This window comes from Amphibalanus amphitrite, unplaced genomic scaffold, assembly GCF_019059575.1.
Source record: "Amphibalanus amphitrite isolate SeventyFive unplaced genomic scaffold, NRLGWU_Aamphi_draft 001350F_arrow, whole genome shotgun sequence".
Taxonomy (NCBI): domain Eukaryota; kingdom Metazoa; phylum Arthropoda; class Thecostraca; order Balanomorpha; family Balanidae; genus Amphibalanus; species Amphibalanus amphitrite.
Window position 1 is genome coordinate 32,786 of NW_024882843.1, and position 143,373 is coordinate 176,158.

Genomic DNA, 143,373 nt, shown 5'->3' on the forward strand with positions numbered 1-143,373 from the left:
CTGCTTCGAGAGAACTATCCAAACTAGGACACGCTGCATGCCTCGACCGTCGGGTCTCCTTTGCAAGGCATGGCCGACGAGTGAGACATGCTTACAAGGAACGGGATATCCTGCCTAGATGCCGGCGGCTATAAAGGATGTCTGACCGACCGCTGTTGATGTTCGTGGAAAGCTTGTGCCGACCAGCAGGCCTGCCGCCTGGTGACTGAACGGGTAGGGGGAGGAGAGTTGACCCTATTGCAACCTTCCCAACGTTCCCAAATCCGCGAGGAGCCTGCCAATGAAGTCGAAAACATAGTGCTCCTGAAAAGAAAAGAATGTTATCATAAATATCAGTGATACTTTTCGTCGGCCGTGAAAAAGAACCGTCCGTCACTCGTCAGGTCGGAGCCATCCTCTTCGCGCCAATGTCAGCATCGTTTTTTGTGACGCTTGGACGCCAGCGACTAAAGAAAGCTGGCTTCACACACGGCTTCAAGAGCAGTCAGCGGGACGAAACCGTATTCTGCATGATGAAAAACAGTTGGCGTGTTCTCAGGTCCGGCGTAATAAGACGTTTCATGTGATGAATTGACTTTTTCCTTACCACAAAAGCGTAGAAGTGATCTGTTTTCAAGGTGCTGACATAACGTCTGTGGATGAGCAGCGATACAGACCTCAACTATTTGCGGATACACGAACCGATTCCATGCCATCGTATATCTACGTAAACAGCCAGCCTGTTCCGCGCCCACAGATTGTTGATCGCTGGCGGTAGGCTATATGAGCTATCAAACCGCGTCATCTTACGACATTATTTACGCTTGAACGATGTAGGTAGTGACACAACCCTCGTCAGTCGTCAGTAACTAGACGTCTCAGTAAAACATCTCAGTTCCTTCCTCCCGCTATCTCCCCTCTCCTCGAATCCGATCCTCGGAATTTGTCCGTCAGAGTCCTGCGTTGCTCGCGTAGGCGTCCGACCTTGATGTCGTGACGCAGGCGGGCGGATCGCCGATCTTCTCCAGGCTTCCACGTGCTCAGCTGCCCACCCGGGCCGTCCAGCTGTCCGTATAAGGAACTGGCCGGTGGTCTCGTCTGGGGGGGGGGGGGCGACCAGCCGTGACCGTGCACTGGGCACTGACCGTGACCGTGACGACTCTTGGCTCACAAACCGGGCGTGCTGGCGGCGTACTGGCGGCGTACTGGCGGTGGGGGCGGCGTGCTGGTGGATAAGGGCGGGGGGAGGGCGTACCGCGACACGACTGTGGGGGCGACGTTCCGGCCGGCGCAGCATGCTCGCCATGCATAATGCCACATGCTGGCACATAGGCATTTCGTGTTGAAGTATTTCGAGTTGAAAGTGAGCACGATACCTTGGGCGGACGCGGGGTGCATTATATCAGCGGGCCAATTATCTCTCATGGGTCAGAAAACCATCAGAGCATCATCGGCTTAGTGCTATCGCCAAATCAAGCATATACCTGCATGACCGTGAGGTATGCAAAGCACGCAACAAGATTCACCCAGTAAATATACCTAAGCTGGAAAGAAGAGCCAAGTTGGGCAGCAAGAATGCATCGGCTCCGCATCAGGAAAGTTGAATAGGAGCGGCTGTTCTCACTATACGGCTGGCCGATGCTTTTGAGTTTTCAGGGGTGCGAACTGCGACAAGAGGCAGAAAATCACTGCAACCGGGATCTCCCATCTTAGCGGGGAGGAGGTGTTAGAAAAGTCGTGGCCACGACTATGCTTCATACGAAAAAAATGTTATGCAATCAGGAATGTATGGCAACTGAGTGCAAACAACATGCAGAACATGCTTTGGTTCAACGTCGTAATTGCAAGCCTACGATTGCTAAGCGTCGCATGCACATGTACTCGATGACGTTCATTAATTTTTAGTGAATTTCTCCCATCATTCCTTAATTCCACAGGGTTTTCAAGCCGGAGAAGCATGGTTGACTAATAGTCATTCATGCATGTGAGCCAAATGAATTAGCATGGGGAGTGGACGGCTGGGCTGAAATAGAAGGACACCGTGACTCGGGTTGACGTGGGGCGTGAGGTCCAAAGGGGTAAGAATGGCGCAGTCGTGGCAGGAGCTTTGCGGTGAGGACATGCTCAGACTAAGCCGGATGCAAGGCTCGAGGACAAAAGGTACAGGATATGGCATGGGGAGACGGCGTGGTGTGGGATGGATACCGGCGGCCGACGAAGGAGGGGAGGGAGCGTGTCGAGGTGTTGGATGGGGAGATCCTCATGGCGGGATGTGCAGGGAATATGAATAGGAAGGGGTTGGCGGTGGTGAAATCACCGGACTTAATGGGCTCGTGACGAGGGTTCAGGCCACGAATGGGTAGGACAGGACAAGATGCGCTAACGGGACGAGACTGAAACGGCTTCAGCTGTAAGTACTATGTCATCTGAAAGATGAAAGATGAAAAGCAATTGACATGTATCCCCATAGTACGCACATACCGTGAGGTCACGCCCGATAAGGGACGATCTGTCGCACGCCCGTTCTATTCTCGGCCGTGTCCGCCGGTGTTTGGCCTTGGCATCCGGAGAGGAGATGACGCCATCTGACCGGTGACGTCACGCGATGACGTAGCGGAGACTACCGCCGGGGGCTGCACATGCCGCGGGCACGCCGGTACGTATCGGCAGCGGCGCCGGTGACTCAGCCGCGACGGCCCACCGAACGGCGCGTCAAACGCCGCCAACTAATTATGGCCAGTTCCGGCGAGTGAGGCGCGTGTATAACTGCGCCGGCCACCGGCGGCGGCCCACATAGTTGCGTCGGCGGCCGGGGCGGTCGGAGCTCCGAGCTACTACTGAGTCGAGGACCATCAGGCAAACCACCGGAGCTGAACACAGGTCGGCCGTCGCTCTCAGTGCCGAGGATGGCCAGGTTGTGGAAGCTGCTGCTGTGCGCGGCTCTCTGCGTCAGTGTGCACGGCTACTCCGTGCGCGCTCCCGTGGCGTTCGTCAGTGGTCCGGAGGCAGCGCAGAACATCACCGCACTGACAGCAGACTCAGAGCCAGGCAAGGCGATCTCGGATCAGTCGCGGCCGGCCCCCGACACCAGGGCGCTGCAGGCGGACCGGCCGGCAGTGCTGCGCCTCTTCAGCCGCCGTCTGAAGACCGACCCAGGCCTGCGACTGAACGTGCTGCCCGCCTCCGCCGAGTCGTTCCGCTACGAGACGGGTCTGCCGACTCCGGCCAGCGTTCGGCCAGTGGGAACATACAGAAGAGTCGGTTCAACCGCTGCAAGGAACCGCATCGAACGTCGAAAGCTCCGAGGACGTCAGGGACGCCGAGGAGGCAGGAGACGCAAGGGACGCAAGGGAAGAAAAGGACGCAAAGGACGGAAAGGACGCAAGGGCCGAAAAGGACGCAAGGGACGCAAGGGACGGAGGAACAACAGACGTCGAAGGATTCAGAAAGGCCAGAGGTATGTCGGTCGACAGGGAACTGCCTTGTCCAGAGTCGGTCCCCTGTTTTCCGCAGCGAACACGACAGATGTTCAGTTCCCTTCCGAGAACACGAACGTGCTGCTGAGTGGCACAGAGACTGGCCTACTGGCGTCAAGACGTCCCTTCACGCTGCCAACGAGCCTTCCAAGCACACCGCGGCCGAAGGTCGGAAACCGTGCGCCCTGGTGGAGATGCGTTCAGCGGCGACAGCGGAGAATGAACCTGGCCGGTACGCCGGCGCAGCTTCTGCGTTTCTGCAAGAAGTTGTGGAGGTCGCAGCAGAACCGGCAAGCCGCAACTTCTCCGAAAGAGGCCACCATGTATGTGGGGCCAGAACACCTGCGTCCGACGCAGCGGAGCTGGTGAGGGACTCACCGAGCTCACAACTCTCCGGGCTCAGCCCACTGAGCACAGTACAAGTTTGACCGGCTGTTGTCGAGGGACGAGAGACGATTGGCCAGTGATCTGACGGGACAGACGGGTGTCCTCTGTGTTTTGGACAGGGTGTTGTGTCCAGGACACATTGCTTGTGATCATTCTTGTCTGGGAGTGACGAGCGAACTTATCGTCTTTGACGAAGCTATATATTTATTTTGTGTTATTTATTCGTCGATGATGAGATAAGGTGCACATAGCATTATGTTTTTTGAACGTTTCAGCTTTTTGACCAATGTGCATCTATTTATGGAATAAAACAATGTGCTTTACTAGGTGTTTACCAATTATGTGCAGTGTATAAATCGACTTTTAGGCAACTGACGTTGAAAACGCTGATTTTAGCTGCCGCCAATCCCATCGATCGCTACCGAGGGCTCATTGTGCGATCCATTCACAATCTCACTCCTAAATAACTCATTGCTTCGATGACTGATACGAGCCTGTTGACACACAGCTACACCATCAAATGTTACCATTGTTTGATCGACCGGTAAAGATGAAATCAGATCAGTAGCCCAAAGATTGCCGCTAAGAACATTTTTATTTGGTATTTGGAATTTCGGGTAAATGCATAGCTTCGGGGGTGAATATTCGCAGAGGAAACAATGTCAATAGCAAGTCATTTGTCAGGTTGAGTAAATAATAGCCGTTTCACGACGGGCTTTCCGGCGAGTGCACCTGATTTGACCAAATCTGCACCTAATCTCTTTTACAGGAAATATCTTTATTTTATGAATTTATTTCAGTGTTTTAATCGATGATACTGATACTCTCTGATAATATGACAACGCAGGCATATAAGCAAATAGTGCAACCCTAGCTGATAGTTACTAAGAGACACACTGAACCTAATTTGACCAAATCTGCACCTATTCTGCACCAAATGTGCACCAAATGTGTACCAGATGGCTGTCGTGAAAACGGCTAATAGTGTTTCGCTAGTAGTGGTCGATCCGAGAGTTTCCTGAGTTCAAGAAAATGTGAGGTCCTATCAGCTCTTCGTGTTACTTAAGCGATAGTTTACATAATTTAATTAGTCGACTGAATTGAACACGAGAAGATAATAAGTACATTGCTTTAACCCTCGCCGGACCTATTGGTTTTCTACATACGCGCCGGCCGAGGGGGGTTACGACCCCCTTGCCGTTTCGCCCCTGGTGGAGCTAGCGCGTCACGGAAAAAACGAGCGTGTGCGCCATTACGAGACGCAGAGATTGGTACCCGATTTTAAGGTCCTAGGTCAACCGATGACCTCTGAGGTCAGGTCAAGTGTCCCAAGGTACGGTTCAGTTTTTGGTGAATAACTTCGCAAAAAACGGCCGCAGAGCGCCGATTTTGGCAGCATCGTGTTCGCCTGGCTCAGGCACGTCGAATGATATACTTTTTGTTTGGGTCAGGTCAACTTGGGGTGTTGACCTCAGGTCAAGGTCAGTTCAGCGCCCCCAGGTCACGAAGTTGGTCGAAAGAGGTCATGTCGCATATCATTCGATTTGGCAGGTCTTCCTGAGTCCAGTGGTGGCTTCCCGACTCGCTAGCTCAATTTGATCGCGAGTTATTGACGAAAAACTATTATGACATTAATGGCGTCATAAATGACGTCACGCAAGGTCAACATTGCAAAAGTGACGCATCTAACCTTGCAAGGAGTGCATCAAATCATGATTCTGTGTGCTTGAGATAGTTGGAGTTCGTTCCCGGCGCCAGAATAGCAGTTTTCATTTTCCCCACTGACTTATAATGGTGAGGTCACGAAAATGACCTGACCTCATATGACCTTTAGGGAAAATCCGAGATATGCAAGTTGTGAGACCCGTAATGGATACTAGATCCTGCAAGTTTCATTTCCCTGTGACTGCTCCTCTGGCAGTGAGGGCGTTGCGAAGTTGCGACATCTGAAGACCGTGCAGAGGTTCACTTATGACGTCATAGGTCAGTGACCTGACCTGACCTATAGCTGATGATGGATTATGATTATCTTATGAGTCTGTGTCTTGATTATTATTATGATAATCACCTGCGTAAAAGAAATTGTTTCAGCATTTCCAAACTGAGTTATTATGGAGGTAACGTGATTGACCTGACTTTTGGAATCGCATGTCCGTATAGGTACAAATCAAAGATTATACGCAAAATGCAAGTAACTGGAAGCTGCGATCTGGCTCATTACGTTTTGTTGCTCTGCAGACAATTGGTATATGTTTGGCATTGGTGGCGTTGCGAAATGACCGATAAGACCGATGAGAACTGATGGAGGTTTGCCTACGATGCGTTGTGACCTGACGTGACTGGAAAATGAAATAAGTTTCAAAATATCCACTTAAAGGGACTATCCCACCTTCTAAAATGTTGTTAAAACCAGTTAAATTGTGCCCGACTTTATAGATTGGATGACCAGGAACACGGTTCTGGCATTTATTTTTCATTAAACATCTTAGGCTTCCCATATTCCAAACACAAACTTTCAAATATGTGACGTCACAGCCCAAAATTACCTCCTTCCCCAGGCCACATTACTGTCATAAAGCTTATTCTTTTTACTCTGTAGGCACCGCAACAAAGTTCAGACCAAGTTTTAAGCGATTTTTCAACGAACAAACCCATTTAAATCAGAATGACTAAACGAGGTGACGTCACACTAACGGTCGCTCCATGTTGAAGATAGGGCCTTGTACAAGGCCCATTTTCAAATGAAGGGAACGAATTTCTTCAACACCAAGAGGCCGCGGGGGTTGCAACCTAGATAGATAGTGGTTTCTGAACCTCGCCGCAAACTTGGCTATCTCAACTCAAACCCCATGTTAAAGGTGGGATAGTCCCTTTAATCAAGGGTCACGTCCATGGAATTTTTGTGGTTGTGTTTTTTATATTGTTATGTGATTCACTGTCCCTCACCTACAACCCAATAATTGACGGCAATTTGAGGGAGATTTAGCCCATTTCATCCATAATAGTACATGTGTCTTCAACGATGGATGAGCATTGGAAAGGAAGAAACGCATGCCCATTTTGTTGGCAATTTAGAGCACGCTGGTTTATTGGCTTACTTTCATATTCCCCGGCTGTGGCGCTGCCAAACTGAGCAACATCACGCTCAACAAACCGTGTGATGGTCAGACCTCGCAGCACGCGACCATCTCACAGTTTCGGCCCAAGCCATCCGTCCCGCAACGTGTCATCCCCATGGTCCTAATCCCGGGCCAGGGGGTCCACAGTGAATCACCAGCGACTTCGGGAGCCCCGGAAGACCACGTCAGCCGACTTCATGTCCGATAGACGACTCAGACCAGTAGCTGAATCAGTGGCGTCCCAGAGATAGGTTCTTTTTTCGCTCGGCTCATCACCAGTGCTGACTGCTGACCGAGTGGCGTGACCTCCGCTGTGGACCCCCACTATCTGGCAAACACGGTCCCCGCTGGTAAACACGACCAGAGTCGTATCAGTGAACCGGCGCGGCGGGGCGCCGCGTCCCTCGATAGGTGCAGCGACGTGGTGATCTAACGCCAGAGATCCATCCACAGCCGACAGATGTCTGTGTAAACAGTGTGGATGAATGTGTTCTTTGAGAAGTGACTGGCATGAAAGTGACTGATGTGGCTCAGCCATTGTCAGCGAATAAAGAAAAGAAGTCTTGGGCCCGTGGAGCTGTGGGTGCTATGCTATGATATTTCTTATCTTTCTGCTAATGTAGTTATTTGGTTTAACCAGGTGAGTTAAAAGAGTTAAATGCATTAATTATACAAAATACAAAATGATATCGGAACGGCAGACCTCAACAACTATGATATTATGTAGGAAGATGTATTCTGCTTCGATTTTCACTGTTTGACACGCCGACCATCTACATGCTTCTACCGACGAAAGTAATGCACAATAACAAATCAGGTCACTGGCATGAGCAAATGAGCGAATTACGAATGTCAAAGTATGAGTGATCCCACCACAATTATGACATGGCTAGCTTCAAACACATGTAGGGATGGCAAAACTGGCACGCGCAAACCAACTGTCCATGAAATTAGCTCACGGACACGCGTTCCCACAACGAGGCACATTTTCACTACGAGTAAATTGGCCGTGAATGGCCGACAGTTGTGGACTTGTACTTTCCTGCAGGTAACCGGCACACGGTCCTAGTAGTAGCGGCGCCCGTTTCTCTTGTACGGCCAGTACGGCCGGTAGAAGCGAGCGTCATCGGATGGCGGCGGAGGTCCGGCCGCCATCGCCGGCGGCGGCGCGCGATGACGCCGCCGGCGGGCCGTCAGCGGCGCCGGGCCGACATACTTCTCCCCAGCGGACGGCAGCGGCAGCGGCAGCGGCTGAATCGGACGGTTGGTGCGCCGCGCGGCCCTCCTCCGCCAGTAGTCACGGCACACGCTGCGTAGCGGATTCGGCAGCTGGGACAGGGAGCTGGCCCCCTGTCGACGGCACAGGTTACGGTACACGGGTGGCAGAGGCGGTAGCCGGGATGACAGCAGCCACGGTCGGCTTGGACGGGTCGGTAGAGTTACCACCGCGCGACTCGGGGCTGAGGTGGTGGCTGGTGACCCATCCCTACCAGGAGCTGCGGTCACCTGGTCAGGTCGAGCGCGCAGCTCGGCCACTGCCATGCTCTGACCGTACCGTGGCCGACGGGAGCCGGGGATTACCGACGCTCCCGGCCGGATGAAGGTGCCTGTCCGCCGCGCGGAGCCAGGCCGACTCCGCCTGGAGCCGGGTACCACTGCCACCGGCGGACGGACAGACAGGTAGACGGGGGATCGCTGTCGTCCGGCGGCGCCTCGGACGAAAGACGTCTTCGGGGCGAGCTGGGACTCCAACCGGCGTCTGGCCAGTGATGACGACCGGAGACGCTGTTGTGACTCTTTCAACGGCGATGGCTCGCTGGCTGATGAAGAAGCGATTGGAACTGCCTGGTTGTTTCTTGTAGACGCAGAAGGACCTTCTGAGGAGACCATAGAGGGTCTATTGACGAAGACGGTCGTCTGTTGAGAGTATCCATCCGTACAGCTCAGCGCCGTACAGAGCAGAACCAGGCAGACACTGAAAGTTGCCATGGTGTGACCAGCGATCGCACAGCACCTGTCGTTCTCTTATCCAAGTCTCACCCTGGACTTTTCAGGCAGCAGGCGGCCCGGAGTTGCTGAAGCGTGCTGGTTTGACTCCCGATCGCGGCAGACCCGTGGCCTAGACAGCAGCTGGTGGCGATGTGTGAGTTACAGTCTCAGGGGGTCGCATTTTAACCGCCGTCTATCGCTGAGGTAACCACATCCTGCCCAAGTTCCAGACGACGGACGTGTCAGCGCATCTCGGAGCGGGCGTTCGCTGAATTAGTCAGACCCAGGCGACAGCCCGGCGCCTCGCCGTCCGGAAACATTCCTGGAATGTGCCCGTGACGCGCCTGTGACCTCTCGGGAGCTGTGTATCACCGCCTCTCCCCGCCCCCGTGGCCCCGCTACGCCAGACCACGGCGGCGTGCTCCATCCCCTCCGGCCGTCAGCCCCCCCCCTCGCGGTTGCTCGCCAGACCGCAAGCATGCGAATGCCAAATCATTCAACTGAGGTGCCATGCTCGTAGAAGACTAGCGTCAGTTGTAAACTGCCGAGGATTTAACTCTCTTAACCACATATTACGGAGACGGACACAAGTCGTCTTTCGGATACATCGGGGGACGGGGCTTCATAATTCGTATGTTTCTCGTTGTGATGTTGCAATAAATTCAATCTGTCTTGTCATTTATTCTAGACTGAGACATCAACTTCAGAACGCTGGCGCCAGGTCTGGGTCAGCAGTAATCTGAACCTTATCTCCGTAGCAGACTGACGTATATCCACTTTCATGAGAATCCGGTCCCGGCATGCGCCGCGACTGAGCTATATGACACATGGACGGGGTTTATTTGTACCATAGTAGCTATACGCTCACGGAATGCGCTGGCGTTTCGGCGCCAGTCTGGTGGGCACCAGTCACAGTCTGTAAACTATCAACGGATGTCGGCCGCCAAACATAAACGCGTATTTATATGGCAGGTCACCTTCAGATCTCATGATGGGCTATCATCGATAGGATCGAAGCTCTGGGGCTCGTCAAACCATGCCATTTATGGCTTCATCCCGCGCCCTGCTGCAGTGCTCCCGGATTTCCACGCCCTGAGGTGGGAAACTTCGACGTCTTGGACAAATCAGACCATAACTCATGAACAAATAGAGCTACAACGTCGCAAAATAAAACAATTGTTCGCTTCTGCAATGCCTTTAGCTGTTGGATCCTCAGGTTTAATATCAGACCGACGGTTTGGTCTCCGGTAGGCGGTGGGCAGCAATCGTCAAAATTAAAGTAGTTGCGGGAACAGATTTCGGGCAGCATTTTTTCACTCAATGTTTGTGTGACACTTTTATAAATCGTATATTCTTGTCAAAAATGAGCCGATCGAGATGATTCAGCCTCAACAAAACACATCGAAACGTTGACAATTGACATGACAGTCGATCAGAAAAAAGTCAAGCTGAAGAGCAGTTTCCATGTTTGGTCCTTCTTCAGGTAATCTAAACATTTGATTTTATCGGCTTAAAGGGACCCTCCCTCCTTCAAAAAAGTTAATGAATTGGCATGAAAGTGATGTCGCTCGGTTCAGAAAGAGCAAAACGAATATCTACCAAATTTCATCGAAAAATATTCACCGGTTTTCAAGACTTTTACTTTTGTTTACTTTTTGGGATCTCCGCTGTTCCTAGCGACTTTATTTGAAAGTGCGGCATTTGTTGCGCGCAAAGCAGCATATACCACCGCGTGCTACAAAACGTTTTAGTCAAACATTTAAAAATCGTTAGATATCTGCGCTGACGTCGCACATTCACAGGGGTATTCCTATGCATTAGCCCCTCTGAATCAAAATGCTGCAATTTTGAAATTCAATATTTCCGAGTTAACCCTCGCCCTGGCAGGGGGGGGGGGGGGGTCGATGCGACCCCCCCCCTAAGGTTTTTCGAAGATAGCGTAAAAACGGCGGCGCTCAGCGCCGCCAAATTTGGCACAGCCTATGGGGCAACCTTTTTACATATGACCTGAAAATTTCAGGTCCGGGTGACCTTGGGTCAGGTCACCAGGTCAGAAAAACCGGTACAAGGTCATGGTCAAATTTCAATTTTCTTTTTGCACCTGTCCAACTCACAGTTTTGGACTGATTTCCTTCAAACTTTCAGGATGTGCTAAGTTCACCGAGTTGTATAACATATAGTTCGGGTTTTTTGAGGTCACTGACCTGAGGTCAGTTAGAGGTCATTACGTCGTAATGTTAAGCCTATTGGAAAATACTAACTTCCGAAAATACTGGAGATATCTACTTCTTTCTATCACTTTTATGCTTTGAATCCATAGTAAATAACAGCAGGTCACTTGGTGCTTCGTTGTTTGGTGTACTTATCCATGGGTCAGGTCAAATGAGGTCAACTGAGGTCAAATGACGTTTTTGCCAATAACTTGGCACATAATGACGCTAGAGCTTAAAAAATGGTATCATTGTGTTCCTGGTGATCAGCCGAATCGAATGATATGCGATATGATGCAATTTGGTTAACTTGAACTTAATTTATAATTTTAAGTTTAAAGTTTAAGAAAAACTTTAAGTACACTTAAGCAAGCTAAAAAGTATATCATTCGACGCGCCTTGACGTGCTGAGTTCACTGGTGCTTTTCTTTTTGCTCTATCTTAATTAGATTAAAATATATAAGCGAAAAACTTTTGACCCGTTTTTAGCGAAATTTTTACATTTATACCCCCCAAAACCCCCCTAAATATTGACCTAGAGCAACCAAATTTGCACAGGGGAGAGAACTCCAGGGGGCCCACCTACCTACCAAATTTGGTGTTTCTAGGTGCCATAGGAGCCAATCGCGAGGGGGGGGGGGTCGCATCGACCCCCCCCCTGCCAGGCCGTGTTATGAAAAATGCCCTGCCAGGGCGAGGGTTAAGGCATTTCTCGATGTTGTGAGTGCCGAAACCGGTAATTGTGAGCCAGGGACCCCATTTTGGCTATATCAACTCAAATCTAATGTTAAGGTGGAGGGTCCCCTTAACCCGGCAGTTGCTGGGGTATTTCGCCACCCACCGTTTGCTGGGGGGGGGGGGGGGGCGTTAAGCGCCCCCAGCCGATAAGTTGAGAACCAATAGGCGCAGCGAAACGCACGAGGCGGCAAACGAAAGAACGCGACGAGACGCTTCAGATGAGTACTTTAAAGTTGAATTTTGAGGTCAGAGGTCGGGTCAAGGTCAGGTCAAACACCTGAAATCGGGCTTTCAGTAGCATGGACTTCAGGAGTTCGCAATGGGCGCCTCTCGTCATAAACTCTGTCAAAACGGTGCACAATCCATCATATAAGGCCTACAAGAGTGTCAGCTCCATGTAGGGGTCAGTGAAGCATAGGTCAGGGTCAATGTCAGGTCAACCCGGTAGGCACATATCCTCGAAAACCAAAACTGATATTCGCAGCCTGTGACACATGTTTTATGGGTAATTTGGGGCGTAGAACACGATGGTTACATTCATTTTATCATATGTTTGGCTAAACATATGATAAAATGAATGTGTTTGGCTAAAAACGTTCAATTTAAGAAATGCATGTATCATGGTCGTGAAGTACCTAGTCACGAGAAATTGCCAAGATTCAGTTCAAGATTTTGGAAAATGCGGAACGATAATCAATAATGGAAGATAGCTATTTGATTGTTCATGGTATTGGCAGTCTAATGGCGTTTACGGCATGTCTGTATGTCTATTTTGTGATTTTATATGATTTTTTGAACACATGCCGTTTTTTGGTCGAAAAGTCAGAAATCATGACGTCACTAAAACCTCGATATCTCAAAAATTTTCCGACCGATTTTTTTGAAACTTTGTCACAATAAACTTCAATTAATTCCCCACAGGCACTTAGAATTTGGCGCGCCTGCGGCGCGCCGTTTTTATGCTATGACCGGCGAAAAAAGTGGGGGCGTTTAACACCCCCCCCAGCAACTCGCGGGTTAATTAATGCGTGTTTAACTATTCAGTAGTTTTGCTCACTGCTCAGGTATAAACGCCTAGGAATCTTATTGCGCATACTGAGGTGTCGACGACGGTAGAATGAAGAAAAAATAACATAAAAATATTTTTTGATGGGTCATAACGTGCTTCTAAACCCAACAGTCCCGATCCGCCATCTCTGCTCCCGTGTTGTCAGCACGCCATCTTTGGCACGGCCTTCATAGGCTGCTGCTCCTGGTGCCAGCCTCTCCTCAGGGTGTATTGTACCTATACAGCCTCACCTCGCCACCCAGGCAACAGAAGAAACCCATTACGATCGGTTCCGGCCGTCATTGTCACCCTGCCAGGCGGTGACTGGTCACCCGGTGACGTCCCCGACGCCGACGGGCAGCCGACAGTCGCTGGTGACACTCAGAGGCGGAGGGGGGGGGGAGGGGGAGTCATTAGCGCTTCGACGACAGATTGTGAGGTGCCTGGAGTTAGGATGTCATGAGCCTGTCGTGAAGAAGTTGTAAAGTTCAGCGTCTGTTCTGGTTTTAAATTGACATCGAAAATGAAGCGAATGTATGTTCTAAGAAATCATGCTAGGCAAATGCTGTTGATTTAGGCAATAGGCATACGCCCTAAGTAGTCAGTAACGTCATCTACCCATCTTGTAAGGGCAGTTAACCCTATTCCTGGCGGGGGGGCCTCAGGAGCCCCCCCCCTGAGGTTTTTTGGTTATTTCTCCCAAACGCGTTGAGCTAGGAAGCTCAAATTTTCTGACTTTTCCTAAAAGGCTTCTACGCAACATGTCTGAAAATTTTGAGTTGATCTGACCTCAGGTCAGGTCACCAGAGGCGGTTTGGTGACCCTACCTCAGAAAAGTTTGCAATCACGCCAGAGCTAGAGTTTTTGACCGATCAATTTCTTCTCTTCAGGGTTTAGTTAGGGTACCAGTATGTGCAATTTGTATATCTCGGAATTTTGATATCGGTGACCTAAGGTCAGGTCAATTTCGCGACCTCCCCATTATAAGTCAATGGGGGAAAAATCAACTCCCTGTTTTTACCACTAAAACTGGTCGGAATGGCCCCATATACCATACATGACCTCATATACGATCAACCTTCACTACCTTGAGGTCTGTTTTGCTGTTGGGCAGCTGTGAGGTCATGTGACGTCATCAAAGGTCACCAAAGGTTTTTGGCCAATAACTCCGTACAGGAACAAGATACAGACGCGTGGATGGTCTCATTGTGTTCAGCTCGTCAAGACGCATCGAATGATATACATGATGACCTCGAGGTCACGTGACCTGAGGTCAACCTTTGACCTTGACCTTTCGAGGTCAACATATATATCATTCGATGCGGATTGACGAGAGGATCACGATGATGCCCTTAGTTTGTTCCTAGCTTAACTAATTCGAAAGTTATTCGAGAAAAACTCTCTCCATATCTAGCGCCGCCATTTTGACTTTTTCGACCCCTGTGACGTCATCTTTGACCTGACCTGAAAATGACCTTTGTAAAAATTGTAGATCTTGGCCGTGCGTATCCGATGCCGTTTACCGCTTGTCGCTATCTTGCTTCGTTCTCGAGATCTCAGGGGGGGGGGGGGCCGAATCGGCCCCCCCCCCGCCAGTTTCTTGTCCCGGCGGAGCCCGCCAGGAATAGGGTTAAGCATATGCATCTCAATATCTGCTAAGTGCAAAGGCGGTCATTTAGATATTTTTCACTTCTTTCGAATGCCTATTTTCTTCTTACTGCAGTGATTTTGTCCAAGACTTATACATTATTATGTTGACATGAGCCATGTAATTTGTGTTATATGCTTTTTTCATGTTCCCAAAATGAATAGATAATTTATGAGCGTTGTTTTGCATAATTTTGTTCCTATTGATTATTGTTCGCTTTTATTAACCCGGCAGTTGCTGGGGTATTTCGCCACCCACCGTTTGCTGGGGGGGGGGGGGGGGCGTTAAACGCCCCCAGCCGATAACTCGAGAACCAATAGGCGCAGCGAAACGCACGAGGCGGCAAACGAAAGAACGCGACGAGACGCTTCAGATGAGTACTTTAAAGTTGAATTTTGAGGTCACAGGTCGGGTCAAGGTCAGGTCAAACACCCAAAATCGGGCTTTCAGTAGCATGGACTTCAGGACTTCGCAATGGGCGCCTCTCGTCATAAACTCTGTCAAAACGGTACACAATCCATCATATAAGGCCTACAAGAGTGTCAGCTCCATGTAGGGGTCAGTCAAGCATAGGTCAGGGTCAAGGTCAGGTCAACCGGGTAGGCACATATACCCGAAAATCAAAACTGATATTCGCAGCCTGTGACACATGTTTTATGGGTAATTTCGGGCGTAGAACACGATGGTGACATTCATTTTATCATATGTGTACGTGTTTGGCTCAAAAAGTTCAATTTAAGAAATTCATGTATCATGGTCGTGAAGTAGTCACGAGACATTGCCAAGATTCAGTTCAAGATGTTGGAAAATGCGGAACAATAATCAATAATCGAAGATAGCCATTTGATTGTTCATGGTATTGGCAGTCTAATGGCGTTTACGGCATGTCTGTATGTCTATTCTGTGATTTTATATGATTTTTTGAACATATGCCGTTTTTGGTCGAAAACTCAGAAATCATGACGTCACTAAAACCTTGATATCTCAACAATTTTCCAACCGATTTTTTTGAAACTTTGTCACAATAAACTTCAATCAATTCCCTACAGGTACCCAAAATTTGGCGCGCCTGCGGCGCGCCGTTTTTATGCTATAATCCGGCGAAAAAAGTGCGGGCGTTTAACGCCCCCCCCCCCCCAGCAACTCGCGGGTTAACCCGCGCACTGTAAGGGGGCCGAAAGCCGAAACGGCTCCCCCTGTATTTTTCCTTAGATATCTCCTAAACGGCTGCAGATGTCGCCACGAAACATCCAGGACCACTCCGGGCATCAATTTTACACAATGTTACCAAAAAAATTCCAAAGGCTATTATAGGTTGGCCACAAATGACGTCCGAATGACGTCATGTTCTGCCATTTTCGACAAAAAAAAGTTTCGCGAGAAAAGCTGTCAGAAGGGGTGTTTTGTATGTCAATAAACGGTGAAAATGCGACTTTTGACCTGACCTGTGACATCATCGGTTGGAGCGATGTCAATGAAATTTGGTCACAGGGTAGCTCCCCGGTGGAGCTATCGAGCGCCGTTTGAATTTTGAAAATCGCCCGATAAATTTCCGAGATCTTAGGGGTCCGAAATGCCCCTCCCCTACGGGTGGGGTTCGCCGGTAGCCCAACGGGGCGCTGGTTAACCTTCGCCGGCCGAGGGGAGGGGTGCCGCCCCTTCGTTTTTTTTTGCGATAAGTCCGAACGCGCTGGCGATAGAGAGCTGAAACTTGGCCTACCTGACCTTTCATTCAAGCCGGATCTTGCGACACCAACCGTGTTGACCTATGACGTCATAAGTGAACCTCTGCACGATTATCAGATGTCGCAAATTCGCAACGCCTTCAGTGCCAGAGTAACTTTCACAGAGAGATAAAATTACACGACGTAGTGTTCTCCTGACTTCTGATGTCTCACAATTTGTTTATCTCGGATTTTTCCTAAAGGTCACATGAGGTCAGGATCTAAATTATCCCGTTACTCGGAATGGCACGATCGGACGGTATAAGTCCAAGTTTACGCAGCAAGCTCTCCTTATCATAGACTCTAGTTCTTTCAATCCGTTCATGTAAACAATAGAATTAAATCAAATTAAAAATCCAATACAAATATATTGAACAATGAGCATAGATACTGCAAATGTCATACAAAAGCTTATATTCGAAGGTGAAAAGTTGAACAGCAAAGGGGCGACGAGAACGTTACGACAGATCTGTAAGGAGGGGGCAGTGTATAATAAGCACATTGTATAAAATGACATCACATAGCCTGCACAAACACTTGACTATAATAATACAGGGTCAGTGAAGTACTCCTGTGTTATAACATACCTATACCTAAGTAGAATGTAATTGTGCGTTGCGTCATGCTGGATGGCAGCTGTATATAATTGATTCGTGTTCTCTATGAGTGTACTAACGTCATTACAAGTGGGAATAAGTAACACCAACACCAAATAATTATAGCAAAATAAACATTAAATCAACTGACCAAGATAAAATAAAAGTGTTTAACAGACGTTTTCAATGCGAGCCTTGTCATTTACCGCATTATGACATGAAGTAAACTGCAATATATGCCCATAAAAGCAAACAATGACCAATGCCTATCCATAACGTCTTTCTTTTTGTTCCAGGGATGCACAGCTTGTGGTGTGAATACGACAAAATACACCAGTTTAGCAGCATGAACCGTTGGTCATTCATTCATTTCCGCCCTCCAGTCATTCGCCATTCATTCATCTGTCAGCATTGCAATCTGTTTATCGTCAGACGTTCTTCGCCGCTCCGTCATCCCGTCATCAACCATCCGTCACTCGCCATTCGTCACTCGTCACTCGTCACTCGTCTTCACTGGTGCCACACCGATGTCGAAACTCCTGGCCCGACTCGTGCAGCCAGAAATTAGCAACTGCAGACAGACGGGACGCGATGGGTCATTGGCATGTCGGAAGATGTTTCAACATCGTCGGTCGGCCGAGTGGAATAATGCGTCAGAAAATTATCACTACGGTAATTGCAACACCAGGAATCCATTGTAATCAAAAACATAATTTTCATAACTACGGATTCATTATCTGTAACTGGACGTTAGGATTGAATGAGACAATTGAAATCAGATGGGAGATAGTGACACGCTGTGTGTTGCATTCTATCGACAGGATACTGCACCGCATAGCTCCGCTGTCGTGCGGTGCAGTATTCAACACTTGAGGTGTCTTTATTGACTCTTGTGTGAGCGGAGTCCTGAGGAAGCTGGTAGAACATTGGGATTGGATACCGCAGGATCAGCGGAAGGCTAAGGTGTTAAAGACAGCCGTCGACTCTTATACAGTTATCGATATTTTAGTGACTTTGGCAGCAAATCTTTATGTAGGTATGCTTGTCTTCTTTGGATGGATCGTTTCGGTCCAATTATATACCATTCAAATGTCATAAGAGAAGAGGATGGGGCGAGATCTTGGGCTGAGCCGACGACTGACTTCTGCGACATAGCCATCGAGCCCATCCCGGATCCTAATGGCTTTGGGGCAGTGCCAGGGGTTACCGAGCAAGAGCACGCAGGGGCACGGTGGGGCACGAAGTCAAGGGAGGGAGCACACTCAGCACCATGACCAGCCCAGCCCAGTGAGAAAGCATAGCAGTTATTGCATAGCAAACACTTATTACATAGCACCTAACTATTATCCCTCGCCGGCCGAGGGGGGGGGGGCGGGTGCCGCCCCCCTCCCCCTATAGGTTTTTTTTTCGCGATAGCTCCGAACACGCTGGCGATAGAGAGCTGAAACTTGGCATACCTGACCTTTGATTCAAGCCGGATCTTTTGACACCAACCGCATTTTTGGGTCTTTTGGGTCAGGTCAGGTCACTGACCTATGACGTCATAAGTGAACCTCTGCACGGTCTTCAGATGTCGCAACTTCGCAACGCCCTCACTGCCAGAGGAGATGTCACAGGGAAATGAAACTTGCAGGATCTAGTATCCATTATGAGTGTCACAACTTGTATATCTCGGATTTTCCTAAAGGTCATATAAGGTCAGGTCATTTTCGTGACCTCACCATTATAAGTCAATGGGGAAAAAAGCAAACTGCTATTCTGGCGCCGGGAACGATCTCCAACTATCTCAAACACACAGAATCGTGATTTGATGCACTCCTTGCAAGGTTAGATGCGTCACTATTGCAATGCTGACCTTGCGTGACGTCATTTATGACGTCATCAAGGTCATATTAGTTTTTCGTCAATAACTCCTGCTCAAACTGAGCTAGCGAGTCGGGAAAGCCACCAATGGACTCAGGAAGACCTGCCGAAACGAATGATATGCGACATGACCTCTTTCGACCAACTTCGTGACCTGGGGGTGCTGATCTGACCTTGACCTGAGGTCAACACCCCAAGTTGACCTGGCCCGGACAAAAAGTGTATCATTCGACGCGCCTGAGCGAGGCGAACACGATACTGCCAAAATCGCGGCTCTGCGGCCGTTTTTTGCGAAGTTATTCACCAAAAACTGAACCGAACCTTGGGGCACTTGACCTGACCTCAGAGGTCACCGTTTGACCTAGGACCTTAAAATCAGGTACCAATCTCTGCGTCTCGTAACGGCGCACACGCTCGTTTTTTTCCGCGACGCGCTAGCTCCACCAGGGGCGAAACGGCGAGGGGGGGTCGTACCCCCCCCCCCCCTCGGCCGGCGCGTATGTAGAAAACCAATAGGTCCGGCGAGGGTTATAGCTCCAGCCATAGATAACATGAACTACCGGTAGTTCATGTTCGGTTCGGAACTTCGGTAGTTCATGTTATCTATGCTCCAGCATATCCCGACACTCACTGGACTTGGCGCCGAGCAGAACCGGGCAGGAGGCGTGCACAGTGCGAGAGTCTGCCAGGCCGCTGCGGCGCAGGTTGAACCAGAACAGGGCAGAGCCGGGCACCGGTGGCGCCGCCACGCCGAGCAGCGGGAATACGGTAGCGCCACCTGCACCGACCGAGTTCAGCTGCCGGCCGAGGGGGGCGTGTTACCGAGATCGGGTTGCGGACAAAGGTTCGAGTCGCAAACGACGCAAACGTATGACTAGCCTTGCGTATGGCTATGGCTAATGTACGTCACCAAAAGGGCGCAGGACAAACTTACGTATCGTTCATGTACGTAATTCGTAAAGTATAAAGTACCGGTACGTATGGACAAAAGTATGGGCTGTATGGGTTACCTATGGTAAGGTTTGGATGCAGGTTAGGTAAAGTCATGTTTGGCTGAACAGGTTACATAGGTCAGGTAGGGTTAGGTTGTATCTATAGCGAAGCGTAATTTTTCCTTACGTTCCCTTACGTGATCCCTTCCTGGAGTCAACGATAGGTATTCAAAACTCACATAAAACAGAAACGTTGCGAGTCGATCTCTTGGGTACGAGAAGTCTCCAATCTGAAAGAGGAACCATCGGTCAATAAAAAAACAAAAAAACAACAACAACAAATAAAGCATTCAAGCAAGTACCTACAAATGCAGATAGGTGAAAAACCCTGCTTCCCATGCTGTTTGGAAGTGACCCAACAACCTTGCACAATACCAATATGTATACTGGGGGGGGGGGGGGGGGGCTCTAAGGAGCCATCCCCAGTTTTTTTTTTAAGCAATATCTTCAAAACAGCTCACCATATCAAGACAAGAAACAGAGGTTGCCTTAGGGCCCTATTTCAAGGATGCAATTACAGACGTCCTTGCCCACCCTGCGAAGAAAATTGGTTTTACTTATTTTATGTGGCAAATCCGTCTGATATGTAAAGGCATATACAACACCCTCACTTGAAATTCATTTCTTTAGTTTATAATGACGGTTGAGATCAGCCATCCGGGATGTCAGGATGGAACACTCCCCCGTTATTGGCCTTTTGCAACGTCTAACGTATCACTCAGCCCCTGATCGAGCTAGACCTTTGCGGAGAAGTGAGCCTGTTGCTCGTAACGAGAGGAGATCATTTGCGGGGGTGTTTGAACACCCCCCTGTGGTTTTTGGCACACCTTATAATACATCAATTCTACCCATATTGTGAAAATTTCAGACCGAGGTCATTCAAGGTCAGGTCACCAGGTCACCTGAAGTGACCTCACCTCATAAAAAGTTTCAATGTCTGCCGTAGCTACAACGAGTGACCGATCGCTTTTAAACTTTCAGTGATTGCTAAGAGCAATAGTAGTTATTACAAAATGCATATCTCAGAGTTTTGATATTGATGACATAAGGTCGGGTCAATTTTGCGACCTCCCCATTATAAGTCAATGGGAGAAAACTGAAAAGCGCCTCTTTTGAACGAAAGCCATTAGAAACATTCCCAAACACTGCATTACAAGTAACTAAGACACACTGAACATGAAAATGGTGTCTGTGACCCCTTTTTATGGACGACGGTGAAAACAGGGCGCCTGGGGCGATTTGATCAACTTGATCAAATGCAGTGTCAAAGCCAATTGATCAGATCAAGGCTCGTGAGATTCACACGGGACATTTAGCATGTAGAAGGCCCAAAGAAGGGGAGAAGTTCCGAATGTCACGTGACCCAATATGCCCTCCGGCGCCCTGTTTCCACCGGCGTCCCTTTTTATGCCCCTGAGGTCATCTCGGGTCACGAATGGTATCTAACAGTTTTTCGCGAATAACCTTTGATACAGGCATGCTAGCCCGCGCCCTGGTGGGGGGGGGGGCTATTTTTTGCCCCCCCTCCAGACTTTTCAATATATCTCCAGAACCGCTGCGCCGATCGTCACCAAACTTTCAGTACCCTCCCGGACATCAATTTTACACATTGTGACCCAAATTTTTTCCAAAAGCTATGATAGGTTGGCCGGAAATGACGTCAGAGTGACGTCATGTTCTGCCGTTTTCGACCCAAAAAAGGGTTTCGCGGGAAGAGCTGTCAGGCCTATAGCTTTTCAAATACAGAAAAATATTTAGGACATAAAAGCTGTAGAATGGACAGGGCTACAAAACTGCTATCTCAGATTTTTGTTTTTTTTTTTATTTTGACCCCCAAAAATAAAAAAATAGATTTTTGGGATATAATAGTCAAAAAATCCAAAAAGTTTTTTGAATTTCGCAAAACCGGAATATATGTGATATATGTGAAATATATGATCGTGACCTCACCATTATAAGTCAATGGGGAAAAATTCAAACTGCTATTCTGGCGCCGGGAACGATCTCCAACTATCTCAAGCACACAGAATCGTGATTTGATGCACTCCTTGCAAGGTTAGATGCGTCACTTTTGCAATGTTGACCTTGCGTGACGTCATTTATGACGTCATCAAGGTCATATTCGTTTTTCGTCAATAACTCTTGATCAAATTGAGCTAGCGAGTCGGGAAAGCCACCAATGGACTCAGGAAGACCTGCCGAATCGAATGATATGCGACATGACCCCTTTCGACCAACTTCGTGACCTGGGGGTGCTGACCTGACCTTGACCTGAGGTCAACACCCCAAATTGACCTGACCCGGACAAAAAGTATATCATTCGACGCGCCTGAGCGAGACGAACACGATGCTGCCAAAATCGGCGCTCTGCGGCCGTTTTTTGCGAAGTTATTCACCAAAAACTGAACCGTACCTTGGGGCACTTGACCTGACCTCAGAGGTCACCGGTTGACCTAGGACCTTAAAATCGGGTACCAATCTCTGCGTCTCGTAACGGCGCACACGCTCGTTTTTTCCGCGGCGCGCTAGCTCCACCAGGGGCGAAACGGCGAGGGGGGGTCGTACCCGCCCCCCCCCTCGGCCGGCGCGTATGTAGAAAACCAATAGGTCCGGCGAGGGTTATGTATAGCCGCGCGTTTGCAAGCTTTTCGTGGTTTCAAACGTTCAAACATGTGATTTGGTGTTGCTCCCATGCAATAGGGTGGATGTCAAGGTCACCTGAAGGTCAGTTCAGGTCATTGACCTTTGGTGACCTCAGATCACTTTTTCGAGTTTTAAATGTTTCTAGGCTTGTTTTTTTAGCTGAATTCGAATTTAGAAACCATTTGAACATTTACGAAGTAGTTTTGGTGCCTTCGTAACATGTTACGAAGCTTCAGAGGCGGTTGACACGTACTACGAATACCCGTCACCGGTTAACCTGAACTGACCTGACTGACCCGACCTGGTCTAAATGCTTAAAGACATTATCTGCGATCAAAACAAACACGATATTCGTGATAAGCACCCGAAAAACAGACCCAACAGGTATCTAACCCGTTATTAGGTGTGTACCCGCTATTCCGTCGTAAAAACGGCTAAGTAAAAAAAATCGATTTACCAAACTTTCAAATGGGTACTGAATTCAAAATCAGCTCCAAAAACCCCATACAAATTCGTAAAACTAAAAAAGTCATACAAGGTCAACAAAGTTCAATGACCCTGACATCACTTTCAATTGACCTTGCAAAAACCATAATGCTTGGAACAAACATCATTTCACATGTTGGTACCTACGTTTCTTATCACGAACCGATGATATACGCTGAAAAATGTGGAATCGCTATTCTGGCCTGGCTTATACCCGAGCAAGATGTCATATGTGAATGGTCGGTTAGAGTTACGGTCATGCAATTCTAAGGGAAGCTGTAAAATTGATTAACTCGAGACTACTAAAAACGTCGTTGCGATCGGCCACTTTTCAGGCAAGCTATTCGAGGAAACCGAAGGACCGAAGGGAGGGGTGGGACCGCTCGAACCCCTCCCCCGAACGTAACTATAAGACGTGCGAGGGCTACCTATTTGGAAATTGGATATGTTTGTAAATCAAGCTGTTATATCTTTTATTCTAGTTCAAAATTTATTCTACCTTAGACTTAATTCGTCATAATTCTCACCAAATAGATGCTTTATAAGAGTCGGTTGGCCATCCGGAAGCTGCACGCGGTCAGAACCGCCTCAAATACATTAGTCAACAAGCGTGAGATAACACCACGCTCAGCACTGCATTATTTTGCACCAGGACTATGTGTGAGATCATGACGGATCTTCCCGTGACTCAGAGTTGTGGTAAAGGCGTCATTGAGTCATTTCACCCCGATAGGACATGGTCGACTATTGCGCCACACCAGTAGGTACTCTACAGCAGGATATGCAGAAAACAGATCAGCCTGATACAATATGAAAGAACGTTGGAGACGTGCAGATCATATGTGTCTTTGGAAGAGGTTATTTTCATTAGACGACGTTTGGTGGGTCAGCACTCTATGCAACGTGTGATGTAGAAAAATACCTTTTTATGTAGAACATCCCAAGGCCCTCGCGCGTCATGAAATGAAATCAACTATTGAGACTGACTAAGCAGAATAAATGCAAAAGGGAGAAGAGAGAGAGAGAGAGAGAGAGAGAGAGAGAGAGAGAGAGAGAGAGAGAGAGAGAGAGAGAGAGAGAGAGAGAGAGAGAGAGAGAGAGAGAGAGAGAGAGAGAGAGAGAGAGAGAGAGAGAGAGAGAGAGAGAGAGAGAGAGAAGATGAATAATATATGCATCAACTTATTCGTGCTAAAGGATTTCAAATTCATTGACTATCAAAGCCGATTGGTAAATTATTGCCTGATATGCGAAGCATGTGGTTAAAACTTAAATACACAGAATAACGGCAATCTACGAGTAAAACTGACACCCAGACCGCCATTCGGTATTGACACAAGTGATAAACGGGTCCATGTATTCAAAAATGACCAGCAGCATATCATAACAAATATATAGCGCAATACATACACTTATCACAATGAGATTGGCGGCATCCACTAGCCATAAGCAATGCATCAAACAATTAGCGGCATCATTATGTATAACACTAATGACTAGACATAACGATGCGAATGCCTATATGCTATAGCCTACTTGTTGAACACGCGCTTTGCGACACATTTACAAATGAACGGACCAGAATAATGACGGGACAGCGTGAGCAATGTGCAAGCGTTTTGGTCGCCCTCCCACATACTTGCTGACATGGCGGGCTGGTGTTCTTATGCTTGGTTTAAATATATAAGAAGGTAGAACGTAGAAAAATGTGGCCGAACACATGCAATAACGCATATAGAACACCAGCAAAACAGGGCAAACACTGTTTGACACTCATTGCTAAATACCCTTCATTCACTACCTACATAAATTGACACAAAACAAGCTCATCATTTCAAAGGCACAACTCACAAGAACCACCTCACAACATAAGGCACATGATGCATAGCATAATTTAGTCCCACAGCCGACTCGACTGAATCTGTCCGAGCACAAGCATTCCTGAGTCCTTGACCACGCCCACACGGCGAGGCTCATGACTCCGTCAGGTAGCACGTGAAGCCGGTTTTCGGGCTGCGAGAGCGCGCTACCTTCCGTCTCCGATAGATAATGCAGAAGACGATGAAGTTGAGCACGCCGCCGGTGTTGGAGAAGGTGGTGACGAACTGGAAGAGCAGCTGCGGCGGCGGCTCCACCAGCTGCCACGTGCCGTACAGCGCCATCGCCCACCACTGCACGAAGAACGCCGCCACCAGCAGCAGACACGTCTTGGCCGCAGCCAGGACGGAATGACTTAGCTGAGACTGACCGAGAACCTCCTTGTTGTTGCGTGCCTCTCGGTAGATCTGCAGCCAGGTGAAGACGTATAGAACGGCGCAGGATACCAAGACTACGCCGAGGGCTGTTGTCGTAAATAGGATGTTGGCGATGGAGCCCTTGACGGCGTCAAAGTAGCAGAAGGTACCCGTAGGTCCGAAGCCGTCCAGACTGGCCACCACGAAGCCAAAGAGAGCAGGGGTGCCGAAGATGATCGAAAGCAGCCGCCAGTCGCACTTGCCGAATGACAGACCCCGATAGCGGTGTACCAGCAGGCACGCGTTGATGGCCGTGATGAGAACCAGTATGTTCTGCGCCGATATGAACTCGGACAGCATGAAGCCGTAGAAGGCGCACAGCGCCGGCGGCGTAACGTGGCCCCGCTGGATGACGTAGTGCAGGTGGTCCAGCGAGTGCGACACGTTGAACAGGCCGTCACACACAGCCAGGTAGACGACGATGCGGTCACTCTGCGACCAGAGGAAGAACGGCCGCCGGTGCGAGCGGAACGAGCACACGAACGTGGTGAGCGCGCAGCAGAAGCTGGCCGCGATGCAGCAGAGTGCCGCGATGTGGATCACGTAGAATTGGCCGTTGTCCAGGCCGTACACGGGCAGGTCGTAGCCGGACCGGATCGGACGCGTCGTTCCGTTCTCCATCTTCAGCATGCTGAGGTCGTTTGGCATCATCAGCATTTTCATGTCCTGTCTGAACAGGACTAGAACGGAGGTATTTGATGGCCCCTGCACCGCCAGGACGACTTGTTTGGTCTTCCAAAGGAGATAGCTCCGGAGCAGAAACCCGTCAACTCACCGAACCAATGACTGTCTCACACTGAACACTTATCCGTAACGTCTAGCTTCCGACCAGTTCTGCGCAATTGCTTAGTCCGATACCGCCCTCTGCGTCAGCCCGGTTGACGTCGCCAGTATCGGCACGACACCGTATCAAACACTGTATCAAACGCAGCGAAAATATCAAAGCACACAATGCAGCTCACTGTCGCGTCGCCCGTCGGCGGGATAGATCCACTCTCTGGCTCTGGCTGCACTTGGCTCTGCAGACGACAGAAGACAGCTTTACAGCCGCTCTGAACTGGAGGGCAGCTTGCTCTGCGTGGCTCGGCGGATGTCTGCGACTCCCGGCACGGGTCGGAATGGCCGCCGCGCGGCGTCAGAGGGCTCTCCGCACAGGAAGTACGCTATCGTCGCTATAGGCCGCATTTCGAGGAAAGACATTATCGGCAATGTGCTGAAAATCGTCGCTCGTCATCTTGCCTACGTTCACATGACAAATTTGTTTGACCTGTTTGTGAAGAGACATTCTTTGGACATTTTTGACAAATAAGGTTGTATTGCACTTTATGCTCACTCTATGTGTCACCAAATACATATACCGACCGAAATATAAACTGTATAAACCAAACCATTTGCATTGGGGGATGATGTAACTGAGGCTTCAACACTTCAAGCATTCTCAAGGGATCAAATTCCGTGCAAAGTGATTCAGGCGCTACCCTCGCCGGCCGAGGGTTGGGGGGGCGGGTGCCGCCCCCCATAGGGTTTTTTTCGCGATAGCTCCGAACACGCTGGCGATAGAGAGGTGAAACTTGGCATACCTGACCTTTGATCCAAGCCGCATCTTTTGACACCAACCGCATTTTTGGGTCAGGTCAGGTCACTGACCTATGACGTCATAAGTGAACCTCTGCACGGTCTTCAGATGTCGCAACTTCGCAACGCCCTCACTGCCAGAGGAGATGTCACAGGGAAATGAAACTTGCAGGATCTAGTATCCATTATGAGTCTCACATTTTGTATATCTCGGATTTTTCCTAAAGGTCATATGAGGTCAGGTCATTTTCGTGACCTCACCATTATAAGTCAATGGGGAAAAATGAAAACTGCTATTCTGGCGCCGGGAACGATCTCCAACTATCTCAAGCACACAGAATCGTGATTTGATGCACTCCTTGCAAGGTTAGATGCGTCACTTTTGCAATGTTGACCTTGCGTGACGTCATTTATGACGTCATCAAGGTCATATTAGTTTTTCGTCAATAACTCCCGATCAAATTGAGCTAGCGAGTCGAGAAAGCCACCAATGGACTCAGGAAGACCTGCCGAATCGAATGATATGCGATATGACCTCTTTCGACCAACTTCGTGACCTGGGGGTGCTGACCTGACCTTGACCTGAGGTCAACACCCTAAGTTGACCTGACCCGAACAAAAAGTATATCATTCGACGCGCCTGAGCGAGGCGAACACGATGCTGCCAAAATCGCGGCTCTGCGGCCGTTCTTTGCGAAGTTATTCACCAAAAACTGAACCGTACCCTGGGGCACTTGACCTGACCTCAGAGGTCACCGGTTGACCTAGGACCTTAAAATCGGGTACCAATCTCTGCGTCTCGTAACAGCGCACACGCTCGTTTTTTCCGCGACGCGCTAGCTCCACCAGGGGCGAAACGGCGAAGGGGGGTCGTACCCGCCCCTCCCCCCCCTCGGCCGGCGCGTATGTAGAAAACCAATACCGTAAAGTGGGGCTATTTGAGACAGTGGGGCTATTTGAGACAGTACGGCAGTGGCTTAGTAAAAGTGCTGTAAAACAAAAACCGTTTGATATTTTTGATCAATTTTTGCTTGAGCTGATGTGGAATTTAACAACTAATTCCATGGATAGGGTTTTTTGAAAATTTTGGAAATTTTTGAAAGAAATTTGGCATTAGATGAGAAATACAGAAAAACCACAATTTAAGTTATACGAAAAGCACCCCTACCTGCAGCTTAACATGGCTGAAGTTCTAAAAACTTTGCAACCGAATCTATCGTAACTATCGTTTTACTTATGGGCTAAGCACATTTTACATGATGACATTATATATTGTTAGCGGTAGTGACAATTGTGTAACCCGATGTCTCAGAATCCCGATGATACCCACCTCGTCAAACCTCAACGTATACCAAATACAGCTGATGATTGTGATGCCAAGGCCCTAAAACAGGTGATATGATGCATCCTAAAGACTTACCGCCATCTGCCTAAGGTGTATCAAACGTTCGACCTAAGGAACACCGATGAATCGGCCATGGGTTCATGGTACTTTTAGCAGCAAGCAATATTTGCACATTGTAACTTTATACGACCATCCAGTTTGTGACGATATCAGTTACCTTTATGAATGTAGCACTGCAATGTGCATAGAATGTGTTTGATAAGTCACTGACGTGGTCAGTAATCGACCCATGCCTACTCTGGTTCACCATAAGCACCATCGAAGGTTATTTATCTACTGTTAGGTGAGCCTTCAGTATGCGTAGTTGATGCAGTGCGGTAACCGGCCATTCGATACAACATGCAGTGATCTAGGAAAATCGGTATAAAATCACAACCAATTGACCTTTTTCTGTTATTTCTTCACAGGTTGATGTGCAATGGAACAATCGATCATGCATATCATTCATTCAGCCATTTTGGAAACTGCTTTCCCCTTTTTAATGCATTACGGTGCGTTTAATGCAGTAGCGAGCCTGTCTCAAATAGCCCCACCAACTTTCGGCCTATATGTTTTACGCCGCCAGATATAAACAAAACAACTTTACTTGAAAATTTCATTATCGTTTACTTAGAAATAGTCCTAGATAATCATCCTGTGATTTTTAGAGCTTAGGATCACATCATATTATGACAGCCCTAGCATAAAGTAATGCAATTTTTAGCAGACCGAAATGCTGTGTCCAACGAAAACAAAAAATTTGATTATAAGGGTTATATAGCTGTAGTTGAAAGAAATACTTTTTGCCAGAAGTATCAAAATTTAATTTGCAATCGCATGGCATTAAAAGAATTATCCCTAGCTTGACCAATTTTCTTCAAATTGCTTGCAACTAAAACTCTCTCAAATAGCCCCACACTATGGGGCTATTTGAAACAGGCTTCAATTAAAAAAATAACTTTATTTATGGTTACTAGCTGAACCAAAATTGACCTATCTGAAAGCGGTTACAGAGAACTACGTTTTTGCAATTTACATGCTGTAGGAAATATCAACCGTTTTGAAGGGAGAGGCCAAAAACAGTAAAATCCGTTTCAAATAGCCCCACTTTACGGTAGGTCCGGCGAGGGTTAACTCCGTTCTTTCTTAGGTTTGCCAGACTATGTATGCTTACCTACATGCCGCAGCACTCATTCGCCTAACATTGATTCATTCATAGCTTCTGCCTGCACCATATGTACGAGGGTACGCGTAGGTACGCGTCGCCAGCGGCATAAGACTTTAATTCTCAAATTCAGATCAATCGTTCCTTAGAACCCGCGCCCCGTAGGGCTACCGGCGGACCCTACCACCCGTATGGGGGGGGGGGCGTTTCGGCCCCCCTTAAGATCTCGGAAATTTACCGGTCGATTTTCAAAATTCAAACGGCGTTCGATAGCCCCACCCGGGAACTACCTTGTGACCAAATTTCATTGACCTAGGTCAATTCGATGACGTCACAGGTCAGGTCAAAGGTCGGATTTTCACCGTTCATAGGCATTTCAAGAAATGTGTTGTGAAATCGAGTAAATTGGTAATTTGTTGAAAACCATCGATGGTACATTGTTCGTCAAACACGTACTTTGCTATCTGAGGTCACTGATACCAGGTCAGGTCACAGCGAGGTCAGGTCACCGGGGGTCACAATATGAAAGTGTCGTGTGATACATGTTTTATGGTCCATTTTACATAACAAATGCGATTATGTGGGTTAGGCAGCCTTTGGGGCCAGCCTAGGTCACGTTTTGGTGAAGGTCAGGTCAAGGTCAGGTCAAATAAGTCAAATTTCAAAGTTGATATTTTGCATAAAATGGGTATTGATTCGATGCAGCTCAACACGGGAGTCTAATGGTAGTCTTTGTTTTGCTCTACGAGGTCTAGAATTTCCAAAATTTGAGTTTGAAAATTTGACGTCATCATTTTTTAACAGTTTTTTTTTTCGCTATAACTTGGCCAAAAAACGAGGTATCGATCTGAAATTTGGTATGTAGATAGAAGACGGTAGGTGCTATCACATATATTCCGGTTTTTTTCGGAGCTGAATTGTTTTAAAAGATTCTTGGCTAATATATCCAAAAAACTGCTTTTTTGATTTTTGGGGTTAAAACTCAAAAATTTCAAAAATCCGAGATAACACTTTTGTAGCTGTTAATTCTACATCTTTTATGTCTCGATCATTTTTCTGTATCTTCAAAGCTGTAGGCCTGACAGGTCTTCTCGCGAAGGTCTTTTTTCGGTCGAAAATGACAGAACATGACGTCATTCTGACGTCATTTGTGGCCAACCTATCATAGACTCTGGGAAAATTTTTGGTCACAATATGTAAAATTGATGCCCGGAAGGGTCCTGAAAGTTTAATGGCGATATCTTCAGCCGTTTAGGAGATATCGACGGAATAGGACAGGGGGGCCGTTTTCGCCCCCCCCCCCCCTACGGGGCGCGGGCTAGTCCTTACCAATTAGCCTCGTCAGACACAATTACCAACTGTTCCAGGGCGACTCGAGTTCAAATGACCGCCATGGTCAGTAGCTATAGTGTGACACTATCGAAACTCCACCTGAGGTCAACGTAGCCAATGACGATCCACCTTCCAGTTAGGACGGTCGGGAAAGTCCGAGGACACGTGCACCGACTATCAAGCAAGGGGAGGGGATGGGTAAGCTCCGGCTGTCAAGTAGCGGTAGGGTGACGTATGTAGGCATCGATTGTTGACGGTCCGATTACCTACTAGCTGACAACGCAACTGTTGTACCGCCAGTGGCCCAGTGCGTCCGATTAGAGCACTGGCAACATACAGGTGCTTTAATGTGAAATCCCAGAAAAAGAAGAATAAAAGAATGTGCATGTAGCTTCAAAATCACGATGCACAACACGCACCTAGTGGTATGCATTATAAGGCATATTGCAATTGTTTATTTTGAATCATGCATATTGCAATTGTTTGTGGCAAGATATTTACCAGTATAACGCCTTTTGGGGCGACTAACGGAGCGAGCGAGAGGGTGGGCCTTGCACGTGCGAAATTGCGAGGGGGTACCTCCAACTGACTTGTGCACGGCACCCTACTAACCGGTCTCTAGCGATGTGCCAAATTTGGGCACAATCGGCCCAGCCGTTCTCGAGATCTGGAAGCGGCACCCTGCACGTGCGCACGTGCAAAATGGGTCCCTACTGACTTGCGCACGGCACCCTACTAACCGGTCCCTAACTGTGTACCAAATTTGAGCGCAATCGGCGGAGCCGTTCTCGAGATCTGGAAACGACCCCTGCACGTGCGCACGTGCAGCAGCGCCCCAACTCTGGCACATGGATATGCAGTGCCTAGTGGGTGCCTACCTACATGCCAACTTTCAGCGCAATCGGCCAAGTAGTTACCGAGATATTGCAACAATTACAAAACGGACACCTCTTCGTTTTGCACGTGGCACGTGCATAAGGGGTCACCCACATGCATCGGGAATAGTCCAATACTTGGTAGAAGGAATGAAGCTACCCCACAAAAATTGCCGCGTGTAAATCGGTCAAGTGGTTGCTGAGATATAAAGCCCGGTTCTGACTGCCGTTTTTCGATCGTATGGTGGATCGTATGGTGATCGTATCGTGATCGTAATCGTATGGTGATGGGATGGGGATCGGCACGCCCGTTTCCCGATCGCCGCGATGGTAATCGTATGTGTGCAGTGAGAACCGGGAAAAAACGTGACTGTGCGCGTCGTTCGGTAGCGGCAGATCGTACGTCGTAGTGCGTTCCGTCGAAAGATGGATTGAGTTTATTTTTTGTCTTGATCGTATCGTACAGTTGACATCGTGTGGAGAACTCGCTGTGCTGCTGCTTTTCTTGCTGCTGTCTTGTGGAAGGTTTGTGCTAACATATTTGATAGGTATAACCAAGGCTATAGAACTCCGGTATAACTTATCTTATCAGTACAGTAGCATACTCTAAATAAATAAGCTTGATTGACATACTTATAATCAAAGTAGGTACTTCCACTTAGAAGATACCATACGAAAAATCATTGTTTCGTTCAGATGCGTCAATTACATCTGTCAAAGTATTAATTTTATTGCACGAAAAAGCCTCACCCGACAATGTTAATTTGATACTTAAATTAAAGAAATGTTTTAACTGCATTTAACCTCTTTTTAAGTCTGAAAAGTATTAATTACCCTCTTCATAGATCTCGTCCCGTTCACGGCGGCCAATCAGCGCGCTTCCCCCAGATGACGTCATCTGTGCGCCTGTGCTCTGCCGAGCCGGCAAGCCTCGTGGTGACCGGCGATTTACCGGCGACACCGGAGGGCTGTTCGGGTCCCTGCAGCATAGATCTGTGCTGCGTGCGTCATACTTGGGTGACGTCAACCGCCTGGCTCCGCCCACTCTCCGCCGGCACGCCGCGGCCGAGCGTCGCTGCAGCCTATTTCAAACGCGGCGAACCGTTGCGCGGGTGGACTGGTGATTGTCGCTCAAATAACGTTTAAATTGCGTTCAAATGTGGTTAATAGCAATGTGCCACCGAAAAGAGTGATAATGATACCCAAAAAACAACATACAAACCGCTTACAATAAGAAATATCGGACGGTAAACTTTAATCCGCGCCACTTTCGCCTCCTGCAGCACCGAATTTCGTGCTGCAGGAAAACGAAGCATGCTTCAGTAGGTGACGTCACACAGCCGGTGACGCAGTGGTGTGGGCGGGACTAACGGGCGACGAAGTCCTCACTGCGCATGCGTGCTGCAGCATATTTCATTTTGGCTGCGCAGCCGAACAGCCCTCAGAGGTGGCAGGAGGTGGTACATTGATATCTTACCAATGAATTTCTGTCAATTTCAACGAACCGATTTTCAAGAAAACCGATGCACAGCATTCACAATACTCACTTTTAGGTTGTAGGTTACTTTCCAGGACAATTTGACATGATTTTCTATTTTTCCACGCATTTTCAAAATCGCGTACCTTCCACGGCCGAGAATGGTTTCCACCGCCATGCTACTCAAATCAAGCCGAAAGGTTGATTAACTTCACGGAATAGTCAGACCCGACTACTCAAACTAAATTATTGAATTAGAGAGATGTTTTAAACTACATTTAACGTCTCTTCAAGCGTAAAAAGTATTTATTTCGTTCTTATCTATCACCGCCGACAGTAATGGCGGACGCAGACTCCCACACTTGTCCCACACGATACGCACGATCCGCATTCCGCACGATACGATCTACCAGTTACCAGATCGTATCGGGCCTAGAGATTTTCATCTTTTTCCGCCAGCCACGCTCACCATACGATCACCATACGCTTACCATCCGCTCCGATCGATTTCGGCAGTCAGAACCGGGCTTAAGGAAAGACTACGCTCGCTTCGCTCGCTCCGTAATGAAGCCCTTGAAGACAAATAAACCTTGCCTGAAAAAAAATATCCTAGTTTATCTTGAACTTTGAAGATTATTATGACATTTGAATGGCCAAACATTATTAACCCTCGCCGGCACAGGCCATTTTGCGTCCTTCGACGGCACAAGGGGGGGTTGGTACGCCCCCCCCTCGCGTTTGGCCCCTGATTGAGCTAGAGCTTCGCGGAAAAAACGAGCGTGTTGCCCGTCACGAGACGAAGCCGATGATACCCAATTTTAAGGTCCTAGGTCATCGGGTGACCTTCCAGGTCAGGTCAATGACCCGAAAACCGGGAAAATCGGGACCTGTTAGAAAGTCGTAAATTGTGGCTGCTATGTGGTTTTCCGGGGTGCTGATCACGAATATCATGTTAGTTTTGATCAGAGATGATGTCTTTAAGCATTTAGACCAGGTCGGGTCAGGTCAGGTCAGGTCAGGTCAACCGGTAGGGGTTGTGACGGGTATTCGTAATACGTGTCAACCGCCTCTGACAGCTTCGTAACATGTTACGAAGGCACAAAAACTACTTCGTAAATGTTCAAATGGTTGCTAAATTCGAATTCAGCTCCAAAAACTAGCCTAGAAACATGTAAAACTCGAAAAAGTGAACCGAGGTCACCCGAGGTCACCAAAGGTCAATGACCTGACCTGACCTTCAGGTGACCTTGACACCCACCCTAATGTATGGGAGCGACATCAAATCACATGTTTGAACGTTTGAAACCACAAAAAGCTTGCAAACGCGCGGCTAATGTTAGCCGACATACGCCGAATCGCGATTCCGGCCAAACATGATCTCGGAAAAGAGTTCACAGGTCAAAGGTCATTGGGGTCAGGGTCATGAAATTTTCAGGGTAGGTGTAAAATTGATCAATGCGAGGGTACTGAAAGTTTCGTCGCGATCGGCCGCTTTTTACGCGAGTTATTCGCGAAAAACCTTAGGGGGGGTTGCATCAACCCCCCCCCCCCCTGTGCCGGCGAGGGTTAATGGAAGCCAGCCATGCTGCTGAGCGTGACAAGCTCAGCGAAAAACGCTGAAGAAGAAGAAAGGACACTAACAGACCTGAAATGGTCATTGGGATGAGTTTGTCGTAAACTTTGGGTAAAAATGGCTGATGAGTAATAAAATGATATTGAAAAAGTGTAATAGCCTTTGTCAAAAGAAATTGTGCTCCGCAAATATCCAATAATTCCATGACTTTTGTTACGCTTTTTTTAATTACTGAGTACAACAGAATGGCACATGCAGTAATTCGGTCGATCTTTCTGACCAAAGCTATTTATTTCCTGCTGGTATATTCCCGATCAAGGCGAACCGTGATGTCACTCTCGGCTGACGCTAAAGCCCGGTTCTGACTGCCGAAATCGATCGGAGCGGATGGTAAGCGTATGGTGATCGTATGGTGAGCGTGGCTGGCGGAAAAAGATAAAAATCTCTAGGCCCGATACGATCTGGTAACTGGTAGACCGTATCGTGCGAATCGTGGGTATCGTGTGGGAGTCTGCGTCCGCCATTACTGCCGGCGGTGATAGATAAGAACGAAATAAATACTTTTTACGCTTGAAGAGACGTTAAATGTAGTTTAAAACATCTCTCTAATTCAATAATTTAGTTTGAGTAGTCGGCTCTGACTATTCCGTGAAGTTAATCAACATTTCGGCTTGATTGGAGCAGCATGGCGGCGGAAACCATTCTCGGCCGTGGAAGGTACGCAATTTTGAAAATGCGTGGAAAAATAGAAAATCATGTCAAATTGTCCTGGAAAGTAACCTACAACCTAAAAGTGAGTATTGTGAATGCTGTGCATCGGTTTTCTTGAAAATCGGTTCGTTGAAATTGACAGAAATTCATTGGTAAGATATCTATGTACCATCTCCAGTGTCGCCGGTAAATCGCCGGTCACCACGAGGCTTGCCAGCTCGGCAGAGCGCAGGCGCACAGATGACGTCATCTGAGGGAAGCGTGTTGATTGGCCGCCATGAACGGGACGAGATCTATAAAGAGGGAAATTAATACTTTTCAGACTTAAAAAGAGGTTAAATGTAGTTAAAACATTTCTGAATTTAAGTATCAAATTAACATTATTGGGTAAGGCTTTTTCGTGCAATAAAATTAATACTTTGATGTAATTGACGCACCTGAACGAATCAATGATTTTTCGTATGGTATCTTCTAAGTGGAAGTACCTACTTTGATTATAAGTATGTCAATCAAGCTTATTTATTTATAGTCACCGTGATTTACTAATAAGATAAGTTATATCAAATATTTTAGCGCAAACCTTCCACAAGACAGCAGCAAGAAAAGCTGCAGCACAGCGAGTTCCCCACACGATGTCAACTGTACGATACGATCAAGACAAAAGATAAACTCAATCCATCTTTCGACGGAACGCACTACGACGTACGATCTGCCGCTACCGAACGACGCGCACAGTCACGTTTTTTCCCGGTTCTCACTGCACACATACGATTACCATCGCGGCGATCGGGAAACGGGCGTGCCGATCCCCATCCCATCACCATACGATCACGATACGATCACCATACGATCCACCAAACGATCGAAAAACGGCAGTCAGAACCGGGCTTAAGACAGCTCATCAGATCGGTAACACGTGTCAAGCGACATATGCAAGTTGCAACACGACATATTAGTTACATCGTAACATTACATTTCTTAGGCCTTTGATATGTTTCAAACATCGTGCTTACCAGCACTGATATTTGAACGTCACATCACATCCTACTGCCTATCAGTCCATGCCAGAATCCACGAACGTCTCCGCTAGGAGGCTCTGGACGTTCCGCTTCCTCGAAGAGCGGATGTGTCAAGATAACCAGTTTTGCCCCAGTCGACGGTCAAAATGTCCAGTCCAGGAGCCCTTGAGCAGCGAGCAGTCAGTCCCAATGCGCGGAGGTGGTCGCTACGACTTGTTTTAGTCTTCAGTCAACACTGGTCCTCAACAAGATTCATCTTTTGTGTTCGTGCTAAAACAAGAAAAACACCGACAGGCGACAACGAAGTGTGCTAGCCAGGTACTCAGAAAGCCGGAAGTCAATCGAGTCAAGTGGTTGATGTTATCGGATGAAAACGTGAGAGGTCAAGCTCCAGACACGACACGAGTTAATCGTTCCAGGAGACCCAGTTAAAACATCGCCAAGCATGATGGATTCATCGACGCCACCGGTCCCAAACATTCTCGCTGGGGGCACTGATCCGCTGATGATCTCCAACGATTCCAGCCTGTTGGAGGCAGCCAACATAACGGATCGTCCGATCCGGTCCGGCTACGACCTGCCCGTGTACGGCCTGGACAACGGCCAGTTCTACGTGATCCACATCGCGGCGCTCTGCTGCATCGCGGCCAGCTTCTGCTGCGCGCTCACCACGTTCGTGTGCTCGTTCCGCTCGCACCGGCGGCCGTTCTTCCTCTGGTCGCAGAGTGACCGCATCGTCGTCTACCTGGCCGTGTGTGACGGTCTGTTCAACGTGTCGCACTCGCTGGACCACCTGCACTACGTCATCCAGCGGGGCCACGTTACGCCGCCGGCGCTGTGCGCCTTCTACGGCTTCATGCTGTCCGAGTTCATATCGGCGCAGAACATACTGGTTCTCATCACGGCTATCAACGCGTGTCTGCTGGTGTACCGACACAAACCGATTCCATTCGGTGCCAACGACTGGAGGCTTCTCGTGGTCATCTTCGGGACCCCGGCTCTGTTTGGCTTCGTGGTGGCCGCCCTTGACGGCTTCGGACCTACCGGCACCTTCTGCTACTTTGACGCCGTCAAGGGCTCGATCGCCAACACCCTGTTCACGACGACGGCGCTGGGCGTGATTTTGGTGTCGTGTGCGATTCTCTACGTCTTCACCTGGCTGCAGATTTACCGAGAGGCGCGTCGCAACGAGAAGAGACTCGGTCGCTCGCAGCTGAGCGGTTCTGTTCTGGTGACGGCCAAGACGTGTCTGCTGCTAGTGGCGGCGTTCTTCGTGCAGTGGTGGGCGATGGCGCTGTACGGCACGTGGCAGCTGGTGGAGCCGCCGCCGCAGCTACTCTTCCAGTTCGTCACTACCTTCTCCAACACCGGCGGCGTGCTCAACTTCATCGTCTTCTGCATCATCTATCGGAGACGCAAAGCCCGAGCTGAAACCTCCTCCAAGTCCGACAGCTTCGGGACAGGACGGTCAGGAAATTCCAGCCAGGACTTCCGCTTGTAGTTTGGCGTCTCAGTCAACGACACCGACCGCTTACGCTTGCTTTACCACCTCCAGTTATCCAACGAGGGAACGGAGCAGGATGAAGCAGACCATGTTGATTCTCACTTCTTTTTTGTTAACTGCGGGGCTTGTTGTTGAAGTTTCTGTAATATGAGCGCTACTCTGGCACTAAGCGGTTAATGTTATCAGGGTCATTGTGTTAATACGCTTTTGATTTCCTTAAAACATTTTTTCATACTGCATTTGACATCACTCATGTACCTAACTCTATAGGCTGTATGAAGAATGAACGTCATGGTATTTGTGTGTGTGTTGAATGTAGCCATTGGCCTAATGAATGAGATGCATATGAGTTTGAAAGAGTTGCATTTCGAAAGTGCACTTTGTAAGTGCACTCTGAAACTGTGTGTGCCAGGGGCGTAGGCAGGGGGGGGGGCACTGGGCCATGGCCCCCCCCCCCCTTGGGCGCCGAAGGCGCCCTCCAATCGCAAATGCAATTGTGATATAATCGAATCGAAAAACAATCGCGACTGGAGGGCGCCCTCCAATCGCGAATGTGTTTACAGGGAAAATACGGATGGAGGGCGCCCTCGGAGGACGCCCATTCCAAATACGCCCTCCAAATACGGTTGGAGGGCTCCCTCGGGCGCCCTCCAACCACATTTGTAGGCTGTAGCTCTCTAAGCGTAACGGTGGTCGCCTATGTAAGCCGCTGTCCTGTAAATAAGCGCCCTCTCACCCGAAGGCGCCCTCCTGTAGGTCGCCACCCTGCTACACATTGCCGCCCTTCTGCTGATCGGCGTCCTCATAATTATTGGCGCTCTCCTACCTATTGAGCCCTCATGTGAAATTTTGAAGGCCGCCTTTCTCCCTTTTATTTATTTATTTATTTATTAAACATCATCAGATCGATCCACTATAAGGCAGGGCTTTTCTCCGATCATCGTCATAACAGTACGAAACACATGAAGATGACAAGTAAACTAAGATCACAGTAGCGCGATACAATGACAATGACAGTAGGTAAATATCCTACCCGACGGTACCACTCAGTCGCAGCACGTTCCTGATCTTGGACTTGAACACTGACTTACTAAGGCCAGCAAAGCCATTGTTCAACGCTGTTCGGTTGTACAGGGACGCAGCACGGTACGTAAATCGACGCTTGCCATGGTTGTTTCTTACACGTGACAGAGCTAATAGGTGTGATTGTCTAGTATCCCGACATACGTGTTCGTGGTTGTAAGAGAGATAAGAGCGTAAAAGATGAGGCTTTCCAGATGTAAGAATGCTATGGATCAGTGACAGGTCGGCATGTGCTATAAAATCAGCAGCAGGCAGCCACGCAAGTTCCTCGAGCACATCAGAAATGTGCTCGAATTTCCGTCTCCCGGAAATAACTCGGGCTGAAAAGTTGAAGACCTTCTGCAGCCTGGCTATGGCCGTGCGATTGGCGCTACCAAAGACGGGCGCACAGTAACGTATGTGTGAGAAAACGAGAGAATCGACAAGGCGAGGTAAAACAGAGTGTGGAATGATATGTCTGATGTGCATGAGACCGATAAGAATGCCGAAACAGCGGTTGATGATGGTGTTGATATGTGATTCCCAAGAAAGTTCAGAGTCCATGACAACTCCTAAGTTCTTCACTGTGCTTGACAGAGGCACCCTCTTGTTCAGTGCCGCCCTTCTACCTATTGGTTCCCTAGTCCTTCCTGTTGAATGTTAATCGGGGCCCTTCTCATATTGGCGCCCTCGTGTAGATCGCCGCCCTCCTAACCACTGGCACCCTCCTGTTGATCACCGCCCTCCTATCCACTGGCACCTTCCTGTTGACCAGCGCCCTCCGCACAGACGCCCTCCTGTTCGTGTCATCCTCTTTAGCAAAGGCGCCCTCCTCACCATTGCCACCCCCATTTTAATCGTCACCCTTCCGCTCATTGGCGACTTCCAGTTGATGACCGCCCTCCCACCTATTGGCGACCTCTTGTTGATCACCACCCTCCTATTGGTGCTCTCCTGTTCCTCGCCACCCTCTTACCTGGTGGCGCCCTCCTGTTGATTGTTGATCGGCGCCCTCCTACCTATTGGTGCCCTCCTGTTGATCGCTGCCCTTCTATCCATTGGCGCCCTCCTGCTGCTCGCCAACTTCCTACCTATCGGTGCCCTACTGTCGAAACTCGGGATGTTGATCGGGGCTCTTCTACCTATTAGTGCCCTCCTGTGGATCGCAGCCCTTCTACCTATTGGCAACATCCGTTGATCGCTGCCCTCCTATCATTTATTTACTCCTTTGGCATGTTTTTCAACTTAGTCGTTCTATTGCACATAGTTGATGTCTTGCCTGTGAAAACTGCCACAAATGAACGTGCATTCATTCAAACACGTCTTTGGTCTTAACGGATTGATCCTACTTTACGTGCATCATGGCATCTATATGGATTACGATTAAGTATTGTCAACAGGTTCGGGCGCAACAGCAGGCATCTGAAGTTTCGGTGATTGAAACTGGTTATGTGGGTACACTGTATGCATCTGTGAGAAGGCTTTGAAGGCTGGTCTGAGGTAATTTGGATGATGTTTACGCATCTCGCGCTCCGGTATCAATATTCAATCCGATACGGTGATCTGGTGCGTAGATATGCCACCGCCAATAAACTTTTATACATCGACACCCATGAGCCAAGCTTTCTGTACAGTTTGTGTGGCAGCGGCCCGACCAAACCTTAGGTATTTTTTACACCTTCAAATTTGGTAAAAGAGCGAGAGGAGCTTTGAACAGTGATCGTATAAAAGGCGTGCCTAAAAAGCGGAGGAAAAGGTTGTTTTCAAAAATTTCGCGCGCCTTCGGCGCAGCATTTCAAGAACACTTGACCTTTTGTGACCTGGAGTATAAAGAATACACACGATGCAAAATCAATGCAGCACGACCTATACGAGGTTACGCAAAAAAAAAAAACTGGTGGCATGGTAAAAAACGCCTCCCAACCCCCCAACCCCCACTGAGCGATTTTTTATCTCGCGACCGTATGGCGCCCTCCTTGGGTGAGGTGGCGCCCTCCAAACCCTTGGCCCCCCCCCCCTTCGCGATTTCCTAAATACGCCGCTGGTGTGTGCAATGATAATGAGGCAAGATTAGCGTGTTTCAATAAACACATGGAAGAATGACGATGTTGATTGTTGTTATTCATATGCTCTTATGTGAACTGATGGCTTGTAACATGAATATTTGATATCTATTGAGTTCTACATCATCTTACTTCCAAGTTACAACAGGATTTAGCAGCCTTATCATCTTTTCAATCCATTTCCTGCTCACAAATGTTTAAAAGGAATAAGATAGGTAATGAAAGTTTTTAACGCATAGCAGTGGTTACTCTTATACAAATATACAGGGCATTTTCTGGTTAGCCGAAAATGCGACCGGCATCCGGACTTTATTTTAACACGCGCAGTGGAAGGGTTGCGAGTACTAGGTACGCCCAGTGGAAGGGGTTGGGGGTTGATGTCCCCCCCCCTAAGATCTCAGCTCCCAGTGGAGCTAGGAAGACGAAATTTGGAGGGTAGGTGTAGGCCCTGGGGAACTCTGTTGTGTGTGAATTTCATGACCCTAGGTCAATATTTTCAAGGTCAAATGAGGTCAAATGTGGTCAAATCTGCCATATGAGCGACTTTTTTGCGTTTACACGCCGATAACTCAAAAAGTTACCGGTCGATTTTCTTTGTTCTTCACCATACAAAAGAATATACATTTGTAAGTATGTATAGTGAATTTCTAGTTGATCCAACAATAAATATGGCAGCTAGAAGCCTGCTAAGGGTAAGATGTCGCCGGCTGAAGCGGGATCGGCCGACGCGGGAAAAGCGGCAATCACAATTTTGTATTTACACACTCATAACTCAAGTTTTTACCGGCCGATTTTCAAAATTATTTGGCCATAAGATTGCCTGTACATTTCTTAGCCTTTTCACCAAATTTGACGCGAATCGAATATAATCAGCGGTAAGGACCGAGCGGCGAGCGCGATGTAAAGGCGGAACCGTCCCGCCCCGACACAGTCTACAATTCTACAATTCAGGCGGCGCGTAACGGCTAGCGCCGGCCGCCGCGCCGCCGCGCCGCCGCGCCGCCGCGGCGACAGGATGTTTGACTTTACACCGCTATTACTAGAAAAGTTGTGACCCGATTTTCTTATCTCTTGCACGAGAAGATCCGCAGTTCAATTTTGGACAGGTAGCCAAAATTTCACATTAACATTATGTTTGCAGCGCGAGTTATTGGCGAAAAACAGGAGGGAGGGGCGGAATCCCCCCCCTTCCACTGCGCGTGTTAAACGATTGCAAAGTACTCTTGTTACTTATTGAGAATACGATTACGAATGGCTCATCAGAACGTCACCCGGCCAGTGCGAGCAATCGCTGGCGGATTCGGGGGGGGGGGGGCATTAGGGGCAAATGCCTCCCCCCAGCATCGCCCGAAATCGACGAAAATTTGCGGTTTTCGAGAATAAAACTATGCAACTTTTATTAGGCAACTAAACTAAATAAACGGCATAGCAGTGCGTAAGGTATCGCGACAACTTTTTGGAATTTGGAGAAACTTTTTTTTGGGTGGTATCCCCCGCCCCGCAGCGTTCAATACCGCCTTTCTGGATCCGCCAGTACGAACAGTCTAGCTATGCGAAGACTTGCTCGTTTTCATAAGCGTATCCACCTCACCTCGTAGGAGCCGTAGAAGTCGACGTGTGGCTCGTAGTGGCCGCCGACGCCGTAGTTGACTACCTGGAGGTCCTCGGCGGTCTCACTGGAGAGGCCCGTGAACGCCTCCACCAAGCGGTGGAACTGGCCCACCACGGGGTCAGAGCCCCGCGGCAGAAACGCCCTGCGAACAAGCGTTGTACCTAAATATGCAGCGTTCGGACAAAGTTGGATGAGTTTAGGCTGGCAAAGCGTTTTATAGAAAAGGTCCCAACAAAACAGTTTAAGTTACTGATACCTACCTAAATTGGACAAAACAAAAACAATGAAAAATTGGGAAGAGTTCAAAAGACAACAAAACTACGTAACCATCTCGATTATTCGATGACATTCAAGTTCCCCACCAAAGATTCCGACGCGGTTGCGCGACTTTCCAATAAATTTCCAGAAGATCAGGGCTCCCCGCCCGGTCAGGCCCGGCGCCGCGCCCCCCGCCTGTCGGGGGCGGCGCGGCTGGTGGCATGGCCCGGATTTCCTGTGGTGTTCCCACACAGATCAGTGGGACGTCGCGGTTCCCCAGCGGACGATGTCACGGGGACGGCCACGGTTCGCCAGGCCACGGGACCATCCGGACATCCGCGGCGCCGGTCGGCCCGTCTCACGCAATGGGTATAGGATCCTCTCGTGCAATAGGCACCATATTAAAGTGGCCATCCCACCTTAACATTAGTTTTGAGTTGAGATAGCCAAAATGGGGTCCCTGGCTTGCACTTACCGGTTTGAGCACTCACAACACTCAAATCGAAAATATATAATTTCAAAGTTGCAGCGCGTTGGATTCAGAGGGGCTAATGCATTAGAATGCCCCCTTCGAATGTGTGACGTCAGCGCATTTCTAACGATTTTAAATCTTTTACTAAGACGTTTGGTGGCACGCGGCGGTATATGCTGCTTTGCGCGCAACAAGTACCGCAGTTTTCAGCTGCCAAACTATTGCTTCCAAATAAGGTCGCTAGAAACAGCGGAGATCCCTAAACAAAGTAAAAGTCTAATATCTTGAAAACCGGTGAATATTTTTCCGGTGAAATTTGGTACATATTCGTTTTCGTTCTTTCTGAACCGAGCGACATCACTTTCATGCCAATTCATTAACTTTTTTGAAGGTGGGAGGATCCCTTTAACAATTTGCAAGAGTCGAGTAGAAGGGGTCCGGTAATGCCAATCGGTAGATAGTTAGCGGCATATCATCAGCAAACAGTAAACATAAGCCTATGTGTGAAATGACTCAAACACTTCAAGTCATCGACTTTCTTTGATAATCTGCGATAGTGCGCCCCAACAGTCAGCATCTTGCATCATTGAAGTGTAGTTCTCGTATTTATAATCTCCGAAGGATATGCACCGACCCCGATAGGATGGGAAAAGAATCCCAGGTATTCAGAACGTTCTCTGAAGCAGCCTAGACAAAAGACATCCTTCTGGCCTTTTGTCTAGACAGACATAATTACTATTTACTAATACGTTTTGACACACTTTTGGACGTTTTGGCTTAGACATGATCACTTAAACTATTTCACGATATACAGCTAACTGCCCAAATCTTAGATGTGTCTTAAGCCCCACGATTGTTCCAATAAAAATATCACGTCAGGAAACCAGTTATTTTCGGCCTAAATAGTTATGTACTGACTACTGATCATGTTTGCTCACATTTTGCCGACTCTGCCCTGGGTGCTCCTGCCGCTCTCTCCGGGTCGCCCTGTGACCTTGCTGGTGACCAGCCGCGGACCGGCCAGACGCGACAGGCGGCCCCGCTGTCGTGGACTAGTGACGTCATAAAACCGCACTATCAGCGGGTCCGGCCACAGCAGTTCGGTCTTCAGCGGCCGCAGGCGGAAGAATGGGTCAGAGGACCTCTTGTAGGCGCAGTGGAACCGTGAGGTCACGGCCGGAGTCTGTCGGAGAAGACGGAAGGTCAAACTGAGTTGCAGGGGTTCAGGGTGAAGGGAAAAGGAGAAATACTAGCAGATGGCTAGGGATGAAACCGGTAGAAAGATCGAGTGGGTCAGTTAGAATTTAAACGGAATATGTTACCTATGGATGGACCAGTTAGAGGCTGAGAAACTTGATGTTTTTTTTTTTTGCTTTTTTTGACAAAGTAAACACATTTTACGCCAATCTGCAGACGGCAGACGACACCGGTATGCCTCCCACGGCACCGACCGAAACGGCGCCGCGTTGGCGCGCCAATCTGCTGCCTGGTCTCGCCGTGGGGCGCCAGACCCGGGGTCACTATCGGGCCACCATCCGGCGGGCAGATGTGACACTCAACCACCGTGTGACGCGTGCTCGGCAGACGGTGACGGTGACTTCGGAGGTAGAACGGATGTCACATCATCCCACAATCAGTACATAATTCAGACGAACATCTGTCTGCCTGTCCGTTTGTTTGTCTTTCTATATATATATATATATATATATATATATATATATATATATATATATATATATATATATATATATATATATATATATATATATATATATATATATATATATATATATATATCCCGCTCCCTCTCTTTCTCCTCTCCATCCTTGTCCTCTCTCTCTCTCTCTCTCTCTCTCTCTCTCTCTCTCTCTCTCTCTCTCTCTCTCTCTCTCTCTCTCTCTCTCTCTCTCTCTCTCTCTCTCTCTCCCTCGCTCTCCCTCCTCTCACCAGCAGCGCCTCCCCTCGGCACAACCGCTTGTAGCGACGCTCGATGTCCAGCATGGCGACGCTGTCGGTCGGATCGGCATCCTCCACCACACGTCCCAGGAACCCCAGCGGGATCCCGGAGCCGGCGAACTTGCTGATGAACTGGTCTGGCTGGCGACGTGCCAGCTGTAGCACCAGCTCCCTCTGTGGGAGAGAAAAAAAGCACACTTCTCATATCTAATTCATCGACAAAAGGCATCTGCAAATTTCCTGTTGCTTCAGTTGAATTGGTTTTCCTCATAGCTTACACACCCGCCGTATTTATATTTGTCTATGAGCTATGGAAGAAGGACCGATATTTTCCCGTCTTTTTTATTTTTGCTTAATTATTTAAAAAAATAAAAATGGAATTGTTTTAGGATTAAAATTATAGGACATACATTTTTTAGTATTAACTTCCGATGCTTTGCTAAGTAATAAGCCATTCTTTAATCGACATATTTACATTTTCAACGAGAAATAGGTATGAACACCAAATTGTTTGCAATTCGTCCTCTCTCCATTCCCTTTCTCGATCTATCTCACTCTCTCTCTCTCTCTCTCTCTCTCTCTCTCTCTCTCTCTCTCTCTCTCTCTCTCTCTCTCTCTCTCTCTCTCTCTCTCTCTCTCTCTCTCTCTCTCTCTCTCTCTCTCTCTCTCTCTCTCTCTCTCTCTCTCTCTCTCTCTCTCTCTCTCTCTCTCTCTCTCTCTCTCTCTCTCTCTCTCTCTCTCTCTCTCTCTCTCTCTCTCTCTCTCTCTCTCTCTCTCTCTCTCTCTCTCTCTCTCTCTCTCTCTCTCTCTCTCTCTCTCTCTCTCTCTCTCTCTCTCTCTCTCTCTCTCTCTCTCTCTCTCTCTCTCTCTCTCCTCTCTCTCTCTCTCTCTCTCTCTCTCTCTCTCTCTCTCTCTCTCTCTCTCTCTCTCTCTCTCTCTCTCTCTCTCTCTCTCTCTCTCTCTCTCTCTCTCTCTCTCTCTCTCTCTCTCTCTCTCTCTCTCTCTCTCTCTCTCTCTCTCTCTCTCTCTCTCTCTCTCTCTCTCTCTCTCTCTCTCTCTCTCTCTCTCTCTCTCTCTCTCTCTCTCTCTCTCTCTCTCTCTCTCTCTCTCTCTCTCTCTCTCTCTCTCTCTCTCTCTCTCTCTCTCTCTCTCTCTCTCTCTCTCTCTCTCTCTCTCTCTCTCTCTCTAAATGGCTATTGTCCATTGCATTGCTCACCGTTGCCCGAATGCTGTTGAGTTTACGCTCGAGCTCAACCCGCCGCTGCTGTTCATCTATGAGCTGTTGCGCTGCTTCGTTCCAAACTTCGGCTAATTCAAATTCCATGTGAGTTAGGCTCTGCTGACTGAGCCGAGCACAGTCACTACCTGTGAAAATATTTGCCTATTTTCATTAAATATGATTTTTCTCTATCCATTGTTCAATGCCTTGAGTAAAAAAAAAAACACGTAAAACAAATTCGGATTTTCGTACTGGTCGCAGATACTGCTTTTCAACTCTCATATTTGCTGCATTTACAGACTGATTCATTCTCAATCAACACTAACCTGACAGTGTCCACGGGGAGCGATGGCCCCTGATGCGACCCCGCTGCAGGTCTGATGTGCTCAAATCGTAGATATCCTGTAGCCGAACTAGCGCGAACGCCGCCTCGTTAAGGTCGGTGGTATTCGGGAATAACGGACTGGACAGCACCTCCGTCACGTTACCCACTATATCTGAAAAGCGACGCGACATTTTCAGCCTTATCTATTCCTGCTACCCTCAGAAATCCGAGCATTGACTTCCCGCATCATTGCCTACCGCGCAATGGAATCATCATCTTGATCACTTATTATCCCTTTGAACCGAAATTTTACAAGTCATAGCGCACTGTCCGCTGCATCAACTCAAAATTATCAGAATGCATAAAAAATGCAAGCTGCTTGCCGGCACAGTATCTAGTGACTCGCATAAGGACGCAGGCAATGGTGTGCTCATGTCGACAGGTCGGTGAGTGCATGAGTTAGGCCGGAGGACAGGCTGACGGTGCCAGATGCCAGACAGGAGTTAGATTCAGATGACGGTAGTAACGGCGTGTCTAAAGGGAGGCACTAACCGGGCTGTCGGGCGGCCAGCAGTGCCGTCCTGACTGACCCGAAGTCGCTGGTCAGTCGTCGGAGCATGTGGTAGGCGTCCAGCGGGCTCACGATGCTGCCGCCGAACGTCTGGATCGGATGACTGTCAGCCAGGAATCTGCCAGACACGTGACACACCAATGTGGTCGCAATGCACAAACCGGAGCATGCCAACGTCGACAAAGATGTCTGCAAATGTACGTACCAGCAACCGTTGACGGCGGGAGACCTGACCAGCTTTGATCTGATTTTGACTTTTGGTTAATACACATGAAGCTGGCCTAAAAAAAAATTGTAAAAGAAAAGCACCGGGGATCCTATATGCAGGGCTGCGGAGTCGGAGTCGGAGTCGGAGTCGGAGTCGGTCGGAGTCGACAGTTGTGACCGGAGTCGGAGTCGGAGTCGGAGTCGATTTTAGAAACCCGAGCCAGAGTCGGAGTCGGAGTCACCGAAAATCTGTCGACTCCGCAGCCCTGTCGGGAGTCGGAGTCGGTCGGAGTCGACAATTCTGCCCGGAGTCGGAGTCGGAGTCGGAGCTGGTTTTTGAAAGCAGGAGTCGGAGTCGGAGTCGGAGTCGCCGAAAATCCATCGACTCCGCAGCCCTGCGTGACGCCACTAAAACCGTTTTGCAATTAGGTATTTTTGGATCGCGTTGACGAAGCTATTTACCGAAAGCCGTGGGATCCGACCTTCGTGTTGTTTCTAAAATGCTAGCTATTAGATTTGGCTTACCTATCGCTGTGCCGATTGTCCAATGCAGCTCAGCTCCCTTCCTCCAACCCATTCCCCCAACACACAAACCAACCTGTCAAGTTCCTCATTTGGCTCATCTCTGTGCAGCTCCGCAGCCAACTCCACCAGCCTCTTCTCCAGTTGAAGCACCGAAGCCAGTTGTGAGGCCGAGTTGTAGACGTCAGCCTCTACATAATGATTCTCCAGCAGCAGCGCCAGCAGGGGCAACAGCAGCGGTAGGATCGACCTCAGAATACAGGCTTCAGTGACAAATTTCATCGTTGAAGTGTATTATTCGTTGGCGTTTACCTTTCAAATACGCCAAAGTTAACCACGTAACTAGCGGCGATTCACTCCTGAATCCTGATAGTCCACAGATTCCGCATGGAAAGCACAAAGGGTATCACCGTTATGGTGATTCACAATTGAGCTTTGATACGTTGGCGTCAGCACTCAGCAGTCACAGCACGTTCACGGCTGACTCGGTAACATCAGTCTCTCCAGTCACACTGTTATTACCAGTCGCATCTCAGTCTCGTTCCACAAAAAGCACGTCTCGTCCAAGCAGCTGACACTGCATGCGGACGCGGACCGCAGACACAACTGAAGTCCCACCTCTGCCGTTTTCACGCACTCAACACCGCGCGTTCAACATATAGGAGCTCCGTATCGTTTTCACTATTCACCGCACACGGTCTCTCTATAGGTGAGTCAAATCGGCAGCAGTTGGCTCAGGTCGGGCTAAGTCAGGTCGACTCTCCTGGTCAGACTGCAGACTGCACAACAGTCGGGTCAGACTAGCTGACCTTTCTCGCAGACTGAAGCGGTCGATTCAGATGGGCTGACTTCGTTCTCCAGACTTCAGAATGCGGTGGTCGGACCAGACTGACTGACCTCTTTCCAGATCGCAGAGTGCAGCGGTCGGGTCGAGTCGGGTTGACTCCACTGGGACGACTGGCAGACGACACAGCCGCACCGGCCTCTCCTGGCCTCAGGTGGCCTAACGGTACGGGCAGGCGACGACGGCCGTCCGGCCAGCACCCGCCAACGCTACCGGTCAACGATAGAGCTGGCACGGCGCTCGACAATAGCGACGGAGATCTGACGACTCATTCTTGGTGGTGCGATGAGTGGTGCTGATGGCCCGATGAGGGTCGGAGAGATGATGACGAAAGGTAAACATCTACGAAGATTTGACAATTGATTGGCGGAAAAAAACAACAATTGCTCTTCTTCAGTGAATTTAAGTGCATTGTCCGGACGGTCAACATGTGACTGTTCATCGTCTTTCCGGATATGGAAGAACATCCGCTTACCTACAGGCGCGGAGGGCACCTTCCCGACGCTCTACATGAGCGGCTGAGTCCACCACTTCACCCTTCCCGGCAGTCCTCATTAGTGGCCTGGTTCTTATGGTACTCTGGGTGGCACGCGACCATTTAACGCTCTGCTAAACCGAGCGTCCGCTGTTTGAAGCATGGAATGGATAATGACGGTCAAACAAACACCGCAGCAAGAAACACGAACCGTTAGGTACCCATAGGTGGGAATGAATAGGCTGTGAAATAGAAAGATCATGACAAAGAACCCACTATTCGTATTCGTTAAATGCGAAAGACTTACTAAAAAACACAATTATTCGGCCACAGATAACAGTAGTACTGTTATCTGTGATTCGGCTAAAAATTAACTCATACCTAACTTGCACACACAAGAATACAGCTGGCCTGTTTTATTCTTGTTGTGTTTGTAATGCTTTTATTTCCGAGAGGGTGTTGATAAAGTCAGAACGATGCAACGCGCCCACCCTATGTGCTGTGTTGTCCGTATCGATATGTATAAAATGATATGTTTTATTTTTTGTAGTCACGATCTCACAACTTTGCTCCTTCGCCATATGACAACTCATCGTTTCCTGCCTTTCTTTTTACAAATTCCAAATTACAGCCAAGACCGTGTTTCTCAATCCTCATGCAATGGCCGACCATTATTTCTGATGTCTACAGTCTTCCTTTTCTCCCTGCTACAGTAACAGACCACTGCGTCTATGCGTCTTTTCTTTACCTACAAGGAGACAGAAGACAGCGTCTGTTTCTGTTTTCCATAAGGAGACAAACCACTGCATCTGTTCTCTATAAGGAAGGCCGACCGCTGGGTCTGTTGCCTGTCTGCAGCGCCGTCGGTCGCGACACTCCCACCGTGACGGTGGCATGTCAGAGCGTCACGGTGACGATCCCGTCACGGTGCGTAACGTGGGACCACAACTGATGAGCGATCCAGTTAGTCGGGCCAGCGCACAGTAGGGTTGTTCAAAAAAACCGAATTTTGGAAAAGTATACGGGCTCATGGCTCATGTGGTGCGGTATTCTTTTCTGAGTCCAATGATGCCCATTTTTCTGAAAAGTATTAACTGTTAGGGGCTCCTCAAACGGCTTAAAGCGGACCATGTTACGCCCGCCGACCGGCCGGTGTCAATAAGGGCGAGAATTCGACGCCGCGCACGGGCGGCAGCGCCTTATCGGCACCGCGCGCCACGACACCTGCCGGGCGGCCGGCTGGGCGGTGGGAAGTTATAAGTGCGTGGTCTTATTGCACACGATCGGGGTGAGCTATCCCATGTTTTCGGGGCGGAAAGTTTCAGTGCAGCATCGGTGCAGCTGCTGCGGTGGTCTGTGTCGATGGTACAGAAAATAAGTCAAACATAGCTGAGAAAAGACTGAATGATTCCGGTTAGTTGCCTCGAAACAATCCATTTCAAGAATACATTTGCCTTCTTAACGTACCGTATCACTTGTTAATTCTTTAAAAAGCAAACTCTGAGCAATAACAGACTTCTTTGCATTGCTGTTGACAATTCACGTTACTTTTGGACGGTGGCTCGCACCCCCAATGTGCTGCCACGCATCTTAACCCTCGCCCGTAAACGGCGATCTGCCACCTTCGCCCATGCAGGGGGGGGGGGTTGGTGCGACCCCCCCTTGGCGTTTGAAAACGGAGCGTCGTAGAGCTTAGCGGAAAAGACCAACGGATTGCTCTCGCCGAGATCTCGCGATTGGTGGTATATTTTTTGGTCCTAGGTCAACATTTGACCTACTTTTGACCGGTCAAAGGTCAAATTTTCGGAAAAATAGACTTTTTCAAATTTTCCGCGGCGATTGCGGCAAAACGGTGGGAGATATCGACTTGAAACCTTCACTATCGTGTTCCTTGATCAATTCTCTATCGTTTGGTATGTATTTCGTTTCCCTAGCTCTAAAAATGGCGCGTTGGGAGCGCCGGAAGTCGGCAAGGTCACAGTCGGCGGCAGAAATTCGAAAAATCAAAATTTAAATTTTTGAAATCTGATTGTATTTTTGGATTTGGGATGTCCATTTGCTCCCTATAGAAGCTAATATTGCTGCATATTCCCATTGCGGTGACAAGAATTAGCAAAATAGTGGTTCGGGCGCTTTTCAAAAATAGTACCGGACGCTGTTCCTCTTGTGACGTCATAGCTCCGTGACCTGACCTGACCCGGTCAAGTTTCTTATACCATATGATAGCCAATACTTGCCCCAACATGCATGGGAAGTTTCATCACGATCCATCAACCGATGTCCGTACCACCGGCAGGAAACCTCGGGCGTTGGCACTCAGTTTGTGAAAATCCGGCCGGAGGCTGTTCCCTTTGTGACGTCATAACTCCGTGACCTGACATGACCCGGTCAAATTTTTTTTTATCAAAAGATGCGCAAGGTTTGCCCCATAAGGTACCCAAAATTTGGCGGCGCTGCGCGCCGCCGTTTTTGCACTATTCCCGAAAAACCTCAGGGGGGGGGGGTTGCACCAACCCCCCCCCTACATGGGCGAGGGTTAAATCTAACGGCGAAACGCGCAACTGTGCGAGAATCGAAAATTCACGATTTACGTACAGCAAGAGCTGACAATGCACAAGAACAGAATATGGAGACCCGGAAGTCATCGGTCCAAGTTTGGGGGTGGGTTTGACGAGCATGGGCGTCACCAATGTCATTATGCAGATACGTTGATATCAAATGCTGAAGCAACAGAATCGACGCCAGGTTTAACTTAGATTAGCAGGCCGAAATAAAACATAGCATGTCCGGGAATGACAGGGTGGCCACCCTGACAGTGTGACGAAGTGAGACATGAGTAGAGACATTAGCCGGAGTACCTATAAAGCGCCGTTTATCCAATCTTTCGAGCATAAGCGACGCCGGCAGTCCGGCCAGGGCGGCCGTGCCCACCGATGCCGATCAAGACCCGAATCCAGACCCGGCATAGAACACAGCTCTGCCCTGACGTGACACATTACCCCGCTGTGTCACTCATGACGGATGGACCAATGCAGGAGCCTTGCCAGCTCCTGTTGTACCTACTTCGTTAAATTTTCGATTCTCGCTAAGTTGCCGTTTCGTCGTTGGAATAGAGTTACGCGGCAGCATATTGGAGCTGCGAGCCACCGTCCAAAAACAACTTAAATTGTCAACAGCAATGCAAATAAGTCTGTTATTGCTCAGAGCTTGCTTTTTGAAGAATTAAAAAGTGATACAGTACGTTAAGAAGGCAGCTGTATTCTTGAAACGGATTGCTTCGAGGCAACTATCCGGAATCACTCAGTCTTTTCTGAGCTCTGTTTGAGTTATTTTCTGTACCATCGACACAGACCACCGCAGCAGCAGCACCGATGCTGCACTGAAACTTTCCGCCCCGAAAACATGGGATAGCTCACCCCGATCGTGTGCAATAAGACCACGCGCTTGTAACTTCCCACTGCCCAGCCGGCCGGCCGGCAGATGCCGTGGCGCGCGGTGCCGATAAGGCGCTGCCGCCGGCGCGCGGCGTCGAGTTCTCGCCCTTATTGACACCGGCCGGTCGGCGGGCGTAACATGGTCCTCTTTAAGCCGTTTGAGCAGCGCCTAGCAGTAATACTTTTCGGAAAAAAAGGGTATCATTGGACTCAGAAAAGAATACCGCACCACATGAGCCATGAGCCCGTATACTTTTCCAAAAATCGGTTTTTTTTTGAACAACCCTAGCGCACAGCGAAACGAAGTCGCCCACTCGTGAAAACGAAGTCGCACCGAACAATCTGCAAGACTAAGTAATTTGTGGCGAGATTGCACCGATTGACGTATCGACGCCAAACTTTCAGTACCTTCGGCTGCATCAATTTGACACCTTGTATCAAAAAATGAACTTCGTAGCTACCATAGGTCGGCCGGAAATGACGTCAGAGTGACGTCATGTTCGGCCGATTTCGACGCATAACATTGAACCACGGCAATCGCTCCGAAGAGCTCAGTTTTTAAGCTAGATCCAATTTCTTTGCATGAGAGGACTCAGAATAGACTGCGCTATCAAAATGCCATCTCGGATTTTCGAAATTTTGAAAATTTTGAAAAATTAATATTATAAGACTCAAAATTTATATTTTTACATTTGCTTTAATTTTTTTTTGACTTTTCGAAAAAAACTGGAATATAGGTATGTGATAGAACGCGTTATTATGACTAACTCTAGCAAGTTTTAGCTAAATATCTTCAAAAATGGCCAAGTTATACGCATTATTGCAAAAAATCACAATTATTAATTTTTCAAATCAATTTTTTCAGCACGTATATGACATCGTACACCAATATAAATATTAAATATAAATATTTATTATAAATATTATATTAATAGCAACATCGTGTTCCTGAGCTCAAACTGCATCCAATAGGAGACACCTTTCTTATTGAAAAATTTTAACTTCAAAATTTGACCTTTTTTGACCTGAAAGTGACCTGACCTAAGCTAAATTCGACTCAAAATGACCTTGAATGACACAGACGACATCAAATTCGAAATATTTGGCCTAAATGGACCATAAAACATGTGTCACGTGACCGACGCATGATATAATATTTTCGTGGCGTGTGATGACCTGACCTTGACCTGAAAATCAAAGTATTAGTTTGGTACCCTCAGGGTATCTAGAGCACCTGTTCACGAGTGTGTGAACCAAAAATGAGCCTGATCTGACATGTAAGACAGCGGCGGCCGGCCAGAGCTCAAACGTGAACAACGGCCAAAATGCTAATAATTTCTACTTTGACCTGGCCTGTGACGTCATCGGTGACCTCGAGGTCAATGAAATTAGGTTTCGCTCGACAGTTTTTCCGGGGCTATCAGACGCCGTTTGAAATTTGACGATTGGCCCAGTAGTTTCGGAGTTAGGAGGGGGGCTATGAAGAGCCCCCCCCCCCCAGTAGGGCGTGTTATACGCAGACCCCAGTGGGGCGCGGGTTAAGAAAAAAAATTTGGGCCAAAATCCAAAATTTTCAAGAAACCGAGATTACCATTTGATAGACAAAGTAGAATCACGTATAACAGTTTTTGTTTCGTCTTGATTCTTTTAAAATTAAGATGTTAGCGGTGTTTGCAATTTTGCCGTTTTTGAGGCGAAAATAGCGAACATTGCGTAACTAAAACGTCATTCTCTTTCTCCAAAAAAAAAATCGACGGATTTCGCTCAAATTTTCAGGGAACGTGTCAAATTGTGAAAGTTTGACGTCGCTGGCGTTACGCGTTTAGAAGTTATTGGCGAAAAACGGGAGGGGGCAGATCCTGCCCCCCCCCCCCAGCGGGGCGCGGGTTAAGTGCCAATTTGTTTTTGCTTAAGTAGGTGGCAGAGGTCAGGTCAAGGTCAGGTCAAGGGTACAAAATGCAAGTTTCTACAGTATCGGATTTGCACCGTAGTTGCCGAATAATGGATTGAGACTGATTGGCCAAAACGTGTTCTTAGGCTACCAAGACAATATTCGTTGCATACAATATCATGCAAAGGTCAAGGTCAAGGTCAGGTCATGTCACCAAAATGAAATATAGAAAAGGGCAGGTGCGACACATGTTTTATGGGTCATTTTATTCATAGAATTCAATAGGCTTACTCAATAAGTGATATGGACCACATTTGGATGGTCGAGGTCGGGTCAAGGACAAGGTCAGGTCAGTGAGGTCAAATTTTGAAGTTGGTTGTTAAGACCTAAAATTGTGTCTATCTGATGCAGTTTTTCACGGCAAATCGAATGGTACTATTTTTGTTTCCGTTCGAGGTCCAGAACTTTGAAAAAAATTGTTTAAAAAAAATGTGTGTCGTGACGTCATAAAATTTTGAATAACTAGGAACAGGGAATGAATCGCAGTATTGACATTTCCGAGTTTGGAGTCGGAGTCTTGAAGATTTTGGCGACTGCGACTCCGACTCTGGTTTGAACTGCACGCTTCAACCGAGTCTGATCTCACAGGATTCTCAGAAAGGTACCCCATTTTTTCTCGGCTCCAAAATGTCATCGGATCTGTATCGATCTCAGGGGGTGCCCGGTCCGAGGTTGAGGGGGACAAGCTGTCCCCCTTGCCCCCCCCCCGTGGCGACGCTAATGCTATATACCCTTTAGGATTATATTATTCATAGGCATTAGGTATATTTTTTAAAAAATGAAGTATTCCCTCTCCTTCACGAAAAAGATACCAAGCAATATTATACAGTTATGGCGCAATAGTTTCGATTTTTCAGCTGTTCGGATCGAAAACGCACGGCAAATGTGAGGAAGTTGACAACGTTGATTGGTTTCAAACGGAGTTGAGAGTGAGCGATACTTTGTTTTCGAACAAACTCGAAATGAAGCCATGTTTTATCGACCCCCACCGGACACGATTTGGTAGCCGAGGTCTGTGACGTCAGCCGGGCGTGAAGTTTTCCCTTCACCATAGGCTTCACACACAAACCGGCCGAAGTTCATGCCAGGATAGCCCGGCTTGAAAGTGCAAAAATGATTAAATTTTGCCCTCAATAGATTCATTGCTTCATTTTATAACTAAAAACGTCCGTTATTAGGACTCAATGAAGGTAAAAAGTACTCAAAATCGAAGTTCAAGAAGATGCTGTCCGAGCACAATCTGGTAACATCACGTGACCTCTTTTAAGCAGAATGTATATAATTCAAGGATGTTATTACACGATTGCTGCCTAAAACATCATAAATAATACGCTTGTAACATTTATTGCTTCTGTTTAAGTCATAACATTGCAAAACGCAAAGTTTATCATGGAAGTCACGTGACCAAAGGTATAGCAGGGGTTGGGACAAGCACTCAAAGGGTTTCAAGTTTTTTAATTAAATTATATAAGTTTCATGATGAAATTGAAAGAATGTATTTTTTCCTAATGAAATACAAATTTCCGTATGTAAAATATTTTCCTTATGGGCGAAATTCTCCATATAAGAAATGTCAGTGACGTCACCAGGGCTTTACTGGGCTTTACTCAAAACATCGGACCTACCTGTTTCTTATAGGTATCTTGTGTTTTATCATGCTGTTTTTATACTGGGAGCGGTCTCATCTACAGCTGTCTTTGGCTGGGTCGTCTTCTTGGCATGGTTCCGAGATTGCTTGCACCGGTAGGCTCCGAGAACTTTCTGGGGCTCTCGTTTCGCGATTTGCTCTGCCCAGCCCTGCTGAAACTCCTATTTAGTGTTGATTATAAATAGCGACCGTTGTGTGAGTGAGCAGTCTTGTTACTCGAGGTCAGGTGAGTGCCCCTGAAAGCTGGTGATTGTGGAGCATCAAATTCAACGTGCAGGGGGCTTTGGTGTATTTGTTGTGGTCTGTGGAAAGTTCTTTTTCAGTTTAGTTCAGAACTTCAGTTAAGTTTAGCTCAGAAAGTCTAGATAAAAAGCAGTTTGAGTTGGTCAGTTCAAATTGTCATTGCCTGATTTTTAGTCCAAGTTCCGCCTTCCGGTTGAATCTGAAAACAGGGCACCTGGGGCGATTTGATCAAGGATCTTGAAATTTGCTTGACCTAATCACGTGACATTTAGCATGTTAAAGGCACTGAGAGGGGAAGAATATCCCAACAGTCATCTCATGTGACTTAAAATGCCCTCTGGCTGGATGGCAGAATATTTTGAGAAAGTTGTTGATTTAAAATTGGAAGGCATTCATATGTTCCCGAGTTGATATTTGCTTCACATTCCACAGCAGATTTTGTAGGTTGTAGATTTTAGGTTGTAGGCAGGTAGGTTGTAGGTTGGTAGGTTTTAGCCTTTAGGTAAGGTTAGGTTAGGTTAGGTTAGATTATGTTTTGCTCTATATCTTTTTTGTGAAGACATGTGACGGACAGTGAGATGTGGAACATGTGATGTAGGTACTGTATATGAATGATATACACCCATAAAATTCAGGTACCTACTCTCTGAACAAAGGTCACTTTAATTACCAGATCCGGTGACTAGTGGAAAATCTGTATTTTTTGTTTAATGCATCTGTTGAGAGATAACCAAATTGAAATATCGCCTTCCTCACTTAGGTTTTCACATCAGCTGCTAAATACTTTGGGTTCCTGGCCTCTGCTATTTGCCCTTTTTGTGATGTAGTTTTTGTGGCATGACATGGCAGTGATCTCAATCTGGATGCATAAAGTGAATAGGCACTGAACTTAATTTTGCCATGCCATTTACAAAATTTTGTCTTTCCTTCTGGTGTTCTTTTTCCAACTGAGTCATGTCTGCATTTTCAGATCATGGTTGAGATGGCGACCCCACAGCAACTCAAAGAAGATGGCAATAAAAAGTTCAAGGTATGCATACTGATAACTTTCCCTCTATCTGTTCTTTCTTTTTTCGTACCTCTACCTGTGCTTCTCCCTCTTTATTTGCTTCTCTGTCTCCTTCTCCACCTCCCTCTCAATTTGCTACCCTCCCTTCCAATCTCTTTCTCTGTCTGTCTGTCTCTCTGTCTGTCTGTCTCTCTGTCTGTCTCTCTGTCTCTCTGTCTCTATGTCTGTCTGTCTGTCTGTCTGTCTGTCTGTCTCTCTCTCTCTCTCTCTCTCTCTCTCTCTCTCTCTCTCTCTCTCTCTCTCTCTCTCTCTCTCTCTCTCTCTCTCTCTCTCTTTCTCTTTCTCTTTCTCTTTCTCTTTCTCTTTCTCTTTCTCTTTCTCTTTCTCTTTCTCTTTCTCTTTCTCTTTCTCTTTCTCTTTCTCTTTCTCTTTCTCTTTCTCTTTCTCTTTCTCTTTCTCTTTCTCTTTCTCTTTCTCTTTCTCTTTCTCTTTCTCTTTCTCTTTCTCTTTCTCTTTCTCTTTCTCTCTCTCTCTCTCTCTCTCTCTCTCTCTCTCTCTCTCTCTCTCTCTCTCTCTCTCTCTCTCTTTCTCTCTCTCTTTCTCTTTCTCTTTCTCTTTCTCTTTCTCTTTCTCTTTCTTGTCCCTTTTTTCTCCTCATCCTCTCATCTATCCTTTTTTGCCTATTCATCATCTTCAACATGTTTTTCTACCCTTGTTTCCTCATGGGATTGATCTAAGCTTAAACTTTCCATGCTTTTATAGCCTTTTCTTTGGGCACTAAGCACTATGGTGTCAACTGGGGTCGTTTTTTTTCTGTTGTAATTTTTTCATCTCTTTTAGTCATTGTCACTTACATCAAGTCATACTTTATGGCATACTGAGTGCTGTTTTTCTATTGTCCGTGACTCAGGATGGTGATTTTGATGGAGCCCTTGCCAGCTACACCAAAGCCCTGGAAATTAGTGCTTCGGATGACAAGGACAGATGTGTTTACCTGAAGAACAGAGCTGCAGTGCATCTGAAGAAGGAAAACTATGAGGCTGCTGTCGCAGACTGTTCAGAAGGTAAGGTTCAAAAACCAACATCTCTTATGCTCGATGTAGGTAGGTATCACGCTACTACATGATTGCCCACATTGTGACTTAATCGTTTTCTCGATAATACTTTTGGCATTGTTCTCTACCTAGGAGACTTGTTTTAACCCTCGCCAGGCGAGGGCATTTTTAGTAATACGGACGGCGAAGGGGGGGGGGGAGGGTTGGTACAACCCCCCTGGCGATTGGCTCCTATGGCACTTTTAATCAACAAAATAGTGCATTTTTAGTGCTATTTTGACAAAGTACCGGTTGTTGTGACCTTGTGACATGACCTCAGGTCACTGGAAGCTAAAACTCCCAAGTCAGGTGACAAATAGATGCCACAAGTCGTGTCTGAAATTTGGTAGCGCCACGTGCCATAGCACTCACGCTATCAAGGAAAAACTCTGGCATTCAGTTGCGGCTAAACTAGTCCAGTCTTCCCCTGACCTTGTACCGGTTTTTGCGACCTGGTGACCTGACTTGAAAAGACTGAGACCTGAAATTTTAAGGGTAGGTGCCAAAAGGCTGCCCCAGAGGGTATGCCAAATTCGGCGGCGCCACGCGCGGCCGTTTTTACGTTATTTGTGAAAAACCTGGGGGGGGGGGGGGGGGTTGCATCAACCCCCTCCCCTCGCCGGGCGAGGGTTAACTGCTGCTGAGTATCATGCCAACCTATGACTATTTCATCTCAGTGTTTCAGTAAGGCGCCACCAGTGCAGCATGCAAGTCCCTACCAGTGGTTATTCCTGAGCTATCCCTGTTCCCACCCCGAACCCTCCCGGCCGTCCCTGGTCTGTCCCTGATGCTCGTCCCTGAGCCTCCCTGATCCCTCTGAGATACGTTCCTGCTCACCGGGCCTATATTTCAGCATTGGAGCAGACGCCGTCGGACCCGAAGGCGCTGTTCCGCCGCTGTCAGGCCCTTGAAGCCCTCGGCCGCGTTCAGGAGGCGTACCGAGACGCGCGCCACCTACACAACGAGCAGCCCGACAGTCGTGAGGTGCAGCCACTGCTCGCGAGGCTGTACGCGGCGGTTCAGAAACAGGTGAGGGCCGGACGGGTGGCTGGAGTGTGGGGAGGGCGGGACGGGCGGCTGGGGGGTGGGGAGGGCTGCCCGCCCCCGGTAGGGGGTCACCAGTGCTGCAAACGATCGAGGGCTGCTCAGAAATACCTGTGTACTGTAGTTGTGTGAAAAATATGGTTTGATAATTAGAAAAGAGAAAGAGCCACGTCCTCAAAGGTACCCGAGTGTAGTAGAGATGATATTGAGTGCTACAAATACACGTTCTACGATTTATAATTTTTGTACTACGCGAACAATAGTTTCCGTATTTTCCCCCACTAAGGGAGTGTTTCCAAGCCAATATTTATGCCTTCCAAATGCATGTATGACGTCCGTCTCCTAACGAGGTTCTCCTGTGGTGCTTTCCTCAGATGGAGGACATGGCCCAGGTCAAGAACAAGGTGCAGAACACATACAAGTACCTATTCGACGTCACCATGGATAAGCAGAAGCGGGAGGATTCGGCCAACAACATGCTGGTGCTGGCCAAAGAGCGCGCAGGTAGGCAGATCGTCATTTTCCTGGCCGTGTTAGTTTGGTCACTGATGATTTAACCACAGACGAGGTTCATAAGAATGTCAGCGTTTTACTGGTATGGCATGCGCCAATCGTGGTCGTCCCTATCGACCTCAACTTGACATAATGGCATTGTAACATCCGCGGGATTTTCTCTTTAACTGACCGTTCTTGACCGTTTTCTCGACTCTTCTGTAGCGGTATACTCTCCGGTGTGTTTGTACTAGGACGCCCTGCTGTACCCACCGGCCGTATTTGTAACTACTGGTTCACGCTTTGGCCGCCAGGTGCCGAAGCTCTGATGGCTGAGGGCGTCCATCTGAAGATAATGCAGCTCCTCAAGTCGGAGACTAACCACGAGGTGGAGCTGTCCTGTATCCGCGCACTGGGCCAGCTGTGTCTGAACAGTGACACGCGGGTGAGTGGGACGCCGTGGGTGGTGTGGTGGGCAAGGGACAGTTGCTATCTCGAGAGTGATAGTAAAGCAATCCTGTCCGTAACAAGCTCGATCGTTCAAACGATGTCTACCTCGTTATACGCCACTGAGATGGAGAATGGTGTCGAGAAGGAAAGCTGGTACCAAATGTCGGACTCCCTTACACTACAGCCATTTGAGTATAACATTAACACGCGCAGTGGAAGGGTTGCGAGTACTACGCCCAGTGGAAGGGGGGGGGGGCGGATGTCGCCCCCCCTAAGATCTCAGCTCCCACTGGAGCTAGAAAGACGAAATTTGGAGGGTAGGTGGGGACCATGGAGAACTCTGTTGTGTGTGAATTTCATGACCCTAGGTCAATATCTTCAAGGTCAAATGAGGTCAAATGTGGTCAAATCTGCTATATTAGCGACTTTTTGCGTTTACACGCCGATAACTCAAAAAGTTACCGGCCGATTTGTTTAAATCTTTCACTAGGTATACGAAATAGCAAACATTTGTGAGTATGTATGGTGAATTTCTAGATAATCCAACAATAAATACGGCAGTTAGAAGCCTGCTAAGGGTAAGATGTCGCCGGGTGAAGCGGCATCGGCCGACGCGGGAAACGCGGCAATCACAATTTTGTGTTTACGCACTCATAACTCAAGTTGTTACCGGCCGATTTTCAAAATTCTTTGACCATATGATTGCCTGTACATTTCTCAGTCTTCTCACCGAATTTGACGCGAATCTAATATAATCAGCGGTAAGGAGCGCGATGTAAACACGGAACCGTCCCGCCCCGGCACAGTCTACAATTCAGGCGGCGCGTAACGGCTAGCGCCGGCCGCCGCGCCGCCGCGGCGGCAGGATGTTTGACTTTACACCGCTATTACTAGAAAAGTTGTGAACCGATATTCTTACTTCTTGCACGAGAAGATCTGCAATTCAATTCTGGACAGGTAGCCGAAATTTCACATTGATATTATGCTTGCGGCGCGAGTTATTGGCGAAAAACAGGAGGGGTGGGCGAAATCCGCCCCCCCTTCCACTGCGCGTGTTAAAATTGTAGATAACATGACAACAATAATTTCAACTGGGACTTGCTGACTTCATCCACACACTCCAAATATATCAGGTTCGTGAGGGTTCTACATATTCTCCATCTATGCCACGGTAGGCCTCTCGACTCCCAGGCCGGACATTGGCCTCTAGCTAAGTTCATCTTGAGTGTATGACTCGCACGTGTAGTTCGGCCGTTTTTCCTTTGGCGATATTCTCGCCCTCGCCTGATCTGACGCCCCCCCCCCCCCCCTCCACAGAGCCGGCAGGTGCTGCGGGACCTGGGCGTGCCGTGGCTGGTGGAGCTGCTGAACAGTAACGATGGGGACCGTGTCAACTCTGCCCAGTACCTACTGCAGGTCATTCTCAGCGCGCTGGCCGGCATGGACGTCAAAGGCGAGAAGCGCGCCAACGCTGACCTGCTCAGAGGTGAATGGGACGCGAGGGAGAGTGGCGCGCTTACCTGACTAACAGCTGTTGGAGTAAGAAAGGATGAAAAGTATCGGGTCAGCTCTTGATGTTTGTTGCATTATGTGTGTGCAATCAAACCGGTTATTGCTTACAAGGGTAACCTAGCAGTAGTCTCAGTTCTATGATCTTGACGAATATAGTGCCTGTGTCATATGCCAACTTATTCATTCAAGTTAGAACGTATCTTCGGAATTCGAGATTTTAACTGTGGGAAGAGCGTTATTAAACACCTCGCACATTCATCAGCAATATCGCACCTCCCCTACCCAGCCGGGTACTTTTTTCCCACCCTTTCCCTTTGACTGATCCGCCCTCTACCCACCCCGACAGCCAACAAGCGAGAAGTCGACTCAGTGATGGCCGTTCTGACGGTGACCACCAACTCTAGCGCCATGTCTGCGCGCGGCCGGGACGCCGTCATCGAGCTGCTGCTCAAGAACTGTCCGTACATGGCGCTGAACTGGACGGAGAACGTGCTGCAGTCGGGAGGTGAGTGTGACGGTGACGGTGCTGAAGGACCGACGTGAGACGAACATTGCTGTTGAGCTGGTTACTCTGGGACTGGGCGGGACTTAAGGAACGTGTGTTTTGTTGCATTGGATAATATAGGCTGGTGGTTTTTCACTGATGCACCCTGTTGAGTGGGCTGCAGCCTGCATGTGTCAAACGAATTGTAGTTTGGACACCGATGTTTGATGCAGTCCAAGTGCACCTGAAACACAACCCTCAAAATCAACAACGAAACAGCTGAGGGGTGGCAATGCTGGTTTATGAAAACACTGAAGTTGCCGACATTTCGCCATCTATGTGTCATCTCCTTCCCTCCTTCACGTCCTCTCTGACGGACTCCCTCCTCACCCCCAACCCGTCCCCCCTCCGCAGGCATCCAGCGCCTGATGGAAGTGGCCTCGGAGATGGACGGCTACCGCCACGAGAGCTCCATGAACATCACCGCATCCACGCGCACCACGGTCGCCGTGTGCCTCTCCAAGCTCTACGAGGACATGTACCACGACCAGGCCAAGCAGCGGTTCGCAGACGCCGTCGAGGACTTCGTCAAGTGAGTTGTGAGGTTGAAAGATTGAGTCTGCTGTCTTTGTGCGAAATATCATCCCATTATGCTATTGTTTGGGGCTGCATTTTCATAACAGGGAAGTGCGAATACAATTTTAGAAAGGATACTGGTGAAGAACTTATAGTTTGACTTGAATTTCATATCCAGTCTAATCTGTTTAAGAATTCCCAAGGTTCTCGGCAGCGACGTTACGAAACTCCATAGTATTTTGTTAAGCGTACTTGCGACTCGAGCTAACCCGCCTGTCCGCACTAACATCTGACCTTTTTCCTCTCCGCGGTGGCAGGTCTAAGCTGGTGACTCCTGACATCGAGGGCAAGGTGCGCGTGACCTCAGCCATCACCTGCCTCCTGCTGGGGCCTATCGACCTCGGCAACAAGATGCTGGCCAAGGAGGGCATCCTCGAGATGATGCTGGTCATGGCCAACACGGATGATCTGCTTCAGCAGGTACCGGTCGGGTTGGGAGCTGGTGAGGCTAGAAAGTTCGTTCTCTCGGGCCAGTGAGTTCACTTGCAGGTGATGCTAGGTAATTATTTTGCTGGGGCTTTACTGATGTCAGTGAGTTGTGAACTTGTTCCCTGAGGACATTGAGTTCGTTCTCTGAGGTCAGTGAGTTCGTTCTCTGAGGTCAGTTCGTTCGTTCGCTGAGGTCATTGAGTTCGTTCTCTGAGGTCAGTGATCTATGTCTTTAGGGTCATTGCATTTCTATGATAACATCAGTTAGTGTGTCCCCTTACGGAATTCTACACAGCCGATGTTCACACTCGTTCCCTCCCCACCACAGCGGGTGGCGTGCGAGGCGCTGATCGCGGCCGCCTCCAAGAAGGACAAGTGCAAGAGCATCCTGACCCAGGGTGTGGACATCCTGAAGCGGCTGTACCAGTCCAAGAACGACAGTATCCGCGTGCGCGCGCTGGTCGGACTGTGCAAGGTCGGCTCACTGGGCGGAACTGACGCGCTGGTACGACCGTTTGCGGACGGCAGCACCATGAAACTGGCAGAGGCGTGCCGAAGGTGGGTTATTGAGAGGGAGTTGGAACTGAGATGCGGCGGCCTAAGGAATGCATTGCTATAGTTCGTTTTTTCTAAGTTCGACCCTCACTGTAATCGTCTCTTTGAACACAGCACGAGAATTGCTAGCCGAATTACTTAGAAAACTGACCGGCGCACATTGATTTCACAGACGAATAATTTCATTCAAAATTATTTCTTCATGGCTCTTATTTCTCCGACTCCCAGCTCGTATTTGCCTATATATACAACCCCGCAGGGAAAGACAACTTGTCAGAAATTATAATTGAACTAATCATTAAATCGTACGGCGTTTAACAGAAGTGTATATCATCGGTGTTAAAAACTTATTTGGAAAATATTATTCATATCTCCAGTACAATGTGCGCCAACCAGTTTTCTAAGTAATTCAGCTAGTAATTCTCGTGCTTTGTTCAAAAAGATGTTTACAGTGAGGGTCGAACTTAGAAAAAACGAACTATAGTTGGACTACCCAGCTGGATGCATTTGTGTAACCGTAACGCGTCACAGTCGTGTAACTTAATATGCGATGCTGTTATGCTGCTAGCTGCACAAAAGCAGCATGTTGCTAGCATCGACATCATTTTATAGACTATAATCTTACATGAGATGGAATGACCCGTATTTGTGTTTTATTTAGCTGTGGTGTATTTAATCTTCCACTGACCTTCCCTCCGTCTCCGTCTTATGCCCAGGTTCCTGGTGAACCCTGCCAAGGACAAGGACCTGCGCAAGTGGGCCACCGAGGGCCTCTCCTACCTGACTCTGGACGCGGAGGTGAAGGAGAAGCTGATTGAGGACCGGCCGGCGCTGCACGCCATGCTCGAGCTGGCTAAGGTGGGTCGGCACTGCCGCCGAGACGGGACGGCGCGAGGTTGGGGAGGGTGGGGGCTGCTGGCATGGTAAGGGGACGTCACGGGGCATACATGCGGAGACCGGAGTGCATGCGAATACGTTTTGTCAACGACGGTATAAATGCTAGGGGTCGGAGCGATAGAAAGCGCGTGGGAGTGAGAGCGAAAGGGCGAGGGAGAGAGTAAGGGAATGGGAGTAACCCTTTTCGGACGTGTCCTGCCTTGGCAAGCTGAGGAGGGAGGCTAGGTGTATCAGCGCTCTTTTCCCTCCCCATGCCCCGACACGCGGTACTGGGGCGCCGCGCCTCTGATCATTTGACGACTTGTATGTAGTGGTGGCGGTACCCATCATGGCACGAGGCGTCAGTGGCACCTTTCGAGAGGATAGGGGAGTCAGTGCGTGAGTCGACTGCGATTGGGTCGCTCTGCCGCCCCCGGCACCCTCAGAGCTGACTGCGCGCGCGGGCGGGCCGCCTGGAGCTTCCGGCGCCGTTTTTACAACTCGACGGCTGGGTTAGGGCCTGACCTTCCCGGCATGACTCGTCATCCCCCGGGTGTATAAGACAGGTGCTGATGACGTGATAACGATAATTGACCGGGGTGACTAGTGACCCGTGGCCCTGAGGCTTGGGTCATGTCATGGCCCTTGTGGCGACAAGGTGCTGTAGGATAGGCAGTGATCGGCGGAAGACCGTATAATGGCAGTTAGGGCACACAGCGTATTCCTCGCTGAGCAGCTGCTTTGGGTTTACAAAAGATCGTCGTCGGCGGTGAACATTTGCGTTAATGACGCTCCTTTTTGGTTGCTTTTGACCAACACTGCGATATGATGAGGCTTTTACATTCAACTCTTGAATATTTGCCGTGAATTCGGAACACTCGGGGCGTTTTGTCTTTCGACAATGATTTGACCTTGCCACAATTTTATAAGCGGTGTGCTAAGTCATGGGTCATAAATGCAACTGGCAGCTGACGCTATGAATGCGGATGACGTGAGCCTCGCATTTCTAGGAAAGTAGTTATTACTAGGGTGACCCGCGTGCTCCGCAACGCGAAAAGGGATATTTTCGATCGGCGGGTGTTCGGTTGTTCTTGTGTCGGTTGGGTTATCTATCCATTTCGGTCGATTGCTTTTTGACGGCTAAACGTTTTGGTTTGTGGAAAAAATATCCACCGCATCGAGGTGCCCGTGTCTGATAAGCATGCTTTCCACTTCAGAATCTGTCAACTGTGCTTTATAATTGAGGTGCGTAGTTTTAAGACAAATGAAAGGCGTAGATAATTTTCGCTAAAAAATCGTTTTGCAGAGGTTTAAAACATTTATATTTTTAAGAATACTGTTGCTTGTCATGCAAACGTGATGATTGGATCTTGGAGAGAATTGAATGCTCTTTCTAATGATAGCATTTTCAATTGTCAAGCGTATCAGGTTAAGCAGCAAATCCCGTGTATCTTTTTAGTGGCACATTATGGACAAATACCATTTTATTTAAGCGATTTTGCCACATTGTTTTTGATCAATTAGCTGTCCACAATTTTTCCATGAGAGGCGGTACATTTCTCTTGGCAATTGACGTTGTTTCAACTCTCTCAGTCTGATGGTCACGGGAAAATAAAATAAAATCCAAAATCCGTTTAAAATGGCACTTTTTGAAATGAAATTGCCCTCACACTTCCACGTGGCGCGTGCCACCCCTGCACCGCACACTATTCGATTGCCCGTTCGATTCTCTACACGATGCTGTTTTCCCCGTGCCGATCGGGCGCACGGCTACCGAGATATTGCACGGGGAACGGACCCGTGTCGGGCAAATTTAGCCATTTTCGCCCGTTTTTGCCAGCCGATTTATACATGTAAAGTCTATGACGCGAATTTGCACTTTTTGGGCACGCGCCACGCGCTCGCTATCGATCCGATCGAGCCGAGACCGCTCAAAGGCACGTTGTCCATCCTTGTTCTATAACTTGCGCAAATTTCAGCGCGGTAGGTGCAACGGTGTGATCTGTAACCCGCGCTACGTAGCACCATGTCGCGACCTTCGTAATAGACAGAAACTACGCCCTCCTCAAATAGTAATATAGACTAGGGTTACCCGCGTGCTCCGCAACGCGAAGGGGGGATTTTTTGACCCGTGGGTTGGTCTGTGTCGATTTGGTTGGTAGATATCCATTTCGTTCGATTGCTTTTTGACGGCCAAGCATTCGCATCGAGGTGCCCGTGTCGTATTATCATGCGTTCTACTTTAGAATGATTCGAAAACTGGCGTGAAGACTTTTGAGGGCCATCGATGAATTTCGCTAAAAATGACAATGTAATGGTTTGGAACATTTACATTTTTAAGGATGCTGTTGCTAATCATGCAAAAATGAAGAGTGAATATTGGACAGAATTGAATGCTCTATCCAATGGTACCATATTCAATTGCCAAAGGTATCAGGTTATGCAGCAAACCCCGTGTGATTAATAAAGTGGCACAAAATTGACAAACACCATTTTCTCCTGTGATTTGCACCACCTTGATTTGGATCAATCAGCTTTTCACAATTTTTATATGAGAGGCGGTACCTTTCTCTTGCAAATAGGCGTTGATTCAACTCGCTCCATTTAACGGTCACCTAAAAATAAAATTAATTCCAAAATCCCTCAAAAACCGCAATTTTTCAAATAAAAGTGCCCTCTCCGGTGCACGTGGCGCGTGCTATCACCTGCATTGCACACCATTCAATAGCCCGTTCAATTCTGTACACGATGCTGTTTTCCCCGTGCCGGTCGGACCTCTGGTCACCAAGATATTGCACGGGGACTGGACCCGTGTCGGCCAAAATTAGCCGTTTTCGCCCGATTTCGCACGCCGATTTATACATGTAAAGTCTATGACGCGAATTTGCACTTTTTGAGCACGCGCCACGCGCTCCCTATCGACCCGATCGAGCTGAGACCCCTCAAAGGCACGTCGCGCATCCTTGATCTATAAGTTGTGCAAATTTCACCGGGCTAGGTGCAACGGACTGGCCTGTAGTCCACGCAAAGCACCACCAAGTCGGGACCTCGGTAACGGACAGACGCACCCCCCTCAAATAGTTACGGAGCGAGCGAAGCGAGCGTAGTCTTTCCTTAGATTAACGGAAATTTCTGAGTATGAGCGGCCGGCCGGCCGGCCGGCCGGCCGGCCGTGGTCACGCTTTTGCGAGGCTTATATCTCAGCAACCACTTGACCGATTTACACGCGGTAATTTTTGTAGGGTAGCTTCATTCCTTCTACCAAGTATTGGACTATTCCCGATGCATGTGGGTGACCCCTTATGCACGTGCCACGTGCAAAACGAAGAGGTGTCACTTTTGTAATTGTTGCAATATCTCGGTAACTACTTGGCCGATTGCGCTGAAAGTTGGCATGTAGGTAGGCACCCACTAGGCACTGCATATACATGTGCCAGAGTTGGGGTGCTGCTGCACGTGCGCACGTGCAGGGGTCGTTTCCAGATCTCGGGAACGGCTGGACCGATTGCGCTCAAATTTGGTACACGGTTAGGGACCGGTTAGTAGCGTGCCGTGCACAAGTCAGTTGGGACCCATTTTGCACGTGCGCACGTGCAGGGTGCCGCTTCCAGATCTCGAGAACGGCTGGGCCGATTGTGCCCAAATTTGGCACATCGCTAGAGACCAGTTAGTAGGGTGCCGTACACAAGTTAGTTGGAGGTACCCCCTCGCAATTTCGCACGTGCAAGGCCCACCCTCTCGCTCGCTCCGTTAGTCGCCCCAAAAGGCGTTATACTGGTAATATAGATTTATAAACGTCTTTGCGAGTATGTGGGCTCTTGGTCGCAACACTGTATGTGTATGTACCATGGCTGAGCTCATTGAAGTCGGGAGGATGGCAAAAACGCAATTTTGTAGCAACACATTTCGTACCAGTCAAAGTTGGTATGTGTTACATGCTTTAAAAACTACATGTTTGAATATTATTTTAATATCAGCGAGTGCTCAGGTGACGGGATAAACAAATGTTCGTCTGCATATACGTTACTTGTCACTCCGACTTGAGACTCTGTATGTACGGAGCTTGTCGGACTAAGATGCTTTTCCTCTCGACTGCCAGTGTGCGTGTTTCAGCAATGCATGCGCTGATGACTTTCAACTCAGCCATCATCAGACAAACAAGTTATTATTACGGAGCGAGCGAAGCGAGCGTAGTCTTTCCTTAGATTAACGGAAATTTCTGAGTATGAGCGGCCGGCCGGCCGGCCGTGGTCACGCTTCTGCGACGCTTATATCTCAGCAACCACTTGACCGATTCACACGCGGTAATTTTTGTAGGGTAGCTTCATTCCTTCTACCAAGTATTGGACTATTCCCGATGCATGTGGGTGACCCCTTATGCACGTGCCACGTGCAAAACGAAGAGGTGTCACTTTTGTAACTGTTGCAATATCTCGGTAACTACTTGGCCGATTGCGCTGAAAGTTGGCATGTAGGTAGGCACCCATTAGGCACTGCATATCCATGTGCCAGAGTTGGGGTGCTGCTGCACGTGCGCACGTGCAGGGGTCGATTCCAGATCTCGAGAACGGCTGGACCGATGGCGTTCAAATTTGGTACACGGTTAGGGACCGGTTAGTAGGGTGCCGTGCAAAAGTCAGTTGGGACCCATTTTGCACGTGCGCACGTGCAGGGTGCCTCTTCCAGATCTCGAGAACGGCTGGGCCGATTGTGCTCAAATTTGGCACATCGCTAGAGACCGGTTAGTAGGGTGCCGTGCACAAGTCAGCTGGAGGTACCCCTCGAAATTTCGCACGTGCAAGGATCACCCTCTCGCTCGCTCCGTTAGTCGCCCCAAAAGGCGTTATACTGGTAGAACTAGGTGCAACAATCCTTGGATTTTGGATTTCCGCCGCTTTACTTTTATCATAATTCTGTTGTTTTATCTGCATAGGCGCTAGTGATGTTATTGTTTTTCATGTATCATTGCTGATAACACTAACGAACCTGCACAGCGAATAAATTGCAAACAGAATCCAACGTGCTGGCATGCCAATCCGAGAATGGCTCGTGCTCAGCCATCATCCGGCTTATGGGTTAATCATTGTATGGCTGAGTGGGCGCCCTAAGCTGCTCTGCGGCAGACAGCGGCGGCTCTCTCAGTTTGGCCACGAAAAACATCGCCTTTGCTCGGCCGGTGGACGGAGAGCACGGCATGCACCGCCACAGGCACTGGGTCATTGTTTTGAACGGCGGAGATTACCACTAACCACGTCAGCGACTGCGGTGCTTGTACTGGTCTTTGGGTCGCTCGTTGATATCCCCAGGGGTTGTCGCTCGTTTTATTGAGCGTCCGTGCCGCTCGAAATATCGGAACAGTGGCAAAAATGGCTCTGCTTTGTTTACATTATAGGATGGCATCGTGATGAGTGACTGATGACGGCAGTTTAGCCCATTTATCAACAATTGTTGCAGGCAGGCGTATGCCACGCATTGATGCAGGTAGACATTATTCACATTATCTGACAATATCTGCAGATAGACATAGACAAGTGTGAATCTGGCATAATACGCAATCATGCAGAGAGACAGTGAAGAAGGGCATGTTGTTGGAGAAATTGGGATAATTAGAAATACCTTTCGCACGAATCAGGGCTTAAAACTAGTGAGTGAACGATTTAAAGCCAGTTCAGTGAGTATTGATGGACAGTTCAATCTATTATGGATTCTCTTGAAGCCGTAGAAGAGTGATCTAAATACGCACCGAGTGCCTAAATATGTTTCTTTTGTCCAGTTCGTTCCACAGGTCGATTATTTCTGATCTCAGACACTTTTCTTCTTCTACTCTGTTACTTCCTCTGCGCTCCAGTTCCCATTCCATTCGACCACGTTTGTTGCCAGGCCATCGTGTAAGCAATGCGTACTTGATAGGGCCAGACCATGAGAAGACCATGCTTATCGTTTCCGGAACGTTGATCAGCATCGGTCGCAGAGGAAGGGGTGCGGAAAAGCCATCAGCTATACGTTATGCATTTTGTCTAGTTTTAATTCCTGAAATTTCGATATTTTTAATTCAAAATTCAAAATTTTTAATACCAAAATTTTCGAATTTTTAAATAGAATATCAGTGATGCGAGTTTATCTTGACTTGGAGAACGAGGGAGTTCGATGGGTTAGACGTAGGTATGTCTCCCATCCCGGTGATCATTTTTCACAGGTGATTGTCCCGCCCTTACGATAAATACCGAGCGAGCTTGAGGGGTTGGGGAGGGATTTTGAAGCTACGTAATGTGTGCATATTGTGTATTTGTAGTGGTCTGTACGAAAGTGAGTGTCACACATCCCGCTACACGGTAGTTGGACGGCCGTGGCAGTCAGTTGGGTACTTAACCCGCGCCCCACGGGGGGGGGGGGGCTACTTCTAGCTCCCCCTCTCGTTTTTCTGCAGTAACTTCTAAACCATTAGACGTATCGACGCGAAACTTCCAGTACCTTCGGCTGCATCAATTTGACACCTTGTGTCAACATATGAACTTCGTATCTACCATGGGTCGGCTGGAAATGACGTCAGAGTGATGTCATGTTCGGCTGATTTTTGACGCAAGACATTCAACTACGGCAATCGCTGTCAAGAGCTCGATTTTTAAGCTAGATCCAATTTCTTGGCATGCGAGGACTTACAATACACTGTGCTATCTTACTACTATCTCGGATTTTCAAAATTTTGAAAATTTTGAAAAGTATATATTTACATATTTTATTTTAAATTTATATTTTTATCTATCTTTCCAAAACCTTTTGACTTTTCGAAAAAAAAACAGAATAGCCCGCGCCCTGGTGGGGGGGGGGGCTATTTTTTGCCCCCCCTCCAGACTTTTTGATATATCTCCAGAACCGTTGCGCCGATCGTCACCAAACTTTCAGTACCCTCCCGGACATCAATTTTACACATTGTGACCAAAATTTTTTCCAAAGGCTATGATAGGTTGGCCGGAAATGACGTCAGAGTGACGTCATGTTCTGCCGTTTTCGACCCAAAAAAGGGTTTCGCGGGAAGAGCTGTCAGGTCTATAGCTTTGCAAATACAGAAAAATGATAAAGACATAAAAGCTGTAGAATCAACAGGGCTACAAAACTGCTATCTCGGATTTTTGAAATTTTTGGATTTTGACCCCCAAAAATCAAAAAATAAATTTTTTGCATATAATAATCGAAAAATCCAAAAAGTTTTTTGAATTTCGCAAAAACCGGAATATATGTGATAGTCCTTACCGCCTTCCATCCACATACCAAATTTGAGATCGATACCTCTTTTTTTTGGCGAAGTTATAGCGAAAAAACTGTTCAAAATTGATAACGTCAAATTTTCAAACTCAATTTTTGGCAATTCTAGACCCCGTAGCGCAAAACAAAGACCACCATTAGACTCCCCGTGACGAGCTGCATCGAATCAATACCCATTTTATGCAAAACTATCAATTTTAAAATTTGACCTTTTTTGGCCTGACCTTGACCTGACCTTGACCTGAACTTCACCAGAAAGTGACCTAACCCGTACCTGATAGTCTTATAACCAATACCATTGAGTTGGAAATGAAAAATTGGCCATAAAACATGCATCACATAACCTTAGTAAAGTTGGGCTCATGTGACCTGACCTGTGACCCTTGGTGACCTGACCTGTGACCTGACCTGGTATTGTCAGTGACCTCTAATAGTAATATATCTACTAGGCAACTGACGCCCTATCGCTGATTCTCGACAAAATGCGTTTTCCTCGGTGTTATTGTAGAGGTTTGTAGCGGCCGGCAGCTGCTGCCACCTAGCGGCACGGCCCGGAAGTTGTCGGCGCGCGCCGGCGCGGCCGGCGCGGCAGGCAGTCGGCTGGCGGGCCGCGAGCCGAGAGGACGGGGACGCGGGGCTGCCGATGTGTGTGTACATAGTATTGTGTGAAAGTGAAAATACAGAAGAAACGTAACAAATTGGCGCGGTCGGTAGGACGCCACGACCGAAAAACCGGAGCTGGTGAGCCAGAATCACGGTAAGGTAGCTGCGACCGGCATTTTGATCGATGTTTTCGGCGGAATAGGATATCGTGTAGTGTAAATATTACGGTCGGTTTTTGTCAGTTTGAGGGAGAAATGGATCCCAGGTTGATTTTTATGTCAAAGGCTAAACCCTTTACCGGTGCAAATGGGCAGGAATGGCGCCGCTGGCTGACCCGTTTCGAGGCACAAACTGTTACCTGGTCTGCCGCGGAACGTCTACAGTGTTTGCCGGCCCTGCTGGAAGATGGGGCTCTGGACCTATATGCGTCGTTGTCGGCGGCTGCCCAGGCCGATTATGCACAGGTTGTCGAGGCGCTGAGTGTGCGTTACGGCTCTGAGGTTGGTCCACTGCAGGCACAGGCGGAACTGGCACGCGCGATGCAGACACCTGGGGAGACAGTAGCCGATTTTGCCGATCGTATCCGTCATCTGGGACGCGCCGCGTATCCAGACGAGGGCGTGGGAGACGCCCCGGTCGAGTTCCATTTGACGAGCCGTTTTCTGTGCGGACTGCGCAACGAGCAGCTTCAGAGTCAGCTGTGCAGCAAAAATCTGAAAACGCTGTCAGCTGCAATTTCTGCAGCCCGAGAGCTGCAGACACGTCACGATGCGATGCTGGCAGTCCGGCAATCGGCTGCGGCGGCGGCTGGCGCCGTTGCAGTGGCGGCTCCTGCTGCTAACTCACAGGAGGGCGCAGTCGCGGGTCCCGTGACGGCGCTGCCGCGCGGTCGGGAAGTGGTATCAGTCGCCGGTGACTTACCTGCCGCGGGACGAGGCGGCGATGAGACGGAGACGGATCGGGTGCGGGCGCTGGAGCGCCGCATGATGGAAATGCAGCAAATGCTGCACGAGCTCGACACGTCTGGCCACCACGGCGGGCAGCTGGGGGGCAGACAGTCTAGTCAGCTCGCCTATGATCAGTCAGCGGTGGCTCTAACGACAGCCGCGACCCCGGTCAACCTGCGCTGTTATAACTGCGGCCAGATCGGTCACACGCGGCGCGCGTGTACGGTGCAGGGAACCGCAGGTAGAGGCCGCCAGTCCACCGAAAACGTAGGCCGTTGCTTTGGATGCGGTGAGGCTGGGCACATGGTGCGTAACTGCCCGCGCTCGGCTCGGCAGTCTGCTACACCACAGAGACTTCCGTTCTGTCTCGGCTGCGGTAGGGACGGGCATTGGCTGGCGGACTGCCGCATGCTCCCAGTCCCGATGGACCAGCGGTCGCATACCGGACCAGTGCAAAGCAGCCGCCACGAGCCCCAGTACACCGGTCAGGAAAACTGATGGCGGCCGGTGCTGAGGGACAAGCATCGGCCCGGCGTCCATCAGGGTCCCAGATCACGGCGTCGGTGGTCGAGGTGCAGTTGGGAACACGGCAAGTCTGGGCCCTGGTGGATTCCGGGGCGGACTTCACGATGATTCGCGATGGTCTGCAGGAGCATGTCCAGCGGGAGCTGGGGTGTCGGCTAACGACGCCATCCCAGACGGCACGAGGGGCGGGCGGTGAGCCGCTTCACATCACGGGGGTTGTTCAAGACCTGACAATCGAAATCCAGGGAAAGACATTCGCTACTCCCAGCGCGGCAGTGGTCAAGGGACTGATGTACGAGCTGGTCCTGGGGCGTGATTTTTGCTGCCGTCATGGCACTGTTATCGATGACGAGGCGGGAGTGATCAGACTGGCCGGGATGTCAATTCGTCTGCCTCCGTACAGCGCCATTCGACCCAGTCGGGCGAGAGTTCTGTTGGCCGCCACGACGGTGGTGCCGGCGCGGTCAGTCATCGTCGTCAGAGCTTATGTGGTACCAGTCAACGGGAAGGTGAGTAACCCGTGTGCGCTGCAGGGAGTGATCGAGCCCAGTCACACGGCGCTGAGGGAGGACCTCCTGATTCCGAGGGAGGTGGTGACTGTGGATGGTAATGGCACTGTTCCGATACAGCTGACTAATGTCGGTTCCCACGAGGCCAGATTTCTTAAGGGCAGCGATATCGGGACGCTGTACACGATTCTGCCGGGAGGTGACAACGAATTCGATCTGAGTGAGGATGATGGTCTTCACGCCGGCGCTGTCACCGGTGGCGGGTCGCCGCGGGGCAGCGACGGCGACCAAGGCGATGATGATGATGTTCCGGCACCAGTCACAGCAGTCGACGTGGACGGCTCCGACATGTCTGAGGATGGCAAGTCCCGGCTAAGAAGCCTGGTGTCGGAGTACCGGGACATATTCAGTCAGCACCCAGGAGACATTGGACGCACCCACTTGGTGCAGCATCGGATTGACACAGGCGATGCCACTCCGATCCGGCAGCCGGCCCGCAGGATACCGACGTCAATACGAGACCAAGTGGAGCTGCAGAAGGAGCAGATGCTGAGGGACGGGGTGATAGAGGAGAGCACCAGTCCATGGTGTTCCCCCGTCGTCCTGGTGCGGAAGAAGGACGGCTCTTTTCGCTTCTGTGTAGACATGAGGGCGGTGAATGGAGTCACGAAAGGAGTGGCATACCCTCTCCCTCGAGTTGATGACGCGTTGGACTCAATGGCCGGTGCGCAATGGTTCACCACCCTGGATATGGCCGCTGGTTATTGGCAGGTTGGCATGAGCCCGGAAGACAGAGAGAAGACGGCCTTCACGACGGGACGGGGTCTGCAACAGTTCCGCGTGATGCCGTTCGGCCTAAAAAACGCCAGTGCGACGTTTCAGCGCCTAATGGAGCTGGTGCTGGCAGGGCTAGATACGAAAACGTGTCTAGTTTACCTGGATGATGTCGTTCTATTCAACAGAACTGAGAGCGAACACCTGGATACACTGGAGGAGGTCTTCGGGCGGATCCGGCGTGCAGGCCTCAAGCTGAAGCCAAGCAAGTGTCACCTAGCCAAGAAGGAGGTGACATTCCTCGGCCATCAGGTGTCGGAGGAGGGCATCCGTCCCGACCTAAGGAACGTCGAGAAAGTGCTCACATGGCCGGCCCCAGTAACCGATGATGAAATGAAAAGTTTCCTCGGCTTGTGCGGTTATTACGCAAAATTTATCGAAAACTACGCCGAGGTCAGCCGGCCTCTGAGGAGCGCTGCACTGTCTCCGGGGCGATTGGACTGGACAGCCGAGATGACTCACGCCTTCAACCAACTCAAAAGTGTGCTGGCGTCACCTCCGGTATTGTCGCTGCCGTCGTTCAAAGGGACATTCGTGCTGTATACCGATGCCTGCAATGGCTCTGTGGGATCAGTACTGGCAGAGCGGGTCGGTGAGACCGAACGGGTCGTTGCGTACGACAGCAAGGCGCTGACGAAGTCCCAAATGAAATGGCCGACCTATGATAAGGAGCTGTGGGCCATAGTGCACGCGATTCGGAGATTCCGACAGTACACCGTGGGTGCTAAATTCCTGATCGTGACAGACCACAAACCCCTCGCAAACATCCCACAGTCCATCGCAGTGGAAAGGGACGGGACCGGCAGACGGGGGAGATGGGCAGTGGAATTGAGCACATTCGACTTCGAAGTGGCCCTGAAACCGGGAGTCGACCACGGGAACGCGGACGCGCTGTCGAGACGCCCAACGGGGCTCAAGGAGGCGCTTCCAGACACAGCAACAGCGGTAACTGCCCTCATCTCAAGCGAAGATGCTGGCGTGGACAGCACCCGAGCCGCTGACACGGCCGTCGCGTCGTGGCTCTGTGCCCTCGTTATGGCCATCACCATGGTGATCGCGAAAGCCGCTCTCACCCCGGCCGAGGACAGGCAAGATGACGGATCTGCAGCAGTCATGCGGCGAACCGCGCGTGATGACGGCTCCTCGGGCATCAGTCGGGTCGAGGGCGGGCCGCCCAGTCCCGACGGTGGCACCGGGGATGCGTCACGCACAGGGGCGGTCAATGCTGTTGAGCAGACGATCGAGGGTGGAGCAGATCCCATCGGAGACAGAATGGACACGGGACAGGACATTCGTCGCGCACAGGAAAACGACGGCGTGCTGCAAAAGATACGCGGTTGGTTGAGTCGCGGCGAGCAACCAAAGCCGGCCGAGATGGGAGAGTGGAAGCAGGTGCTCAACTCCCGATGGGCCGAAGTAAAGGTCGTCGATGGGGTGGTCGGAATCACGTCTGGGGACACGTTTCGGGCGGCTGTGCCAAAGAAGCTGCGGCATGATGTCATGGCAATGGCACACGACCACGTCACGAGCGGGCACTTGGGGCGTCAACGCACCTCGTTCCGTGTCAGACGCCGGTTTATCTGGCCCGGCATGTACGGAGAGATCCGTGCGTTCTGTGAGGGCTGTACCCTCTGCCAGAGGAGGCAGCGGCCAGCCCCGGCCAAACGGGCCCCGATGGTGACAGAGTTGACCTCCAAACCATTCGAAAGAATCGCAGCGGATATCACTGAGATGCCGACGTCACTCAGAGGAAATAAGTGTGCCCTAGTCATAATGGATTATTTTTCCAAGTACGTTCGGATTTACCCAATGGCCAACCAAAAAACAGAGACCGTCTTGGAGGGCCTCCTTGACTGGGTCCACGACTTCGGGGTCCCGGAAAGGCTCCACTCCGACCAAGGCAGCCAATTCGAGTCCCGACTTTTCCAAGCGATGTGCGAGAGACTGGGCATCAAAAAGACACGCACTACTCCGTACCACCCCGAGAGTGACGGCATGGTTGAGAGGTTCAACCGCACACTCAAGGATATGATCAGCAAGTACATCGACAAAGAGGGGCTGCACTGGGACGAGGAAGTAAAGGCGTATGCGATGGCGTACAACTCCTCGGTGCACAGCACCACGGGCTACACACCGTACTTCCTAGTGCACGGGTTTGAACCCCGGATGCCCCTGGATGCAGCATACGGTCCACCTCCTGAAGCGGTGCCAGTGCGGAGCTACTTGGAAGATCGGCTGCGGGTCATTCGCGCCGCGTATGAGCGAGTACGGAGCAACTCTGCACGCGCGTCACAAGAAGCCTGCAAGAGGTACAACCAGAAAGGGCGAGCACATGCCTATCAGGTGGGAGACAAGGTCCTGGTGCGCGACTTCACAGCTTCAGCAGGCGGGAAGCCAAAGCTGGGCCTGCCTTACAAGGGACCGTGGACGGTTGTTGGTCACATCGACGAGCGGAACAGCGGGGTGGTCTACAGGGTTGTGGGGAGCGATGGGAAGACCCGGGTGCTTCACCACAACCACCTGAAGCCGTTTAAAGAGAAACGGCAGCGGACCGGCGGCGAGAGGACCGGGCAAGACAGAGAGGCGACAAGAGTCCGCCAGGCCGCCCCTACGCCCCGACCAGCAGATGAGCAGGGCGGAGGTCGGTTCGCGGACGACGAGCGGAGTGGAATTCCTCAGCATCTGCTGCTCTTCCAGTGTCGTCCTCCGGCGGCAGGAGCTCCTGGGGGAGTGGGGGAGGGGAGAGCAGACGAGCCTCCTATCTACGGCCCACCCACTCCGCGTTTCACGCGGGCTGGCCGTATGTCGCGGCCGGTCGTACCATATCAGGCGGGTTCCGCTTTCTAAGGGGTGTGCAGTATCGCCTAAATGTCCGCGGTGTATTTTGTATATATTCGCCAATAACGCGTCGTTTGATTTCAGACCTGCGGGAAACATCCTTACTCGTAACCTGATCCCATGGCCGAGGGGGACGACATCCTGCAGCAGATCTTGGGAGAGGACGAGTGGGAGACCATCCTTTTTTCCTTCAACATGGCCCCAGGAGATCAGGGCGATGCTCCGGCGTCGCCGCCGCACAAGAGGAAGGCAATAGAAGGGTCGGAGAACTCTCCAAGGCGGAAGGTTGCCGACGGGACCGCGGTCCGCGATGGTCCGCCGAGGGGGAATGGCGGGTCGCCAATCCCCTCTCCGGTGGAACAGGAAGGGTCGGAGAGCCCTCCAAGGCGGAAGGTCGCCGACGGGACCGCGGCCCGCGATGGTCCGCCGAGGGGGAATGGCGGGTCGCCGATTCCCTCTCCGCTGGAACACCCAATGAGACCGTTGGATGATACGGGGCGGCCCTCCGGTCTCATAATCGGCGATTCTATTGTGCGGCATGCCGAATTTGCCACTAATGCCCGTAACTGGCGAGTGGCAGTATGGGTGCCGCCCGCTAACATCGGCAAGCATTGGGCAGGATGCCTGAGCAGCGGGGCATTGATCGACGTGGTTCGTGCATGGGCTAATACCAATGAAGTGTACCCGGCAGCCATAGCACTGTGGCTCGGGGGTAACGATGTTTACCCCCGCAATGGACCACCCAGAGAAATGAGCCAGGAGCTGTGGTCGGCAGTGACCGCCCAGGTGTCAGAAGTGGCCACCATTGCACCCGTCATTCTGGTGGGTCCGACGCCGCGGCCCTCGCGGGATGGGTTGACTGCCGAGTGCGGGGCGGCCAAGTGGGAAACCACGGCTGCGTTCGACCTGGAGAGAAAAATGGTACGCTGGACCCGGGAGTTGAACGGCAACGTGTCGGTGACGTGTGTTGGGCGATGCCTGACCGAGCGTCGTCGCCGCGGGAGAGAGTCAGAGTACCTCCTGACAGCGGCCGCGGCCGCGAACTACTTCCAGTCCGACGGCATCCACCTGACCGCGGCCGGATATCGGAAGATAGCCGCACGGCTGCCGCCGTGGATGGCCCCGCGGCAGTGAGCGGGAGGGATATGTGTGCTGGATAGCGGAGTGGTGGCGCTGCTCCACCGCTGCAACGAGCACACTTGGTAACACGGACCTGAGGGCGTGTCGCGCGGCTGCGTGGTGATATGCGACTAATTACCTGAGCGGGCGGACGCCCAAGGGCGGCACTGTGTATATATTAGGCTCTGGCTGTCCCGGTCTGTGGCGAATTCGCTGGAGATTCGCCCCGGCGCGGTGTGAATTTGTGTTCGACGAACACAAATTGTATTGTATTGTGTTGTGTATCGTGATTGCTCGCCGCTGACCCGAGGGACACCGGAGTGCGGACTTGGTTTGCGTATCATCGTGACGCTCAGCCGGGCGTGGCGCCAGGCACCCGTGCTGCCATTTTCGCTATGATTTATTCGTAGATGTGTGCGCGATTGTAGGTCTGCGCGTGAGGCTGAGGCCGGGGCGGGTGAGCAGGGTATGAGGTTGGTTTGTCGAGTGCTTACCGTGGCGTAGATCTGTTCGTCATTCATGTGATAGTGTGCCGCAGGGGAACGGTTGAGTGGTGTCATCCGGGTTGCCGTTACGTACAGATGTAGGTACTTTCCCTGTCAAGGGGGGAAGGGTGTAGAGGTTTGTAGCGGCCGGCAGCTGCTGCCACCTAGCGGCACGGCCCGGAAGTTGTCGGCGCGCGCCGGCGCGGCCGGCGCGGCAGGCAGTCGGCTGGCGGGCCGCGAGCCGAGAGGACGGGGACGCGGGGCTGCCGATGTGTGTGTACATAGTATTGTGTGAAAGTGAAAATACAGAAGAAACGTAACATTATAGCGCATTCCCTAGAAGACCCGTGAACGGTGAAACATTTCATCTTTGACCTGACCTGTGACGTCATCGGTGACCCCGAGGTCAATGAAATTTGGTTTTCCTCGACAAATTTGACAGGCCTTTCGAACGCCGTTTGAATTTTGCGGATCCGTCCAGTAGTTTCGGAGATACGAGGGGGGGGGCAAAAAATAGCCCCCCCCCACCAGGTCGCGTTATAAACAGACCCCACCAGGGCGCGGGATAGCTGTGATAGAACACATGCTGATGATATACTCTAGCAATTTTTAGCCGGATATATTAACCCTCGCATGTGTATCGCGTAAAAAGCGGCCGATCGCGACGAAACTTTCAGTACCCTCGCATTGATCAATTTTACACCTATCCTGAAAATTTCATGACCCTGACCCAAACGACCTTTGACCTGTGACCTCTTTTCCGAGACCATGTTTGGCCGGAATCGCGATTTGGCGTACGTCGGCTCGCATTAGCCGCGCGTTTGCAAGCTTTTCGTGGTTTCAAACGTTCAAACATGTGATTTGATGTTGCTCCCGTGCATTAGGGTGGGTGTCAAGGTCACCTGAAGGTCAGGTCAGGTCATTGACCTTTGGTGACCTCGGGTGACCTCAGTTCACTTTTTCGAGTTTTACATGTTTCTAGGCTAGTTTTTGGAGCTGAATTCGAATTTAGTAGCCATTTGAACATTTAAGAAGTAGTTTTGGTGCCTTCGTAACATGTTACGAAGCTGTCAGAGGCGGTTGACACGTACTACGAATACCCGTCACGACGCCTACTGGTTGACCTGACCTGACCTGACCCGACTTGGTCTAAATGCTTAAAGACATCATCTGTGATCAAAATTAACACGATATTCGTGATCAGCACCCCGAAAAACCCCTTAGCAGCCACACTTTACGACTTTCTAATAGGTCCCGATTTTCCCGACTTTGGGTCATTGACCTGACCTGGAAGGTCAACCAATGACCTAGGACCTTAAAATTGGGTATCATCGGCTTCCTCTCGTCACGGGCAACACGCTCGTTTTTTCCGCGAAGCTCTAGCTCGATCAGGGGCCAAACGGCAAGGGGGGGGGGGTCCAACCGACCCCCCCCCCTACACATTAGAAGCTGGAAAACGCCGCACACATGCGAGGGTTAAAAAATAGCCAGGCTATACGCATTAGGCATACACAAAATTTCACTGTTATGACTTTTTAAAATCAATTTTCAGTACGTATTTGAAATCATACACCAATATAGATAGCACCATCGTGTTCCTGAGCTCAATCTTCATCTGATAGACATATTTCTTGTTAAAAATCCCAACTTTTAAATTTGACCTTTTTGACCTGAAAGTGACCTAACCTCAGCTAAATTCAACTCAAAATGACCTCGAATGACATAAACGACATCGAATTCGAATTTTTAGGCCTAAATATACTCAAACTTGTGTCACGTGACCGATGCATGATATGTTTTCCGTGACCTGGGATGACCTGTGCCTGACCTGAAAATCAAAGTACAAGATTGGTATCCTTAGGGTATCTAGAGCATCTATTCACGAGTGTGTAAAAAAAGCCTGATCTGACTTGTAAGCTGGCGGCCAGAGCCCAAAAGGTGAAGAAGCCGAACATTGATAACTTTTACTTTGACCTGACCTGTGACGTCATCTGTGACGTCGAGGTCAATGAAATTAGGTTTCGTTCAACAGTTTCCAGGGATATCAGACGCCGCTTGACTTTTGAAATCGTCCCAGTAGTTTTGGAGTTAGGAGGGGGCTATGAATAGCCCCCCCCCCCCGCCAGTAGGTCGCGTAACACGCTGACCCCAGTTGGGCGCGGGCTAGCACAGCACACACTGCGGTCTGTTTTTCTTTCAAGATCGTACAGTAGGTGTAAAAAACTTTGCATCCACCCAAAGGTCTCACCGCTTTTCGCGTTTTCAGTTCTTTGCCCATTGCCATTTCTTGCCATTTTTTTTTCATTCGATACAGGGAAGTTTATATTTTTGGTTAAGATACCCATGCATTTTTCATAAAGAACATGAAACTGTAAATATCATTTGGACATTATGAAATGAACTGTATAAGAATAGCACAACACATTTTTTATTGAAGTTCTTTTGATTTGTTATTGACACAGATGATTCTGGCCTCCTACATTTGTGCGAAGCGCTGTTCTACCAATCTGGTCAGGTCCCGTAGCAGTTGTAGTTCTACGAATAACCGCCCCGCGTTAGGACAGCGCGTTCTGCTGATGTACCGATTTGAATAAACCTTGTTTCCCACTAGACCATGACATAACCCTGATTCATTTGAGCATCCATGTATTGCATGTTGGGATCCATAACACAAGACAGCACAGAGGTTGGTCAGAATCATACAATACACGAGGTATGTGAATGAAAGGCGGTGTTTAGCACTGCCTTGACCATCAGTGTGCACAGTTTATATACATATTCCCGCCACTTTGGATATTTGGCGGCGCCGAAAGTCCGCTCTCCTTTCTACTGGCAAGAGAAGTCGTCTTCGCGGTGCTGAGGCTCCGTCCAAGACTATTGGACTGCTTCGTCACCGTCCCGCTGATTCGCGGCTGAGTTTGCTTCCAGTTTTGTCTCAGAGCCCCCTGGCCCGCAGAGCCCGCATCTATAGCTGGTTTATAGCACGAACCGCTCGGCGCGCTGGGCGCCCCGCTGGTTGAAGCTGTCCGACCGCGAGTCAGACAGGTCCGCGCCTTCGCTCAGCCCCTCGGCCCAGAACAGCTGTGGGAAGTCAGCCCTCAGCTGGGCGTACGCCTCAATCTGCTGCGGCGCCACCGGCAGGTGGGAGCCCTGCGGCTGGAAGCCGTTCACGTCGGCCACGTACGACACGGTGTAGGTGTTGCCGTCGTCGCCTATGAACTGGTAGCTGCCCTGCTTGGTGATGGCGCCCGTTTCGCGCTCCGGTCCCGGCTCGAAGCGGCCGATCTCCTCCACCTGTTTAGGAGAAATGGCAGTTGTGAGAGATGTGAAAACGATGGCTTTGATCAACAGTTTGACAAAAATGCTTGGACCTATACAAGTGTCCTTCGCTGACTGACAGACTTCAACGTTTAGGTTCCGAATAGTTTGTGGAAGTATCATTGAGCTAGGAAATAGCAAAAGTACGCTTTGAGACTCCTGGCACACACTCATAAGTTAGTCATAAACATAAATCAAGACGGTGTGGCGCTTACCCGTTGTCCGTTGTCCTGTTCGTAGCTGAACTCGTAGTTACCAGAGTCGTCATTTTCGAAAGTCTCTGAGAGGACCCGCACTTGTGGCTGTCCGACGTTGATGGGGCTGGTGTTCTGAATCAGCTGGGGAGCGGCGCTGGCAACCGCCAGCAAACAACAGGCCACGAACTGAGGGCACAGGATTGATGATCAGTGAAGCGCATAATGCGAACGCAATAGTCGGCCTATAATGCGCCTAACCTAGCAGTGGGTCAAAATGAGCGTCAGTTTACCCAGAAAGACGTGTAAAGACGTACAAAAAGCCGTTTTCTGAACATGCATTTTTTAGCTATGAGCGTTTGGCTGAATTTTGGAGTTAGCGAAACAAGGTTTGTATCTGACTAATTTTAACCATATTTTAAGTCATCTGAAGACATCTTGGGATGCTCGGAAAATCCTTAAGAATCATTGTCTTCTGTTTTATCATGCAATTGTCAGTAAGATACAAGCTCTTACACTGAGTGCAATACCGTCTCACCAGCTTCATCTTGTCTGTATGCAATATTCGTTAGTCGCTCGTGCTCGGCACTGGCCTGGGATGAACTGTGTCCATTGGCCGACCGCCGGCTCCTTATACCTTGGCGACCGGCCGGGCGGCGGAGAGGGACCGCCCCCGCCCCCACCCCCGCCCCCGCCTACCTCGGATCCTGCCGGCGGCGACGACGGCAACACTGGCACGCTTCGCTTGTCGAGACGATAGGCCGCTGTACCAAAAGCTGCCAATCCGCAGTCCAGCTCGACGGTTTACTCTGACCAGGGTCGATTTTCGCCTTTGAATCAGTGTTTGGGTGTTTGTCACCAATCTCAGCTCGTAAGGGCTAAACGAAAACTTTTCATGATGTTCTTGCTGTAAATCATAAGGTGGCTTTATTCATCGCAAGTTTTTTTTCGCGTATTTCGCCTAGCTATCTGAGCTCTATTCCGGACATTTATTGTCTATGAATTATTACATTTGTCTACGGTTCATGGGATGAAATTTATTTAGCTAGTGGGACGAGTAATGGAGGCCGATGCGCAGAAACCAGAAGATGGATCAACATTGTTATATTGCCGTCTTAGGCTCTGCTTTTTGTACTCGTTATGGATAGCCTCGAGTCATCATGCCGTGGTTTATTTGCGATTCTGCCGTCCTCCCGCCGTTCCTTTTGGCAGCTCTGATTGGGACTCCCCAGCCAGGGGAGTGCAGGGGAATAGGGCGCCGGGAATTGCGAGAAAGCTCCAACGATGAGCTGCTGGACAAAGATGTCGGCAATGAGGCGATCTAAGTGGTCGTTTAGGATACCGTGTAATTAGCCAAATTACCTCAGATGGAAAATCTACGTTGTGTCTGTGCCGTGTCAGAACGTCCATGTCCATTCGTCCATTTCCATAACGGAAGCTATCTTTCAGCACGCAACATCTTGTGGCGCTGGGTGAATTTTTATTTTATTGTGACGCCGACGTAGATACATTATGTCTACCTTGGTCGGACCGTGTTATAGTTCCTAACCTAAAAGTGTTTGGGATACTGGCGCTTGGAGAGGAAATGAAACTTGTGAGCGATTTCTAAGAAACTTCTGCGTAAACGTTCCGACTGTTACTTTTGTAGACGACTGTCAATAAGAAGTCACGTCAGTATTGTCTCATGACCATGTCGCAGAAAAGTTTGATGACGATAAGAAAGAGTTCGTTTTCAGTTATTCGCAAATTGTGTGACAGAACTAAAAAAATCATCATTTCTTGCATGGTGGTGTAAGTCCTCTCGTTTTCCTGTTGCTACTACGTCATAAAGGTGTTGTTGACGAGAGCTGGTTTGGACTTCAGGGGAGCTGGTTTGGACAATATGCTCAAAGTTTCTTGAGGATGTCAACTTCCGGATGTTATGTTTTAAGTCAAACAGTTAAACCTGTCGTTCATTTTACGCCTTTTTTATGTTCCCTGCAGAGCATGGCTACCTTCGTTTGACAAGCTTTGGTTTCTCTGTTGGTCTGTTTCGGGCTGCTTGCTCGGTTGGTAGGTCGCCGTTGATGAGAACGCGGACTCCAGGTCAGGTCAGGTCACCAGAGTGGGTTTTTTAGCCCACCTCAGAAATGTTTGCAATCACGCCAGAGCTAGAGTTTTTGACGGAACATTTCCTTCTCGTCAGATTTTCTTTAGGGTACCAGTATTTGTAAGTTGTGTCACTCAATTGTGATATCTGTGACCTGAGGTCAGGTCAAATTCGTGATCTTTATACAACAAGCTAATGGGAAAGTATTGAAATGCGCCCTGTTTCCAGTTAACAATTCTAAACCACCCAATTCTTTCGGGATTATGGCTTATCATCTCATCTATTATGATCCAGTTGCCGTTTACTGACGGGGCACCTGAAAAGATCACCCGAGGTTATGCGAGGTCATCAATATTGTTGTCAATAAATCTAGATATGGTGGTGCTAATGACTCGTTAATGGACCCAAACTGCTTGCCTGGGCATGGCGCGTCGACTGATATGCAACACAACCTTCTTGGGTCATGAACTGACCTTGGCCTGTCAAATTTTGAAATTGACCTGTGAAGGTCATCAAGTACATGTTTCTGGTTTCTACCCGTCACGAAAAGAGAAACGTGTCATTTTCATTTCATTTTCACGTCTCTTTTTTCGGAGTTGAAAAGTTATGTAAAAAACGATGAGATACTATCTCCAGAACATTTAATTTTTGATGACCTCATTGTTGACCTGACCCGAAAGTTGTTTTATTATGTTGTAGGTCTTTCAACGAACTGTCAAACCCCATTTACCATTTGTCGCTCCCACGCGTGTGTGTGTGTGTGTTTTTTTTTTTATTTAGATATGAGGCTGGGAGCCGAAAATTCCTCTCCCTCCCGAAACCGAACCTTTCAGAGGCTTCAGAGCCCGCCCAGGATTGGGTGAAATAAAATATTGATTTGTTTTCGCGGAGCTGTTCTGTATGGTACAGTATGGTCCAAAATATTACATCCATGTTGTCCTGTATTATCTTATGCTTCGGAGAATACGTGTAGGTTAATGAATTGTCTATAGACATGACTTTTTAGTTTTCACCTTAGCTGTGTACTCTATGTTTGGTTGATGCACGCACGTCTGCATTTCCTATGGTATCAGTCACTCGCTTTGTAACCCGAACCCAGGCTAATAAACTTTTCTTTCTTCCTTTTTTTTTGACATCAGAACCAACACATTCAGTTCACAAGTATATTACATTGAGCTCATTATTTCAATATCGTCGATCGCGGCAATAGCCTGCGGTCCAAGCAATGTCGGGTAACAGTCCCAGGGCAGAAACAAGAGACCAGTCTATCGGCGCAGAGTCTGAGACTAGTCTGTCGGGGCGCGACGCTACCGAGTCCGTCTAGCGGGTGATGCGGTCGCCGCGGTTCTCGAAGATAGGCTGTCCGAATTCGTCCACTTGTCGGCCAGCGCTCAGCCCCTCGGCCCAGAACAGCTGTGGGAAGTCAGCCCTCAGCTGGGCGTACGCCTCAATCTGCTGCGGCGCCACCGGCAGGTGGTTGCCCTGCGGCTGGAAGCCGTTGACGTCGGCCACGTACGACACCTGGTAGGTGTTGCCGTCGTCGCCGACATACTCGTAGCTTCCCTGCTGGCTGAGGGAGCCCGTCTCTGGCTCGGGACCCGGCTGAAAGCGGCCGATCTCCTCCATCTGAAAGAGCAAACAAAATGAATTTACATACAGGGTGTATTGCAGGTAAATTGGGGCATTTTAGTTAAGTACCAGGCCGTGCGATATCGATCTCATCACTTCCATAAGTGCTTGAGGCTTGAGCCATAAACTGTCGCCCTGTGTTCCAAAATGCAATTTGGGGGAATGAAACTGCATTCGCAAGTTAAAACTCCAGTTAAGTTTTTTTCCCTTGAAAGAAAGAGGTAACGCAAATCGACAGTTTCACACAACCAATGCCAGTTTTTTTTTTAGAATCAAGAACTATCCTCACCCGTTGTCCGTTGTCCTGTTCGTAGCTGAACTCGTAGTTACCAGAGTCGTCATTCTCGAACCGTTCTGACAAGATGCGCACTTGTGGTTGTCCGATGTTGATGGGGCTGGTGTTCTGAATGAGCTGAGGAGCGGCGCTGGCCATCGCCAGCAGACAGCAGGCAACAAACTGTTGGGAAGAATATCGTTGTCATGGTTACAGTTTCATCAGTACAGTGGAGCTTGAAATAAGAGCAATATCAAAATATGCACCACCGTCTAAAACTTTCCCTTCCCTGCAAGTGGCATTGCTGTTTATAAGTTGAATCTGTCAACAGCTTTCGAAATCACTGCACTCGATATTCTGAAGCTTTCTTTTTGCCTTCCGTGTTTCCATTTCACACGGAAATACGGTGAAACTGGCGGTCTGACCCGATTGCAAGTCTGGTTCCAAACTGGGTAGCTCGGCACCCCTATGACCTGATAGCGTCGGCGTGAAGCTCACCAGCTTCATGATGTGGGTGATCTAGAAGAGTGCGTGTTTGCGCGTGTGGTCTGGGCTGCTCTCTGCGTGCGCTGGCCGGCTGCCGGCTCTCTCTTATACCCCCGCCGGTGTGCCTGACCGGTGGGAGAGGGCCCGCAGCCCCCCCCCCCCGCTCCCCCGGCAGCAGCCCGTTCCACTCCGCAGCCATCAATGAAAGGAAAATAAGCAGAAGATGCGTTGTTTGTGGCATACTGTTATTCGTCGTTCTGGGCTAAACACTGACTGCGTATCTCAACAATGTTGGAGCCGGTCCATCATGCAGTGTGTGGAAAAGCCTATTCCATCCCAGTTACTTGCTACGAAACGGCAGTAATATTTCAAATATTTTAAGCAGCGGCCTTTGGTTACGCAATGTCAGTGGTAACGCAGCATTCGTGACTCGATTTCATTCAAGATGACATTTTTCTAGCTCAAAGATTAGATCTTAATGTGAAATTATAGTGTATTGAGATGCTCAGGGATATGCAACGCGTCTTTGACATGCTGAAATTTAAACGTTACTGTAGCTTATAGGCCATTTGCCCAATATGGATCTATTGAGGTTCATAGCTTTCAAGAATGACCATTGACCACAGGTTTGAGAACTAATGGAAAGTTTTGTGCACCCAAGTTACTAAGTTAGCAATAGGGTTACGCCAAAAGCCAAAAGTTTGGGTAGAGTGTCATCAGGGAGAGCAGTTTTTCGGCTAAACCCGCGCCCCGTGAGGGGGGGGGACGGCCCCTCTTCTTTTCTGTCGATAGCTCCGTAAGTGTTGCAGATATCGTCACCAAGCTTTCAGGATCCCTCTGGGCATTTTCGACCCTAAAAAGTTTTGCGGAAAGAATTGTCACACCTACATCATTTTCAAGTTACAGAAATTATTTAAAAAATATAACTTATATAATATATAATCATCAGAGCTACAGAACTGCTATCTGGGATTTTTCGAAAATTTTCGATTTTGACTCCCAAAAATATTTTTTAGGTGTAATACCCTCAAAATCTCAAACATAAACCAACGAAAAATTTTCATATCCGCCTTTCGGGCCTCTATGCAGTGGTTTATTTCGTAGACAATTTCGCGGAAGACGAACCCCCTCCTTCAACCAGTGGCGTTTGGCTAAAGGTTCCGTGAAGCGTGGGTTAGGTATTTTGGTTTTCGCTGCTGTCAGTCTACATGTCTGTCAACGGTTCACCAGACTGTGGCACCTTGTTTGAATCAAGTGTTTTGGAAGAACTTGCAAACTGCGCGTTGTTCAGCTGTTCTGTTCCCACGGCTTCGTATCGCCCCGGCAAGTGATGATTCTCTGACAGAGTAACAAATGTTACAACATACGTCAAAAGCTTTAGGTGAAGCGCCTGACAGAATAACTGACAGACTAACATTACTTTTCGGTCCGCTATTTACAACTCAAAACACCAGGTCCAGGCCAACATTTTTTCCTGTGCCGAAGACATTTGTATCTTCACTTGTTGCTTCCACTCCATATCGAGGGTGGGCTTTTCTTTTTGCAACCTGTCAGTGCTGACTGCAGATGCGAAACGCCGGCGTTCTTGTCAATCTGGCCAGTAGTGCTGGCCCGCCGCTGCATTTTGACCTGGCGTGGGCCATGCGGCGCCGTCGGTCGAGCCCGTCGTTGTCGCCGATCGGCGCGCGGCGTCGGTCATCGAGACGCGTCGGCTATGCGACGGCGGCCTGCCGGCGGGACAGGCCGCCCTTGAATGTCCGTCACACGACTCTGGGTCATTTGTCGGTGCGGCTGGTGGATGGACGCACATGCCGGTCTGAACTCTGAAAGACGCACCGGCAGCCGGCACGGGCCTTTTTGGCACATTGCAATGTGCCAAAGGCCCAGAACAACTCCGCCGGGACCTCGGCACTACCTCCCCAGCGCAAGTAGGGCTTAGGTGTGCGTTTGAGCCCTTTGAGCGATGGAAAGATATTGTGTAGATGTTTGTCGACTGATATCCTCAATGTAAAGTTTCTTGTTGACGTTCGCCGATGCATACCTATGCAATTGGGTGGAAGTACCTATGCCTCGTGACCGACTCTGCTATTATTCACATTTCTGGTTAGTTTGAGTGGATAGCGCGATCAAGCCTGATAATACTAAACAAGCGATATATTTGGAATAATTCCTAAACCTCGCGTTTGCTGTGTCTAGCTATGCCAACATTGTGATGGAACGCCGAGTACGTCAGAAGGTCAGAATTTGGTCACATTCGAGATAGCAATTACTCGCGTAACGCTAAGCCGTTCTTTACATGGCCACTCGTGCATTCACGTACGTAATCCGAGCAGTGGTAAATTGGTGGCTTTTATAAGACGGAGTCGAAGTAATGCGGCCGTCGCCTCTGATTTCGTAAGCTATTCACTGGATTCTGTCCGTTCTTGTACGGCTCGATTGCTCGAAGAAGCGCTTGCACGTATCATTATTCTGTCAGTGAGCGGCCTCGTGAAGGCACGTGGGACCGATGTCGTCCAGCTGTGCGTAAGACATGACACGACCCGGCGCAGGGGGCCGAAAAAGTGACGGCCGAGACACATTTGTAATGGGCCACCGACGTGGTCGCTCTATCGCATGTCTCTATCGCTCTGAGCAACTGTCTCTGCGGCCATTCCTCGCTGGTGATCCCTTGGCTGGACCGGACCTACTTATCGTGAAGCACAATGGTTGAGCGGTGAGCGGTTCCGGTTCCCGATGACAGCCACGTCCTCGACACACTCCGCGAGTGTCGCTTGAATGCTGTTTTTCGGCATCATTACCTACGTGAATTTTGATTATATGATTATGTGCTTTTAAACCTCTGGGAGCCTTGGCATGGGGTTCTTTTGGATAGATGGTTTGAAGTGTAGGTATTCAGAGTTCGTTGCTAATCACCCGCCATCCCATCAGCCATGATCGTCCGTCATTGGCACTGAGAGCTTCCTTTAACCCACGTCACTATTGTTTCGACCATCGTTTTGTTCCAGATGCACTTAACTGATGCGGGTACTGGGTGTCCACAAACGTGTCTCGTTTGCGTTTATGTTCATGAGTTGATTTATGTCTTGCGTTTTTTTTTTTAAACCACATATTCACTCGTAGTGCCTATTTTATCACCAATACCCCATGTTAATGATCTGCTGAATGATTCCGTATGTGTGCGTCATTAATCACACCTCAAGTCATCCGCCACTGATCGTCGTTTTATCGCCGGTGTAAGTTGCCGTTGAGTGACCGGTGGCATTCATTCGAGCGTGAAGCGCGCCGTAGCGGCATTGACGGGTCAGGATGATGGGTCGGCGCGGCATGCTAAGGTCACGCTGTCCGCTTTTTGCGGCGCGGTCATGCGTGTGTGCTCCATCGGGCGACCGGTCGGGTCTTTTTGTGTTCGTCGCTGATCGCTGAGCACTCGTCGCTGATGGTATCAGTGCTGTGCATCTTCACCCGCCCGGCGGCAGACGAGCTGTTCAGTGCCCGGGGCGACGGGAGGTGACCCGCTCCAGTGTGCCCCTCCCTCTCCCTCTTTTAACGACCGACCGCCGTGTAAATCGACCCAAATGGGCCCAGTGCACGGTGTCACAAGCTTCCCTCGCAGTACCGACGGAGGGTCTGGCGGCCGGGCTCTTTTTCACGACACGCCGCTGTCCCACACCAGCAGAATTGACGCTCGATTTCTATGGAAGCGTAAGCAGAATTGCCAATTCTGCTTACGTTTCCATGAAACCCAAGCGCCAATACCTGATAGTTAGGTAGCCGTGGACAGTGACGTACCCAAGGGGGGGGGGGGGCACGGGGGCCAAGGCCCCCCCCCCTGAGCGCCGAAGGCGCTCAGGGGGCCCCTCAGGCCCCAGGATATTTTTTAAACACTGGATAAAACGTCTTTTACTCGGAAGAAAAATTGATATTAAAGTTTCATTTATGTGCCCTGGGTACCCGAGGGGCCCCTGCAGTCATCCAAGGGCCCCCAGTTTCCTGGGCCCCTGGTCGCCTAGGGGGCCTCTGGTAGCCGGGGGCCTGGTCTCATGGGGGCCCCTGATAGCCTGTGGCCCCTAGTCGCCTAGGGGGCCCTGGTCGCATGGGGGGCCTCTGGTCGCATGAGGCCCCTGATCGACTGGGGGCCCCTAGTTGCCTAGGGGGCCCTGGTAGCCCGGGGCCTGGTCGTATGGCCCCTGATAGTCTGTGGCCCCTAGTCGCCTAGGGGGCCCTAGTCGCATGGGGGGCCTCTGGTTGCATGATATTGAGGCCCCTGATCGTCTGGGGGTACCTAGCCGCCCAGGGGGCCCCTGGTAGCCGGGGGGCCTGGTCGCATGGGGGCCCCTGGTTGCCTGGGGCCCCCGGTCGCCCCTAGTCGCCTGGGGGACCCTGGTCGCCTTGGGCCCCTGGTGGCCTGGGATCCCCTGGTCGCCTGGGGGCCCCTGATCGCCTGAGGGCCGCTGGTCACCTAGAAGGCCCCTGGTCGCCTGGGGGCCCCTGGTAGCCGGGGGCCTGGTCGCATGGGGCCCCCTGGTCGCACGGGGCCCCCTGGTCGCATGGGGCCCCCTGGTCGCCTGGGGGCCCCTGATCGCTTTGGGGACCTGATCGCATTGGCCCTTGGTCGCCTGGAGGGCCCTGGTCGCCTGGGGCAGTGGGGCCCCTAGTCATCTGGAGGACCTGGTCGCCTGGGAACCCCTGGTCGACTGGGGGCCCCTGGTCGTCTGAAAGTACGCTTATCACCTGATTGATCCCAAATCATCTGAGTGGCTACTGGCTACTGGATATAAGTGGTGACTGGAGTAGGCACTCATCTGAAGGAGCCAATATCTTTCACGGTGCCGGAGATATCACAGAAAAACAAAAAGGCTAAACTGAATACCCTCCAACCTTGGCCCCAAAGGCGTCATTGGCTAACACAGGGATGTGGGTCGATTTGCAATCGCATTTCCTCCTAAGTCCTATTCCTCCAATTAATACAGAGTGTCCCAGAATTACCCAAACATTTATTTTCTGGCTAAAAGTACAATTGCGCTCGATTCCTAGTGAAACATATAATAGCCGCGTTTACATAGGGCTAGTTGCTAGATAGTGGAATTCCTATAACGAGACATTTATTCCCCACTATTATATTATATACCTACATATCCGGAATTGGAGGATGTTCAGTAATTGAGGCGCTCGCTCATAAAATGCCGTGCGTTTCATGCACACTCCTCAAGCAAAAATATTTTTACTTTCCAATTTTCCACATTTTCTCAAGGCTTAGACCGTTACAGAGACCGTTTTAATTGACTTTGATGAAGTTGAACGCGAGAAATCACAACCAAATGCTACATTAGGTTGTAAAGAACTGAATTGCGTTTTCCCACACACGTGGCGTTTTCTCACCTACGTCTGCAGGAGAGACCGGACCCACTATGCCCCCCCCCCCCCCCCCCACCATCGAAAGGTTCTTCATGACTCCCGGGGAGCCCCGGGGAACCTGGGGGGCCCTATACACTGTGGGGGGCCCCTTCGAAAGCAGGTGGCCCCCTCCTGGGCGAAATCCTGGGTACGTGCCTGGCCGTGGAACAGAGCCCAAGTGACCGCCGCCCCCACACACAACCATCATTGCGTGACGCGCAAAGATGCGCCGGCGCTGTCTGCTGGGAGCGGCCGTTTTTGCGCTACCCATTCACCGTCTCCCGCAGAAGGCTGATCAGCCTGGCTGGGATTGGCTCGAATTGGCTGTAGTCTGCGTGGTGATGTTTCCCAACCGAAACAAACATCCGCGCAGGCGCCGCTCACACCCAAATTGGCCGAAATTTGCCGGTGAATCTGGCGCGGAGCACGCCGCGAGAGCCTTAGCCTGCTCCAGGTGACTTAGTGATGTTGTTCAATGGGCTGCAAGGCGTGATAAATCCTGAAGCAGATGTGGCACAGCTACAATGCATTGATGAGTAACTAATTGTCTGTCGATCAGACAATCATTTGATTTTATCCGCTGATAGGAGATAAAGGCAATTTACGGGATAATAACGCACAACTTCATTTATGCTAGGCGCCATACAATGCGGCTATGCAGAAATGTACAGCTTTTATCTGTCCTGATTTGGTTTTATCTGAATATCCGGCTAACCGCACACCCCGAGATATGTATTTTGGGAACCTGATGAGCATCATGACTTGCTGCTGTCTTGCGCCGTGACATTGCCTGTTGACCCAAACATGTGACCTAATGAAGGGATGAATGACCTAATGAATGACTTGATGGTCTTGCTGACCTCAACATACTCGTATGACCGGACCCCGTGTCCTTAGCTCATGGTTTAGCGTGTTTATTACCTCGTACGCTAGCCTGGTTAGATGATGTGACCTGGTGGTGACCTGACCTGGTGCCTCTCTACCGGCAGAGTGGTGACCACTCGGTGGTGTACGGCGTGGTGACCACGCTGGTGAACCTCACCAATAGCTACGACACTCAGGAGGTCATCCCAGAGATGATCGAGCTCGCCAAGTTTGCCAAACAGCACATCCCTGAGGAGCACGAACTGGACGATGAGGACTTTGTCATCAAACGACACGAGGTGAGCCGGGGGGGGGGGGGGGGACACAGTGGCAACGTGATCACTGATCAGAGCAGATGTCAAGTCGATTAGGCTCATCGATGAGACTGTTGAGAGATGATCTGAAATACCAGGAGCTGATTATTTCAGTCACTGCTGTATTATTTTTGACAGGATATTGGACTGATTTTCTGACGTAATTTATGATTGAAAATAATTTCAATACGCTTGTTTTTTTTTTCTTATGAATATTCGCTCATACACATCTTGCATCTCGCATCTATTCGCATTTGCGGTTTATCGTAACCATAACGTGAGTTGGCCGCGATAAAGTCTGTCGGCCGGCACTGACTCATCGTTCCACGGCAGGTCCTGTGCCACGAGGGAGTGACCAGCGCGCTGGTGGCGCTCTCCAAGACCGAGAGCCAGAACAGCCGCGAACTAATCGCACGGTGAGTTGTATTCCCTTACTGCGGTAGGCACGGCTTACAGATAAGCGATTCCAACTTCGGCTTCATGTAGCTGTCCGCGAAGGTGTTACATACGCTGTCGTTGAGTGTAACGAAGTCAGAGAACATTGTGCAGCGTCCGCTGTCTCTGGCTTTGCCGTCCGTCTTACACTCTTGTGCCCTATCGTTAGGTCAGTGCGGTATTTTATGCGAAAATCTGCTGGACTAAGTATTACCTGTATCCCGTGCTAAGGTCAGGCTTGGAGTGTTCGGTCGTACTGCCTTTTGAGCCCGACTGTCCATTTAACCGTCATGTCTCTCCGTCCCTATAATTTCCAGAGTGTTCAACGCGCTGTGCAAGCACCAGCAGCTGCGTGGTATGGTGGTACAGCAGGGCGGTGCACGCGCACTCATCGGCCTGGCCCTCGAGGGTACGAAGAAGGGCAAACAGCAGGCGGCCCAGGCGCTCAGCAGGATAGCCATCACCATCGACCCGGCGACGGCCTTCCCGGGACAGAGGGTACGTCCTGCGTGACGGTGGGGAACCCCATCCCTTTCCAGGGGCATTGCCGCGGATTTAAGCGGGGAGTTTGAGATTTTAATTTTTCCGTTTTCAGTGAAATTGGGAAGACTGTTTGTGGGAACCGTTGTGGCGTTGTGGGACTGAGGATAGTTTCAGCTATGATTACGCGAAGTTCGATATGCCGCCTCGATTTACCAGTGGATTGCTGGCTGAATAATGCATGCGGGGATCTACCGAGCGTTCGTCGCATCGTATTGAGATGAGCGCAATGCGTTTGAGTCGGAATGAATGCTAACTGGAGAACGTGAAAGCATGCTCAGCTGGCATTGGAATTGCAGCATGCAGCGGTCAGTCAAATAGCAGGCTCAGGATCTGGTTTGTGTTGCGTACGCTATCATTGATTCACGTCGTCTATAGATAATCCCGTCCTCATTGTGGGAGCAGATTCCGGACAGTGTCCCGTGCAGCCGCGGCCATAACCGTAAACGGTCCGCTTGAATGGCTGTTTACCAGTGCACAGTGGGGATTTTTCCGATCTAGCGCCTATTAATTCAAAAAATATTTTTTGGATTTTTGTTTATTTTTTGTGTCAGTAGGGCTAAGAAATGTCTGAATTTTCATATATGGCATTGTTTTATCTGTATGTCCACAGCAAAACTAGGAAAAATGCGCCCAAAGTTCAAACTCATGCGTGATTACTCAATGGGCTCAGCAAGGCCCGAAAGTATAGCTCAATTTCATTGTCCTGTCCTGTTGGTTTTAATCTTGCGAGGTCTTAAAGTTGCATATCGTCTGAAAGGCACCTTTATTAGGAATGGAATGGCAAACATAAAGTATGCCACAACCTTACTAAGGTCACAAAAATGCCCTTTACAAAAAACCCTTACAGACACCATATTGAAGGAATGGTATTCTAAATAAATGTAGGAAATCAACAATGTTCTCCACACTTTTCCACTCCGAAATATATCCTATCGAATTCGCCACTTTGTTCTGCACAAGACAACGCCTAGTTTGGCTGCCGAAACTTGCCTGAACACGGAATATTCACATTAGAGTATCTTAACACCCCACTCGAGGAGCGCTAGGGCAAACAGCACGATATAGGTATGTTCCGGACATAGGCGAATAATTTTACTTCGTGATTTATATGATGCATATTTTCTGAGACACATTCATTAGGAATAGGATGACAAGCGTAAATTATACATACCGTAACCTTATTAACCATCGCACTTGTGGGGAGGGGGAGGGGGAAGGGGTCGGATAAAACCCCATGGTTTTCCGCAAATTACTCGCGCAAAAAGCGGCCGAACGCGCCGAAACTTTCGGTACCCTCGAGATAATCAATTTTACATCTAACCTAAAAATTTCATGACTCTGACCCAACTGACCTTTGACCTGTGGCATATTTCTCGAGACCATGTTTGGCCGGAATCGCGATTCGGCGTATGCCAGCTCACATTATCCGCGGTTTCCAGTCTTTTTGTGGTTTTAAACGTTCAAATATGTGAAATGATGTTGGTGCAATGCATAATGGTGGGTGTCAAGGTCACGTGAAGGTCAAGTCAAGGTCATTGACCTTTTGATGACCTTGGTTCACTTTTTTCGAGTTTTACTTGTTTCTAGGGTAGTTTTTGGTGCTGATTTCGATTTTAGCAGCCATTTGAATATTTACGAAGTAGTTCTAGTGCCTTCGTTCCATGTTACGAAGCTATCAGTAGTAGGTGACACTTCTATGGATGGCCGGCAGGACGCCTACTAATTGATCTAACCTGACCTGACCCGACCTGGCCTAAATGCATAAAGACATCGTCTGTGATCAAAACTAACATGAAATTCATGATCAGCACCCCAAAATACCCCGTAACACCCTAATTTTGCGAAGTTTCAAGAGGTCTCGATTTCCCAACTTTAGTTGGATCATTAAACTGACTTGGAAAGTCAGCTTATGACCGTGGACTTTGAAATTGGATATATTCGGCCTAATTTCGTCATAGGCAGCACGCTTGACTTTTCCGCGAAGCTCTAGCTTGATCAGGGGCCAAACGGCTGAGCGGGGGGTCCAATTGAACCCCCTATACTATGTTGATTATGCACATTTACAGGTAAAATTCTCACCAGGACACACCAGCCAACATCTGTGCACAATCTGGCTACAATTCTACCTATGGTTTGCCCTCTACGAATAAATACGTGCTAGATCGGAAAAATCCCCACTGTGCAGTGGTGCGGATGGTAAGTGACCGTTTGTACCCAAAGCGCTCCTCCCGTGTCCATTTCGTACCCTCTGCGCCCCCTGTCCCGTTCTCTCGGCGCCCCCTCCCCGCCCCCGCGTCTCGTCACGTGCGAGGATGTTTGTGCTCGTTGTTTGTGACCGTCGTCCCACCGCTGTCTGGCAGGCGTGTGAGGTGATTCGACCGATTCTGTCGCTGCTCCACCCCGAGTGCCAGGCTCTGGAGAACTTCGAGGCGCTGATGGCGCTCTGTAACCTGGCAGGGATGAACGACACCGTCCGCAAAAGGTGATATTTATCCACAATTTGCCATTTTAATACGGAATAAGGCTAAATTGGATAATCAAGTCGGGTAGCGAAATGCATGATCTCATTTTCAGAAACGAATCACAAACATTATTTGAGGCGTTTCTGTTTCAGTTTTATGGGCTAATCGTTCTGTATGGGCTAGGTTTGTATTCGAGTATATTCTCTGGTAGTGATGTGGCAATCTTAAATTCGCCTCGTTACGGTCAGGTTCGCCGCCGTGCCTTCACACAGCCAGCTAACTCCAGACCTTCTCTCTTACAGGATCATCAAGGAGAAGGGCGTGCCCTCCATCGAGAGCTACATGTACGAGGAGCACGAGATGCTGCGCCGTGCCGCCACCCAGTGTATCTGCAACCTGGTCTGTACGGAGGAGTACATCAAGATGATGGAGGGTACGAACGACCGCGTCAAGTTCCTGGTGCTGCTGGTTGGCGAGGAAGACGTGGACACGAGCCAGGCGGCAGCCGGCGCGCTGGCCATGGCCACCTCGGTCAGCCCGACCATCTGTAAAAAGGTACGGTGATGGGGTAGTTGGGATAGGACGGTTCCCTGCCGGAAGACTGTACAAAGTGCATAGATGGCGGTGGCGGTGGGATGCGAGACTGGGATCATGACCGGGGTTGCGGGGGAGATGACTGTTTGGCATAGTTGAAATTATGTTCTGGCGACAAAAAGCCGTAAATCAGCCGGTAAAAAGTGCCGTGTGTCTTGGCGCAGCTGGATTCTTCTGAATATCAAATATCCAGTGCTTCTGTCTACTGCCTATCTTTTAATGTTACTTCCCTAACTGGATACAATTGCTCTGTAAAACCTTACCCCCAAATCGCGCCGTCCCGCTCTCATAACACCACCATAACCTCTCGGTACCGCTCGCAGGTTCTGGACGTGGCCTCGTGGCACGAGATGTTCCGTCTGATGCTGGCCAACCCGCGTGAGGAGATCACGCTACGCGGCGTGGCGTGCACGCTCAACATGCTCAGCGCCGACAAGGAGGTGGCTGAGAAGATTGTGGAGACGGACATCACAGAGATCCTGATGGCGCTCACCAAACTGCCGCCCGGTAAGACCCTCCACCGATGTCAAACGCTAGCGAGGATCTAGTTCTCGGCGACGGCTCCCCTTAACTAGACTGATCTCGCGTTTTTTTTTTTCGTTTATTGCGGCATCTGGGCTTCAGGTGATTTTAAACCCCTGGCACTGAGGAAGATAGGTCAGAACTTAGTGCCATATAACTCCGTTGCTGGTGCGTCCTTTCACCGCAAATCACGCCGTTTATGTATCGTTTACCATCTGTTTAAACCGTTTTCTGTATTTCCGTCCCGGTCATGCTTCAATTCACGTTACGCTTGGTTCCGACAGAGACCGATACAAGGAAGAAGATTATCGACTACGCCGAGAAGTGTCTGGCCAAGGCGGCGGAGCTTAAGCTGATCAAGCCAGCTGATCAGGCGGGCAGCGATGACGAAGAGTAGCGCCCCCCCCCCCCTCCGCGGCATACCACCTTTCGCTTCTCCCCCATCCCAGCCTTTTAGAGTGCCTGTCCAAGTGCCAATGTCTCTTACGAGTGACCCGTGGGCCCCGCTGTATGGTCTTCGCCGTGATTTGATCAGGTCTTCCCGATAAGGGCTTGTTGCGATGGTGCAGGGCCGACACGTTTGCGTCCGAAAGTCTACCGACGTCGGGCCCTCCGTGGGCAATCGAATGCAGTGGTGTGTCTTCCGTGTGTGCGTGTGAGTGACCCCGTAGGACGTTGCTGTCACGAGTCTGTTGTGTTTTCTAGTCAGGGCGCAAGGCGGCGCTGTTTGTTACTTCTATACTAATCACCGATTTATCATCAATCACCGACTCACTAATTCGATTTTGTTACATATTGTGATGTTTTATAATATACCCCGCGTTTGTACGTGGTTGTTTTATGATGTGCGTGAACATGATACAAAACTTTTAAGTGCGCTATTTGATATCATGGAAGCTGCTCCAAGCCCAGGCACTGGCAATTTTGGCTGTAACATATGTCCACAATCAGCATTATTATTGTAGTGTAAACTGTGCTCGATTGTTTGACGATGTGTTGTGATTTTCCTCTTCCAATGATAGCAACGTTCGTGTCTCTGAAAAAAGAAAAATCCGCTAGGGAGGCAGTCCGGTGGAGTCACGGTTGGATTTTGGCGTTCGTGTTGGTGATGTACGGAAGATCTATGCGTAACAGCCACGTGATGAATCTCGTTCACCTATTTTTCCGGCCTCAAATTTTTGAAAAATATTTCACATCAAAAAACAAATTCACAGTGCCAACATTCTAAATTTAGGGGTTGTTTGATATTTACTTTTCGAACCCGCATAAATTCAAGAGTTGTACTCTAAACATATTTGACATATTGCGCTACAAAGCTAAATTCTGCAAACTTCGTACAAACTTCGTATTCGTGTACCCTTTTGACTCGGCAAAATCATCCGCATATCCTATCGACTCATTCAACTCGCGTCTTCATTTCTTCTTCCTAAATCTCCCGTCAATCACCTCTACCTGAGCCCTTCTGTCGCCACCGCGGCTGGCCCAGTCCCCTGTATGAGCGATGGTCCCACACTGCGTCCAGAAGAGGACGCTGTCTGCGTAGTGGACGTCTCAAACGAGGGCGCCGGTGGTCTGTGGTGGTCCCGGGCGGCCGGCCGCTGTCGTTACTTCCACCGCGCGCTGCCTGCGGCTCACTACGGCGCTACTAGCCGAGACTCGTGTCGCGTGGAGCTGTTGAACCTGGTGGCAGCCGCGCGGCTCTGGGCGGCCAACTGGGCCGGTAAGAGTGTACTGCTCCGCTGCGACCACCCGTGTGTGCGGCGCGGCGGCAGCCCGGCGCGAGTTCAGATGGAAGCGGCGCTGGACGAGCTGAGCCGCCAGCACGGCTTCACCTACCGACTTGAGTGGAGTATCCAGCGAGTGGACCCGCTGATGGCCGTGGCTGACATGCTCTCGCGCGTGGACAAGCCGCGCCGCACGGTGCCACTGGAGAGTGGAGTGTCGGCACTGGCCGCCGAGCTCGGGGCAGAGGTGCACTTAGAGCAACAGTCAGGCCCAGACGACCATATGTACGACCTTTCTCAGAGCGCTGCCGGGTCCTGAAACCTGGCGGCGACTCAGGGAACTAATACTGAGCGCCTGGCGGCCGGCAAGCGCAGCGCCACCTCGTGGTGACCAGGAACTAACGAGTGACACTATGAAGCCATCAACAGCGACCCTCAGAGCCCACACCAACGCAGCTCATCCCAACGCAGCATAGAAACGAGTCATTTGGAGCGCCGAAGAAGCTAGAAACGCGTTATAATGCGAACGCCAGGCGCTAGGAAGGATGACCTCGACTAGGGACCATCGGCTGGAGTGCTGGACAGAGGCGGGTTAAATTCCCTCGCCACATATCGCACTAGGATAGCCGCCGTGGACTCTCCCTCCTCCTCTATCTCTCTCTTCAACTCCCATGAAACGCGCGGCGCTTGGAACAGAAACGCAGAAACTCGGACCGAGGAAACCATGGAATCATACGCGCCGTGACCATCCAGTATGAGAAAATCCTCCAGAGTTGACCATTTTACCTTTTCTCGGCCCTTGGCTGCAATAAATTGGTTTTATTTTGTTGACACGTCATGTCTCTTTTCAGAAAAAGTATCGATTAGGTAATTCAAAAAATTGACAACATTTACATGCCCACCTGACTTACCGTCAGTATGTAAATGTTCCTGTAACGTTGTATGTGAACATCATACTTCAGAGCAATTTGCATCGACACGTTTTACACGGAAATGATCGCGAAAGAAGGTTATGTTCCCCTCTCTTAGGATAAAAATAAAATCACCCAAAACTCATGTATTATAATCTTTCAAAATAGGGAGGGCGCTAAGCATAACGAAGTCAATTAAGTGCATAGCTTCAAGTTCAACTTTGAGTAATAGCGCCCTATCGGTTGCGTAGCCGCAGCTTTACAAGCACAATCCTTGGCACACATGTCACAAATAGATAGGTAACTGCCTTATTGTCATTCCACCTGTACAATCTCTGGAGGTACTGTGATCAGCACACAAGCTGTGTTATAACACACATTAGGCTGACACCCTGAGGTGTGCACCATGCAAGAGGACTTCATCTCAGACACCCTTAACTCTGTCTCACGTCCAATACGCGTCAAACTCATTCATATAGTCGTTAAAATTAACAAACTCACATTACCGCGTATAGAATATACAAAATAATTACTGACCATTGGACTGCATCATTCAGTAATATCCCTATTTGGTACTGAGGCGGTAAATATGGCCCCTCTCTGAACAAGCCCCGCCAGTCAGGGTTTCCTCAGGCTCTGATTTATAATCAGTATTCTCTTCCCCTACCCTAATCGCCACGAATCACCCACATAACCCCGTCTCCATCCGACCACTCACGTGAAACCAATGAACGGCACCAGCTCCGGCACAGTGGAGGCGTAGCGCCGGTAGCGCGGGTCAGAGCCCCAGCGTTTGGCGGCCGCCTTCTCCAGAGGTGGTACCCCGCTCAGTCGGCTGATGAGCAGGTAATTGAACAGGGGACACAGCACGAGCAGGTGGCGCCTGCCGCTCCAGCCGACTGACGCCGACACGTACAGGCCGAACCAGAGCAGGATCTCGCCGAAATAGTTTGGGTGACGGCTGATGGACCACAGGCCCGTGTCGATGAACCGGCCCTGGGGAGGAGAGACGAGGTTAGAGGGTGCAGCTCTTAAGCCTGAAACAGACTCTTTCCGCAGTCAGGAAATCGCATGCGAGAGCCTATTCAAATACATGGAAGCACGCTCGCATCAATCGCACGCACCTCCCGCAAGCGATTGATGCGAGAAGAATGATAATGTATTTGAATAGGCTCTCGCATGCGATTTCCTGAACGCGGAAAGAGTCTGTTTCAGCCTTTAGAATGTTTCGATAAATGTCACGGTGTAAGTACTACACACAGCGGTACACTCGACATAAGGGTGTTTTGTTGACTGTGCAGTCGGCAAGAGCTCAGCACTTGGGCACACAATCTCACAGCAACGCAATTAGCTATTTGCACTCAACACTAAATTCATGACAAAACGAAAGAAAAATATTTAGGACGCGATAAAAATGCCAGAACCAGAATCGATAGTCCAGCTGTGACTTGGAAGTTGGAACAGCATTAGCGATGCTAAGAAGTAATGCCTGTCCATCACCTAGCCCCACAGACGGTGGCACTATTTCTTGGCCACCCTGCAGCTTCATCCAAATACCTACCTTGTTGGCCGGGTCATTTCTGAAGACCGACTTCTGATAGTCGGCCACGACCTCGAACACAAAGCCGACAGCCCACATGGTCCAGCCGACATAGTGCTGGGTGGATGGCTGGCGACGCGTCTCAGAGTCCATCATCACCAGGGTAGGCAACAGAGTCACAATTACCCACACACCTGAGGAATAAAATAGGGTCATTGTTACCCTAAGGCCAGGTGACGAGGGGGAAGGACAGCAGTGCCACAATCACCCACACGCCTGGGGAGATGGTCACGATCACGTCACGATCACCTGCAGCAGTGTCAAAATCTTCCATATCACCTCTGGGACAGTAGAGGTCAGGTAATGTGCATAACCTCCAGCTCCCGTCCACTACTCCATTTCAGTTTACGTCTCCCCCAAGCCCTACCCTCGCTGGGCCAGACCGGTCCGAGCCCGTGCGGAGGGAAGGACCTACAGCACGGCCCAGTCACTCACCCTGCATGGTCCAGAAAGCGAACAGGGTGGCCGGGCTGTCCCTGGCCCGGTTGAAGCGCCGGTCGCCGCCCTCTTTCAGCACGCGCACGAACAGGAAGAGGCCGAGCCGCGCCGCCCAGACGAGCACCATGTTCCGCTGCAGCCACTGCGGCCCCGACTGCTGCCGAGACCACTCGAACGCCAGGTACACCAGCGCAGCGAACGTCGACGAACCTGTCCCATCGGAGGCGTCAGTAAGAAACAAGCAAGGAACAGAAAACTGATGAGATGGGAAGCAGATGTACACATCAGTTGAATAGCTCAACATGCATGGATCATAATATGTGGGAGTTACAACATCTAGCTTGTGACAAAAGATCTCAGTTCAAATCTTTTAAGCTAAAAGATCAACAGGCAGCAAAAATCTGAGTCTTGAATCTACCCAACTGCTTTACCAGTTTCATTATATGACTTATGCTTATGCTAGCCATCTTACCAGCTAGATCATAGAACTTCTCAGTGTGCAGTGCCGCCGACACTGTCCAAAGGCCCCATTGGATGCCAAAGTCGACGCAGGCCAGCTGCACGACACTGCTGCTGCCTTTGATGAAGGCCACAACTGACGACCACATTCTGAGGATTTTCAGCGACTATATCTGAAAATGTAGCATACAAAAACATTGACACATTATTGTTATAACACAAGATCAAAATTATAATGAAATGTGCTGTTCTTGTCAAAGTAGCTCAGTGAAAGAGCAGCTCAGTAGCTCAGAGGAAGAGTTTGTCTCCAAAGCAAGCAGGAATAAGAGTCCCTCCTAGTAGATGCTTCTGTGCCACAAAGGCTTGACAATCTGCTTGGCAAGTCCAAATCTCTGGGCTTGCCAGGACTGAGATGGCCCTCAGTCATTGTGACAGCATAAGACAAACTTTACTATACTTCTTTTTACTAAGAGAATTAGGAATATGATAAAATTCAGAGCACAAGTAATTTAGGTTTCAGGGTTAGTCAAAAAGTCAGTCACTGTAGCCCATTTTTTCAAGAGTGCTTTGGCTTCAAATACTTTTTTCATTTTAGCCTTTTAGCCTTTAGCATTTTAGCCATCACAAATGTTAATACTGAACCTGATAAAGCAAATGTCACCAGGTGTACTAGGTGTACCAGTACAATGTGAATTATCCCTGATTAAATTAATTTCATCCTTGCATGGACTAAGTCACCACATTTTCATGACACGCTTTAATCGATTAGACAAAACTGTAAGTGCATTTTTTCTCAGATAGGTACTAGGTATTTGTCTTAAGCAAAAAGGAGCATATTTATGACTTAAACAAAATAGTTCAATTTTAACATCGGGTTTTTAACTGGAATAGCAGTTCTGTACCTTGAGTTGAGACAAGAACAAATAAGGAGCTTTTACAGCCCAATAATCGCCCTAGGCCAAATTATTTCATGTCTCGTCCCAAAAAAGTGCCTTGCTGTGGAATGTCAATGTGCCTTGCTGAAGAAATACTCAGAATGCAGGCACCCCAGCCTCAGCTTGACATCAACCAATCAGCATGCTGCTTCCATCCAATGGGTTTTAACTACCTACCTTGGTTAATGGTCAAGGCATATATAGCCTTGGTCAAGGCATAATAAGCTTCCACAAGGGTGGCACTAAAACGGGGCTAAAATTTCGTTTTGAGAATTTTCAACGGGACGGGCAGCCAATCTGTTCTACCACCCGAGGAAACGTTGTGTGTAAAATATTTCTGGAAAATATGTTTATTTAGAGGTGGCTCAACCAGGTCAAAGTTCACATTTTCGTGAAAAACACAACTTTGCCGAAATGCTGTTAGTCTTTATCCTTCGTGGGGGTCAGATCGATTTCCTGGCCATCAACAAAATGCCTCGTTCCGCGAAGTCGTTGAGGCGTGAAGAGACCTCATGTAGCGCATGACGGCGTTGTAGATTGGCTTGACCTCCCACAGAATTGAATCCTTCAAGAGGAAGTCGGTGTCCATACCGAGGATGCTGAAGAAGCTTGTGAAGCCAGTTGTGATATGACGAAGTCTTCCGTGGACTTGCTAGAGACTGAAGCTATAGTAGAGGTGCACCACCGAGGACAGTGATGACCAGCTCCAGCATCTCACCGTTGTCGCGTGAGTGCTGGCGGTCAAGGATATACGACCGAACTGTGCAAGAGCATCACGCGGGTTGTGGAGGTGGGACATGTCACAGTTTTTGAAGGTTTGTGGCTTCGTTCCATCTAGACGCCCACTTTTTATGGAAGCGCTTAAACAAAACAACGTCCGGGCCGCTGGACGGGCCGAGGCAGGCTGAAAGTGTCTTTATATGTAGAACAAACTCGTAAATGTCGTGGCAAGTCAGGTGGAGCAAGTCCTGCTCGAGCCGCTTCTCGATGATCGTGCAGGCTCCTGCATTGAGGCTGGTGTTCGATGCACTTGTGTCAAAACTGAGCGCTTTCACTTAATCCTTCAACTCTCACTCATCGAGGGATTCTAGAACAGCGTTTGTTGCGGCCTGTCAATTTGAGCCTAGCTAGCGAAAAATGTTCTAAAATGGCTTAGCAAAACACAACTTATCTTTTTCACGTGCACGTCTCCTCCCTGGACATCACGAAGACACGGAGACCTGCCCTGTGGCCGTACGCTGGCAGTGTCCCCCTGCGCATCAGTAACCGGGGATTCATGAGCAGAGTAAATGCGTTTTACAAACGGATCACTATAGGTACTCAGCGAAGAAAAAACCATTCCTGATACGCATTTATTCGCTCATGTAACCCGGGTAAGTGCTAGCAGTCTCGTGACCCTTCCCAACCATCGTAATACGAGAGAAGAGCTGAAGTTACACGCCTGGCAGCGGGCTACCGTCACCGAACAAAATAAGCTAAACTACGCTGAACGGCCATTAGTTGAATCACGCATTGCGTCGCAGCGCGTTTGCGGCGAGAAACACTGTGGTTATGAAACAAATAGGAAGGCATCAATCATTCATTTAAACGTGTTACAGCTCAAATATGACAATGCTTGGAAAGGCGCAATACACACCTGAATCCCCGTTCACAATACACGTTTTGTCAATGTGTACCAAGTATGACCCCATTGAGCTACCTCTAAATATAAATATTTTTTGATAAAATTTCATACAGATTATTTTTTCGTGAGGTAGAACATAATGGCCACCCGTCCCGGTCGAAATTAAAAAAGTCGAAATTAAGTGCCACCCTACCGGGCACATCCAACAATATTTTCATAGAATATAGCTCGTCCTATATCAAGATAAAAAAATATGTTTTAAAGGTTTTATTTTCTTTGCTGATGATTTTGAGCACAAAAATAATAAATCATTGCAAAAAAACTAATTTCTATATTTGGGAAAATGAACTTTTCCCTTTAACCCGCGCCCCGTAGGGGGGCGGCCCCCCTGTCCTTTTCCGTCGATATCTCCTAAGCGGCTGGAGATATCGCCACCAAACTTTCAGGACCCCTCCGGGCATCAATTGTACACATGGTGACCAAAAATTTTTCCAGAGGCTATGATAGGTTGGCCATAAATGACGTCAGGATGACGTCATGTTCTGCCATTTTCGACCGAAAAAGACCTTCGCGAGAAGAGCTGTCATGGCGTCATGCCTACAGCTTTGAAGATACAGAAAAATGATCCAAATATAAAAGGTGTAGAATTGACAGGGCTACAAAACTGCTATCTCGGATTTTTGATTTTTTTTAGTTTTGACCCCCAAAAATCAAAAATGCAATTTTTTGGATATATTCGCCAAAAATCCAAAAAGTTTTTTGAGTTTCGAAAAAACGGAATATATGTTAGAGTACCTACCGTCTTCTATCTACAAACCAAATTTCAGATCGATATCTCGTTTTTTGGCCAAGTTATAGCGAAAAAAAAACTGTTCAAAAATGATGACGTCAAATTTTCAAACTCAATTTTTGGGAGTTCTAGACCACGTAGGGCAAAACAAAGACCACCATTGAACTCCCCGTGACGAGCTGCATCGAATGGATACTCATTTTATGCAAAAATATCAACTTTGAAATTTGACCTAATTTGACCTGACCTTGACCTGACCAGACTGACCTTCACCAAAACGTGACCTAAGCTGGTCCCAAAGGCTGCCTGATCCACATAATCGCATTTGTCATGTAAAATGAACCATAAAACATGTATCACATGACACTTCAATATTGTGACCCCCAGTGACCTGACCTCTGTGACCTGACCTGGTGTCAGTGACCTAAGATAGCGAAGTATGTGTTTGATGAACAATGTACCATCGATGGATTTCAATAACTTACCAATTTACTTGATTTCACAACACATTTCTTGAAATGCCTGTGAACAGTGAAAATCTGACCTTTGACCTGACCTGTGACGTCATCGGTTTGACCTAGGTCAATGCGATTTGGTCACAAGGTAGTTCCCCGGTGGGGCTATCGAACGCCGTTTGAATTTTGAAAATTGGCCGGTAAATTTCCGAGATCTTAGGGGGGGCCGAAATGTCCCCACACGGGTGGTAGGGTCGGCCAGTAGCCCTACGGGGCGCAGGTTAAGCTTACACATAATCCTATATTTAAGATAAATTATATCTAAATATAATTAATAATCGAGACAATTTTTTTGTAAAATTGGATTAACATGTGCCATGGAAAAATAGGCTGAGGTAGGAGGTAGTCTATATTAAAACAACAATCGCAAGCTGTACGGAACTTGCTATAGGTAAACCAATATCATATCAAAACATATATAAAAGTTATATGGTGATTTCTTGAAAGTTGTACTGCTCTTGACAGGGTTTCGTGAAGAACATGAATAAGAAGCTGAATAAAAGTCACTGCTGAAATGGGCTTCAAATGAGATATTGGCTTGGTTGATTTATGGCATCACAATGAAGCAATATTGATGTTGATAATCGCATTGTGTTGATTCGCATATCATTCCAAAGAAGTTGCCATACTGTACAACTCAGCACTTCAATGAATCAATCACATTTAAGTCAATCACATTTAAATGAATAAAAATTATTTTGAAGATTCCACCACTGAACTCTATAATGTTATGTAATTCAAGGCCATATGTGATTAAATTATCTGCGCCGTTTCTGTCTCTTCCATCCAGTGAAGAGATTTTCAAGGTTTTATTTACAAATTTAATCAGCTGAGCATATAAATGACGTCATTAGCTCCAAAGCGAACCGGCCGAGCCGGTCGGCCGGTCTACGGACTCGGGGAAAGAGAGACACGTTATAATTTTAAGGAGCAAGGCAAAGTGTGAACGGTTTATTCACTCTCGCTAACGAGTACCGACGCTACGCTTCTACGCGAGGTCACCAGTTCAAGATCCGGAATGTCCCAGCTTCAAGCAGTCAGGAGGTCAGCTTTTGCCATTCGTCTGGTGAACGACTGGAATGGGCTGCCGGCCGAGATTGTAGGCTCTTCCAAGATTCTTACAGATAACGTTACCTCCTTCGCTGAACCGATGCCGCTGGGCTCTCCTTCGCTGAAGCCTGAACGTATTCAAAAGCTGTCTGGGACTCTGGATGCCCACTGGGCGGCCGAACACCTTCAATTAAGGGGGGGGGGGGGCACTGCCAACTTTTGGTCCCATTCTTTCCATGCAACGCCCATAGGGCTAATGTCAAAATGCCAAAATCAAAGGGGGCACGGTGCCCCGGTGCCCTCCCGTTCCGCCGCCTATGCCACTGGGCTCCGCTTCAGTATCATCAGGTGCCTGACACCGACTGAGTCGAGTGAGAACGGAACACATGAGTTCGATGAGAGCGGGACCTCCAGGCTTACTTGCCTTTACATATCCCGATCACTTTAAAGGTAAGGTAAGGTAAAGCTAGAAATAATGGAATTAGGAACGGTTAAACGGAAAGAAGTGCGGGTGCGTGCATGGGTGTTAGCCAGAAGTGACCGCGGTGGTGGCGGAGGAGGGGCCAGTGGCGGATCTAGGATTTGAGTTTAGGGGGGGCAAACATTGCGCCGCCAGGCAAGTCGGCGAGAATTTCAAACGTCCAGTCTTAGGAACAAAAAAAAAAGAACGAGCTACCCCTATTTTTCTCCTCAGATTTCGGGAATTATTTTTTTTTATTTTTACATTTTTGTCAGTCCGGCCAAGCCAGGGCAGCGCAAAAAAAAATTTGCAGCCACCCTGACTCCGGGAGATAGTTAGAGAATAGCTCACCGGCGCAGGCGCGTAACCACGAGTCTGAAGTTACTGGGGACCATATGAAGGGCCGCGAAGACCAAATATCATATTTCAAGATCAGCCTTCGCCCGAGTGCGGGGAGGGAAGAGGACGGGGGCGTTTTTGGCCACTTCTGCCAGTTGTTTTTGTTGCGCGTGTAGGGAAAACCGCGGCGCGCACCGCCGCGAAACTTGGTATAGCTTATGATATCTCAACTTTGCATCGTGTGTGAAAATTTTGACCCCAGGTCACCTAAGTTCAGGTCACCAGTCACCAGGTCAGTAAAGTAACCATGCCTCTAAAAAAAATGTGGCTCTGTTATTCCTTTCGGATAACTGATTGGACTAAATTTACTAAAAGAATTTAAAAAAAATCATACAGTTTACATCCCAGAAGTTTGAAACTCGAGCTTTTGCATGAGGAAATCAGTATTAACAATTTTTATATCTCAAAGTTTTCACATCGGTGACCTAATGTCAGGTCATTTTTACGACCTCTTCATTATAGGCAAGTCATTGGGAGAAAATTGAAATGCTCTTCTTTCATTCGACGCGTCTCGACGAGACGACCGCGATGCCGGTAACGTCAGCGTCATACAAGTTTTGAGTCCAAAGTTATGATACAAAAAGCTTGTCCGCAAAAACGCCAGCCTGGAAGATAAACCATTGACCTTAGGTCAAATCTGAGAACATTACCTACTCAGAAAGACCTTTGAAAGAGCTATCGAATGCGCTTTCCTGCAGCACTGCAGCTCTATTGGTTTCTGACTTACGTGCTGTTTTGTGAAAAGTTGTCAAAATTAGGAACAAAAGTTCGTGAAAATTTCACATTTGATGACCTCCAGTGACCTCAGTGATGACCTGATAAAAATGATATAGGTAATTTTGAAAGATACTGTAGCAAGCTATCTGTTGCTTTTTACCGCATCTTTCTAGCTTGCTTACTTACCGAGATAATCTGGTGTGGCCAAAAAGCCTCCCCCACCATGGCGAAGTTGGCTGAGAGACCCACCCGGGCGCTGGCTAAACAAAACATCCATGGATGTTTTGTTTTGTTAACGGAAGACAAAACAATGGATAGTTTTGTCTCCCGTTGACTACAGATTACTCTTCACGTTGATTTAGAGACAATATTTCGCAAATCAAGCAAATTGAGGAGGTCGTCGGTTTTACTGGGGACGGTCCCCAGTAACCCAAAAGTTACTGGGGACCGGTCCCCAGTGTCCCCAGTGGTGGTTACGCGCCTGCACCGGCGCTATGGACGGTCCGTCCTCTACCTCCCGCATCACCTCGGCAAGACCTCGTCCGAAAGGTCCGCCCGCGCCGGTTCTCAAGGGCTTCTGTATCCGGAGACCGATAAGGGTCGCAGCAGCAGGTTCATGTGTAAATGACCACGACCAAAGACCACATCAGCGTACCTGCGATACTATACGCAGTCAGGGTTGCCACGTAGTTAAACGTATTAACCCTATTAGTGGCAGGCTCCTGGCTACCCCCTATTAGTGGCAGGGGGGGCTGTTTACGACCCCCCCTTGATATCTCGAGATCTAACGGGCCGATTTTCAAAATTCAAACGGCATTCGATTTCGCTCAACGTGATCTACATTTCTAAAAAATAAAAATTAAAAAATGTCAATAGGGGGGGTAGAGGGGGGTAAAAACGGGCAAATTGCAGATACATTTTAGACTGTTTATCACGGCCAGGTTTCTGAACCAATCTTAACGCAACTTTTGCCGATCGATAGAGAATGAACCAGGAATTCACATGGATCCTAAAAATATGCATTTTCAAAAATCATAGGCGGATACAGATCATTGAGATTGGGGTACACAAAAAATATGGTAAATAAGGTTTTTGTTGGTACTGTTTCTAAAAAGGGGGTAATGGTCTTGGTATGTTATAATTTTCTTATGAGAGAACGACTAAAATTGTATTGGTAATGTATAGGCGGTGTCAGGGCACCTATGTTGGGAGGTAAAACATAACCCCCCTTTTTGGACGCCTGGATCCGCCTATTATAGCAAAAACGTGTCAAAAGAGGATGCACAATAACTGTATATGTTATCACATGATACCTTTTATTCACTGTTCGTAAAACTGGTGCAGCATCGTGATCTTCGCCCAAATGACTCGCTTCACGAATAGGACCCCCCAATTCCCAGTGCTCTGGAGCCGCCCCTGGTAAAGTTATGAACTTGAAATTTTCAGGGAATGTGCCCAATTTAGTTTTAGGAAAAGTCAGAAAATTTCAGCGTCGTAGCTTCAGCGGTTTCGGAGATATTCCCGAAAAACCTGAGGGGTGGATAAAAACAACCCCCCCCCCCCTGCCACTAATAGGGTTAACAGTTGTTTCCGGTAATAGAAAATGAGATCAGTCGATTAAGAATCCCAACAAGAAATAGACGAAGAACAGCGCATTTGTTTTCGGTCCTGCATTTATTGATGCAATTACAATGAACATTCCTTAACTTTGGGACTAAACTTCGCTACCATGGGTGTCGATTTGTACCTATACCTTTGGGGGTGCTGCAGCACCCCCAATGCTCAAATGAGCACCCCCAATGGTTTTCCGGGCACCCCCAATGATTTTGTCCCTCAGTAACTCCCACTAACTCTGCTTGAGGAAAATAATTGTTCTGCAGTCTTTCACTAATAAAAATAAAACAATTACGCTATTTACAAGGTATGAAATAAAGATGTAAAGAAGAAAAGTTAGTTTTAAGAAGAAGAGCGAAAAAAGACGTGAAGTTGTAAAGACACTGGTGTGGGTCCGTCGTACACGGGTGTCGGACCTTTAGAGCTGCTGGCGCGTACCCTTTACAAGCCAGCAGGGGGCTCCAGAGACCGGCGACGGGCCCTCAGAGGCCGGATAAGGGCCATCAGAGGCCGGTGGTACCTTCAGAAACCCTGTGGGGTCGTCTTTAGAGACCGGAACGGACTTAGACGCCGATGGAGCCCTCAGTCGCCGGTGGCCTTCAAATGTCACCGGTGGCAGGGTGGCCGTCACATGCGCACTTGTGGGGCCTTCAGAAGCTACGATGTTGGGCCCTCAGAGCCGCCGATATAGGGCCTTAAGAGGCACTAGTGTGGGGCCCTCAGATATGGCATGTGGGGCCCTCGGACTGGAGGCGCCGGTGTGGGGGCTTCACAGTCGCCGGTGACGGCCCTCACAGGCGCCGTTGTGGTGGCTCTCAGAGACACTGGTTAAGGGCCATCACAGGCGCGCGTGGGGCCCTCAGAACTGCTGTTACGGAACGGGCCCTTCATATGCCGACAAGAAGATATCAAGAGGTCACCGGTGCCTTCAGGAGCCTTGTGTGGTTCTCAGAGACTGGCATGGTGCGCTCAGACGCCGCTGGGATCCTCCGAGTCACCTGTGTGGGGCCGTCAGGGTCGCTGGTAACTGTCAAGGGCCCTCAGAACCGCCCATGTAGGGTTTTTAAAGGCATTGGTGTAGGGCCTCAGAGTTAGGGGTGTGGGGCCCTCAGAGACGCCGGTGTGGCGCTCAGGGGTGCCGGTGAGGGTCCTCACAGTCGCCGTTATAGGGGCCCTCAGAGAAATGGGTGTGCGGCCATTACAGGCGGGTGTGCAGCTCCTAGAGCTGGCCCTCTATAGGCCGGTTAAGACCCCCAGAGGCCGGCAAGTGGCCCTCAGAGGCTGGCTTGGGCCCTTATGGAGATCTTAATGTTGGTACTTGTAGGCCCATGAGGTGTTCTTACGAGCCCTGTGGGGCCCTTCTGAGTCCAAATATAGCCAACCTGGACCCTCAGCGGCCAATTGGCGCCGCAGTGCCCCTCAGGCCCGAATAACCCGATGGGCCCCTGAACCTGATGGGGGGGGGGGGCATGTGCCTCACGGGCCCACCTGGCTACGCCACTGAGGAAAATCGTAAACCCATAAATATCGAAATGCGATCACCTGTCATTTTTTTAGCGATTATTGTGATCGTCTGATTAAAGGAAACAGTTCACTTTCCTGAAATTAGTATTTTGCTATTGATTTATGATTTTTTATGCTCAAAATGATCATGAAATAAAATAAAACCTTTTTGTAAAAACAATTTTTTTCTATATTTTAATATAGGACGAACTATATTCTATGTAAAATAATGTTTGACGCGGAAGCTTATTACGCGTTGACCAATCATATCGCGTAGTTCAAACCTACGCATACTGCATTGGCTGTAAGCAGCATGCTGATTGGCTGACGATGACGTGGCTGCATTCCTGTGCAAGGCACACATTCCTCTGCAAGGCACTCTTTTCGGAACGAGAAATGGAATATCTTCGTCTAGGGTGATCATTGAGCCGTAAAAGCTCCTGATTTGTGCTAGTCTCAACTCAAGCTACGAAACTGCTATTCCAGTTCAAAACCCCATGTTAAAAGTGAACTATTTCCTTTAACGCCAGAGCCTCCTAGCTATACCGTTGCCTCCCGCGCAATGTCCGCCCCTGTGGACCGCAGGGGCTGCTGCACCGGTGCTAATCGCGGTCACCGAGGGCTGTTCACGGACCCTGTGTGCGGTCGGACCGCACACAGCCTCGAAGCTCCGCCCACTTCGTCCCTACGTCAGCCTTCCGTCACCGCACACAGCGATCGCTGTGGCCGGTCGGGACTGGCCACAGCGGACCGTCCACCGCACGCAGCCGTGACGTCAGAACCGCCTACCCATCCCCTACCCCCACGCCTGCTGGACGCACCGCACACACCGCACGCAGCAGTGTGCGGTGCCCGTGAACACCCCTCCGCGGTTTGTCACCTTATTACAGAGGTGCTGGGGCTGCTGCCGAGCTGCCGGCAAATGTACGACTTTTTTCGGAAAGATGTTTATGTAATGAGGTAGCCAAGTACTAGGACGAGCAGAATGATTTTGAAGAACGTTCAACCTTTGGGAAATATTAGTGGAAATCCCGGGATTATCAGTACCTTATGGGGATACCCAACCATGCCTTGTACGGTTGTGCCCCATGGCAAAGCTGCAATCTTTCACCCGGTGCAGGGGTTGAGCACCCCAACCATTTTGAGAAATCGACACCCCTGCGAGCTAGCAAAATTATACAATAAGTGTTACTTTCGAGAGGAGATAAACGATGCTTCTACAGACTACATAGGACCACAGCGCAACAGCCAACGGAATCACACTGAACAGCGTTAAGTTCCCACTGTATTGGTATTGGCTGTAAATGGCTGTATCCGCCTCTGGACATAACTAATGTAGCCACAGTGGAAATGCTAGGTACTAATGGATATTTAGACCCACCAATATTTTTTCAGCTCCTACACCCATGATATCTAGCAATGAAATATTATGCAAACACTTCTTATATACCCATGCAAACCCACCACTGTCCAATCCAACCGCTCACCAGTGTGGTGACCGCTGACCCCACTGGCGTCTGGCGGTCTGCTGTTGACGGTTTGTTTACTTGGTTCAAGGTTTCAATAAATCGCGTTTTTTTTTGTAGCAGTAGCAGTAGTAGCACTGCTGATGGATGATGGACTGACATTCATGGGGCGGAGGACTTTTTATCAGCTCACAACTTAATATCACGAATATGACAACCTTCTAGTCCTCCATTTATTTCACATTTTCTTTTCAAACACCATATTTTTAGTATTCAAGTTGTAGTTTTTTAGGGGGGGGGGGGGCAAAAAGATATGTTTGCCCAGAGGTTTTCCGTTTAGGGGAGGCAATTGCCCATTTTGCCCCAACGTAGATCCGCCACTGGGAGGGGCCGTCTGACGCCTGCAGCCTGCGCTTTGCACTCTGCAGGGCTCACGGTATGGTGCAGGGCTCTTATACGGATTTGCTCCTGGGTGTGAATATATTTGCAAGGTTCTTCGTACACCGTGTTCTAAAACAAAGTTTTGAACGCATTTGTTTAGTGACAGACGACAACAATCGGAATCCATGCCATCCGACAGGTGACCAGTGACCACCCGTTCCGCGCGCTCGCCCAACCGCTATCACACGTCCATAGTCCTCAGTCCTCACTCCACACTTCTGGGCCCGCACCAGCCACCGACTCGAGCCGGGGCCGGGCTTACCCGGGTCACAAGGCTCTGCTCTCTGCTCGCTGCTCTCTAGCTGGTGTAACAACTCACAGCTCTGGTCTACACAACGTTTCGCCAACCCAGGCCAGGTCAACGGGCCAGTTGTTCTCAATAGTGCCATGGATAACGATAGTGCGCTGGCCGCTGAGGGTGGCGTCACGGCCGGTCTACATACCACATACGTATGCTTTATATCCAACGACCTGGGCGACTGGGCTGAGGGCCGGTGTTATACGACGAGGATTCCGGCTATGCTGCAATCATGACACTTTAGACGAGAAGCACACTGCACAGATTTCCGGTAGGAGGCCGACTGCTGCCAGTGCTGATTCATACATGGACCTGTGTGAGGTAGTCCCGGATAGGTGCATCACCCTGTAGATACTCAACTGTTTCTCCACGACCTCACTCAAGATAAGTCCACTCTTATTGAATTATTGTCGTCTCCGCTCAGATAGGTACACAGAAATGCCTATCGAACTTTTTTTTTCAAAACAGCATATGGTGTGGTCTCATGATCAAGAACGCAGTTCATGGACGGCGGCCCTGAGTCAGCACTCATTGACCAAGTTTAATCGTAACGGTAATAGTTCAGACGAAGGTCGCCGGCACGCACTATATCTATCAATTCACATATACCGGGTGGCCCAAAAAAAAAGTTCCGAACTTTGGAGGCCTATATCTCAAATACGAGTGCAAATAACGAGGCAAAATTTTCATCAAGTTTGCGTCACTTCTTTGCGCATTGGTATGCCAAATTATAACACTGTACCATCATTTTCAAGTCAGCAATCTTATGTTCAATCAAGTAAGACGTTTTTGCTTTTTTTGCCGTTGTTGAACGGAAGTAATTATTGACTAAAGGCCGCCGTCCACTGCGACGGAATTCCGTCCGGAGTCCGTCCGGAATGTCGCCGCACGCTGGCCGCATCCGGTCCGGATGCGGTCCGGATGCGGTCCGGATGCGGTCCGGATGCGGAGAGCTAATAAATGTTTCCTATCACTTATTACCAAATAAAATATTGCAAGTAACCAGTAGCGAATACTCTTGCCATTCTAAGGAAATAATTTTTACTTACTTCATGATGATCGAGTTCCAATTCTTCGTACAATTCACAATGTTTGCCTCCGATACGGCCCCAAACCACGTCTGTTCCGGACGTTCCGGATGCGTTTTCCGCAGAAAAGTTCAACGCGTCGGACATCACTCTTCCGTCTCCGTAGCAACCGCATCCGAAACGCATGCGGAGAGCTGACGGAAAATCAACAGCTGATTGCCGTTCGGATGCGGTCCGGACGGAGCGCACACGATTTCCGTACGGACCGGATGCACCCATAGGGTTCTGTGTTAAATTCCGTACGGACCGCACGCGTTCCGCACAGTGGACGGCGGCCTTTAGACGTACCATGTTAGAAAAAATAAAAAATAAACGGTTTGAATGACACCAGCACGTGTGTTACTATTTTATATATTTTTGTCACACTTATGTGCCAAATATTCAAATACTAAGCCAAAGTTGTGTTAATGGATGCCATTCGTTTCAACACAAGTCCTGTTTCGAGTCGAAGGAGTGGCACGGTGCATGGGTTACTGCTGATCGCCCTCCCTTCAAGAAGATCAAATAATAAATCGACCGAATAAGGAAAAAAGCTAGAGGGAATGTGTCACCCTGAGACCTGAACCACCAATGAGACTAGCTGCCAGTATCAGTCATGGCTGTAGGCCGTGGTGCCGAGATGGAAGTGGCCCGTTCACTCACATTTTTGGTAAACATCAGAGCAAAAAAGTGATTTTTACATGGCATGCTAGAAACACGAACCGTTCAAAAAGTGATTGACCGAATAACATAAAAATCGTACCATTCACTGAAAATATATGTCGCATTGAATATTGGAAGTTTCAATGTTGTATCTTTATCACTTTCTGAGAAATATTGATTTAAAATTGGGAACGTTTTTTCTGGGCCACCCGGTAACGGCACGGCGCATATCCTGTGCCTGGTTTCACTCAGCGTTCCCATGCGCGCTCCCATGCCAACTTTAGAATAACTGGCGGCATGTGTAACGGAGCACTGTGCACTGTAGGCATGCAGCTATATAATGGGCTGACAATCTGGTTCTCAGGAGGTTTACCCATAGGCGGCGGAACGATTTGAGACAAGGGGGGGCACCATGGCTCAAGGAGCCAAACCTAGGGTACCCCCAAATCCTGTTTTCTCATCGGATTTAGGCCACTTATTTTTCGTCACAGCCCTGACACGATGATTTTTATTATTTTTTTATTTTTTTTTTACTAAACGAAAATGGCAGTTCACCCCCGTATGCAGGGGTGTAATTTTATATCTCTTTGTGGGGGCATATGCACCCACAATCCTGAATTATGCCCCCACAATGATGAAAATGCACCCACAAGTCTTTTACAAGGCTGCAAGCGTCCTTTCGAGAGCACGGTGCCCTTCGCATGCTCTAACGGCGTCCTCCTGACCGTCTCGCGTTCATGGATAATATAGCGTTTTTAATCACTCGGCGCCCTTCTGGGAGAATGGCGCACTTTTGACAGCACCGCGCCATTCTCATGGTCTAACGGCGCCCTCCTGACCATCTCGCGTCCTTAGGTCTCTGTTCACCGTGCATCCCTCGAGTGTTCGGCGCCCTTCTGGCCTCTCAGCGCCCCTGAACCACATATAGCGTTTTCAATCACTCGGCACCCTTTTACGAGAAAGGCGCCCTTTTCATGATCTCAAGGCGCCCTCGTAACCATCTGGCGCCCCCCGTCCCCACCAACGTAGCATTACTGACTGTGCGGCGCCCTTCTGGCCTCTTAGCGCCCCTGGACCACATAGCGTTTTCAATCACTCGGCGCCCTCCTAAGAGAATGGCGCCCTTTTCATCGTGTCACGGCGCCCTCGTAAGTCGTAACCGTCTGGTGCCTCCACATTTCGTGCCCCTCCTACTGGATGGCGCCTCTCTATATCTTTTTTACGTCCTTCCGGTCAGTTTCCACTTTTAAGCGTGTATTTGCTTAGTCAGACACGTCACTTGAAGCGCCATTCGGCTAGCAATGTTATCAAATTCGGTGTTAATTTAGGCTCCCACATAAAGAATATCTATCCCGCCCCAAAACGGCCTGGCGCCGGGCGCCCCTACAGCTAGGCACCCACAATCATTTTAGGAAAATTACACCCCTGCCCGTATGTGTGGTTAACTTTAAGCTGATCCTCAAGTACCTATGTGTTTGTCTCTTCCTTATTGTCGTTTGATAAATTCCATTTATCTTACATGTATAATTCCCAAGAAGCCATCGCAGTACTAATCAGTGGCGAATCCCAGGGTGGAGGTCACATGGGTCATGACTTATGTAGGGCCTGGGGTCACCACATGCCTGCCAGGAGCACCACAGGCCTGACAGCCGACAGGGGCACCACAGGCCCGCCAGGGATGCCACAGGCCTAGCAGGGGCACCACGGGCCTGTCAGTGGCACCACAGGCCTGGCAGGAGCACCATCGGCCTAGCAAAAGCACTACAGGTCTTCCAGGGGCACCACAGACCTGCCAGGGGCACTATCGGCTTCGCAGGGGAACCACCGGCCTCGCAAGGGCACCATGGGCCTGCCAAGGGCACCACAAGCCTGTCGTTGGCAATTTAGGATTGTCAGAGGCACCACAAACCTGTCAAGGGCACCTGCGTTCTAACAGGGGCACCACAAACCTGCCAAGGCCCAGGGACACCACAGGCCTAGCAAGGACACCACAGGCCTGTCAGGGGCACCACGGGCCTGTCAGGGCCCATGGGCACCTAAGTCATGTCAGGGCCCATCGTAGGCTTGTCAGGGGGCAGGGTAGGTAGGTTCCAGTCTTTCCAGGGGCATCAGCGGCCTAGCAGGGGCACCAGTCATCACATGACTAACCAAAAATAAAGAAAATAAAAAACTGAAAATAGGGCACCACCAAAATTAAGTGGCCGAAATCCGTTGAGGTTTTAATTTTGGGCATAGGTAGGGGCACCACTTCGATTCATGACCCTCCCCTTGGAGTTTTCCCGAATCCGCCCCTGGTACTAATACATCAAATTTAAGGGGGGCACCTTGCTATTGGTGCCCCCCTTGCAGAATTCAAGGGGGGGCACGGTGCCCCGGTGCCCCCCCCCGTTCCGCCGCCTATGGGTTTACCAGCCGTCGGGCTTCGCTAGTCGCTGTGGACGTCTGCAGTCTGCTCCAATGTTCGGGACCGTATATATCGATTTCGAACCGCCGGCCACAGCGAGCTGGCAACGAGAATCGAAAATTTCCTGACGACAGTCCTGGGTCACAGTTCATATCGGTGTTCTGAGGTTCTCGAAATTACGGATTGTTAGCTGTGACCATGCATCATTGCAGCAACGAGACAGCCGTATTCACGTTACATGTAGTTCAGCAAAAAGATGCATGACTGAGAACGAATGTTATCGATCTCATGAGGAATGAGTTCCAATGTCAAATGCTGTCAGAAGCGTGACAAGACAGTCTAAACGATCCTGACATTTACGTCAAAAGTGAGCAAACATTTCCCTAGCTGCAAGCAATGTATCAGTTACTGGTTATCACACGGAGTGGTGACCTCGAACGGGCCCCATCCCCACTGTTACAGCGAACGATTCGGTCACCATCTCAGACGTCAGCTGTCGTGCGGTCATACCATGAAGTGTTTACGGTCGTATTCCAAACATGGCAGCCGTGTAGGTCCGATTTGTAAACGTCCAGGACGGAGTTAGCGACCAGGCGAGCTAGCTGTCACGATGGCGTCAGAGGCAGGGGTGTTTACAACCGCCACACCCCTTAGAGACTTTAGTTACATCAAACTCGGTAGTCAATACTATAATGTTGGGTCGATCAAGTCGACTTTGGGCCAGTAATAGGTACTTATGGTTGGCACAAATCAAATGCTATTCTGTTTTCAGGCGGCGCGGCGGTAGGTTGGCTTATTAGCTCACTGCACCGAATAAAAATTTTGCTTTTAAAGTTATTTAGTCGAGGGGTTACTATTTTCACTATTTTAGGAGTTGTCTTGTGGTAAAGGGACCCTCCCACCTTCAAAAAAGTTAATGAATTGGCATGAAAGTGATGTCCCTTGATTCAGAAAGAGCGAAAACGAATATCTACCAAATTTCACCGAAAAATATTCACTGGTTTTCAAGATATTAGGCTTTTACTTTTGTTTACTTTTTGGGATCTCCCCTGTTACTAGCGACTTTATTTGGAAGCAATAATTTGGCAGCCTTAAAGTGCGGCAGACGTTGCGCGCAAAGCAGCGTATACCACCACGTGTTAACGATGGTTTTAGTCTAAGATTTAAAAATCGTTAGATCTCCGCTGACGTCACAAATTCTAAGGGGGCATTCCAATGCATTAGCCCCTTAGAATCCGAAAACTGCAAGTTTGAAATTCCATATCTTCGAATTAAAGCATTTTTCGATGTTGTGAGTGCCCAAACCGGTATTTGCAGGCCATGGCCACCAATTTGACTATCTCAACTCAAAACTAATGTTAAGGTGGGAGTGTCCCTTTAATCAGTTATTGCATTTGAGTTGATAGACTGCGCACAAGCATGATTGGTGTAGGCACATCACATTTTTAACACTATATTATAAATAACTATGGCTGCCAGCCAAAATAGGTACCTACTACTTATATTCACAATTCACAAATGCAAAAAAATATAAGAACCGGATGTATTATTGAGCTTTCATGTAACTATACATCGCAAGACACCTTCACTAGCCCCATACGCGACCAAGGCATCACAGAGCCTCGAAACTCGCCACAGACCCGTGGGATACGTCAACAAATGACATCACTTATCACTTCGCTCGGCACCATAGACCAACAAGACATCACCGCCCTCCGGTGACGTCAGAGAGCCACTGCCAGCATCACTTTCCACCGTGTTCTGCCTCATACTCGAGCAGGGCGTCACAGAGCCTGGACAGAGCCTCCTGCAGACTGTCTCGGCTGAGGTAGCTGATGCTGATCCTCAGGTGATGCTGACAGCCGCTACCATTCACTGAGAACGCGGCGCCGGCGCGCGCGAGAACGCCGCGGTTCTTCTCACACCAGGCGGCGAACGGGACGGTGTCGAACGGGCAGCGCAGCCAGACGTAAAACCCGCCGCAGGGGACGCTCCAGTGGTACCGCTCCGGTGGCAGAGTCCGACCCAGGAAGGCTAACGTCAGCTCCAGTTTCTCCTAGAATGAAAGAGGAGGCATTAGACAGATGTTCTGACTAGCGGTAGCCAATGAGCTCGGGCAACGTACGAGAAGCAAAGACAAACAAAAGCACTACCGAAACGGTTTATACCCCCTAGTTTCTCTCAGCGTTTTCAGAAACCGACCATCCAAGTGATTCACGGGACACAGCTTTTCTCATCCAACAAGAGAACTTTTGCACGATGGCATTGGCAGTTCGTACAATTGATCTGAGCGGTGAACTATGAGACTTGATCGACCCGACTTGCTCGAGCTAAACGTTTTAGATGTTTTATGTTTGAGAATTGAGCGACATTTTGAGGACAAAGGAGCATCTTTGATCTTACGGTCACTATTTCTAGAAAAAAGCGACCTGCAGAGTCCAGAGACGGATACCAGTTTCTGACCTGAAGGACGGCAATGATGCCGTCAAGGTGTTTGTCGAGAAGCCCCAGCTGGATGGCGCTGGCCATCACCGACGACATGAAACCGTTCACAGCACCGCCAGAGAACAGAATCTTCCTGCGAATAACAATGCCGTCGCTTATTTTGCAAGGCTGGGCTGGCACTTAAAAGCAATTAAAAGGTTGATGGCTCTCCCCTTATCATTTATTCGATAACTTGGCAATATTTTCTTTTATCGGATCACACAAAACAATTTTGTTATATTTTTGTTGAATGATTTTATCACCCACTTTTCCGATAGGATGTGCATAATTTCCCGATGGGATGCGTAAAATGCCACATAAAACAGAAAACCGTCAAGCGCAATCTTCTTCAACCATGATCGATTTTCGAGCATCCCGAAGAAGATGTGCCATGATATCGTAACTGTACGAACAGTCATCTGATGTCTGTCAGTCGGTGCGTAATCTACCCTTACCTCCCCAAACTCACGATTCTGACAGGATCTCTATCATGCGCGGCGGCGCCTCCAGCCAGCCGACTCTAACGCCCGGGGCGCAGATTTTCGAGAATGTTCCTGCCGAGACCACGTGACCCACCGGGATCGGCGGGGTCACGCCCGGGGTCGGAGGCGAGTCACGGTCGTAGGTGATTAGAAGCGGACCGACACGAGCCGGCGGGTACGTCAGCAGGTTGTAGACGTCGTCGCAGAACAGCAGGACGTCAAAGCGCCTGGCCAGTTCCACCAAGCCCCGGCGCTTCTCTGCTCGAAAACAAATGGCATAGGCAATGATCAGGGTAAAAAAGGCACTCAGTCATTTCCCGCGGTTGCTCATTGTATTCGTCCACATGGGAAAATCTCGAGAAAACCTACTTGAGACCGAACAAAGAACAGCGTCGGGCAGCGTCAGCTCAAATCGGTTTGTGCTGATATGTAGGCTGTACCGCAATGCAGAAGTGCGTCGCGGCACAGCTTTTACGATTCAGTCCACACGCTGAAATAGGTATTTGTTCTTTTGAGTAAAACGAAAGTAGGCATTTCAAGTACGACGTCAAGAAGAAGATGCAAAGACAAGACCTGCTCCGTTGCCTCAGAAAACATGCGATCGGTCGGGTTTGCCAGTCCGACGTCCTACCGGTTGAATACTTCTGTTAAATTTCGGCGGTCTTTCGTTTTACCTTCGGAGATGGATGCGCCGGTCGGATTGTGGTGGTCCGGTATGAGATACATCAGACACCAGAACGGACGCCGTGGTGTGGGTTTGAACTGGGAGCCGGCCCGCAGCTTGGTCAGCTGGTGCTCCAGCAGGGCCAGGTTCGGACCGTCCTCCTCCAGAGGCACTGCAGATGTGGCACCGGCCATCAGAATCAGTCAGTCCAATCCAAGTCAGCCGAATTGGCCGGCAATTCTGGAGACTACAAACACAACATATAAATAGACGACGAAGAGTATGCTTCAGATTGTTGAACACCGGGCAAACAATGAGATGTAGGCACCTAACTTGTCACTGCACTGTAGCTGCCGGCTATCAGCACTCGCCACTCACCAGACACCAGCCGCATGCCGAGGTCGTCTTTGAGCAGCCCCAGGGCGAGGTAGTAGGAGGGCTCCTCCACCAGCACCAGACCGCCCTCGCTGAACAGCTGTGACGTCACCAGGTGGAGGGCGTGTGTGGCACCACACGTGAGCACCAGCCGCTCGCTGCGCCGACCGGCCGGTCAGACCAGGAAGGTAAGCACAGGCGAAGGGCTTCGAGAGGGACAGTTGGTGCTTCAGTTGCCGTAAACAATTCGAAGAAAGCTTGGAAGACGGCACGAGCTTAAACCCGTCTAAATAAAATAGTATGGGTACCTATTACAGGTAACTGTTATTGATTTATTTCATAAGGTGGGCTTTCAAAGCTAGTAGAGTCAGCAATGGTGACTCGTTGATCGTTCCACGGCTCACCTCTTCACCTCTCGTCCGTATCGGCGCGACAGGAACGATGCCAGTGACGAGCGGAACCTGTCGCTGCCCAGCTGCGGGCCGTAGTTCAGGTTTGGACAGGTCGGCGGCTCCACCTCCTGTCAGGAACAGTGGCACCATGGCCAGGCTTATTAGTGTTATGATGAATAAGTGATTTAACGGGAATGTTAGCCTAGGCCGAAATGATTACGTTGACTTCCACTAAAAAATATGGGATGAATAATGCACGTTTCCCATTTTTACCCAACACCGTAAGCGCAATCGACCGTCACCACACACACACACACACACACACACACACACACACACACACACACACACACACACACACACACACACACACACACACACACACACACACACACACACACACACACACACACACACACACACACACACACACACACACACACACACACACACACACACACACACACACACACACACACACACACACACACACACACACACACACACACACACACACACACACACACACACACACACACACACACACACACACACACACACACACACACACACACACACACACACACACACACACACACACACACACACACACACACACACACACACACACACACACACACACACACACACACACACACACACACACACACACACACACACACACACACACACACACACACACACACACACACACACACACACACACACACACACACACACACACACACACACACACACACACACACACACACACACACACACACACACACACACACACACACACACACACACACACACACACACACACACACACACACACACACACACACACACACACCACACACACACACACACACACACACACACACACACACACACACACACACACACACACACACACACACACACACACACACACACACACACACACACACACACACACACACACACACACACACACACACACACACACACACACACACACACACACACACACACACACACACACACACACACACACACACACACACACACACACACACACACACACACACACACACACACACACACACACACACACACACCACACACACACACACACACACACACACACACACACACCACACACACACACACACACACACACACACACACACACACCACACACACACACACACACACACACACACACACACACACACACACACACACACACACACACACACACACACACACACACACACACACACACACACACACACACACACACACACACACACACACACACACACACACACACACACACACACACACACACACACACACACACACACACACACACACACACACACACACACACACACACACACACACACACACACACACCACACACACACACACACACACACACACACACACACACACACACACACACACACACACACACACACACACACACACACACACACACACACACACACACACACACACACACACACACACACACACACACACACACACACACACACACACACACACACACACACACACACACACACACACACACACACACACACACACACACACACACACACACACACACACACACACACACACACACACACACACACCACACACACACACACACACACACACACACACACACACACACACCACACACACACACACACACACACACACACACACACACACACACACACACACACACACACACACACACACACACACACACACACACACACACACACACACACACACACACACACACACACACACACACACACACACACACACACACACACACACACACACACACACACACACACACACACACACACACACACACACACACACACACACACACACACACACACACACACACACACACACACACACACACACACACACACACACACCACACACACACACACACACACACACACACACACACACACACACCACACACACACACACACACACACACACACACACACACACACACACACACACACACACACACACACACACACACACACACACACACACACACACACCACACACACACACACACACACACACACACACACACACACACACCACACACACACACACACACACACACACACACACACACACACACACACACACACACACACACACACACACACACACACACACACACACACACACACACACACACACACACACACACACACACACACACACACACACACACACACACACACACACACACACACACACACACACACACACACACACACACACACACACACACACACACACACACACACACACACACACACACACACACACACACACACACACACACACACACACACACACACACACACACACACACACACACACACACACACACACACACACACACACACACACACACACACACACACACACACACACACACACACACACACACACACACACACACACACACACACACACCACACACACACACACACACACACACACACACACACACACACACACACACACACACACACACACACACACACACACACACACACTTCACAGTTCCTCCTCATCGCGTTTGACGCTTACCAGCGCGTGTCGGGTAGACTCTGCCAGCAGCTCCTTGGCCTTGTTGAGAATGTCCTCGTTGTGTCCGCCGTAGGCCAGGCTGAGCACATTGGCGTCCGAGGACAGGTCCTCCAGGTCCTTCGGGGAAGTCATCGCTGACTTCTGAAACGTAAATACGTGTGTCCGTATAATCATGTAACCTATGCTATGTGCTATCCTAAATGGCGTATGCAGCCGACCATAGCCGCGTTTACATAGCATTTTTTGACGAGGCTCTAGCTCGTTTATTTGGCGATAATTTCGATGCAGTGGTCTTCAAATATTTAGAGGGATCATTTTTAAATTGTTAAGCACCATTAGCATCTTTTGCAACATCACGAAGGGAGACATAAGCTTGCAACAAACCCTATGTAAACACGTCTAATAATGCTTCATGGGGCACCGGTGATGATGATGATTGATGATAATGATGTTTATGTTTTAGGAAGGTCCGGACGTCATTTGTTGAACAGCACCCATTTATTGGTCACAAAAAGACGCCTATCCATTCCAAACGGTAAACAAAGTGCTTAACCCGGCGGCCGCTGGCCTCCGCGACCTCACCGCCGCTGGAGGGGAGGGGGGGGCATATAGTTGCCCCCCCTTTACATCTGCGACGATTTCGTCGCAACGCGAAGAGGCAGAGAAACAAAACTTTGCACATCTTCATTCTTCCTGAATACCTAGCCGAGGTTGTCCAAATTTGGTGTCGATCCCATTTGAATTGACGTCACAATGACGTCAGAAGTCAAATTATAGATTTGCGACTCTCAGTTTCCTCACGATATATCGATATATGAGACCGAATGTAAAGGACCGATTATTGGTCAGGAGATTACAGCAGGTGCTGTCTAGTTCATTTACGGGTTTTCATGCTCAGCGACATCAGAAACGGTCCATATCGGAAAACGACAAAAATATGACGTCACTGTGACGTCATCTTAAGTGCTACAGCCACCAAACTTTCCTCAAACATTGCTTGGTATTCATTTGAAACTATGCCAAGTTTCACGCTCATAGCTCATCAGGTTTCGGAGATATTCCACAAAACGTATGGGGGGGGGGCAACTTTATGCCCCCCGCGGCTCGTGGGTTAACCCGCGCCCCGCTGGGGGGGGGGGCAGAATCTGCACCCCCTCCCGTTTTTCGCCAATAACTTCTAAACGCGTTACGCCAGCAACGTCAAACTTACAGTACCTTATCATACATCAATTTGACACGTTCCCTAAAAATTTGAGCGAAATCCGTCGGATTTGTTTTTTAGAAAATGACGTTTTAGTGACGTCATGTTCGCCATTTTCGCCAAAAAAATCGCAAAATTTCAAACGCCGCTAACATCTTCATTTTTAAAGGAATCAAGACGTAACAAAAAAGGTTATACGTGACTCTACTTTGTCTATCAAACGGCTATCTCGGTTTTTTGAAAATGTTGGATTTTGGCCCAAATTTTATTTCTAAAAAAATCGACTTTTTTGGGAAAATAATTATAAAATCCAAAATTTTTAATGTATCGAAAAAAGCAAAATATATGTCATAGAAGTGGTCTATGTGCACCTACATACCAATTTTGAGAAGAATCGGTTCAAAAATGTAGGAGTTATTCAAAATTTTATGACGTCACGACACGAAAAATTTTTGAACAATGAATTTTTTGGAACTTCTAGACCTTGTACGGAAACAAAAATAGCACCATTCGACTCGCCGTGAAAAACTGCATCAGATAGACACCTTTTTAGGCCTTAACAACCAACTTCAAAGTTTGACCTCACTTGACCTGACCTTGACCTGACCTCGAACTGACATTCATCCAGAGGTGGTCCATAACACTAATTGAGTGTGCCTATTGAATTCTATGAATAAAATGACCCATAAAACATGTGTCGCACATGCCCTTTTCTATATTTTGTTTTTGGTGACCTGACCTGACCTGACCTGACCTTGACCTTGACCTTTGAATGATATTGTAAGTGCAACGAATATTATCTTGGTAGCCTAAGAACACGTTTTGGGCAATCAGTCTCAGTCCATTCTTCGGCAATTACGGTGCAAGGCCGATACTGTGGAAACTTGCATTTTGTACCCTTGACCTGACCTTGACCTGACCTCTGACCTACTTATGCAAAAAAAAATTGAGCTCTTAAGATTCGCCTCGTTGAGAGCTTTCGATTGCCGTTTTTCCCGTCTTTCTACGACCATCGGTTCGGAAGTTAGACAGGGGGGGGGGCAGAATCTGCCCCCCCCCCCCCCCAGCAGGGCGCGTATGGCTGAATAGCCCAGCGGGGCGCGGGTTAAGCTAGATCATTCTTCAAACTCATAATCACGACATTATCCATGATCAATGGATGGACTTACCGATGATGCGGCTCTCGTATGCAGCACGCCGGCCGAGCTCCGTCCCCTCGCGGCTCCAGGCAGCACTGCTCGCATGAGACGGTACACAAACACTGGCCTCGGCTGCACAGATTGGCTAATACATGCTGGCCGCTGACCAGTCAAACGAGCCGACCCTATAGCGCCGACCTTAGCGCCGACCCTATGGTGGGTGAGCATGACAATTATAGGGAGTCTGAGGATAGCTGACCACTTATTGAAATATCGTTCCCAGAAAGCTAGCGCATTGGGAGACGTATTGTCGTGGATTGGGACTTTGTAATGTATCGCTTCTTTTCCATGATTGTTTGGGTTACCAACTGCATGAAGTCCTATCAGCAAGCGGCATATGGCCTGGCAGTGTTTCATAAACAAACACTAGAGTTGCGCAATACACAGCGCATGTATGTCCCACGAGTTACGCCACACCAGCTCGAAGCTACGAGTACACCGCACATAGGCATTCACTATTCATCGCAGTAATGTACGCAATATGTATGCTTTATGTACCCAAAACGTATGTGCTTGTGCAGCATGTTCACACATTTTGTTGTCGTGTCACGAGCAGATTCTATGGTACATTATACGTCTCCTTAGAACGCGCCAGAGCGGTGGTATGCCCGACCAGAACGGCGGCTAACTCGTTTCCCATGGGCTGCGTATACCAAGCGGGAAGCGCCGAACGGCTCTGAAAGGTCATCCAATATCAACGATAATAATTACTGGGTGTATTTTAGTAGATTCAAGATAAATGAAGAAAGCGAAAAATGTGGGGTGGAACAGAAAAGCAAAATACGAAAAATAAAACAAAAGACAAGCAACGAATGACAAATAGTGCACGGAAGATACCAAACGCATTAAATTAAATCCCTTTGGACGGGCATCAAAAAGGCAAAAACATCGATTACAAAAATGTCGAAAAAGCCATAGATCAAAACTCAAACATCGAAGAAAAAATAAAAATTAATAAAGGATGCATTGCAGAAAAAAGCGCGAAAGCGACCCTAAACTATCGAACGTCCGCTTGTCTCACTCCCAGGGGCTCAATCGTATATTGTCGTGACCCACCACCGCACCTAACGATGACCTGAGCTGCCTGTCCGGCGCCAAATTTGAAAGACAGCTTGACCATAGGTATGGATGGTGTTCACGCATCCCTTTCCATCAGTCACAAGCGTAGCAGCCCCTGGGTCTTGGCATCACTGCTCCGGCCGGCGCGCTCGCGACAGTACGTAGGGTGAATTATGAAAAGTTTTGAGCCTAACATAGTTACAGGTGACGCAGATTAATGAAACTTTGGTCACACATTTTGCCACTATTGATATGAATGGACACAAAATTGTGAAGTCCTAGCACTTTTTTCCTCACTTTTATAGTGCCTTGAATCATGCTATTTTGGGTAAGTGCTCGCGGTGTCAATGACGTCATTATTTTTTGTGAAGCGTCATCCAGTCAGTTTTTTCTTTAAGCTTAGACAGAAATAGACACCCTAAGGATGCCAATGCTGTTTAAAAGATTAAATTTGGGATACTTTGGAAGGCTCAGTAATTCATTGTTTACATTGCAACCAGTGAAAAATACCCTGATTTATTGTCCTGGTGAAACACGACCAATTTTGTCAGGATTGCCCTTCTGATCTTCCTGATTTTCTAACAAAGGTGTATCAGTGGTTCATCCTAGTAATGCCCAATTACAGTAAGACCCTTTGAAAAAAGTACACTTGCAAGACATCTCATTTATTTTCCGAATTACGGAACACTTTCCTCCTTGTTGTGACTCTGACATTTAATTTTTCAGATTAGAGTAGAGACGTTCTTTCACTGACTCCACTGTTCTTCCAGTGCTGGATTGAAGTGAAACACCCAGTTAATCATCGGTAGCGAAAAGTGACTTTGAATTCTCAGAATCTGCTTCAACTAGCTCCAAATGTCATTACACATCTCTCGTCGTGCTCTGCAGCAAAAAGCCGAGAGGCCCATGGGCGCCGCCACCGGGGGGACGGGGGGGACGCGTCCCCCCACTCTCAGAATGGAAGGGGGACGTCCCCCCAAACTCATTACGGAGCGAGCGAAGCGAGCATAGTCTTTCGTAGGTTAACGGAAATTTCTGAACATGCCGTGGTCACGCTGTTCCTAGGCTTATATCTGAGCAACCACTTGACCGATTTCGGTAATTATTGTAGGGTAGCACTAGATTCATTCCTTCTAACGAGCATCGGACTATTCCCGATGCATGTGAGTGACCCCATATGCACGTGCCACGTGAAAAACGAAGAGGTGTCAGTTTTGTAACAATTTCAATATCTCGGCAACTACTGGCCGATTGCGCTGAAAGTTGGCATGTAGGTATACCCACTAGGCAATGCATATCCATGTGCCACAGTTGCACTGAAAAAAATCGGGGAACCCCATTTCTTACAATCTGACACCACATACTCCAAAATACTCCTAAATTAGGCTCCGTTTTCATGATTTTAGGATGTCATGGGTGTTGTGACACCCGACACGGGAGCCCCATTACCTTTTGACGCCGCAAAAATGTACATGACCCCCTTGGGAGAGGTTCGGCTAGCGAACTCCCCAAAAATTGCAGGCCAAAAAATTGGAGTGTCGCTGAGACACCCCCGTTGAAACCCCTCTGGGGTGTCATTATCCTGGAGTGACACCCCGTGTTTTCAGCTTCAAATCCTACCGATAGATGGCGCAAACTAAAGTTGGTAAAATCGGGACCTGTTTTTCACGAATGGCTGGTGCATGTTTGGAGCTAAGGCAAAAGCGTGCATAGCGTAGAGTGGCCAACTATATCATGATGATATCTAGACTGATTACCGTGACATACGTTGGTCGTGCACACTACAGGGCGCCGCAAGGCCGCGAACGGAAAGAGTAACTCCTCACCCGGTTATAAATATAGTCTGAGATTCTCGTTCCGAAAGACATTTAATCCTCGCCGGGAGTTTTTCGGAAGTATAGGGGAGTGAAACTTCTCTGAGAGATTCCCTGCTGAAGACGCGCGGTTCCCCGCGTGGGGGTCAGGAACAATATGGGGAGTTATATCAGAAAAATAGGGGAGTTGAGCTGCTATATTTTACACCCTAATTTGGGAGTTTGACACCCTGTCGGGTGCTTAGGGACCAAAAAGGGGTGCTCGGCTGATATTTGAGGGGTGTCACCTGCAGTCTAACGGAACCCCATGTGGGCCGGCGCTGACCCCCTTTAGCGGCTGCGACTCCCCACTATGCGTCGAAACCTTCCTGGGGTGTACGCCAAACACCCCATTTATAATAGCTCAGCGACTCCCCTCAAAACACCCCACTCGGGTGTTATTTTTGACATGACCGTCAATACCCCGTACAGGGTGTCATTTTTTCTTTCAGTGTTGAGCTGCTATATTTTACACCCTAATTTGGGAGTTTGACACCCTGTCGGGTGCTTAGGGACCAAAAAGGGGTGCTCGGCTGATATTTGAGGGGTGTCACCTGCAGTCTAACGGAACCCCATGTGGGCCGGCGCTGACCCCCCTTTAGCGGCTGCGACTCCCCACTATGCGTCGAAACCTTCCTGGGGTGTACGCCAAACACCCCATTTATAATAGCTCAGCGACTCCCCTCAAAACACCCCACTCGGGTGTTATTTTTGACATGACCGTCAATACCCCGTACAGGGTGTCATTTTTTCTTTCAGTGTGGGGTGCTGCTGCACGTGCGCACATGCAGGGGTCGATTCCAGATCTCGAGAACGGCTGAACCGATTGTGCTGAAATATGCTACATGGTTAGGGACCGGTTAGTAGGGTGCCGTGCAAAAGTCAGTTGGAACCCATTTTGCACGTGCGCACGTGCAGGGTGCCGCTTCCAGATCTCGAGAACGGCTAGGCCGATTGCGCTCAAATGTGGCACATCGTTAGGGACCGGTTAGAAGGGTGCAGTGCACAAGTTAGTTGGAGGTATCCCCTCGCAATTTCGCACGTGCAAGGCTCACCCCACCCTCTCGCTCGCTCCGTTAGTCGCCCCAAAAGGCGTTTTACTGGTTGTTATCCTACTCGAAATTTGATTAGGCCCTTCGGTCCAATGAGACCATTTCAGAGCCGCAAGTATGAAAGAATTAGTGGGAGACATTGGTCTGGGCAGCCACCCCAGTGAGCCACTTGGGATGAACCCGACCAATTGAACAAGCAGCCCAGCCCACTGGCACTCACTGCACCCGGCAAAGGACTATAGCTCCAGTGGAGCCATTCCCACATGGGATAGAGTTGCCCGTCCAGCCCGGAGCAGGGGGCTGCGGCGTGGAGGAGAAGGATCTGACTGTCCTGAGGATGGAAGAGATGGAACGGCCGGTGCCGAATCTGAGAGGGTCCAGGAGGTTTAGATACTCAGTATATGGGTGTGGGAAGCATATTTACGTCTGGACAACGAGTTGCGGGGAAAAGTGCTAATTGTGTTGCAGTTTTAGGAGCCGGTGATTAGGCTGGATTTTTGGGTTACTTTTTCGTTCCGATTCATGTATTTCATAGTGTTTGGCTTTTGAATATTTTATTTCTTTCAGATAAATATTACTTGTCTTACAACTTTTGTAAAAACGTTTCATTTTTTTATAAGCCGACGTTCAGAGTCCTAAAAATACATCAGCACTACAATCATTGTAAACAAACAAATGGAGCACCACTTGGCTCTGTTTCAAGGCCATTTTTTTAGTTTATCTGGTGGTTTTCTTGCTCTTGTACGTCGTTTTGTTGGATGTTTTGAATCCCTTAAGATTGACTTATATCATATTTAAGAAGTATGTTGACTGAAAACAATCTGAAGTGTCCAGGAGGCTGACAGAGGTCCTGACTACTGAGCAATATCAATATCAAGTTGAACAAGTTATGAAATTTTGGTTGATGAACGCAAGTTGATCGGGCTCATATATCAGCAAGAAGAAGTAAAATTAAAAGAGCTTATTGTCCAAAAACAAGCTATAATATTGCAGACCTTGGAGCAATACTGAAGAGCACGCTGAGCAGGATCATGCCAGAAAATGTTGACTGATGAGCGCATATTGATGTATTGGTACGAATATTGAATGATAACTTACAACAGCAAGATAAATTAGTGCTAACTATCAAGTTAAAATCTAGAATGAATGGACTTGGACAGTTTTACTATGCTTAGATGCTATGCAGATTGTAATGTGCATCAGGTACTCAGTGTCTGGCAAATGAAACATGCGATCATTCCATTGCTACTGGAGGAGAAAGCTTGGATCACTAAATCCACTTTATGTTGATTTTGATGTTAATCATCATCACTGTATTTCTTGAAAACAGGATTGTACTAAAATTGTCAATGTGACAATCCATGCAACGATGTGATCATATGTGTTCATAGTCATTCGTGATAGTCATTATTGGTCCAATATACAATGGCAAAGCTCTCAGTCTCTGCGTTTCTTCCTGTGGATGGCCAGCATGACTCAGAGCTTAGAAGTATTAGTTTTCTTCACAGGGCTGGGATAAAAGTACTGAGGGTACTGAGGGTACTGAGGGTACTGACTAGGGTAACATTTAACTTGATAAAAAGTACTGAGGGTAATCTTCCACCAAGGAACCCTACTTTGACATGGTATGAGATGTAGGCACAAGTAGGCAGGTGCTCAGTTCCTATAGTCAGTAGTTGGGTATGTTTAGTCGGGTTAGCTTAGATCAGATTGTTAGTTTTTTAATTTGCCAAATGTCCATAAAAATGTGACCTGAGCAATGAGCATGCTTGAACCTGACTAACCTGACAGCTGACCTAACCTCAATCATCACACATATTTGCAGCCTACCCAAGACCTGCATGGCAGTAGCACCTAGTCATAGGTAGGTACTCACCCTAACTCAATCTTACCTGCTAACCTTCAACTTGCCAAAAGTTAGCTCACATTGCCAAGCTGTGTCCAGGGAAACAGTCAACTGAGGAACTGGCTCATTGGGTGGCTGGTGTGAGTCTGTGCATTTAAAGTGTTTCTTCTCTGAAGCTGCTCTGCACTGCTGTATGTCATGTTAGATGCTCAGAAAATGTGGGAAATGATTACTAAGCTACTTTAGTGCTTTGTTAATGCTCGAGACATGAACAAGTACAGATCCTGCAGGGTACAGCTATGAGTTAGGTGCTAGGTGAGTATGTTATGTGAATGTGCTGTTCCCTGTTTGACCGTAAGTATACAAACAAGCACAGGGTCACAGTTATATTCAATCTCCACATAAACATACAACAAAACGGCCATATAGCCTAACTCCGAACACACCACAGATAACTTAAGCCTTTGAAGGCACAAAAATGTTTTGATTAACAGGACAGGTTTACAATATATCCTCTGTCCTTGGGGATCTTGCTGCCAAGTTGAGGTATGATGACTGAACTTCAGGATTGATCAACCTTTTCTTAGCCACTGCTTATATACGAGAAAGACCAAATGCTTGTTTGTTTTGATTTACAGGACATGTATACAATATATCCTCTGTCCTTGGGGGCTCTTGCTGCCAAGTTGAGGTACGATGAGATGACTGAACTTCAGGATTGATCAACCTTTTCTTAGCCACTGCTTATAAACGAGAAAGACCAAATGCTTGTTTGTAAACTGCGTTGAAAATTTAATGATCCACCTTCAATTCTGACATGAAGGCACAAATGAAATAGTTTCCTCTCCTTTTGGAATACACAAAGCAAAATATCTAATAAATTTTAGTGGATGGACAAGAGCAATTAGCATAGCTTTCCCTCAAGTTAACTTCTGTCACTCATGGACTGTTGATGGCCCGGGACTGTTGATGATTTACACTGACGCTTATTCGCTTCATATTTTGTAACAAACGCGCTAAAACTGCAATATAACAGCACTATATGCTTCTTGACAAAATGCAAAAGTATTAAAAATTTAGCCCTGATGGCATTCATTCTTGGTGGAAACGTAATTACAAAATATTTTGTACTAACTATTGAATTCCGGCCGAAAACAGTGCACGGTTTAAAAAAGAATCATTCCAATGACGGTCCATTCTTGCGATCCTGAAATCGCCACTATTTCCGGCCTCTCCAACGCAACTCGTTGTCCAGACGTAAATATGCGGGCCTACATGCATTGGTCTGACCCCTGCCACCTCGGCCAACAAAATCTCTAGCTCTTATCCGACCTGTCATCGCGGAACTGCCGATTTTTGATATCGTGATCAACGTGTGTCGTATAACACGACTGGCCGAACACGGGCCTAATATATTTCGTCTAACCAGCCAAGAGCATGACTTTACACCAATCCGACCTCGAAGTCAAAATCCGAACATTTTCGAAGACTTCAACTCCGACTCTGGCCAAAACTGGCCAAAACAGTCAACTCCGACTGATTCCGGCTCCGACCCCACACTTCTGCAGTCACGCTACCTAAATTCTAGCTTCTAGAAATAAGCTATACGGTTGACAGGGCCCAAAACTTTGAGGCGACTTGACTACTTGACTTGGTTTTCCTGACCTAAGGTTTTCTGGTATCAAGCTTGTTACACGGGCTGCAAAATTCGTATTTTGGAGCAGTTTTGCCTAATGTTTTTTGCCAATTTTCGCGGCGCTTCGCGCCGATTCGTGCACAAACCAAAAAGAGAGATTTGTGACTATGCAACGCCCCCTCCTCCACGCGGGTATGCAATATGCATTACCTATGCAATATGCATTATCGATCATATAAGTGGCATACATCAGCAATTATACCGTGATAGAACACGACACGAGGCTTTGCCGTGTCAAACTGAATCGGACATTAGATGTGTATATAGGTAGGTACTCGGTGGGAATGCGGTCTATAGCCATTACTTGGAAATACCTAAACATGGGTGTCCATTTCCGCCAAGTCGGGGGGGGGGCCGAGCTCTCCAAATTCCCCGCCGGCTCGGCCGGCTTGACTTTGGAGCCTCAACAGACCGCGCAGGTAAAGGTCACCGCTAGGGCGGCGGATTTGCTGCGCCCGGGCACCCCCAACTCGGTAGAAATCGACACCGCTACTACCTATATTGCAGCGGAAGCTGATTACGCGTTGACCAAGCATAGTACGTAGTTCAAACCAGCTGAATGCTGATTGGCTAGCATTTTTCCGTAAGGGAATGGATTCCTCGGTAAGAGAATGACAAAGTGTAATCTGTGGGAATGACTTCAGTCTTCAAACCTAAAATCGATACCAATATATTTGGCTAGGGTGATCGTTGGGCCATAAAAGCTCCTGATTTGTTCTCGTCTCAGCTCAAGCTACATAACTGTTACTTCAGTTCAAAACCCTATGTTAAAAGTGGCATATTTGCTTTAAACGTTGAATGCATCCGACCGAAAAAGCCACGGTAAGAATGTCTACTTTTGGGTTTTTAGTCGGTCAGTCCGTCCCCCCCAGTCAAAAATCCGTGGCGGCGCCCCTGGAGAGGCCCAATGAGCAGAGACCTTTCTCATGTCATGCCCATTGGTAAGAATGTCGCCAGCTTGCTCCTGGGAGATGTCCATTCTTACCGCTATCTGATGAGCTCACAGTCTTGGATCCAGCATCCACACCCCTAGAGCAGGGTCAATGTTTTCGGATTTTGTCACATTCTACGGCGTTTTTGATATTTTTTCATTTTGGACGCTGTTCCAGGTTCCTGCCCTGCTTGAAATTAGCAGCTCAAACCTTAACAGTGACATATGATGGGCCACAACCAATAAGTTTAATTTCAGGTCCTTTTTAATTTCAGATGAAGGCATGGCTTTGAAATCGCAATACTTTATAAAAGTTCAATTCTCGATTTTCTCCCTTTTCACCGAACGCGTAATCTTCTTCACTTTAACGGGCTCTAAAAACGAAACGAAAAGGACTAGTACTTCAAAACTTGGTGTACACACCTAAAAATGAGTTTGCCATAAAATGCTGGGATGAAAACCACCCCTTTCTTGGCTCGTTTTTCCGCCATTCCGATGGCGCAAAAAGTGTCCAAAACCCCGTTGACTTAACATGGGGAAAATGGAATCGCACGTGCCACGTGCCACGAGGTTTTAAGCGAGTAGCGACCGGTGCCATAAGGTAGATCGCCTCCGGGAGCCCATACACTGAACTTTTTACGAAGATTGTACATTTCGTCTAGGCTGCGACCAAGATGTCTCGATTCGCTGCCAGACTTGCAAAACATAGAGATGTCCAAAACAAAACAATGGAGATGTCCATTCTTACCGCTATCTGATGAGCTCACAGTCTTGGATCCAGCATCCACACCCCTAGAGCAGGGTCAATGTTTTCGGATTTTGTCACATTCTACGGCGTTTTTGATATTTTTTCATTTTGGACGCTGTTCCAGGTTCCTGCCCTGCTTGAAATTAGCAGCTCAAACCTTAACAGTGACATATGATGGGCCACAACCAATAAGTTTAATTTCAGGTCCTTTTTAATTTCAGATGAAGGCATGGCTTTGAAATCGCAATACTTTATAAAAGTTCAATTCTCGATTTATCTCCCTTTTCACCGAACGCGTAATCTTCTTCACTTTAACGGGCTCTAAAAACGAAACGAAAAGGACTAGTACTTCAAAACTTGGTGTACACACCTAAAAATGAGTTTGCCATAAAATGCTGGGATGAAAACCACCCCTTTCTTGGCTCGTTTTTCCGCCATTCCCGATGGCGCAAAAAGTGTCCAAAACCCCGTTGTAACATGGGGAAAATGGAATCGCACGTGCCACGTGCCACGAGGTTTTAAGCGAGTAGCGACCGGTGCCATAAGGTAGATCGCCTCCGGGAGCCCATACACTGAACTTTTTACGAAGATTGTACATTTCGTCTAGGCTGCGACCAAGATGTCTCGATTATAAAAATTTAAGAAAATTTATAAAATTTATAAAATAGTTGTACAGTTGTACGAAATGTACAATCTTCGTAAAAAGTTCAGTGTATGGGCTCCCGGAGGCGATCTACCTTATGGCACCGGTCGCTACTCGCTTAAAACCTCGTGGCACGTGGCACGTGCGATTCCATTTTCCCCATGTTAAGTCAACGGGGTTTTGGACACTTTTTGCGCCATCGGGAATGGCGGAAAAACGAGCCAAGAAAGGGGTGGTTTTCATCCCAGCATTTTATGGCAAACTCATTTTTAGGTGTGTACACCAAGTTTTGAAGTACTAGTCCTTTTCGTTTCTTAACCCTATTCCTGGGGGGGGGGGCCTCAGGAGCCCCCCCTGAGGTTTTTTGGTTATATCTCCCAAACGCGTTGAGCTAGGAAGCTCAAATTTTCTGACTTTTCCTAAAAGGCTTCTACGCAACATGTCTGAAAATTTTGAGTTGATCTGACCTCAGGTCAGGTCACCAGAGGCGGTTTGGTGACGCTACCTCAGAAAAGTTTGCAATCACGCCAGAGCTAGAGTTTTTGACCGATCAATTTCTTCTCTTCAGGGTTTAGTTAGGGTACCAATATGTGCAATTTGTATATCTCGGAATTTTGATATCGGTGACCTAAGGTCAGGTCAATTTCGCGACCTCCCCATTATAAGTCAATGGGGGAAAAATCAACTCCCTGTTTTTACCACTAAAACGGGTCGGAATGGCCCCATATACCATACATGACTTCATATACGATCAACCTTCACTACCTTGAGGTCTGTTTTGCTGTTGGGCAGCTGTGAGGTCATGTGACGTCATCAAAGGTCACCAAAGGTTTTTGGCCAATAACTCCGTACAGGAACAAGATACAGACGCGTGGATGGTCTCATTGTGTTCAGCTCGTCAAGACGCATCGAATGATATACATGATGACCTCGAGGTCACGTGACCTGAGGTCAACCTTTGACCTTGACCTTTCGAGGTCAACATATATATCATTCGATGCGGATTGACGAGAGGATCACGATGATGCCCTTAGTTTGTTCCTATCTTGACTAATTCGAAAGTTATTCGAGAAAAACTCTCTCCATATCTAGTGCCGCCATTTTGACTTTTTCGACCCCTGTGACGTCATCTTTGACCTGACCTGAAAATGACCTTAGTAAAAATTGTAGATCTTGGCCGTGCGTATCCGATGCCGTTTACCGCTTGTCGCTATCTTGCTTCGTTCTCGAGATCTCAGGGGGGGGCCGAATCGGCCCCCCCCCCCGCCAGTTCTTGTCCCGGCGGAGCCCGCCAGGAATAGGGTTAAATTTTATAAATTTTTATAAATTTTTTATAAAACTATAAAATAGTTTTATAATAAACCTAAAATAGTTGCAAAATGTGTGACCAAATTTTCATGTGCCACCTTTGAAAGATTTCCCATTTTATTTTTCCTAGGATAAGAAGCTTCTGTTTCTACCTAATATCGCAAAAAAAATCAAAAATGGGCCTGGAATAGTGCCTTTTTCGCCTAAAAGTTTATCGGTTTTTCGATATGTATAACAACTGTAGTGGGCTGACCTGTAAACAGGCGTCGGCAACAATCGCGAATGCGGCGCACATGTGACAATAAGCAAAGGTCATTATAGAGTTACGACGTACGGGAATGAGTTATCAGCTGTCTAATCGTAGACAACACAATGTCGAGCCGTAAACTGTAAGCCTGTATTGGTATTGTTTCTTTTATTTGGCTGTCGAACATTATTTATGGTTTGAAATATGATTTTATGTAAAATAATTGATATGAAAAAGCCATCTCTTTAGTTATGACCCCATTTCACCATACGCAAGTGGCAGAAATGACAATGATCAGCTGACACATTTTTCTTGGCCGAAGTCAGAGCGCGCGGCCCGACGCACCACCACCGCACTACAAAGTATGAGCAGAAGCCGCGCCCAAAGCCAGGGCCCCGGTAACGTGAGGTAGCCGAGTCGGGGCGGCGTGCGCTGACCCAAGCCAGGGCCGCAGCTTTGGGCGCGGTCTACCGCATCCCCGCGGGCAGCCCCGGGCTATCACATGACACCGGGAGGACGCGCGGCCCCGGCTTGGGTCAGCGCACGCTGCCCCGACTCGGCTGCTTCACGTTACCGGGGCCCTGGCTTTGGACGCGGTCTACCGCACCACCTAACAGGCGTGTTCGAAACCGCAGGAGATGATGATGAACGGGTTTATCGAAACTTGATTGGATGAGCATATCGGTAATAGCGATTTCAGTGTGTGCATTTATTGTTCATAGTGGTGTGAAATGTGGTTGGGGTACGACCGACAACCCGTCGGGGCGAATTTCGCACTGGGGTACTCAAAATTTGAAGAATTTAAGACGTTTCCATGAGTTTTGAAGGTATGGATAAGTTCTAAAAATCCGGTTCTCCTTATCTGGGCCATTAACTCCATACGGTCCAGGAAAGCTGGCACACTACCTTTAACCTGCGTCACCTGTAACTGTGTTAGGCTTAAAACTTTTCATTCACCCCACGTATAGTACCTACTGATTGTATTGTATAGTATAATGTATTATATTGCATACTGTCTGGAAGAGACACCACGCTGGAGGGCCTCTACTCGCACCAGTTTATATATCGGGTGAAAGCGAAGCTCAGTGATTAACCGCATCGCGACAGCTTTGGGCAATAGTTACCAGATTGATATGATGTTGCCTGAATATTTGGTCATTCGATATTTCACTCTCGCTAGGCTCTCGGAAGGACATCACTACTCCGCCCCTACCCCTTCCACGCCCTAGTGTCCAAGTCCAAATCGTCTATGACAGGACAGGCTCCGGATGTCCGCCCCTACAACATGCCCCCCCCCTCACCCGACACCGCCGGCGGCACCGAGATGCCGACGGCACCGAGGCGCCAAGCATGCCGACAGCACCGACGATGCCAGTGGCGGCGCCCGGCAGTCGGTGGGCCGTCCGGCGGCCCACCGACTGACGGCCCACCGACTGCCAGTCGATGAAACCAGCCCACGGGCGGAGCAGAGGCGGGAGCAGGAAACGGCGATCGAGGCAGTCCAGTCACATTGACAAGTTAAAACCGACCACCATGAGCATCGACGAAATAAAGATCACTTTGGTTATTGATTTGGGGACACCAGCGCGTCGCGTGACGTTGGGTCAACTCCGGTGGGCCCTCCCAAAGTACAAGATGCAGAGTCGCCCTTGCATCAGACTGCCCCGCCCCTATTCAGGGAGGACACTATGAGCGAAGCCACCGCAACGGAACCAATCTGAAAGAACAAAATACAGATGTTTTACTGCACCGCCATCCATGCCAAGTTTTTCACTCCTGATCATTGACCCGACTGATCCAGTCTGCAAAACATGTCAATGTGTTTTTGGCGGCTTGCCTACCTCCACAATCGACAATGCATCTCTGTGCACCGAGCGCTTTCCCACACCGTGGTGACTGGTGGGCGAAGCAGCGCCCATTGCAGCCTCTCGTCCCACCCCTTATTCGAAATCACTTGCTCGAACTCACCTCGAGAGATCAGCTT

The 143,373-nt window shown here is 48.9% G+C and overlaps 7 protein-coding genes across 16 annotated transcripts in view; 1 reads left to right on the forward strand and 6 right to left on the reverse strand.

The window, feature by feature from the left end:
* Positions 1 to 16,666: 16,666 nt before the first annotated feature.
* Positions 16,667 to 46,937, reverse strand: LOC122372355 (prolyl 4-hydroxylase subunit alpha-2-like). Its single transcript, XM_043349459.1, has 8 exons — positions 46,773 to 46,937; positions 46,444 to 46,592; positions 45,219 to 45,401; positions 44,210 to 44,454; positions 42,521 to 42,683; positions 19,949 to 19,999; positions 19,409 to 19,574; positions 16,667 to 17,485 (listed from the first exon to the last, which is right to left on the reverse strand). Exons 2-8 carry the CDS (start codon positions 46,549 to 46,551, stop codon positions 17,415 to 17,417), a joined length of 987 nt encoding a protein of 328 aa, XP_043205394.1. The 5' UTR covers positions 46,552 to 46,592; positions 46,773 to 46,937; the 3' UTR covers positions 16,667 to 17,414.
* On the reverse strand, positions 24,245 to 25,981 carry LOC122372356. The gene has a single exon (XM_043349460.1). The coding sequence runs from the start codon at positions 25,850 to 25,852 to the stop codon at positions 24,869 to 24,871; it is 984 nt and encodes a 327-aa protein (XP_043205395.1). The 5' UTR covers positions 25,853 to 25,981; the 3' UTR covers positions 24,245 to 24,868.
* An 8,692-nt stretch (positions 46,938 to 55,629) lies between the features above and the next one.
* Positions 55,630 to 100,316, forward strand: LOC122372357 (protein unc-45 homolog B-like). 4 transcript variants are annotated; one of them, XM_043349462.1, is made up of 19 exons: positions 55,630 to 55,704; positions 57,637 to 57,696; positions 58,586 to 58,739; positions 59,623 to 59,798; positions 60,188 to 60,317; positions 60,620 to 60,750; positions 62,073 to 62,241; positions 62,614 to 62,772; positions 63,166 to 63,343; positions 63,645 to 63,807; positions 64,145 to 64,374; positions 65,088 to 65,229; positions 94,744 to 94,917; positions 95,266 to 95,348; positions 95,685 to 95,865; positions 98,271 to 98,392; positions 98,675 to 98,927; positions 99,290 to 99,473; positions 99,773 to 100,316. In XM_043349462.1, the coding sequence occupies exons 2-19, from the start codon at positions 57,640 to 57,642 to the stop codon at positions 99,883 to 99,885; spliced, it is 2,799 nt and encodes a 932-aa protein (XP_043205397.1). In that variant the 5' UTR covers positions 55,630 to 55,704; positions 57,637 to 57,639; the 3' UTR covers positions 99,886 to 100,316. The 4 variants fall into 4 exon arrangements, with proteins under 4 accessions (XP_043205397.1, XP_043205399.1, XP_043205396.1 ...); XM_043349464.1 differs by lacking the exon at positions 55,630 to 55,704 and adding an exon at positions 56,363 to 56,649; XM_043349461.1 differs by lacking the exon at positions 55,630 to 55,704 and adding an exon at positions 56,430 to 56,518.
* Positions 82,929 to 84,480, reverse strand: LOC122372358 (larval cuticle protein 65Ag1-like). Its single transcript, XM_043349465.1, has 3 exons — positions 84,421 to 84,480; positions 83,904 to 84,071; positions 82,929 to 83,664 (listed from the first exon to the last, which is right to left on the reverse strand). Exons 1-3 carry the CDS (start codon positions 84,427 to 84,429, stop codon positions 83,347 to 83,349), a joined length of 495 nt encoding a protein of 164 aa, XP_043205400.1. The 5' UTR covers positions 84,430 to 84,480; the 3' UTR covers positions 82,929 to 83,346.
* Positions 87,121 to 88,432, reverse strand: LOC122372359 (larval cuticle protein 65Ag1-like). Its single transcript, XM_043349466.1, has 3 exons — positions 88,373 to 88,432; positions 87,890 to 88,057; positions 87,121 to 87,597 (listed from the first exon to the last, which is right to left on the reverse strand). The coding sequence occupies exons 1-3, from the start codon at positions 88,379 to 88,381 to the stop codon at positions 87,292 to 87,294; spliced, it is 483 nt and encodes a 160-aa protein (XP_043205401.1). The 5' UTR covers positions 88,382 to 88,432; the 3' UTR covers positions 87,121 to 87,291.
* A 1,938-nt stretch (positions 100,317 to 102,254) lies between the features above and the next one.
* On the reverse strand, positions 102,255 to 109,245 carry LOC122372360. 5 transcript variants are annotated; one of them, XM_043349468.1, is made up of 5 exons: positions 109,204 to 109,245; positions 104,634 to 104,793; positions 104,159 to 104,371; positions 103,685 to 103,857; positions 102,255 to 103,119 (listed from the first exon to the last, which is right to left on the reverse strand). In XM_043349468.1, the coding sequence occupies exons 2-5, from the start codon at positions 104,767 to 104,769 to the stop codon at positions 102,838 to 102,840; spliced, it is 804 nt and encodes a 267-aa protein (XP_043205403.1). In that variant the 5' UTR covers positions 104,770 to 104,793; positions 109,204 to 109,245; the 3' UTR covers positions 102,255 to 102,837. The 5 variants fall into 5 exon arrangements, with proteins under 5 accessions (XP_043205403.1, XP_043205402.1, XP_043205404.1 ...); XM_043349467.1 differs by having other exon boundaries at positions 109,114 to 109,245; XM_043349469.1 differs by having other exon boundaries at positions 109,161 to 109,235.
* A 12,850-nt stretch (positions 109,246 to 122,095) lies between these two features.
* Positions 122,096 to 143,373, reverse strand: part of LOC122372361 (2-aminoadipate transaminase-like) — a 21,372-nt gene continuing 94 nt past the window's right edge. The window contains exons 1-9 of one of the 3 annotated variants that reach the window (XM_043349474.1): positions 143,358 to 143,373; positions 129,977 to 130,041; positions 127,607 to 127,747; positions 124,976 to 125,091; positions 124,575 to 124,729; positions 124,207 to 124,368; positions 123,520 to 123,790; positions 123,030 to 123,144; positions 122,096 to 122,622 (exon numbers count right to left, since the gene is read on the reverse strand). The exon at positions 143,358 to 143,373 is cut by the window's right edge and continues 94 nt beyond it. In XM_043349474.1, the coding sequence (XP_043205409.1) occupies positions 122,311 to 122,622; positions 123,030 to 123,144; positions 123,520 to 123,790; positions 124,207 to 124,368; positions 124,575 to 124,729; positions 124,976 to 125,091; positions 127,607 to 127,738 (1,263 nt within the window). In that variant the 5' untranslated portion in view covers positions 127,739 to 127,747; positions 129,977 to 130,041; positions 143,358 to 143,373 and the 3' untranslated portion in view covers positions 122,096 to 122,310. Of the gene's footprint in view, positions 122,623 to 123,029; positions 123,145 to 123,519; positions 123,791 to 124,206; positions 124,369 to 124,574; positions 124,730 to 124,975; positions 125,092 to 127,606; positions 127,748 to 129,976; positions 130,079 to 143,357 lie in introns of all 3 variants that reach the window. The other 2 variants (XM_043349472.1, XM_043349475.1) reach the window with 2 other exon arrangements.

Bases quoted from the DNA above. Each gene is read 5' to 3' on its own strand.
- LOC122372356 (XM_043349460.1), bottom strand. From the start codon at position 25,852: ATGAAAATGCTGATGATGCCAAACGACCTCAGCATGCTGAAGATGGAG.
- LOC122372355 (XM_043349459.1), bottom strand. From the start codon at position 46,551: ATGGAATTTGAATTAGCCGAAGTTTGGAACGAAGCAGCGCAACAGCTC. The intron at 42,684-44,209 runs GTGAGCAAACAT...GCTTGTTCGCAG, and splicing joins CAGGGCAGAGTCGGCAAAAT to GGCGTTTCTGCCGCGGGGCT. The intron at 19,575-19,948 runs GTGAGTTTTGAA...CTCGGCCGGCAG, and splicing joins TCGCAACGTTTCTGTTTTAT to CTGAACTCGGTCGGTGCAGG.
- LOC122372357 (XM_043349461.1), top strand. From the start codon at position 56,495: ATGGTTCCGAGATTGCTTGCACCG. The intron at 60,751-62,072 runs GTGAGTGGGACG...CCCCCTCCACAG, and splicing joins GTCTGAACAGTGACACGCGG to AGCCGGCAGGTGCTGCGGGA. The intron at 95,866-98,270 runs GTACGTCCTGCG...GCTGTCTGGCAG, and splicing joins CGGCCTTCCCGGGACAGAGG to GCGTGTGAGGTGATTCGACC.
- LOC122372358 (XM_043349465.1), bottom strand. The intron at 83,665-83,903 runs GTAAGCGCCACA...TCTCCTAAACAG, and splicing joins AACAGGACAACGGACAACGG to GTGGAGGAGATCGGCCGCTT.
- LOC122372359 (XM_043349466.1), bottom strand. The intron at 87,598-87,889 runs GTGAGGATAGTT...TTGCTCTTTCAG, and splicing joins AACAGGACAACGGACAACGG to ATGGAGGAGATCGGCCGCTT.
- LOC122372360 (XM_043349468.1), bottom strand. From the start codon at position 104,769: ATGTGGTCGTCAGTTGTGGCCTTCATCAAAGGCAGCAGCAGTGTCGTG. The intron at 103,858-104,158 runs GTGAGTGACTGG...TTTATTCCTCAG, and splicing joins CGCTTTCTGGACCATGCAGG to GTGTGTGGGTAATTGTGACT. The intron at 103,120-103,684 runs GTAGGTATTTGG...TCTCCTCCCCAG, and splicing joins GAAATGACCCGGCCAACAAG to GGCCGGTTCATCGACACGGG.